Source organism: Bicyclus anynana, chromosome 2 (genome assembly GCF_947172395.1).
Source record: "Bicyclus anynana chromosome 2, ilBicAnyn1.1, whole genome shotgun sequence".
In the NCBI taxonomy this organism is placed as follows: Eukaryota; Metazoa; Arthropoda; class Insecta; order Lepidoptera; family Nymphalidae; genus Bicyclus; species Bicyclus anynana.
Window position 1 is genome coordinate 8,467,290 of NC_069084.1, and position 144,179 is coordinate 8,611,468.

The window sequence follows — 144,179 nt, forward strand, 5'->3', positions numbered from 1 at the left end:
TTTTTTACGAGTAATTTACATTACGAGTATTTACTTTACAATACAAACTCTTTACGTTTGTATCGATACTGATGCTTAGCACAGTGATCATTATAGACTAGTAAGTAAAGATTTTTTGATGTTATGCAGAGGTATTATAACCTCTACGAATTGTCTTATTTTTTATGCAGTGGAACCTTTACCTTTGCCTTCGTATCGGAAGACGTAGGTTCGAATCCAGTTCGGACCATGCACCTCCGTTTTTTCAGTTATGTGCATTTTAAGAAATTAAATATCACGTGTCTCAAACGGTGAAGGAAAAACATCGTGAGAAAACCTGCATACCTGAGAATTTTCTTAATTCTCTACGTGTGCGAAGCCTGCCGATCCACATTTGACCAGCGAGGTGGACTAAGGTCTCTCATTCTGAGAAGAGACTCGTGCTCAACAGTGAACCGAATATAGGTTGTTAATGATGGTGATGAACTGGAAGTTACAGAGCACCTTTACACCAACATATACCATAAAATAAACAATTTCTTTCGCTTTATACTCGTAATAATGGTATAGATACGCTACCGTTGAATTTAAATACTAAATCCAGGCTGCAGTGCTACCTACTGTTCCAACAAAAACAGGATTTAGAGTTTAACATGTTCGTATGCGAGATAAGAACATTTGCAACGTTGGCGTAGAGTAGAAATCTAATATATGAAAGTGCTGACACTTTTTGCGCTGCTTCTTGCGTTTCCAAGGATCCTTACAAGGAAATAATAATTTACATTCCAGTGTCCTCAAGATATTTATTGTCTTAAGTAATAAAAATTCTCTCTTTTTCTCTCTCTTGCTTTTATTTTTAAAATTAAATACTTACTATATTAAGTTTGTATTTTTATTGTAATGGTTATAAGAGATAAATATTAATCGAACCGACTTCGAAGACGTATTTTGATTTAAACACGAAATTTCTGAACCGATTTTCATGAAAATGAAATGAAAAAACACGTCGAATTGATAAAACTCCGCCTTTTTTGATTTTTTTTTAAATATCTACTAGTTCGCCCTTGACTACAATCTCACCTGATAGTAAGTGATGATGCAATCTAAGATGGAAGCGGGCTTACTTGTTAGGAGTAGGAAGAAATCCACACCCCTTTCGGTTTCTACACGACATCGTACCGGAACGCTAAATCGCTTAGCGGTACGTTTTTGGCGGTAGGGTGGTAACTAGCCGAAGCCTCCCACCAGCCAAAAACTAATTGTAGTCGATTAAAAACTAATACAAAATAAAAAGTCTGGTATTTTCACAAATATTTATTTAAGCGACATCACATGCTGGTCTATTGCTCATTTTATAAAAAAGGTTTAAGATAGGTACATACTCGTAAGTACGGCAACGATATGTTTAACACGTTCGCTGCGGTACGAGGTCAATTGTCAACCTTGTACACCTAGCGTCTTCAAGGGTGACGAGGTAGATGGACCTCGTACCACACTACAAAGTTCTAGTACGAGGTCAAAAAACCTCGTACCGCACCAGAGGAAAGTACAGAAAACTCAGTGCCTCAGCTGAGTAACCGAATACAGAAGTTTTTCTTTACTCAAAACAAAGTGTAACAATCAATTCATACTTCTAAATAAAATTGAAGTGTCTGTTTAAAGCTATCTGATTTCTCAAGTGCTTATAGTTATATTTACGATACTACGAGTAAAACACAATCATTTTTTTTTAAATTTTTGTATGTCTGTCTGACTGTTTGTCGGGGCTAATATCTGGAACGGCTGAACCGATTACAACGGGACTTTCACAGGTGGATAAAGGAAGTTTTTACTTTTTATTCCGAAAAATCCATGGTTCTCGCTGGATTTATGAAAAACTGAATTTCATGCTAACAAATTCGCGGGCGTACGTAAATCGTTTTTTTTTTCATTTTGTAGATTTAATTTCTAATAGAGTTAAACGGTACTTGTAATGTCTCGAGAGCTTATAAAGAATTTATTTTTATATCGAATACTTGACTTTTTCTTACTAAAAATGTTTTTTACTTTTTGCCCAATATGAATACCTTATTTAGACTATCTCGGTTCTAATCGCAATGATTTTGAGATTTTTTAATATTAAACGTGTTTTATATTAAACTATACAACAATGTTTAATCTTTTTACATATTCCAAGTTGCTTACCAGCCAATAAACAAATTCTAATAATGCTCAATATTTTAATAAATCTCAAATTTCAGTCTCAGAGGGGTAGTGGTTCGATCCCCGCCCCGTTTGTCTATTTTCGTCATCGTTATCAACCCATATTCGGCTCACTGCTGAGCTCGAGTCTCCTCTCAGAATGAGAGGGGTTAGGCCAATAGTCCACCACGCTGGCTCAATGCGGATTGGCAGACTTCACACACGCAGAGAATTTTCAATTTTTTTTTTCCTCACGACGTTTTCCTTCACCGTTTGAGACACGTGATATTTAATTTCTTAAAATGCACATAACTGAAAAGTTGGAGGTGCATGCCGCAGACCGGATTCGAACCCACACCATCGCATAGGAGGCAGAGGTCATATCCACTGGGCTACCAAGGAACTACTACTGTCTGTACTGGACTGTCTATTGTCGTACCCCCAACTGATACAGTCGTTCCCGACTAGGGGAAGGGGAGGGGGGAGACTAGGAGGGGAATGGGAATATTGGTCATATTCAAAACATATTTATGATAAATATTTTTTTTTTTTTAAAAGCTAAGATTGATTTCACTTAAGCAACGATTCAAAAAACAAGAATCAGAAATTCTGTAATGCGATCACAACCTACTCACTACTGAAAGTGAGTTTCGGCTCATTGATATAACCGTTAAATATAATGTGCAGGATCGAGCCCTTGCCTCTCATACCTACTGACCTGGTGTTGTGACTGTCTGGGCTTAGTGTGTCCCTGTCTTGAGTTGAGACTTCTAAACAAGCGATATAATACATACATACACCGGCAAAGACGTACCGCCAAGCGATTTAGCATTCCGGTACGATGTGTAGAAACCAAAAGGAGTGTGGATTTGATTCTACTCCTAATAAGTTAGCCCGCTTCCATCTTAGATTGCATCATCACTTACCATCAGGTGAGACTGTAGTAAAGGGCTAACTTGTAAAGAATAAAAAAAAACCCTTTTTAACCGACTTCAAAAAAAAGAGGAGTTTTCAATTCCACGGCTATGTTTTTCTTTAATGTCTGTCACCTCATGAAAATTCTTTTTTAGTTTGAAAGAATATACTTTCAGATTGGTTTTCAGTTTCCATTTTAGAAGAAAGAAAGAAAATATGTTTATTAATTTTTAGTGTCACAAACAGTACATCCAATCTCAGATATTATATGACTGTCTGTGACACCAAACAGAAAAGGTTTACAGCTCAGCATTAGCCGTTCACCACAAAAAAGCAATGCCCGGCGCTGATTTTAAGTTGAGACAGACAGACAGGCAGTTGAGAGAGTAATTATAACTGGCTATGACGTCACCAGACGTGATGGTAAGTGGTGATGTAATCTAAGATGGAAGCGGGCTAACTTGTTGGAGGAGGATGAAAATCCACACACCTTACGGTTTCTACACGACATCGTGCCGGAACACTAAATCGCTTAACGGTACGTCTTGCCGGTAGAGTGGTAACTAGCCACGGCCGAAGCCTCCCACCAGCCAGACCTGGACCAATGAAGATAATCTCAATCGATCCAGCCGAGGATCGAACCCCCTCCGTTTTGTAAATCCACCGCGCATACCACTGCGCCACGAAGGCCGTCAAAATCCTTTCAGTTGTTTTTTTAAGTTATGCAAACAGACAGACAGACTTAATTTTGTTAATAGGTATGTATTTGTAAATGTATAGCTATACCTTATATAATAGCGAATTTCTAAATGGTAGTTAAAACAGAACCCCAAAATTGTTTACAGTAACTACTTTAGACCGACAAGCTAATCGCTGTACTAAGAAAACTTTGGAACCAAAAGGCCAACCTAATATAATGTTAGTGTGTCTCGTATATCCGCTTGTTTAGTGGCCACAATGAAACGGTCCCTCAAGGGCGTGAAGTATGTAGGTAGGAGGTATGGTTATCGTTGGATTATATCAAATTGTAAGCAATTCCGAGGAATTTTGCTCGGGTCCGACTCCGTAAGTGGCTTAGTTATTCTAGTTTCTTACGTAGCGGATATACTGAACAGGGGTTTATTTTACAAGGCCACGACTTTACTTGTGCTTCTGTTTTCTGCTAGACCACCCTTATACAATATGACGGTGGTGTAAGAAAACAAATAATCTATACTTAATAGTATAAAGCTGAAGAGTTTGTTTGATTGAATGCGCTAATCTCAGAAACTACTGGTCCGATTTGAAAAAATCTTTCAGTGTTAGATAGCCCATTTATCGAGAAAGACTATAGGATATATATTATCCCCATATTCTTAAGGGAATGGGAACCACACGAATTAAACCGTGCGGCGTCAGTAAAATATAAAATTTAATAAAAATCATATGCGGTCGTCATGTTTCCCAATTACTTTTATCGAGACTAAAACAATTATTTTTAGTCTAAGTTTAAATTATAGGTAATATATTTTTTATAGATTATTATTTGAACCTATTTGAACCACCCAGTTAGGGTAGGTGGTATGAGTAATTTCTCATTCCCGAGTATACCTAAACTTAGCACGATTTGAATCATAAACTCACAACGATGCTCCGTTTTGGGATGACATATGTAATTTGACTATTTAGACTATGGACCTATTTCGCACCCAAATTCACCAACAAAAAAATCTGTCGTTTTTTGAGGGGGACGAGGTAATTCACAATTTCGAAAATGTTTAACATCATTAAACATATTCTGCTATTCCGTCTTAGGAGGCAGGTCCTGTCATTAATGGTCGAAGCATATGTACGATCACTATCAGTGTTGGTCAACCCCTCACTAGATGGGCCAGGCTATCAAGCGGGTTGCAGGGAGCTGCAGGATTGCAGGGATAATGATCATGACATATACTCACGAAGCTCTAATTGGTTAGTAAGCTTGGCAAGTTCGTTGATGACACTCCCATGATATGCGGGCGACGGGGGAACGGAATGCGCGGGTGTGAATTCGAGCACGCGGGAGGCAGAGGGAAAGACTGCGCAGGTATGAAGACTTGCGAGTCTTCATACCTGCTACCCCCATCCCGTATCGCTACCCCCATCCCGGCCCGCGCGGACCATAGGGAGTGTTACGAACGAATTTTCCAAGCTATACCACAGCATTTCTTTATAGTACTGTTTACCAACAAACAAATTAAAAATGAGAATATAAATCACAACTCATTTCACACCTATTAATAATTATAATTAACTTGTTCTTAAATTAATAAAAATGAATTTGATTAATAGGCTTAGAACAATTAGATATGGTTAATATATTTTGTAAACAAACCTTAAATAATTTAAAATATATAAGTTATATAATGACATGCGTTTTCTACCTTCATTTCTAATTTCTTTGTTGGTAAGCAATACTCATCAAAAAAGGCTGTAGTATAATAAGCTGCATGCCTAAGTAGAGGCACTTTGTATATTATGTGCCTTAATGAGGCACGCAATGCAATCTCATTGTTTTTAAATAAAACTTCATTTAAAATGAACAATTATTATTTTATTGTATGTTACATATACAGTAGTTTCTAGACAATATTTACAAATATTAACATTCCATGAGCTTTATTTATATCACATAGTATTATAATGACAGCTATGGTTATTTACAATGTTTATAATATTAACATTTAGTTCCTATATGTATTAAAAAAACACGAAATTTTTGCTTAATATCCTAATTACTAAGTATTACAAAATTGGTACGAGACTTTATACAAAATGAGTTAGTACCGATTATGATTATTATTAGTGTATTTTTTACATCTGCAATATTTATCACTAAAGATAAACCGTCAAATATATATTACATAACAATGTTATTTAAAAGAACAGTAAAATTAATGTATAGATGTTAAAAACAAGAATTTTCATCTCGTTGTTTCTTTACAGTATTAAGTCAGCCATTGACGGTCAATTATTCTCACGTTTCTGCAGCGCAAACGGCAGCGAAGACGTTTCATAAGTCGAGCCGTCATGCACGCAGTGACGTGGGTGCTACAGAAACGTGAGAATAATTGATCGTCAATAGCGTCCATTACTCTTTTTTTAAATAAAATTCTCGAGGTCTCGGTCCATACCTTTTTGTTAATAGAATGCATAACATATGCAAAATATGTGTTATTTGCAGTTTGGATACCTTTCATCATTATCAATTCATATTCGGCTTACTGTTGAGCACGAGTCTCCTCTCAGAATGAGAGGAGGTAGGCTATCCACCACACTGATTCAATGCAGATTGGTACACTTCACATACGTACAGAGTTATAAGAATTCTCAGGTATGAGGATCCCTCTCGATGTTTTCCTTTCACCGTTTGAGACACGGTGATAATTAATTTCTTAAAATGCACATGATTAAAAAGTTTAAGGTGTGCCCTTGACCGGATTCGAACCTACGCCCTCTGAATCGAAGTCATACCCACTGGGCTACCACAGTTCTGAGCACCTTTAGATTACACAAAAAAAAAACTTTCAGATTGTACTGTAATACATTTCAGATCAACAAATTAATATATAGTCGTCAGTTCCGGAACTGTAAGGCTTAGAGCACTAAGCTCCTTGGAACATTAAGATGTCACTGATAACTATAGGTATAAGAGATGTTATACGTAATCAGAATAGGATGAAGCCGCCGCAAAGCTATGTAGATTATTAACTTCATGTTGTCACCCCGAATCGATCGGTAACTACTTAGATATTCTGGTCACTGGTTGAATCGATGAAGTCTGTGAATTCATGATATTTCATCGAACTTTTGTATGTAGATTATGTAATGATTCGTTTATTAGCGAATACGATTTGATTATGTGATTGTTATTTATAAAGTAATATTTTTAGCAGACTCACAAGTGATTAAAAAAATAAGAAAACTAATGTCTAGCAAATGTTTCACAACACAGACATTAGTAATTAACAATCAAACTGTAATCAAAATAAGACCCTAGAATGGCAGAGTGAAGTCACGCACTTGTGAACGTTGTGTGTAGGGCTAAAGGCGCCTTTGACTGTTAACAAACACTCCCCTTTTCCACTCAAGTCACTCTCCCCGCCTATCCCAAGTAACCCATAAATTACACAACAAGAGATGTGGACGGCTCGAACGCCACCGATAACCGACCATTTTGAATATAGCAATGTATTACAACTAAACACAGAACAAATACAAAGCGCTTAAATATCATTTAGAAATATCAACGTATTTTCGGTTGCCCTAAGCGTACCCATCAATATTGAGGCCTCATACTTGGTAGAGATACTCAACAGCATGAAGGGTTCCTCCTTCAGGCTAATCTGAGCTTGAGTATATTCAAAAATCAATTCTTCGGCTATTAAAGTAATAATTAATTTAAATGGCAGACTTCGCCAAATCTTTTTTACCATGTTTTACAAAACAGAACGTTAAAGTTTCGCAACGACAATTTTCGGTATCTTACAAATAATAAAATAAATTCTTTTACGAATGTAATATCCCAAGAGTGCTCTGTATTATATTTATGCGGAGTGTGGCGAAATTTCCAACAGAAATTGAAAACTCTTTTATTTAGTTTCCAGGAAAAGAGTTTTCTTTTATATTATAGTGGGAATAATAGGAACGAACTTAACGTAAACACACTAAATTGACAAAGCATTTTACAAACAGCAAAAAATTTTATTATTAAATTGAAAAACCTAAGTTTGACGCGGTGATGCATGAAAAAGCTTATGACTAAGGGCGCCGTATGGGCACAAATATTCAATAAACACGAATTAAGCTCTTTTTGCTAAACACAACAAATAATCCCGCTTCCAACTAATACTGAATTGTCACTTAATATCAGATGTAGGCAAGGGCCGACTTGTAGTTTAATAAAATAAAAAGCTGAAGAGTTCGTTTGTTTTGAACTACTGGTCCGATTTGAAAAATTCTTTCAGTGTTAGATAGCCCGTTTATCGAGGAAGGAAGGCAGGCTATCCCTTATCCCCATATTCCCACGGGAACGGGAAACACGCGGCGTCAGCTAGTAAAAAATAAATTGCTAAGTTTTACCATCAAATAGAACAAAGCTCTCAATCAAATGAAAAATACTGAATCAAAATGGGTTTATCGTTTAAGAGCTACAACGTACAGCCAAAGATAATTTCTGCATGGTACGTGCGAACCGAAAGCTTTGTTCGCAGGAGCGTACAGCAGAACAATTGTCTAGGTACACCCACAAACGAATTATGCAGGTTACGTTAGGCCAATACAAAATCGAAAGCAAATTGGTAGGCCGGCCTTTCGGCCGTCCAAACCTGTCTAACGATTTACGAAAGCCACTGTAACCGTTATTGACGCTTATTGGTTTCTCTCTCTAGTCCCTCTATGTAGGTATTGATGTCAGATGCGGTTAGGAATATTAACAGTAAGTTTACTAATTGCAGTTATTGTTAAATGCATTGCTATAATCTAGATGCCTGGCGAATTGATCTACTAGATCGTTCTGTCGTAAATTTGCGAATTGTGATGAATAATGACATTCTTATTGAAAAAGATATTGTTTATCAACGTATTTGTAAAACGACTTTACTCAGACATCCAGTTAGATTTAATATTTATTATGAATATATATGTATTTTTTAGGCAAACTAAAAAATCAAGTAGCTCTACTTCAAGTACTTGTTGCAAAACTGCCTTTAAACGAATCATTCGTTATTAAAACTTAGAAAGCAAGATTAAACGCCTATGTTTAGATAACTGTGCAAGGTTTAGAATTCGTTATAAAAAATGTAAAACATACTCTATTGAAATGTTAAAAAAAGATAACTTGAAGGAAATGCAGCCAGTATTCTTGCCACCATTCCACGTGGGCATGATTTGTATAGTTATTAGGATAAGTTAGCTTAAGTTCCCTATTGTATTCTTTCTCAATAATAAAAAAAAAAACTTGAAGGATAAATTAGCCATCAAAACAGTAAACAATTAGGTTAGACTGTTTACATTATTTTAACTTTATAAATAATTTACTTTAGGTGTTTTGATTACTTTTATGTAGTCTTATTATTTACTAAGTAAGATATTATGCACATAAATACATAGTATTATTATTTTAATTAATTTTGAGGTTGTACTCGCAATTTAGTGGGTGACACCAACACAAATAGCATAATACTCATCTGATGATTGAAGTTCAAGATTATTATTTTGATCCAATAATTTTAAACTTAGCATTTAAAATATAATTATCATAAGAAAAGTAATAGGAAGGAATGTACAAAAAATATTTTTTTGTCCTATCTATTTGTTACAAGATCACAAAAACCATTGGACTTTTGATGCAATTTTTGTAGATTGCGAGCTTTAAATCTAAGCCAGGTTTCAGCTCGTACCATGCCTATTGCACGGAATTAGATAAAACGTGGCTCGTGGTCGTGAAACGTAACAGAGATACCCAGCTTTGAGTGACCCATGGAAATGAAGTCGCAAGCAAAATATACTTAATTCCGTCCGTTATAAAGATAATGAACTGAAATTCAAGCGGTAATAAGCATAATACATAATTATGAAAATGTAATACTGCTGCATTGCCGATATATAACTACATACATTGCATGGTGGATTCTCGTTCGTCCAATTTTATTTCGTAATCTAGTTAAAGAATTGGGTTTGTTAATTGTATATTCCATGTAAATTGTTCAGTATAATGTTAAGCCAATTATGGTAAAATAACATGGAAATTACGGGTTCCACTGAAGAACATTGTGGTGTCCTGTGGACTTAGCATATTTCTGAGTGGAGACCCTTTTCAGATCAAAGAAAAATAATTAAAATACCTCAAGTTAGTCAGTTAATTATTTTAATTATTTTTTCTTTTCTGTGATGTGTCTGAAATACTTTTCTTTGCTTTTTTCCATACGCTTTGAGCTATACTATCATTTTGTAATGATTATAACATACTTAACATTTATATGAAATATATTTTTTAATTATTGAAAAGTTCAATAATAATAAATAATATAAGATAAGAAGATATGAGTCGAGAGTATATAAAATATTGAGATTGGTTGATAAGATTTTCAAATAGGTACATTGCTTCATAATAAAATTATGAACGACTGAAAGATAAAGATGCAATTGGTGTGACGTTGTGTAGTTTTAGCAGGAGAAATTTTCATGTCTTTATTTGAGTTATATTATACTTGCTGACGCCGCGCGGTTTCACCCGCGTGGTTCTCGTTCCCGTAGAAGTACGGGGATAATATATAGCCTTCTTCGATAAATAGTCTATCTAACACTGAAATAATTTTTCAAATCGGACCAGTAGTTTCTGAGATTAGCGCGTTTAATGAAACAAACAAACAAACTCTTCAGCTTTATTTATTAATATAGATTTATTGGGCCAATAATGGTTCTGAACCTTTGAAACCTGATACAACCTTATATCAAGGTCCAAATTCCATAATTGTCTTGATTATGATAGGCCGTAGGAGCATAGACTACAAACTCTCAGCTTTTATAAATGTAAAAGGTCTTATGAAATGTGAAATGAGGATATCTGCAGAAGAACCAAAGTCACCGACATAGCTCAGCGAACCGCGATGTTAAAATGGCGATGGGCAGGGCACATTATTCAAAGAGCCGATGGACGTTGGGGTCCCAAGGTGCTGGAATGGCGACACCGCACCGGAAAGTGCAATGTTGGACCGACGATTCATCTAGTGGGTTGCAGGGAGCCGCTGGATGCTGGCGGGACGAGACCGTGGTGTTTGAAAGTCTATACAAAAGGCCTATGTCTAGCAGTGGACGTCCATCGGCTGATAATGATGATGATGATGAAAAGGTCTTCATTCCTTCATCAAAGGACACGCTTTTAGTCCATAATCGCAGATGGACGGTAAGCCTTAGTATAAGCCTCAGCCTTATTATATACATAACAATAATTATATTATTTATAGACTTATACAAGTAATTTTAATATACATCATCGTATTATTTAAATTATAATCTAGAAACATTTAAAACTATAACGGTGATCTGGTATATACAATGGAGATATTTTTCAAATGAACGTCCCGTAAAATAACTGTTGTTGGATATTTAAAGTGGTTTTGCGGTATCAACATAAAATTAACCACGTTTTGACTTAATCCAGTATTAAAGAAACGGATTTTCGTAAATGCAGCAACGCTCAGTCAATTTTACATAAAAAACGGCCCCCGAATTTTACGTGGGTCAAGTCAAGGGCAAAAGCTAGCATTAAATTATAAACAGTTTTATATTCTCTAGTGCATAACTAATACAGATATCATAATGTTAATTCAACGTGAAATATGATTTGAAACGTAGTTAAAACCTTCATTTCATTTCCTACCTGAATACACCTACATTCAGAATATTCATAGTTAAATATTTAAAAAGTTTAATTACGAGTATGTTCTTCGTAAACGTTTTCTATTTACATTCGTCGAGTGAGTATAGTGGCTTTAAATCATACATTTTTAAAATAGCTAAGGTAATGTAAAAAAATAATGAAGATCGTAGCTCATTAGACCCACACGGGACCCGACCCGCACCGCTTCATCGCTAGGGGTCCACTTGTTATCAACAATTCGAACACGGGTGGACGTCGCGTTGTTTTTTTGACAGCGAGCTCTCGTCGAGTGGTTCACTTGCGGTCGGCGCGACACCTCGCGATCGAGGCGATCCGGTAATGGTACGGAGTTGATGTAGTGAGCGCATGCCCATAAAAATCCGTACATAGAATACTAACCACTCGGTGCGGGTCGGGTCCCGGGTGGGTCTAATGAGCTACGACCTTAAACAGACCGTATAGTTTGAGATTTAAGTCTCTCTCACACTGAATTCAGTAGCGCTATTTTGTAACGATGATTTTATAACTCGTAAGTGTTAGTTTCAAATTATTCTCTATCTATCTCTAGTGTTGTGTTAGACGGAGATATATAGATAATAAGATAAGGGTTCTCTATATATGCCTAATAAACTCACACTATTGACGTCTGTCGTGTTATAGATATCGTTACAGAATATACTGTTCTCAGCAGAAGTTGGTGCTTTAAATGAGGATAATAAAATATGATAGTTAAGTTTATAGGGATAGTATGTTTTAAATGTTAAATGAATATTATGAAATGAGTACAGAGTTAGAGGTACATTTACTAGTAACCTAAAATTGAAAAATTTGAATAACCCGCGAAGGTCATGAAATTATCAATTACACTTTCAATAAAGTAATCAATATTCTCTTTCAGTGCGCTTTCAGAGACACTACTCGAGTATATTTGCAGACATTCGGTTAGTCTTCCCCACTTTCACCCCCCAGAACTTTTAAACGGCTCAACCGATTTTCATCAAACATGTCAAAGAACACTTGCACATAAGTCCCCTTTCATATAAAAAAACTAAATTGAAATCGCTTTATTCGTTCGAGAGCTATGGTGCCACAGACAGACACGTCAAACTTATAACACCCCTTTTTGCGTCGGGGGTTAAACATATCAAGATGTGACACTATTTTTGTAGAGTACATGGTAACCATTCGAGACTGCATGATTAGATAACCTTTTACCCGTCCACTGTTCCGAGAATAAATAAAAACAACCCAAAATTTCATTATCATTTTGCCGTTACATCGTTAGGTATAACCTCCTTTAATTACACTTGTTCAAAACAAAATTGCCCAAAGTATTTCTCGGCATCACCACATATAATCCCTCAAAATACGCATCAAAATATTCGCGCGTAACAAATTAGGCATCCCATTAAGTGGCTAATGAGCCATTAGGTAGGCGTTTGATTCTCTTGTCACACACTGTGTTAGCTTTATTGAAGGTTTAATGTTCATTGGACAAAATAATAAGATATGCACGGCTCAACGCTCAATGATCATGCCTCACTGCCGATGATCATTGAAGTGTCATAGTGTGTAATTACTATCTCTAAATGGCTGTAAGTTTAGGTACATATTAAGGGCGGCCACACACACTCGACTTTTCGTATATAAAATAAATGTGAGCCGTCACGGGACGTCTAGCATATGAAACATCGACATTATTTTGTACTAGCGGACGCCCGCGACTTCGTCCGCGTGGAATTTAGTTTTTCACAAATCCGGTAACCATGGATTTTCCAGAGTAAAATCTCTTTCCATTCCAAATTTTAGCCAAATCGCTTCAGTAGCCGCAGCGTAAAAGAGGAACAAACATACTTAAACACTTTCACACTTACACATTTACACACAAACTTTCGCCTTTATCGCTTTATCGATTAGAGTGAAAAGTAATATGTAGAAAAGAACAGATTGTGATAGGAACTAAATATGTCATAATGATACGGAGTATACACTATAGGTATCCGAGCTCAGTGTAGCGAGAAAGATGGCTTAACGCAGGATCAAGTGGGAGAGAGTCGCACAGTCGATTGCGCATGGCGACGCGTCGCCACATCATACACTCTACTGGATATAGACTGTATATACCATCATATAGCGTGGCGATGCGTCGCCACGCCAGAAATCGGTTTTACGTGCGGCTATAGATGTCACATCAATACATTAAATGACGCACATATAAGTTTTTTCTAAATGGAAAGAAATTCTCGCGTACGTAACGAATGCAAGCCCTTGCGACAATATACATTCTGAATGAAGAGAAACGTAAAGTCCACAGTAGTCTAACGGAATTCCAAATCGAAATTGCGCATTAGGAAAACGAATACGGAAAACGAGTGTATGCGGCCTGCCTAATACAAGTATATTTATAACGAAATCGTATATGTTTGAATACTATAGACCACCTCCGTGGTATGCGCGGTGGATTTACAAGATGGATGTCCATGGTTCGTAACCGGCTGGGCCGACTGAGGTATTCTTAATTGGTCCAGGTCTAGTTGGTGGTAAAAGTATAAAAAAAAATAAAAAAAAGTAAATTAAAGAATAAAAAAAACTTTAAATTCCTTAAAATTGTTTAAGCTATACGAGTTTAACAAAAAATTGGCCAATTGCGAGTCGGTCTCGTACATGGAGGGTTCCGTATCATTATCTAAAAAACCGACAAAAAGTATTTTTTTTGGGAGACAGAGAATTTGTTTATTTCAAGTAGGCTTCAAAATTACAAAAGTATGTACAATTATTTAAAATGAACTTTTTTTATTGTAAAAGTAAATTATTATTGTTAATTTATTTTTTAGTTTTAGTAGTATTTTTTTTTAATTCAATATTTTTTTAATTCACTAAATATTTAAAAATACCCTCATTTGAGGGTATTTTACATTATATTACAATTTCAATTACAAATGTTTATTTGCGAATTTCTCTAAATTAATTAGTTAAATTGCAAACTTTAGCAATTTGAAAACAAAAACAATATAACATGATATAATTTATGAGCATTAAATACAACGTATTTTTATTGAAACAAAATAATTGTTTCAATGTTATTATACAATTTAATACCAACTGTAGGAACAAAGTATAAGGGTTCATTGAGGAATAACAAGTTCTAAATCAAACAAAAGAGGACTTTGGGTAGGTTTATATAATTGAACTTCGGGAAACCTTTGTTTTGTTAGTCGGCAGTCTAAGCTGTGATGTGAGAAACTAAATAGTAATTAATGAACCAAATTAATTACTCTTAACATTGTCAATCTAAAGAAGTAACCACTGAACTATGAAACAGAAATACGGGTACCTATCTAGAAGTCTAATAATAATAGCAGCATTATGTTCACTTTGTCTTTTAAATAGCACAATGTTCTTTCTAGCTTCCACATTTGAACTACGCAAACGAAAAATGGTAAGCAAACAAATTCGACGCCACGTGGCGCTTGGATAGTAACCCTGCTATCTTCTTCTACAGCCGTGGGTTCAATTCCCATAATTTACCTTGTCGAGGTTACTATACTATTGATGAGTTCATTAATGATAAAGATGCTTGGAAGCCATTGCATCAGCTTCTTTCTTCACATAGGAAGTAAAACAACAAAGACAAAAATAGGGGTAGAGGACCCTAAAGTTAATAACTTTAACAGTGTCTGGCGAAAGGCTTGGGACTAAGCTACTTGCCATGTTCACTATGGAGTCCAAATTCCATAGGTAACTATCGCCTAATGGTAGTTTGCCGTAATTGCCTGTGGTGGGAAGCATTGACAAACTTTCTATTTTTATAAAACAACGACGGTTTGGTTGTCACAGCCTTTCGGTCTAATAGAGTTCTAGTGTTTCTGTGTAATCGGAAAAGAGTATTTCTGAGCGTCAAAAAAAGGCTACGAACGTAGAGGGGGAACTTTCTCTGTCTACGAAACTCGAATGTTTGTCGTATGATATATACATAGAAGGCTCTCTATCTACGCTCTCCGTATTGCGTAGAAATGTGCTATGTTATGGTTACGTGTGTTATTAATCGTTGTTTCAATTTCAACGTTTATGAAAACGCTCGTCAAATTAATGCATAATCTTGTTTTATTTTACAAACATCCCGATAATGTTGGTTTTTATTTTATTTTATTTATCTACAAAAAACATATCTATACTAATATTATAAAGCGGAAGAGTTTGTTTGTTTGTTTGTTTGTTTGTTTGTTTGTTTGTTTGTTTGTTTGTTTGTTTGTTTGATTGAACGCGCTAATCTCAGGATCTACTGGTCCGATTTGAAAAATACTTTCAGTGATAGATAGCCCATTTATCGAGGCTATAGGCTATATTTTATTTAAAAAAAAATTAGGGATCCTTCCTAAAACTCCAATAATGTAACCCAAGGTGTACATGGCGCCTTCCCAACAGTCTGCAAATTCCCTCAAGCATTGTCATTGCTATTCAAAAGGCCAAGGGGTTGCAAATACAGCAGCGTCATTCACTCGCAGCACACATCATTTTCTACAAAAAATGTCGCGAAAGCATATATCTATCAATCTATCTATCTATACTATAATAAAAGAGTAGAAATCGAGTGTCTGTACTTTGACCAAATTTAACTAAAATCAAGTTAGGGCGATTAGAAATGAGCAATAGAATACAAAAATATTTTTTTTTATTTTTTTGCCTGTCTGTCTGTCTATCTGTCTGTCTGTCTGTCCTTCTGTCTGTATGTTCGTGCTATTCTCTGGTTCTGCTGAACGGATTTTGACGCGGATTTCACAAATAGATTAAGCAAAGTTCAGGGCAACATATAGGCTTTGTTTCATTAAAATCGGACAGATAGAAAAAAGTTATCTTGAAAAAACCGGATTGCTCAAATTGATTTGCAGGCGTTATTTGGAGAAACGAGATTTCCACTAAAACTGTGTAATATCGATATTGAGGCACATATTCTATACTCAACTGAACAATTTGTTTGTTTATTTGGTTGAACGCGCGAAACTAATCTCAGGAACTACTTAAAAGTTCAGGTTCAAACTGAATAATCCTTTTTGTGTTTAAATAGTCACATTGTCTACTTTTTTATCGTATAATGTTATGCAAGATTTATTACTATAAAAAGAGCACGAATTTGGCGCAATAGCTATTAAATACTTATCTATATACTTATAATAAAACTGTAACAGGTCAAATTACAGAACTTTTTGATTAATTTAAAAAAAAAAAATATCATAGGGCATTATACAATCGATACTGAATTCAAAAACATTTTTTTTCGATTATTTGTCTGTCTGTCCCTATTTTTTGTTGGCCGGGCATCACACTGAAACTACTGAATGAATTCAAATGAAACTTAGCACGGTTTGAGAACATAATACGGGGCAGGTTATAGAATACTTTTTATAGCGAAAATAAAATCAGAAGGGGGTGAAATCGGGGTTGAAAGTTTGTACGTAAACTTTATTATAGACCGGCATTTGGCCGGGAGTTTGTGATAGGGTCTTTGACCGTGACTACGGCTGGGTATTTTACCCAAACAAAAAAAAGCGCGGCCTTCGATCGGGGGGTTGTAATATGGCCTCTGATCGTGGCTACGGCTGGGCATTTTTCCGATGCACAAAAAACGGAACGCGTGGCCTTCGGCCGCGCACCGTATTGTAGCCCGGCCTTCGGCCGGGAGTTTGTGATACAGCCTTCGACCGTAACTACGGCTGGGCATTTTACCCAAACACAAAAAATGGAACGCGTGGCCCTCGGTCGGGAGTGTATAATACAGCCTTCGACCTTGACTACGGCTGGGTATTTTACCCAAGCAAAAAAAAGCGCGGCCTTCGGCCGGGGTTAGTAATATGGCCTCTGATCGTGGCTACGGCTGGGCATTTTTCCGATGCACAGAAAACGGAACGCGCGGCCTTCGGCCGCTCACCGTATTGTAGCCCGGTCTTCGGCCGGGAGTTTGTGATACAGCCTTCGACCGTAACTACGGCTGGGCATTTTAGCCAAATACAAAAAATGGAACGCGTGGCCTTCGGCCGGGAGTGTATGATACAGCCTTCGACCTTGACTACGGCTGGGTATTTTACCCAAGCAAAAAAAAAGCGCGGCCTTCGGCCGGGGTTTGTAATATGGCCTCTGATCGTGGCTACGGCTGGGCATTTTTCCGATGCACAGAAAACGGAACGCGCGGCCTTCGGCCGCTCACCGTATTGTAGCCCGGCCTTCAGCCGGGAGTTTGTGATAGAGCCTTCGCGCACTGTATTGTAGCCCGGCCTTCGGCCGGGAGTTTATGATACAGCCTTCGACCGTGACTACGGCTGGGCATTTTACCCAAGCAAAAAAAAGCGCGGCCTTCGGCCGGGGTTTTGTAATATGGCCTCTGATCGTGGCTACGACTGGGCATTTTTCCGGTGCACAGAAAACGGGAGTTTATGATACAGCCTTCGACCGTGACTACGGCTGGGCATTTTACCTAAGCACGAAAAACGGAACGCGTAGCCTTCGGCCGCGCACTGAATTGTGGCCCGGCCTTAGGCCGGGAGTTAATGATACAGCCTTCGACCGTGACTACGGCTGGGCATTTTACCCAAGCACGAAAAACGGAACGCGTAGACCCAAGCACGAAAAACGGAACGCGTAGCCTTCGGCCGCGCACTGTATTGTAACCCAGCCTTCGGCCGGGAGTTTGTAATACAGCCTCCGACCGTGACTTCGGCTGGGCATTTTGCCCAAGCACAAAATACGGGACGCGCGGTCTTCGGCCGCGCACTGTATTGTGGCCCGGCCTTCGGCCGGGAGTTTGTGATGCAGCCTCCGACCGTGGCTACGGCTGGGCATTTTACCCAGACACAAAAAAGTACGTACTTTGTTGTGCACCCTCTTTCGTCCGGGAGTTTGTGATAGGGTCTTCGACCGTGGCTACGGCTGGGCACTTAACGCAGACACAATTAATTGCACGCCCGCCGTAGGCCGGGGGCTGGATAGGGCCTCCGACGATGGCTATGACTTTGCATTTTACCCAAGCACAAAAAACGCGCACATTATTGTACACCGGCCTTCGGCCGGGGCTGTGATTTTATAATTTTTATATATAAAACATACGAAAATATAAATAGAAGGGGTGACGGCGTCGAAAATGTACATAGATTTTCACGCGGACGAAGTCGCGGGCACCTGCTAGTTTAAATTAAGCCTAACCATAGTGCAACACAAACCACAGTTGGTTTTACTGTGCACTAGTTACATAGTACAATATTTAAGAAAAAAAATGAGTGCGTACAAAGTACACATGTCAGAAGTGAAACTTCTTTGGCAAACTAATTTATAAATCTTGTTTACATTTATACAAATCTAAAACTTTATATTTCCGAGACTAAGAGGAAGAGAAAGAACTACAATTATTAAACTAAAGAACCGAGACTAAAAGGAAGATAGTTTAGGAATTTAATTGTCATTAAAATATAATAATTAACTAGTAAACGAATACACAACCAATATGGCGTGTATTATTTCTCGATATCTCGTATTCTCTCTCTCGTTCAATCTTTCTCACTATAGCTCTCTCCCACCTCTCACTCCATAGCACTGTGCGTGATACGACGTTCGCTCTGTGTCACCTTTTCTCTCAATCTTTCTCACTTGCTTGCTCCCTACTCTCACTCCACGGCTAGTTGCTTCATGCTACGTTCGCCTTGTTTTACTCTCTCTCAATCGGTCTCGATCGCTTTCTCTCTCTCTAACAAACAAAAAGAGAAGAAAAACAATCATTAGCGGACAATGGACATGCTCTCAACAAATCTGTTTACAGTGAACTATTAATATAGCTATAATTTACAGTGCTTTTATGGTTCTCAGTTGAATATAATTCAATTGTGTTTAACGATCGTAGTTAAATAATCAGTAGCCATTCTAGATTTGAGTTTTATATTAAACAATTCTTCAGGGGAAAAAAATGCTTTCAAATCTTATTTCACGTTGTAATAAATTACATTACACTCTATGTGTTTGGATGTAAATTACTTTATTTCCTAGGACTTATCGTAATTGTCACCGTATAATGATGTTGACAGACGCTAATGTATAGAGCAGACTGTAGATGTTTAGCTGGATATAACTCGGTGATGAAGACTGCATGGCTGCCGGGTTTTCACCTGTAACAAAGGATTTTGTTTTAGTTCACTAGTTTCGACATTAAATTTAAATAAAAGGCCAACCATATTTATTCCTATTGAATGATTAATGCAATATTACGAGTATATTTTAAGATTTATTGATGTATATTCTTATGATTAACTCGTAAATAAACAAACTAGTTTATTATTATAAAATTGATTTCTAATCTAAATTCCTTTTTTTTAATCAGCATTTTTTCTCTACTTCAATACTACTAATACTCGCTTCAATCCACTGCTAGAATGTATTTTTTTTAAAGGAAATTCAAAAAATTCAAAATTCATTTATTTCAAGTAGGCTCAGTTTACAAGCACTTTTGACACGTCAGTTGACTATTTGTAAAGATTCTACCACCGGTTCGGAAGGCAGGTTCTGCTGAGAAGATACCGGCAAGAAACTCAACAGTTGCTCTTTTGAAAAAGTCATACAGTATTACAATTTACATTTGATAACAATTAAATTACAATTTCTTATAGTTTTATTTCCTGTGTGAAGGTGGAAGCTGATCCAATGGCCTCCAAGCACCTTTGTCGTTAAGGAACTCATCAATAGTGTAGTAACCTCGACTAAGTAAATGTTTTTTAACACATTGCTTAAAGTTGTGCATTGGCAAGTCCATCACAGTCTTGGGGATCTTGTTATAGAAGAGTACACCCAAACCCACAAAAGATTTTTTAACTCTTTGGAGACGATATGCAGAAATAACTAACTTATGCCCGTGTCTAGTAAGACGTGGGTTTAGATCTCCTTTTCGTTTGTACAAATTAATATTTTGTCTCACATAAACTATACTGTTATAAATATACTGACAGGCTACTGTTAAAATGCCTATTTCTTTAAACTTTTGACGAAGGGACTCGCGTGATTTTAGTTGATATATTGCTCGAATTGCTCTTTTTTGAAGTACAAATATAGAATGTATATCAGCAGCCTTGCCCCACAACAAAATACCGTAAGACATTACGCTGTGAAAGTACGCAAAATAAACAAGTCTAGCTGTATCAACATCAGTAAACTGTCTTATTTTTCTCACTGCAAAAGCAGCTGAGCTGAGTTTACCTGACAGTTTTTCTATATGAGCACTGAAGTTTAGAATCCAAGGTCACTCCCAGGAAAACTGTGGAATTCTCTATTTCTAGTGTTTCACCATTGATCATTATAGACTTATCTAATTTTATAACATTTGGTAATGAAAACTCAATACATTTAGTTTTCTTTGCATTTAAAAGTAAGTTGTTAACAGTGAACCAATGCGACACATGCGATATGGCACGGTTTACATCGTCGGAATTATCTTTACTTCTGTCACTCTTAAAAATTAGGGAATATTTGCCATATCTTTTACATGTGGCCAATATTCCCATTCCCCTCCAACTACCCACCCACCCCACTTCTAAGTGGGTACGACAATTGTCCAACAGGGAGGGATCGAACCACCACCCCTCGGTGACGAGTCCGACCGCTTTACCGTTGTGCTATTGAGGCTCACCACCACTTTGAAACACTATTTATATAAACGGCATATATTTTGGCTGGTAGGAGGCTTCGGCCGTGGCTAGTTACCACTCTACCGGCTAAAACGTACCGCCACGCGATTTAGTGTTCCGGTACGATGTCGTGTAGAAACCGAAAAAGGGGTGTGGATTTTCATCTTCCTCCTAACAAGTTAGCCCGCTTCCATCTTAGACTGCATCATCACTTACTATCAGGTGAGATTGTAGTCAAGGTCTAACTTGTAAGGAATAAAAAAAAATACTGCGCTAAAAATTGTTAGTAGTTAATATGACGTAGGCATGAAAGTATTTTTTTCAAATTTCACCACATAAGGGGAATTTCCGCGGTTATAGAAAAATCCCAAAGTCGCAATCATATCTCGTCTATAAATAAAAATACCAGTTGTAGATAGTATTAACGACATACGTTCGGGATCCATACATTATAATGGATGGGATAATGGTACAAAGAGAAAAATTTCTAAAAGCACAGTTAGGTCAAAAGATAATTCTCGGTAAAAACTAGAAATATCTCAGGTCGTATCAAAATAATAAAACATTATTTTCTATTTCCCACGAGCACACTTCTTTTGCATTCGTAAAGAGCTTTTAACAAAAAATTCAAAATAACCCTATTTTCTCAAAGAGCGGCGCTTTCACGTTCATTTTGGGTTCCTTTTATTACCGCAAAAAGTGGAAGCCGCGTACTTTAAGCGAACTTAAATGTTTATTATTCATGTTTGGGTACGCCAGTTTCCATTTTTTGTTAGTTTGCGGTTAGTATGGGGTTATAATACCGAAATTGTAGATGAGTACTGAAAATTTTTTTGGCCTATTTTAGATAATGTTTAAAAAGTTAATGCCTAGCTCTCTCATATATACCTACTTTAAAAAAAGGAATAATAACTTTATGGAGTACTAGCGGACAAATTTTTTCACAAATCCCGCGGGAACCATGGATTTTTCCGGGATGAAAAGTAGCCTATGTGTTAATCCAGAGTAAAATCTATTTCCATTCCAAAAATCAGCCAAATCGCTTCAGTAACCGCAGCGTAAAAGAGGAACAAACATAATTACACACTTTCACACTTACACACAAACTTTCGCCTTTAAATTAGTGTGAAGAGCGGGGGCACACGAGCGGTGCGTTGCTTAACATTAAATGAAATAAAGAGCCTGTGACATATGTCATTTTACAATGACAGAAAGGTCACAGCCCACGCTCATACCATAGATAATATACGACACTCAATTATCGAGTTTGGACTGCGATGGTTTTGGAAGTTAACAGATTTAAAGACCTTTAACCGTACCAGTAAAAAGCATTTTTTTTTAAATTATCCTCGGCGTTATATAAATCATGACCACAATCGCCACTCACCTAGCTTCGGTGCAACCCTTCGAAAAACAACGCAAAACACCAAACTTTAAGGGTCAAAGGCTTGCCACGAAGCTAAGGGTCAGTCTGGAGCTTTCCGTACAAAAATCAATCAAATAAAAAAACTACGTTCACTCCAAATAATATGAATACATAATTATTTATACTTCTGTTGCTATTTTCATCACAATCATTTAGATAAAATGTTTCTCTTGTTGTTACGTTCGTTGGCAGAATACTAAACAGTTTTGTGCTGAGGGCATGTTTGTCACCGTAATTGGATGGGTGAGGTTACCTCATTTGTAACATTCAGGAAGAAGTCGAGCTGCCTTCTTGTATACATCTCTTGTTAGAGCATAATAAGGCACAAGCATTGCCATATTATGCTCTATTTCATAGACCTATTACTCATAGATGGTCAGTAATTGGTGAAAAACTATTTTATACTTGTAAGATTGATTTATTGGTTGTTATACCATCACGTTTGAGAGTATTTTTTTAATTTTTATAAATAACTAGCGGACGCCCGTGACTTCGTCCGCGTGAAATTTGATGTAAACTTTCAACTACTCCTACCTTAGCCCCACCCTGCCCCTACCCTATCCCTACCCCTACCCTACCCCTAATTTTCTTTGTTATAAACCTCACAGAGCCCGAGACCTTTCCAACGACTGCAAAACCGTGGAAATCGGTTCGTGCGTTCTGGAGTTATAGCGTCAGGAAGGAAAATCCGACTTATTTTTATATACCTAGTCCTAGGCCCATTTTGGGACATGTCTTTTCTCCTCTTTATAATATAAGTACAGATAAGTACGTAGATAGTAATGATCAGGTTTGCATTTGGTTTCACCGTTTATGTTTCTTACCTATGTTGAAAACTTGCACTGCATGAGTTAAAGTTAACAAACTACGTTAGATCATTTACAAAGCACTTACTGAACGTAGTCGGTTAAAAATTAACCACCCGTTCCCTTTTCCGGATGTCACACTATGACGGCAGTTGGAATACCAAGTAGACTCTCGCCGAGGGGTTATTTGTCATTATAATTGGGTGTCCTACGTCATTTTGCGGGTGTCGACTGCGGAGGATATCATTATTTCATTTTTATTTTTATAGTACCTAAATGGAATATCATAAGTTTCGGACTTTTTACCCGACTGCGTCAGAAGGAGGGTAATGTTTTTTGAGCGTATGTATTGTGTGTATGTTTCTATGTGTGTATGTATGTCCATTTCTTTGGTACGCTCTACACCCTAAACGTCTGGACGGATTTTGACATATGAGGTGTCATTGAGTTCGTTAGAATTGTGGTAGTGACATAAGGCTATATAAATTTTGAAAATGGCGCCTGTAAATGAAAAAGGTTTTTCAATTTAGTCAGAACTTTATACAGTTGTGATAACTACTTGTTTTTCTCTTTTCAGTTCATTAAGCAGTCGGGTTTTTGGGTTTTCATAAATATTGTTTACAGGATTGTTGCTATACGCGGAACCCTTTAAGTAAAATGAATACTAAAGTTTATGAATGACTTTTTCACTGAGAAACAACTGAACAGATTATGATAAAGTGTCATATTTAATATTATTATATGTTTGATGAGTATGTATTGACATTTTAATTATGTTTTTATTACTCTAAGCTTAGTTATTTGGTATATATTAATTCAAGTATTTTATCTATATTGATAGTAATCGACATCGATTAGAACATTGTTAACTGTGCAATTCTATCGTAAAGAAATTACAATGTCACAAACATAATTACAAAATTCAATTAAGCTGCCACACAGTTCGAGAGTACGAGACATTGTACAAAAAATATGTATTCATTTAGAACCTAAATAGTGTTACAGGCAATTTAGGCTTCGCAGTGCAGACAATCTTATCAGTGGAAGTGGTTCCCACCATTATAGCTATTAGGACTTTCTAGGTTTACGTGCTCGGCTTATATAAAATATCCACTCTCATACAAGTCATGTTATACTTTTATTATGACGAAAGTTTATTACAGGATATTTATTTCGGGCATATATTCAATACACGGAGATTATATAGAATGTCGTTGAGTTGGTCTTCCCTAACCTTTTTACCATCGAACCGAGAAATGACATGAGGGTTTGCTCTTACGTAATTGGGATTCCAGTACCTCTTCGCTGCCTCGTTTCTTATTCTGACATGTGGAACACTTTTCTCTTGTCTTGACAGTAACTTAATATAATATTTCTCCGTCAAGGGTAGATAAATATTTAATAACACAATTAGTGACTTAAACAGATATAAGGAATCGTTTAGTAGTTCTTACATACTTTATAATAGCTTCATTCGAATATGTATGTAAGAAAATCTTGGAATCTTAATTTGACCCACTTCCCGGTCTTCGATTAGAATGAAATTTTGCACACGCTCTAAGTTCTGATGACAATAAATGACTAGCTAAGAAACGTCATCACAAATCAAATATGGCGGCCTCTCCAATCACTTGTAACTGTGTATGTTAGAAAATCTTGGAATCTTAATTTGACCGACTTCTCGGTCTTCGATTAGGATGACATTTTGCACACGCTCTGAGTTCTGAAGACAGTACATGACTAGCTAAGAAACGTCATTACAAATCCAATATGGCGGCCTTTTCAAGATGGACTGTTTTAAATCCACCCCCATGATATGGACTTCAAATGAAGGGCTTGCTGTCAGAAATACGAAAAATAGTCACATGACTTAAATTTAATATTTGTAATTTTTAGTGCGTGCTAAAAGCGTGTTTTTAGTTTTTCAAACTATTTAAAGTTATTATTTATTTTATTATTTATGGCTGTCATTATGAATCAAAAGTCCTCAAAAAAAATCAAATAAAAAGGCCTATGAACGGAAATAGAAACGGAATAGGAACGTCCATCGGCTGATGATGATGATGATGATATATGAATCACTGCGTAAATTACAAATAAGGTATTTGCAATAAAACAAATAAATTTCCAAAATTTATTGTACTTTACATAAAAAGATTTAGGTACTACTGTATTGAAAGGATAATAAGGGTATAAATCTAAGGAGTTCCCAATAAATAGGGTACGAAGATTTCTAAAAGGTTTATGGTAAAATCCACTTTCACTAGTAAAATTATCGGTAACCTAAAATCTAAATCGGCCGTAACGGTGTTTAGTACGTACATATTTTTTGTAAATTGCCTCTCTTAATATTGTAGCGAACTTTCAGAAAACGTAGCACAAAATTTATTTTCTCGTTTACTGAATATTGAAATGAGCTTATAATGTTATACCTAGTCAAATTATTGAATACTAGTTTACGCCGCGCGGTTGCACCAACGTGGTTCCCGTTCCCGTAGGAAAACGGGGATAATATATAGCCAATAGCCTTCCTCGATAAATGGGCTATCTGACAATGAAAGAATTTTTCAAATAGTTTCTGAGATTAGCGCGTTCAATCAAACAAACAAACAAACTCTTCAGCTTTATAATATTAGTATAGATTAACGGACGCCCGCGAAGTATGCGTTTTTAAGCCGAATTTTTGCCGTGATAGCCCAGTGGGTTGTCTGACTTTTGTCTCTGATTCCGGATGGTGTGGGTCCGAATCTGGTCCATGGCATGCACCTCCAACTTTTCAGTTAAGAAATTAAATATCACGTGTCTCAAACGGTGAAGGAAAACATCGTAAGGAAACCTGCATACCAGAGAATTTTCTTAATTCTCTGTGTGTGTGAAGTCTGCCGATCCCCATTGGGCCAGCGTGATGGACTATTGGCCTAACCCCTCTCATTCTGAGAGGAGTTAGGCCTCAAGCTCAACAGTGAGCCTAATATGGGTTGAAAATGATGATGATGAGTGCATTTTTGCATCTATGAATTGCACTTCTGGCACGCTATTTTTTTTTTAAATAAGAATTTAATTTAATTGTATCACGTTAATTAGATCTGAAATAATTAGGACTAGTAAGGTTCAACGCATTGAGTGACCTGGATTGTTGCCAAGTTTTTCCTGCAGCCTTACTAACCACGAGGCCAATACAAAATGTATCTATCTACCTACTTTAGCCTATAATACATATACATACACTATCAGATATAACGTGTCTTTAGACTCACTTTTAAGTGGTATGTTATAGTTAGTCGAATGCAGTTATGGCATACCTAATATAATGTTTCAGTAAATTTTTATCATCATCATCATCATTATCAACTCATATTCGGCTCACTGCTGAGCTCGAGTCTCCTCTCAGAATGAGAGGGGTTAGGCCAATAGTCCACCACACTGGCCCAATGCGAATTGGCAGACTTCACACACGTTGCATACCAGAGAATTAAGAAAATTCTCTGGTATGCAGGTTTCCTCACGATGTTTAGCCTTCACCGTTTGAGACACGTGATATTTAATTTCTTAAAATACATATAACTGAAAAGATGGAGGTGCATGCCCGGACCGGATTCGAACCTACGTCCGAATCAAAGGCAGAGGTCATATCCACTGGGCTATCACGGCGTTTAGAGGGCAAATTACTTGAATAATAATAAAATAATTATTACTTAATGACTGGCTATAGGTATGCAAACCCTTAATTAAATTTAAAAAAAACAATGCGTCGGAATTTGAGCATCTCTTGAGATACCTAATACTAATAATAATATCCAGATAATTTGGACAAGTCAAGGATTAACAGGCGACCAAATGGTTTGGATATACGCCAAGTTACCCATAAACCCATGCTAACAAACGATATACTGTGGGCTTTACATTAGTTTACGAAAACTACGAGTAAGATGAAAACTGTTTAATTAAAACTTTGAATAAATGAAGTTATTATTATTGGCTAAACCATCGATCGTAGATCGTTAGATGGGCCTTAAAGCGTCGCGGAATTGTCATTGGTTTCGCACATTGAGTACCTAAGTCATCACTCGTAACGCATTTCTCTTTATTCATGTTGTTGCTTGTGTTTTTACACTTCCAAAATGAACATGAAGGGATTAAAATAAGAAAAAACAGTAAATATTTTTTAAGTCCACTCCACTCACAGCATGCGCTTGTTACGTACTAAGATAAGATGTGCGTGCACCTCTTTGGTTAATGACTTAACTGTGCGTTCTTTAATATGGTGGGGCCCATCTCACATCAGAGTAGAGTATTTCCCATAACTATAAGGTTATGTATATCCTTCAACAAAATTAATTCATAATGGTCAAAGAACATGTGTACATGCAATAAATAATATTTATTTTGTATATAAATCTTAAAATGTGTCCCTTATACGCATTCTAATGACGTATTTATATATTTTAAAATACAACGTTGTCGCTTACGTAAAGGCGTGTGTTACATGGATAGTCGATATTATTTGAATTACTTTTTATGAAAACATAATATTCTTTTTTGTAGTTAATAGAATATTAGTTATGCAGTGCCTGCCTTAGTGGTCTCTTTAATACTTTGAAGTTCCTGGAAATTCTCTCGAGCACCCTCTATATTTGCAATACTTTACTTAAAGGATTTACCTAATATCTTTGTAACTTTAATTACGTTGAAAATATTACAGAATTTATAATAATTATATTATATGTTAGGAAAACGAGTAAAGTTAACCGGTTTTCATTATTAAGAGCACACTCCAGCATTTGCTCACGTAGTCTGCTATTATCATTACAATTTTGTTTCAAGACCAGAAATAAGCCGATTAAGATATTTCAAGTTAGCGAGAGTTCATGCTTTCTACGGATAGAAATTCATTCATACTAATATTATAAATGCGAACGTACGATAAAGTCTATCTTTTATCTTTTCACGGCTAAACTGTTTAACCGATTTGTATGAAATTTTGAATAAAGATAAATTATAGCTTGGTGCAAAAGACAGGCTACTTTTTATCCTGGAAAAACAAATTCCTTTATTGTTTCCGCTGGATTTGTAAAAAAGTAGAATTTATTTTGAATGCGTAAGTTTTTATTTAATCTATCCTATTATAATATTATATAAATGCGAAAGTAAATCGATCTGTCTGTCTGTTAAGTACCTTTTCACGGCTAAACGGCTGAACCGATCAAGATGAATTTTAGTATGATGGTAAATGGAACCTTAGATCAAAACATAGGGTATTTTTTGTTTCTAAAATAAAGGGAATGAAATAGAGGTCAAAAGTCCTTCATTTTAAGAGTTACAGTTTTAAAAATTTGTTCATAAATCATAAAAAAATACGAAATACAATGTGATTCAAGAATTTAATAAATTCAACCCCTAAAGTGGTGATATAGGGTTTGAAAGTTTACGTTGATTTCCACGTGGACGAATTCGCGAGCGTCCGCTATTAGAGGTATTCTAAACGAGAAAACAAATACAATAATTTATTTCTTTAATTATTTCTTTAATCCTACTAATATTATAAACGCAAAAGTTTGTAATGGATGTTTGTTATTCTTTAACGCCGCAACTACTGAACCGAATTGGCTGAAATTTAGAATGGAAATAGATTTATACTCTAGATTAACACAATAGGTTACTTTCATCCCGGAAAAATCCACTATTCCGAGGGATTTGTGAATAACTAAATTCCACGCGAATTAAGTTTTTGCACATCTCGCAAAAATCACGATTTTTTTCGGGATAAATGTGTTAATCCCGGGTATTATCTATCTTCGTTTTAAATTTCAGCCAAATCGGTTTACTAGTTGCATCGTTAAACATCCATACAAACTTTCGCTTTTCTAATATTAGTAGGATTGTAAGACTTACAAGAATATTACATACAGACCAGTGCTGTAGTAAATTTTATCGTACCTACACTACATAGAGTTTTAGATATCACGCCATTTGTCAGGGCTTGATGCGTTGCTTGGCACCGGTCCAGACTCCAGACCGTCGGATCGTCTGTTCAACCCTATCTGTCTAAATGATTGTGTGAATATTGATCCCGTTATATGAAAATGAGGTTCCAATATCGTCATATTTGATTCATGTTGGAAATATGCTTTGTTCCTATTATCTCATAATTCATCAGAGTAAATATGGTTGTTTTACAGGTGTGATAGCCTAGTGGATATGACCTATGCCTCCGATTCCGGATGGTGTGGGTTCTAATTCGGTCTGGGGCATGCACCTCCAATTTTTTTTCAGTTGTGTGCATTTTAAGAAATTAAATATCACGTGTCTCAAACGGCGAAGGAAAACATTGTGAGGAAACCTACCTACATACCAGAGAGTTTTCTTAATTCTCAGTGAATCCTAAGGCGTTGGAGATGACCTTGGGACAGACAGACAGACAGACAGACAGACAAAAATTTTACTGATTGCATTTTTGGCATCAGTATTGATCACTAATCACCCCCTGATATTTTGGAAATATTTCATGTACAGAATGACCTGTCTACAGATTTAATATAAGTATAGATTGCTTACCATTAAATATATGGACGTAGATACTAGCTGGTACAGCATTGTTCGGCACGCAGGTGTAGTTGCCGGCGTGGGAGACGCTCGTCGCCGGGATGAGGAGGTCTGACAGCCGCTGCTCCGGATCCGTCGTGACGTTGATGCCCCGTTCGGCGTCGTAGTTTATCATCCTACTGTTGTGGTACCTACAGGCGAAAGCACACGTGAATACAAGAAAAAAAAGTGTGTGTCAGATTCGACGCACGAATGGAGTTTACTCTTTCAGATCGATTGTCTAAATAGGTGTATGTTGCCCCGCAGCATACAGTGAAAGGTGCGCAACCGAGAAGCAGCAGGCCGCCGCGTGCGCGCCTGCCAACAGCGTGCAAATGCGTGAAAGTTGCTCGGAATAGGTTGCGCACAAAAACGTTTTTAAGTTGTATCAAGATAACGTTGTATATAGATATTACTATGACATGACAGTATTGACAGCAAACGTCATAGCGACTACTGCATTGAAAACGTCTTACCCATACTAGTGTTGCATTTCCTGGGAGAGAATGAACATTATTTCGAAAGAATTTAAGTAAATTCAAATATTTGTGTAATCGAAAATAGTTAAAAAAATTATTTTCTTTTATTTTCGCTAGGGTACAATGACTGATCCTGGGCTCTATACAATTTTGGAATTTAGGTGGTCAGGGACAATACGAGCGGAGAAAGGGAGCGTAACTAGTTTTAAAGGAGCTCTGTAACCCAACACCCAAGTCGCAAGTCACGGTCTTTGTTCGGAGTTTTTTTCTTTGTCGCACGATGGTCCCGGCACGCGATTCTAAGAAATTCGTCTCTTTCTAAAGGGACATACCTAATTGTTTAACGTTTTGTATTTCAAAAGGAAGGAAGCTATTATAGGACCTAAGGATCAATGCATTGTACGTATATTTGTCAATCAGGAGTCAGGACCCTTTTTCTAAATTAACGTTTCAAAACCGCTTGTTAAGTCTTTTAGAATTTGAAATTTAATTGCGGGAGATACAGCTAAATACTCAGTTCTAGAGTCCCTTGAAATTCTGAAAAATCAAATTCAGAAAGTCACTCAAGCTCGCAAGGACTTTGGCTGACGACAGGCGGCAGTAATATAACACGTCAGGTTGTTCATTGTGTTTGTGCGAGATATTTGGAAAAATTGCGAAGACTTTGGCAAAAAGTAATGTCTTATAGTCGTAGCTCTTGGAAACAAAAAGTCTCAAACCTAATTAACACGGCTCACTGTTGAGCACCAGTCTCCTCTTAGAATGAGAGAGGTTAATCCTTAGTTCACCACGGTGGCCCAATGCGGATTGGCAGACTTAACACATGTATAGAATTAAGAAACTTTTCAGGTATGCAGGTTTCCTCACGATGATTTTCCTTCACCGTTTTAGACGGTTTTTATTTTCTTAAAATGCACATAACTGAAGAGTTGGAGGTGCATGCTCCGGACCAGATTCAAACCTACACCTTCCAAATCGAATGCAGAGGTGATAACGTCTCTAAAAATCTCATAATACTTTTGTAGAAAAAAACTCTTGATGGTCACACCGCCGTCTAACCATTTACATTTTTACAAGTTTTTTAAGAAATCAAACGATTATTGTGTAAAATTTTCTCCCAAAAGAGGAAAAGGATATTTGGACCCCAGGCAATTTACAAAAGATTGTTTCCTTAATTGACCGAAACGGATATCGACCCTCAACCATCAGTTTGCTTGCGGTCCTGAAAGTTTAAGTACAATTCGTTTTATCGAAGAAAAATAAAAATGTAATTATTGTAAAAAGAAATTTACGAAATGGAGAAAGAAAACCACATTTTTAAAACATGATAATATACTATTATTCAGAAACATAATTTTATAGTACAAATAGTAACAAACGGAAAAGAACTCAATTTATATGTTACATTAAGCACATTTTTCATTAATTACAGAAAAGAGCGCTGCCGAGATATTTTTCCCACTAAAAATATAAAGGTAGAAGAAATTAATGATCTAAATTCCGCTGTAGCACGTACTTTGCCCGCAAGCGAAAAAGGAAGCAGTTCGATACATATTTGTTTTCACGGGGTCCTTTATTTCCAAGTTAATTTTGTTCTGCAGCCCCGAATTATGAGACTGCTATTTATTCAGAATGTGTTACTTACTGTGTTTAATGTGTGGGTCATATCTAAGAAGCTACGAGTATATCAGCACCATTACATGTCACTGTTCATCATTATAATTATCAACCCATATTCGGCTCACTGCTGAGCACGAGTTTCCTCTCAGAATGAGAGAGGCTAAGTCAATAGTCCACCATGGCCCAATGCGGATTGGCAGACTTCACACACGTAGAGCATTAACTTCGGTGACTATACTATGTTTGTATGGATGATTGGATGTTTGTTACTCTTTAACGCCACTACTACTGAAGTGATTTAGCTGAAATTAGAAATGGAAATAAATGTTACTTCGGATTTACACATAGGCTACTTTTTAACCCGAAAAAATCCATGGTTTTCCGAAATTTGATGATATGAATGTTTGTCACTCTTTCACGTCTCGACTACTGAACCGAATTAGCTGAAATATACATATTATAGCATGGATTAACTCATAGGCTTCTTTTTATCCCAGAAAAATTCCGAGGGTTTTGACTAAATTCCACGCGGACAAAGACGCTAGTATTTTTATAAAGAAAGGATCTAAGCTTCTATTTTTCGTTGAAAACTTTGCTTAAATCAGAGATAAGGTAGTTGATTTCATGTATTTTTCATTTAAATTTATTTCTATATGGAAAATTTTGTACAATATTTCTATGTAAAGTATATTTTAAAGCTATTCGCTCTAACCAGACATACATGACGATTTGCACAGGACTGGTAGACGAGCAAGAACTGACAAATCAATTTTCGCCTCATTTCCAATTTATCGACGCCATACTGCCAGTTGCCACCCCGACGGCTGACATTGCCAAGTCGCCATTCAACCGAGCCAAATTTCTGGCACTTGGCAGAAATTACCTAATTTTGTGTGCAATTTTTCGAACTTCAAGACACAATGCGTAATTGAACGTTAATTAACTTTTGTGAAGCATTTTATAAGTGAACTGGCCTTTGCTATAGATATCTAGGATTTTTTTAATTCATTGAACTGTTATATGAAAAAATAAATATGAGTTTTGTTATTAATTAATTAAATTAATTAATAAGGAAATATATTTAAGATAATTAATAGGGACCATTTTAAAAAACACACACAATGAATACAAGTGATAATATATTTTTATATATAAAAATAAGTCGGGTTTTCCTTCCTAACGCTATAACTCCAGAACGCACGAACCGTTTTCCACGGTTTTGCATTCGTTGGAAAGGTCTCGGGCTCCGTGAGGTTTATAGCAAAGAAAATTAAGGAAAAATTTTAACGTAAGGTAGGGGTAGTTGAAAGTTTACATCGAGTTTCACGCGTACGAAGTCGCGGGCGTCCGCTAGTATTTTTATAAAATTTTACGTTTGAATGTTCATATTATGTACAATTCTTTTTTTATTGAGAATAAATACAATGAGGAACTTAAGCTAAATCATCCTAATAACTATACCAATCATGTCCACGTGAAATGGCGCTGGACATTCAGGCAGTGATCCTTTACGCAAAAAATGAGTCCCTTCCTTATCATCAGTTTGATGTTACTAGTCGAAGTAACTATGATAATTGACTAACTAATTATAATATTAAGTACTTTTTAGGGTTCCGAACGTACGTAGTACAAAAACGGAACCCTTATAATCTCACTCGCGCACAATTTAATGTATGTCTGTTTTCTCCGAATATACCAAACCAATCCGTTGAAATTTGGTACACATATCAACTGGTGTGACCCAAATACCATAATCCTACGGGAACGGGAACCACGCGGGTGCAACCGCGCGACGTCAGCTAGTATAAAATAAAATGAATCTCCACGAGATCTTTGCGCTAAATTGAAATCTGACCTGTCCCATAACATAAAGAAGATTGTTTAGGAAGCGATTACATAAAGCTGCTACGCTGCGGGCGGTCTTAATAATTAAATGCTAAATTACACTGGAATAGCAACAAATGTACCAAAAAGATATACCTTGCTTATACACGTTATATAACTACCGTAGAATCAGTCTACTCTCGATAAAGCGATTTTTACCTATAGATAGTGTAAATCATGACGAAAACTTTCATATATAAATGGTTAAGGTTTTGTGTTAATTGATCAAAATATGACGATAATTATTTTAGATGTCGGAACTTTTTAAAAAAGTGTGTTCTTTGAAATTAGAAGGGTTCGAGGGCGAAGTTAAACTTAAAGTAAATAAAAAAATAAAATAATATATGCCAATAAAGGTAAAATGACCTTATTGGCAGTTGTAATAACGAAGGAGTTGTTGGAATTGCAGAACGAAATTCATTTAATGCAATGGATGAGATAAAGTAACTGAATAAACGAATTACGGAAGCACCATTACTTTTAAGTTTTACAAATATTTTTCAGCGTAAATTTTCCGTGTGACTTTTGTAATTTCTTTCTTATGATATACAATACTAGCGGACGCCCGCGACTTCGTCCGCGTAAAAATTGATGTAAACTTCTCTACCTCTACCTTACCCTGCTCGTAAACCTACCCAACCCTACCTTACCGCTAACGCTAATCCTACCCTCCCCCACCTTACCCCTACCCTAACCCTACTCGTAACCTATCCATACCCTATCCTACCCTACCCCTAATCTACTCCTACCCTACCCCTACCTTACTCCTACCCTAACCCTACCCTACCCGTACCCTACCCCTACCCTAATTCTTTTACCAATAGAAAGCTACATTATTTGCGAGTGTCATAGGCTATGTTTGGTCCTCATATTCACACGGGAACGGGAACCACGTAATTGAAACCGCGGGGCGTCATTTCTGAGACTTTCAGAAATTTTGTATTATCTCCGAAACTATTTAACTAATTAACATACTGTAAAGGGCAAATCTTATCTCTATAATATCCTTGTGATTATTAAATAATTTATTTTGATAAGGATTTAAGTTTAGTTGTGTAAATAATGACGTAAAGCTTAGTTTAAAATTTAAATAATTTATTAAAGTACTAAAGGTACTATATCTGCTAAAATATAAAACATAGATATATGGTGTCGCGGACTTTTTTGTAGAACTTTTAAAGGTTCAAAAAGCCTCCATACATTTATTTCAGTTATACGCAATGGTTGAGGCAGCGCATGCGATTAAGTAAGATTTTCGGTCCGACCTGTAAGAGAAAACCCGCGATAACTCAGTAGTTATATATGATAGAAATATAAAATATAGCCTATAGCACTCCCCGATAACGTAGCATTCTACTGGTGAAAGAAATTTTAAAATCGGACCAGTAGTTCCGAAGATTACCCTATTTCAAAGAATTGTTACAAACTTACAAACTTACAAACTTTACCTCTTTATAATATTAGTATAGATGAGCTTTATAAAATTCAAGACAAACTGTTACTGCAACCCAACGAAAATAATTATGTATTTATACATAACTATGTAAAAAAGAACTTAGTGAATAAGTATTAGAAACTAAGGAGCCAAAACTAACAAAGATTTTTTTAAAAATAAATACTTAAATACAGAAATCTTGTACCTCAATCTCACGCTTTAAACCTTATCTATTATTACAATGAAATTTCTAAGTATTATCTCTGAAATAATATTAATATAACTGGTCCAGATAACAGAGCCCTTAAAATAACGCCGCTCGTTTTAACTAACAATACAATAATATACCTAGTTGTTCTATTTCTGGACGATGACTGCTTTGGATATAGTAGTTTAGAAAGAAAATAATATTTTTTACATAAAAATGGAACTGACTTCAAAGACATATTTCAGATATAAATTGATTTAAATGAAAATAAAATGGGACCAATAGGAGATTATACTCTTTCAAATAAAAAAAGAATTTTCAAAATTGGTTCATAAATTACGAGATTATGAGGTAACAAACATTTAAAAAAAACATACGCGTCGAATTGAGAATATCCTCCTTTTTTTGAAGTCGGTTGGAAAGAAAGAAAATAACTTTAATTACCAGAGTTACAGATAGTACCCTCAGAATACAGAAAACCACCAGAAGCCACGTTTAGATGTCATTCTATAGTGCGCAGTGTGTCCAAAAATTGTACACAACAGCCTGCACTAGTCGCAATTCTCACCCGCGTAATGTTGCTAGTACATGAGGCTGTTAAATTTTTCCCTATTTTGTGGTAAAAATTTATAATGTTAAAAAAAAAACAATAAGTGTTCATCACATTAAATGTTAACTTGTATGGTAAATAATAAAAACAGTGGAACCGGTTTTCTAGTGATTGCTAAGAGTCAGCAAGAAAATGAACTCTAAAAAAATTAAGACAAGGACAAATAAATAATATATATAATAAGACGGTTATTATAAAACTTATCAACTAACAAACTAAAGAAATACATATTTACAATAATAATTTTATATATTCCATATAATTATATTATATTATTAATATAAATATGTATTTCAATCGTGTGCACAGTTATTATTATCTCGTCTTATTTCTCTAATTTTTATGTCTCTTAAAATTCAAGTATAAATAAGGCAATTGAATTGGTTTAATATCTTTTAAGAATGTGTTTTGAAGATAAAAATATTTTATTTAATCCTCTTGCTCAAACAAACAAGCAAACAAGTAGGTACACAAACAAACAAAAGACCAAACAAGCACACGAAAACAAACAAATGTGCAAACAAACACACAAACAGACAAGAACGAACGAACTTATTATAATATAGCACGCCATTGTTATTTGTAAAATTTTAAAGCTTTAAGATTATTTTACACTTTCTTTATCTGCGCTGATTACCACAATTTTATTTCAACTTAATTGCCGGAACCTATGCCTACCTATTTAGTTGATTAATATTTTACATAAATAATAAATCCTTGAATTGAAATTAAAAGTAGGGAAAATCAAAACAATTACATTGGCAACACTTACAAAATGAAGTCATCGGTTTCTATGACAACTAAATTCACGTAAAAATTATTCATTATTTTAACATAAGAATATTTATTTGTGCTACTTACACGTGAAATGTGATCCTATTCAGTTTCTTTTTTTTACCAACGGCATTTTTACACGAAGGAATAGCACAAGACGGCTTAATTTAATTAAATTTGTCACCTGTATAGCACGTCAAACAACACGACAAACACAGAGTGAGTAATCGTAAAATGTGTAGTTTAAATGGCTTCACTTCTTTGCGCTATCACTCCTTCTGGTGGTTTTCTGTATTCTGAGATAGTACCCTACCCTAATGATAACATGCCTATCAGTCACTAACCTTTATAAAGTACGGTGCAGCTCAGCATATGCCGTGTATTATCTACAAAGAAGCATTGTATGTATCTTTGTAGATAATACACGGCATATAATAATGATTATTATTATTATTTACTCACATACTTTATGTGTGTGTATGTAACCGAACATAGTAAGCGCAGTGTTGGTCGACCCCCCACCAGTGGACTGACGACATTAAGCGAGTCGCAGGGATTCGCTGGATGCAGGTGGCTAATGTACACAGTATCGTGAGGTTTGGAAGTATCTACAAAAAGCCTATGTTCTGCAGTGGACGTCCATCGGCTGATAAGATGATGATAATGATGTAACCGAACAATCATCAACCGACACATCGAGTCTATGGACCGTAGGTACAATATATCTTCTGTGAATCTGTCATGGAGAAGAAGGAGGCCGCTGAACGGAGCCGAGAGAGTGCCGACCCAGGGCGGAGACGGCAGCGGAGAAACATCCCAAGACGTTCCATCCAGTAACAGTCTGTTGAAGTAGGGAATGTGAAGTCGCAAGCGGCCAGAGTGGGGCTCTGGCTGCTTATAATCTGCGACACTGGGCAGATACTCGTAGCAGCTTAGAATGGCTGAAGCTGCTACAACGTGTTTAATAAAACAAAAATGTTACTCGTAGACTAGCACCAGAGGCATAGTGCAACGGAGCCACCGGCGAGTTTAACTAAGGTCCCGGAGCCTACCAAAATGCGCTGAGGGTGGCCACCGAGGGGGTTTTAGTGGTAAATTCCATATAACCCGTCTTGTCCCCCAGTAAGTCGGGTATCTCAGAAAGAGATTTCCCCCGCGAAAAAAAAAGGTACAATATATCTATGTCGTTGGCTTAAAGAGAATAAAGCAAGTTATACGTACAGTGAAAAAGTAAGGTTGTTAAGTTTAATGTCCTAGAACGAGTTCTTAATTTGTTTGGCAAAGTGTCCGGAAGAAATGCATTCACCGCCAATTTTTATACGTATTCCGGACTTTGCTAGACTAGAAGTGGGACTGTTTTATGTGCGAGTATTTTAATTTTCAATAAATTAAATCCTGCGATGTTTATATCTACACTAATTATAAACAGGAAATATTTGTATTATTGTATGTGACGAATAAATTTAAACTACTGAACTGAATTGTATGTATGATATAACTAAGACAAATTTGAAAATTTCTTTCACCAATAGAAAACTACTTTGGTGCAGCATCGGAGCGAAGCCTTGCTTGAATTAGCATTTGAAACGTCCGTCCCTGCATTCTGTAAATTTTCTGCGATGTAACATCGGTCATTTCGATTGCAACGTTGTCAGTGACATTTTATTTTTGACATCCCATAGAAATAAAGTTAAAAATCTAATAAAATTAGTTATAGGCGAATATTGCATCGACGAGTATAAGATAGCGGAATCACACTCCAGGTTACAAGTATGTTATTATGGCTATAACTTTTAAGTTAAAATTACAAGGGTTCCAAACACGCCTTGGTCCGAGAAGAAGTTCACTACAAACTCAGCAATGGTTTTTTTTTTATAGAAAATGTAATGTACTAACCAAAATACAAAAGCCGGTGCTTCTGTAGTCTGTACCACGGAACACTGCAGTCGCAGCGTAGACCCTGGCTTTAGGTACTTCTCTGTAGGCCCTGATATTTGAGCTCTTGCCTCTGAAACAAAAGGACATTTATTTATATCTAACATCTGCGCACTCAGATGAATTATATAGCCTCGCTAGACGTTACTCCTCTGTTAAAGTAGGTATAAGATCAACGTAAAAATGTCAAAAAAAATTAATTTGTTTTTTATAAAAATCTCCGGATTTGGGAAATTGGAAAATTATACCAAGTACCTACCTCAAAGACTAAGTTAAGCCGTTGGGTCCAAATTTACATTTTTCACCCTAAGCTCACTAACACGCATTGGAGCAGCTTGATGGGTTTGAGCTCGATATCAAGTCTCCTACAAGGAGGGAGGCCTGGCCCTGCAGTGTATCATTAAATCAGGGCGATAATAATGAACGTACACTATATACTGCCAAGCGAATAATAGAACGAGATTCGGCATACAAAGTATATACCCTCATCTGTTATTTATAAGGGACTAGCTGACACCGCGCGGTTTCGCCCGCCTGGTTCCCGTTCCCGTAGGAATACGGGGATAATATATAGCCTATAGCCTTTCTCGAAAAATGGGCTATCTAACACTGAAAGAATTTTTCAAATTGGACCAGTAGTTCCTGAGATTAGCGCGTTAAAATAAACAAATAAACAAACTCAACAGCTTTATAATATTAGTATAGATAAGAAATAAATGAGAGAAAATTTTCAAATTGACACATTGCAAATTGGTTGCCTAGTTAAATTGCGACCGGATATATAAAGTGATGACATTTTTAATTTTATTTACTCTACTTTCGTTTTTTAAAAAACATTGTTTATTAAAAAAAATACTAGTATACGTAAAATACGTAAAGATTGCCTGCTTTCACACTACAGGTGTGGAGTTGCCAGATATAAACAGGTGAGTAAATGTTATTTACATACCCTCATCAGTTACATCAGTTATTTTGTCGTACAATATGTAAAATTAAAGTTTCTTTTATGATTAATTTAAGTGTATTATTGCCTGTGAAAAATGTTATGTAGATCCTAGATTTTGTAAGTATGGCTGCAATTTTACAAAGCAAAGTGTCAGTGTGAATATTTTCAATCATTTATTTCTGATCCCCAATAATAACAGATGGGGGTATATATTCCTAATACCGGATCTTAGACTATAAATAGCTATACAAAATGACGCTATCTCAACATCTATCGAGATAGATGTACGCCAATACCGAATTGCAGATTGTTTGCTCAACACTACACACAGTTACTTCAACAAACAACTAGCAAATCGACTAGCGCATAGCAGCGTATGGGTTAAAAGTCATAACTGGTCTTTTATTTGGAAGTAGGTTGCGTTGTTTTAATATATCCCAGCAGGCTTTGTTTAGAGAACAATTGAACAATATAAAGAAACTAGATACATAACAGAGAACGAGAAAAATAATGGACTCACAGGTGCGCCACGTGTTTTCTTTGTCGTTATAAAGTATTTTTTTTATGTTTTTTTAGAACATTATATGGTTTGCTTTGCTCAAAAAATCTCTTATATTATTTTAGAAATTGCGCCATTATACCTGTATGTTTTGGTTTACTTTGTTTCAAAATGTATAAAAAATATTGTAGGGTTTTTAGAATATACATAATTTTGCTAATAAGCTTTTTAATTTTACTCGGGGATAGTATGCAAACAATTATAAACATATTTATTACCTTCATTGCAAATGCATTTTTTGACTAAAAAAAATATCATCAATCATCGATAACATCGATATTATTTTGTAAAAAAAAGTAAAAGTTAAACAACACTGTATACACTACGGAGTATACATTAAAGGTATCCGAGCTCAGTGTTGCAAGAGAGATGGCGTAACGCCGGATCGAGTGGGAGAGAATCACAGTCGATTGCGCATGGCGACGCGTCGCCACACCGTACACATTACTGCATATAGACTGTATATATATACCATCATATAGTTCGGTTTTACGTGCGGCTATAGGTTTTACATCAAAAATACGAGATTTATTTTTGACTTGCACTACAGGGCTAGGCCTCCATCCCCATAGGCGAGGGATAATGAAGTTTAAACCCATCAAGCTGCTCTGATGCAGGCAATTGGACTCGAGATATGTAAAATTCTTTAAAAACCACTATCTGATATAACTGAACTGACGTCTTAAAGTGATCTCCTAAGCCTTTGCCTCACTTTAAGTCGATAGTCCGTGGATTTAAGATGTTGTTGTACAACCTCTGATGTTACAACAACATCTCAAATCCGGGCTGATATTTTTTACTGAAAATTTGTCAGCAGAATAAAAAGCTCAATATATCACAGACCGACCTAATAGTGCTCATGCGACTAAGTGATGAGAAATAGACTAGTGTCGTCCAATGGCGGCGGAGTTGTCCCAGTCCCATTTCTTTCATCCCAACGCAATGAAATAGATAGCGGTTTTTCCGATTGCGCCGCTATTGGTAGAAATTTGTCTATTTCTCTTCACGATATTATCTAATTTTCGCATGTGTCCACTACAAGAATTGAACCCAGGACCTTGTGAACTGACCACATAGGCTGATAACCAATTAAGTTTACTATAAGTCTGTCGACTAGTTTAAATACATATTAATTGATTATGAAACACGGCTAAAATTCACGTTGGAGAATGCCTAGTTTCGAACCCTTAAGGGGCCCTTAGTCATGAACTGGTTCTTGCAACGCGGCACGATACAAACTGTTTTAGCCGTGTTTCAAAATCAATTAATAAACACTCATGACAGTTTAAATTCTAAAATAGTTAAATACAAGCTTGAATATCTATGGATATTTAATTTACTTACCTACAACGTCGAGCCTCAAAAATATACTAGTGGGCGGATGCGATGATACTTGGCATTCGTATATGCCCGCATCGCGTTTCTGTACGAAGCGGACTTTAAGCGTCCAGTCCTGAAACAAAATAATATTTCACAACATGTGATTTTCGAACATTCTATGTACCAAGAGCCAGCAGCCAGACTTACTCTTCCAGGTTGCCTGAGAGAGATCGCTTCTTAGCGATAAGGCTGCCTATTTTACCAATACTGTTCTGTATGATTTACTAGCAGACGCCCTGCGTGGAATTCTGTTTTTCACAAATCCCGCGGGAACCATGGACTTTTCCGAGATGAAAGTAACCTATGTGTTAATCAAAAGTAAAATCTATTTCCATTCCAAATCTCAGCCAAATCGCTTCAGTAGCCGCAGCGTAAAAAAATAACAAACATACACACTTTCACACACAAACTTCCACATTTCTTGTTATGTAATTTTTTATGGGTAACTTGAGTGGAAAAGGGGAGTGTTTGTTAACTGTCAAAGATGTCTTTAACCCTACAGACAGTGTTCACAAGTGCGTGACTACACTCAAGGTCATTCTCTGCCTTTGTACGGTCTTATTTTGGTTACAATTTGATTTGTTAATTAAGTTGTCCTGACAAATATTGTGAAACCTTTGTTCCTCATTGGTTTTCTAATTTTATTTAATTCACTTTTGAAGCTTCTGCTAAAAATACAACAAAAGCTGTCATCATCTATAATACATTAAACTTAATGACGTCACTAAATAAATGCGCACCGCGCTCAATACAAGGTCAATCTTTAAAATATTGCTAATGAAAAGAATTTCAGAACTTCACTTAAGCCTTTTGGTTGACAACTTTCAAACTTTTTTATACTCTTTTAAGTTTATGGATTAAAATTTTGTCGAGTTATTGAAGTATTTTTAAGCTCTTAAGTGCTTTTAAACTGTAAAGCTAAAACAGTAAAGGCGTTTTTTACTTCAATCTTTAATTTTGTTGATGAAAAGGTGATATTTGTAAGTTCGTAATTACTAAGTGCTATGGATGGTAACATTTATTGAATAAAAAACCGGACTAGTGTGAGTCAGATTCACTCACCTAGGGTTCCGTACTTGATTACGTACTTTTAATACAAACTATACAAATTATACTATACTTATATTGTTTAAGATTCAATCAATTAATAGTAATGCGGATAGTTTTTAGATGTTTCCCATAGATGTTTACTCGTATTATAAGACGGTATTGCCAAAGACTTTTTTACAGACAGACAAAGTTTTAGGTCAACGCAGAGTATAATTTTGATTCCCTTAAGAGTGTATATATTATATTCTTTGCGAGAAATATATTATGTTCTTTGCGTCTTATAATCTGTCGTATATTTATAAACTGCAGTTAGTATGTTAACTTATACGTTATTATAATAAGAAATATGATTTATTTACAGCTTTTAAGGAACTTTATACATGAATCTATAGTTTTAATCCCAACCTCCTACCTAATAAATATAAATATTCCTCCTGCTCCTCCATAATAAAGGATCTTAACAGACAGACGAACAGGCAACAAAGTGGTTCTATAAGGATTCTGGTTTTTACTTTTGCAGTACGGGACTCCAAAATATGAAGTTGTGACACGCTGTTATGCAACTTTGTTTGATATGTTTCAGTTTTCACGTTGCTTCAGTGAAGACACAGCCTTACGGAAAGCCTTGCAGCATGATCTATAGAATAGGTAAGCACATAAAGTTGCAGCTTGGACTTCCGCCCTATGAACAGTTAAAGGCGTACTCAAACGCTTGGCCACTGTTCAGCCTGCTAAATTGAATTTGCCTGGCGTCTGTACTAGGTCACCTGTGTACGTTGCTACCTGACTTCCCACTTGAGACATCTACGGGATTTAAGATCGTATTTAGGGTACCTAGGCTTAGATAGATTGTTGTTCTACTCGGCGCACGGCCAAGCTTTATTTTACTTCGAGTTTCAATATTAAAAAACTCAGGCTGTGAGTTTGAATCCGAGAATATTTAAAGTAGTTTTAAGTATCTATCTACTGCAGATATTACAAGTAAGTAATCATCATTATCAACCCATATTCGGCTCACTGCTGAGCTCGAGTTTCCTCTCAGTATAAAAGGAGTTAGGCCGATAGTCCACCACGCTGGCCCAATGCGGATTGGTAGACTTCACACACGCAGAGATTTAAGAAAAATCTCTGGTATGCAGGTTTCCTCACGATGTTTTCCTTCACCGTTTGAGACATGTGATATTTAATTTCTTAAGTTATAAGTAATGATTAATTTGTGGAATGTGGTCTCATTCTGTAATATTGGCCGAATATTTTTCTTGTAACTTCCATTTCTAATACAAGGCACGATATCTTCAGCGCTTGTGTATACAGGAGGAAATTAACAACGGGAATAAAAACTTATCATTGTAACAGCATCCGGAACGTTTTTATATGTATGTATTGATGTGGGAAACCACGCTTTTAATAAATATTTATTGATATCTGCACTTTCATTAAGGACTTGTTTTTAGTCGGATTTATTCATTACTAGCGGACGCCCGAGACTTCGTCCGCATGGAATTCACTTTTCCACAAATCACTTTTCTGGAATAACAAGTAGTCTATATGTTGATCTTGAGTAGAATCTATTTCCATTCCAAATTTCAGCCAAATCGCTTCAGTAGCTGCAGCGCAAAGGAGGAACAAACATATACACTTACACACGAACTTTCGCCATATTAGTGTGATCTTAGCATTAAGTCCGTTAAGATTGGTAACATTTATTGACTAAAAAACCGGACTAGTGTGAGTCATTTACTCAAATAGGGTTCCGTACTTTAAATATTCCGTACTCGATTACGTACTTTAAATAAAAACTAAACAAATTATACTTACAAATGTTAATAGTAAGGCGGATAGTTTTTAGATGTTTCCCCATTCTCGTATTATAAGGAGGCATTGCCAAAGACTTATAGTTCTAGGTCAACGCAGAGTAAAAACTTTGATTCCGTTAAGAGTGTCGAAATATATTATGTTCTTTGCGTCTTATAATCTGTCGTATATTTCTAAACTGCAGTTATTATGTTAACTTATACGTTATTAAGTAAGAAATTTGATTTATTTACAGCTTCAAGGAAATGTAGATATGAGTATGGTTTCAATCTCAACCTCGATCTCGATCAACAAGATCTTAGCGTTAAGTCCGTGGTCCAAAGAATATTTATTCATAACCATTATGCTCACTTTTCAGATTTTGTGTATGTGATCCAAAATTAAACGTAGCGAACTAAGTGTGATGGCGCGTGATCCATGACGTCATCTTTTAGACTTCGGTGGGTGCGGTAACAAATATATCCCTTGAAAATTATCCAACACTTGATTTTAAGTATTTTTCTTTATTTAAAAAATAAAATGCATTTTATTTATCTAACGCTTTATACAAAAATATCTATACTAATATTATAATTATAAAGCTGAAGAGTTTGTTTGTTTGTTTGATTGAACGCGCTAATCTCAGGAACTACTGGTTCGATTTGAAAAAAAAGTGTTAGATAGCCCATTTATCGAGGAAGGCTATAATCTATATATTATCCCCTTATTCCTACAGGAACGGGAACCACGCGGGTGAAACCACGCGGCGTCAGCTAGTTATGAGTTGTAAATCGTTAGATGCAACTTATCATCCACATTACCTATTTGAATACCTATCTTGCTAAGTAATTACGTAGGGGTAGGTATAGAGCATCAATTCTGTAAGGTCGATTTTGATAAACGAGGTATCATTAGTTTCCTCTCTGCGTACCGGGTGCCATATTGGATTTGTCATGACGTCAAATAAGCATCAACGTACCTATAACCGATATTGTATAGGTTATTTTAGAATTAATAAAACAAAATATACGCATATCTGAGTTACTTATAATATTTTCGTGTTACAGTAGGTATTTGTAGTCTTCCAAACAGCTTGACCAATTTTTATGCTTTTTTTTGTGTATTCAGTTGGTCTGAGAATTTCAATATATTTGTATGAAAAAAAAACGCCGTACGCGTGAGAGAAAGGGAAGCCAGACAGACGCGTGTAACTTTTTAAACAGTCGTAGAATTCTTCCGAATCCATGAACATTGGTAAAGTGCCCATACTTTGACCTAAATATAGGCTAGCCTTAGGCTATAAATACCTATACCTATAAATACCAATATAATAAATACCTATGCCAAAAAATAGATATCGTTCGACTTACTTCTGAATGTTGAAGATGTATCGCCTGAAACCTCTGGTCTGAGCTGTAGGTTGTGAGGCCGACTGTCAATAGATGATAATCTTTTCTTCTGATCCATGATACCTGGGAAGCATAAGATAAAATATAATATGACAATATAGATGTAAAGAGAGACGTGATAGCCCAGTGGATATGACCTCTGCCTCCGATTCGGTAAGCATAGGTTCGAATCCGGTCCGAGGCATGCACCTCCAACTTTTCAATCAAGTGCAGTTTATGAAATTAAATATCTCGTGGCTAAAACAGTGAAGGAACATCGTGAGGATATCTGCATACCTGAAAATTTTCTTAATTCTCACGTGTGTGAACGCTGCCAATCTGTATTAGGCCAGTGTGGCGGACCATTAGCCTAACTTCTCTCATTCTGAGAGGCGACTCGAGCTCAGCAGAGAGCCGAATACGGGTTAATAATGATGAACCTTTCTTAACTTTACAGAATAACAGTTTTGGGATATTGTAAACTACTGGTATTTATTAATTTTCTTATACGAGACACGTGATAGCACACTAGGCTATGGGCTAGGATATGATCTCTGCCTTCGATTTGGTGGGCGTAGCTTCGAATCCAGTCCGAGGCATCCACCTCCAACTTTTCAATCAAGTGCAGTTTATGAAATTAAATATCTCGTGGCTAAAACAGTGAAGGAACATCGTGAGGATATCTGCATACCTGAAAATTTTCTTAATTCTCACGTGTGTGAGGGCTGCCAATCTGTATTAGGCTAGTGTGACCATTAGTGGACCATTAGCCTAACCTCTCTCATTCTGAGAGGAGACTCGTGCTTAACAGTGAGCCTAATACGGGTTGATGTTGTTGATGATGATGATGAATTTTCTTATAACAGTAGGTGAAACAGCCAACTGAATAATGATATTATATTATTCTAGTCAGTTAATTTATTTGCATATGTATTGTATATAAGACAGGTATATACATACATTGGTCATATACTTATTTATTAAAGTTATATAAGTAAATAATTTATTATTACAAAATGTTGTAATAAGTATTTATTTATATTTTATAAACGGCTGTATAAACAAGCGAGTAATCAGGCGGATTTCAACGAAATTCGATCATTTGATTTTAAATTGAATAATTGTCTGAGGTAGGTTTAATTACACGTAGGTATGTGCTACTCTACCCGGAATAAAAGCAAAGTTCATGTTTCGTTAAAACAAATCCTTTACTGTCCATTGGAACAAACATAATCCACTTTAAAGGGATTAAACATTAGCATTTTCTATTCCATTTAATACGCACCCCCGTTACATTAACGTATTATTAAATGTATCATTAATTTATTTTACGAGCCATGATTGCGTAGCGCCTATCCGAAAATTACCCTAAAATGACATTAATAGCGTATTTTATTTAGAAATATAACTTACGAATACGTTATCTAGGGACCTTGAGTCTTTAAGCGTAATACTACTTGTATAAATAATGACCATTTACTTTAATTTAATGACCGTGACATGTACTTATTTTGCGGTGTAAGTGTTTTTTCCATCGATATAAATCGTAAGATGGGCCTTTCCATATTAAAGAACGCACAATGTTATGTCATTACTCAAAGACGTGCACGCACATCTCATCCTAGTACGCAACAAAACAGGCGCATGCTGTGAGTGGTGAAAAATATTTTACTGTGTTTTTTTGTATAATCTATTATAATTCGTGTTCATTTTGGAAGTGTAAAAACACAAGCCGCAACACGAATAACGATAAAGGTGTTACTTTCCATGCGTAAGTAATTGTGAAACCAATGACGATTCCGCGACGCTTCGGGGCCCATCTAACGATCTACGATCGATGATTTTTTCTATACCGTATCGTATTTGAGCCACTTAAAGCCGCCTCGTCTTTGACATCTTCTTCTTCATACTTGATAGATAGGTAATGTATAGTAAGGGAGTATGCCGTGTTGATGGGTGATCCCTAGTGAACTTCGGGTGATCCCCCAATTCCCGATTATTATGTCATCGATCACACCGATCAAATGCTAATATATATTCTTTGTGCGAATCACTCGCGAGAGATCTCATGATGTCCTTTGGTATGTAATGTTTGTCGATTCAAGGCACATGCAAGGCAAGCATCTGATTAGGCTCCACTTCCGTGCTAAGAGGTCTGACACTATGGAGTCCATATATAAGAGTGAGTAAACATCCATAGATCTATCTTTGATCTTGTATTTTACGGATAGTAGGCTCTGCTTGGTGTAATATAGTAAAAGACGAGTAACGTAGCCTGAAAAATGTCTTTAGTTTTCGATGTACTCATCATGTGTATTATGTTATAACAATCATTTTGGTACTAATTTTATATTGCGCGACAATGTTAGGTCAAGGTCAAGTTTAAATTTTGGTTGTTAGCCGCCACCTGATGGTGAATAGAAAACCTTTGTATTTATACAAAGCAATACTACACAGAGCATGAAAGGAACATGTCCTACCAATTAACACACCAGCAGCAATACCCTTCAGACACCCTTTAACACAACAATGCTGTTTAGTAGCGGAAATAAACATGGCAGCAGTAGAAATACTACCCCGGAGATTATAAACCACAAAGTTTAAATAAAAACTGTACACTCCACTTAGGTTTTCTTTGCAAACAAAAGAAAACCAAGCTGTAACTGAAAAGATCAGTTAACAGAATAATGTTACGTCTGTATATAATACTAATAGTATAAATATAATCTGAATATTTATTCTAGTAGCACTCTTGGTTGCTTTTGAATCAAGTCAAACTCTGACCGTAGGAAATGAATCTTTCACTCGCTCGGAATATTGATTTTACAGTAAAAATAATCTTGCAAACTACACAGTAAAATCAATTTTAGTACAAACATTTTATACATTTTAAAGTGGAAGATAATTGAATATGAAATCAGTAATTTCTTCTTAAAACGTGTCCATTATAATATTCAATTATTATTCACGACAGTGTGAGAATTTAATAATAATATTATTTGGAATGAGAATGGAACCTTTTTGGGATATTTTAGCTGTTTTACAACAACACCTGGTGTGAGTGAGCTCGCATCGCTACCGACCTTTCTGAGCTTTTTTAAATAATTACTCTTTTAATGAATTTTTTGTCCTACAATGAAATTTTTTGGACCGATGCCTCTGGTCAAGTGCGGTTGAATGATGCCATGCAAATGGCGAGAACGAGTGTCAGCACACGTATTTAGAACAAATTAACTAAAATGCCGATGGAGGACTATTGTAGGACATAGGCCTTTTGCAGGGACTTCCAAACATCACGATACTGAGCCACCTGCATCCGGCGAGTCCCTGCAATTCGCTTAATGTAGTCAGTCCACCTGGTGGGGTGTCGACCAACACTGCGCTTACTAGTGCGGGGTCGCCAGCAGCGACACCCAGCACCAGCACCAGTCCAGCACTTTGGGACCCCAACATCCATCGGCTCTTCGAACTATGTGAACCGCCCATTACCACTACAGCTTCGCAACTCGATAAGTTATGTTGGTGAATTTGGTTCTTCTGCGGATCGCCTCATTTCTGATTCGATCACGCAGAGATACTCCTAACATAGGTCGTTCCATCGTCCGCTGTGTGACTCTTAGCCTTCTTCTGCCTTTGAAGCCTGATGGAAAGCATTGATGCGGTCTAAATGGAAGCGCCCTTACGTGCCCTTACTACGCTTTGAAGGTGTTTAAATTATAAGTGTCAGGAAACACAAACACCGGAAGGGCATTCCAATTTATTGCTGTGCGAATTGGAATGTGGATGCAAATCGTTTTCTACGAATTACCTAATTACCCTTAAGATTGGGTACCCAGCAATTTAACATACACTAGCTAAACGGTAACATTTTAATAGAAAACAATACTAACAAATATTCAGCTTTGAAAAAAACAAAGAAGAAAAATTGAGGTGATCAATCAAATTCAAAAAAGAAAGAAAACTGGACAAAACCTTATTATAAAAATAATTGCCTATGTCACTTCACATAAAGTATAAAAAGCTACAAAACTCATGTTTAGTTTATGCAACATATAGCAGAAGCTGGAGACTTTATTTAACTACGGAATCCAAAAACAACACATGAATGTTCCTTTAATTTTACAACATGAGAATGAGGGAGAAAATTTCCGAGGTGTGAAATAAAAGAATTCATTATTGCTAGACTTATTTAGCAATATCAACCGTACCGTTCGACATTTAAGGTCGAGGTTAAGGTGACAGGTGTCACCAAAGGTCGTCTGCGGCGAAGAAAATTAGTTGGTTGTTTTTCATAAACATTCCTTTGTAAGTAATGGTTGTTAATGTGCCAGAGGGTGGAATCATCTCGAACCGGTGTTAAAATATGCCGTCGAGAATAATTATCATAATTGGACATAGCTTTGTTAAATATTTTGTTTAGACATCTAAATAGATGTTAACATTGACATGACTCTGTTTACTTTGGTCACAGTAGATATGCTTTGGTGGTTTATTAACTACTTAGGACGGTTCTCTAAATGTTTGGGTTGACCACATTATTCGCACTCGAATATTTATCTATGCTTTTGATTTTTATTATCTGTGGGCAATATATCTGACTTAACATTTCATGGTACCGCGGTTGACTGTTTTAATACAGTCATTTGTTTATTGCGAACAGAAAGACGGACATACGCGGCAGAGGACTATTACAATATTTATAGAGTTATAGATAATCATCACGTAGTGTGAGTCACAATCAGAAGTGTCGTACATTTATACATTTGTATAAATTAAAACTATTATTTTATAAGATCTTGTAAAAAAAAATATTTAGATTTTACAGAACGGGAATCAAGAATACTTCTATACTTAGCATAGTAAAAATGTTCTACTTGTTGCCTGAGAGCGAAACGCCTCGTCTTATTTTTATAGCAATCACGCAGTTGTATGTCAGGTGGCGGTGTTTTTCAGTATAAAATTCACATTTATTCATATGCATAGATAGGATACCTTCTAATTTTAAGGTATATCTTTTTTCTCCCTGCTTTTCAAGATTGGTTACCATTTGCTTTTTCCTTAGTTTAATCAAGATTGACAACTATTAATGGGTTTCCATTATGTACGTTACATTTATATGCTAGTCCCAAAATACATGCAACCTCGCCATTCTCCTTTAAAACTTTGGTGCTTAGAACTTAAATTAAAACTTACCTTACTTAAAGTATTTTACTTTTAGAACCAGAATTGAATATCTAATTGATATTGATAGCACTGCAAAAATATTACGTAATATACCGGGAACATTGAGGGTAGATAAAAATAACGTCGGTAAGTAACTTTTTATCTTGTCGGCACAAATGCTGACCTTTTAGCAAGATTATAATCTCACCCCTGTTTATCTTTTGACATCTTTTATAAGGGGTACAATGCAAAAAAGTTTAAAGCGCTGAGCTAAAGAAAGAAACTCTATAATCGAGCTCATCATAGACATTGTATTGTTAAACCCTATCCCTCTAAAACCTGCTTCTTCCCTAACCACACTACCATAGGCCAACCCACATAGTAATCTCATGGTTATTATTTGCCTATGATAGTCGTGTGAGTTGACAAACTTTGAACTTTTATAAAATTATGAAGCTTTCGCCACTGGCTTTTGGATCAACATGTATATATACTCGACGCCTCGTGGTTCCACCTGCGGAATTTCCGTTTCTGTGGGAATACGGAGTCAAAACATAGCCTTTAACACTAACAAATAACGTGGCTTTGTAGTGGTAAAAGAATTTTCAAAATCGGTTCAGTAGGTCCAGAGATTATTCCCACCAACACTTCATTTTTGATTTTATTTTACGAGTTTGTTTACATTTTTAATGAAGTTACAGCTTTCTAGTAATAACAGTGTCCGCGGACAGACGGACATGGCGAGACTATAAGGGTTCCTTATGGACTTTGGAACCCTAAAATCTTTAGACTACAACTAAGCAATAAAAAAAATTGTAGCAGTGGGGTGGGTCTAAACTCCATAATGCTTCTCCTATGATGAGGATACTCTAGCTATGTAGTGGGTCGTCAGTATAGACTGATAATTATGACAATTATTTCATAATCGAGCTAGGAATATACCTACTAATCAAATTAATGAAATCTGCAATACATGTGGTATCAGTACCTAACCAGAGTGCAGAAATAATATGAAACACTGCAGAAATATACCTTTACCCGTTGGAAAAAAAATCCTCTTCATTGGGAACCATCGCTGTCGTCGATAAAAACAGATAGTAACGAGCAAAAATTAAAAAGAAACATTTTGTGTCAACTACCGGGGGTGTTAATGATTGCGGTGGTATTCATTATGAAATCTGGGTCATATAGAGCTGAGCACAAAGACTAAAGTAAACCTACACAGTAATCTGACTGTCTTTAAATGAAAGCTGCAGTTGAAAAGATTTAAACATTCTAAATCCCACTAAAGTTAAACACTTTACGACCCGTGATAAAGTAACTACACAACTCAACTTACTATATTACACGTGAATGTGAGTGCATGCAAGAATTATCTCTGTTCATAAGTCGTAAATCATGTTGTCAATTTGTTTACATTTTTTATTTCTCCTGAACGAACGTACACACCGAACACCACAGTGGCGGATCCAGGATTTTGGTTTGGGGGGGCTTGACCCCGATGACGGTAGTAGTAGATTTTTCACGGGAGGACTTAGATCCTTTTGGGGGGGGGGGGCTTGAGCCCCCTATCCCTCCCCCCCTGTATCCGCTATTGGAACATCATAATTGAGGCATTATGAATTAAGGTTTTGTATCGCAGAGACTTACATCCCTGCGTAATCGATGTTCTTTGGACGCATGCTAAGCGATTTCTTATACATGAGAAAGAAATGGATCCAACTTGTTATTCCTACCTACAATATGGGTATCTTCAAGTCAATGTATCTTCTAGGCAAGCGCGTACCATCAAGCTGCTTTATCGTTTACCATCGGCTGTAATTCCAGTCAAGCGCTAATTTATATTGCAAAATATACTGCAAGAAAAAAGGTGACGGAATAAGCAGATAGCTCCTGGCTTGGACAAAGCCTCAAACCGAACAGCTGAGCACCTTCCAATGCCTTGCGCCCATCAATCTGAAGCAAAGCTTCACGAGCCCTTCTATTTCACCGGCAACTAAAACACAGCAAAGCTGCTTGGGGACGGAAAAATGCATGGTGGTAATCTTGACGAGCTTGTCGAGAGTCTTGATATTCTCAAAAATCGTCCTAAAACTATAATTAAATTAAACCAGTTCCGTTTACTTTGAACTAAAGTTACTCATATCTCAAAAGTAGTTTTTTTTGCAACAGGTAGCAGCAATAGTATCAAAAGTGGGTAACAAAATTGAATTCCTTTTTAAAGGCATGTCGCATTGCGCACGGTAAAAGCAGCCGACCTGGGATATTGTAAACATTGATATTTGTAGGCTGCAGATAGTTTATTTTGCAATCGGCATCTTAAAAATACTTTAGTATCTCGGTATGTATTTTGTTTTTTAACATCGATACGGTTCATGTTGTGATCTAAGTACTAGAGAAATACTTTCCGGTTGTCATATTTCGGTAAAAGTTTGACAGTAGACGTCCCCACTAAAGCGTTAGCTTTAGCAATTTCATATTCACTACCTCACTTCATACCTGTCCTCCCATGTTATGCGGGCGACGGAGGGAAGGACTGCATGGGTGTAAAGTCGTACGCGCGGGGCAGAAGGAAGGACTGCGCGGGTACGAAGTCGTGCGCGCGTGGCATATCCTACCCCTAGGGGGTACCTCCCTCCCGGCCCACGCGGACCAACATCAGTGTTACGAATGAATTTGCCAAGCTATACAACCTTAAATGACTGGTACCACGTTCCAACTTAACTTATTATACTGTATTTTATGTAATACTGTACTTTTACTTGGTAATAATAACGAGTGCGTTAATGAGTTTCGTCGTTTTTTTCATTAGTCTTTGGCCGAAGATTCATCAACTTGCTGTCAATTTACGCAGTCTACCCACTCAGTTATTCTCTTATTAATGCGAGGAAATTAATGAGGTTTGAACTGGTAGGTACTTTACGTGCTTACTCATTGCATTTTAAATGTTTGATACATATTTCACTTCTTACCTATGTATTGCATACATTTGGGGCCTGCAGGCTAATTCACTAGCTTTGACGTAGGTATATGTTAGTAGACATACACGAAATTGAGATTTCTATGTACCTAACAAATATCATCCGGTGCCTACTGACAACCCTTCGTGGATATCAAGTAGGTAGATGACATTTGATTTGATGTTTTTTTATAGGTTGTCAATAAAGGCCAAATTAGTGAATAAGCCAGCAGGGCTTCCTTCTTATAGGAAATAGTTTCTCAGTTCCAGGTTGGGGTAATAATGATTTTTAATGAGCACTAAGTATCATACATAAGGTAAGGTAACCTTCTTGCTTCCCCGTGGCGAGAAGGTATCCGTGAGGATGTTCGCACGTTAAAAAAGAAGTTGTACCTGTTCATGTACTATACATTTATATGCAGAAACCTTTAGAGGTATGAGTAAAATAAACTTGTACCTCTTCCAAGTTAGCCCGCTTCCATCTCTGACTGCATCGTCACAACATCAGTGCAGTCAAGGGCTACCAACTAAAGAAATAATTTAAAAAATTCTCACTTTTAAAATGTGCTTCACATAAATGGTGTCAGAACCAAACCAGAGTCAGACCATCTAAAATAGTTATTTCAATGAAATAACCTTGAGTATAGTGATCACTAGATAGTCGCTACTAATGTTACGTTTAATATCAGAGAGGTTTCCATATTGACCAGCGGGCCTATTATGTACAAGTTAGCCCGCTTCCACCTTAGACTGCATCGTCACAACATCAGTGCAGTCAAGGGCTACCAACTAAAGAAATAATTCAAAAAATTCTCACTCTTAAAATGTGCTTCATATAAATGGTGTCAGAATCATACCAGAATCAGACTGTAAGTCGATACAGTTGTGGCATCAACGCTATTGCAGTTATTGGCTGAATTTACAGTAACAGTGCATTCGAGCCAACAAGCGTGTATATAAGTGCCAGTAATTGGAGAGTATAGTGATCACCAGATCGCTGATAATGTTCCGTATAATATCAGAGAGGTTTCCGTAATGACCAGCGGGTCTATTCTGTATCTCGGTGTGCCATTCAATTAATGAGTCACTACATCGTTTTTCATCTGATTTTCGTTTTAGTGATCATCTAAAATAGTTATTTCAATGAAATAACCTTGAGTATAGTGATCACCAGATAGTCGCTGCTAATGTTTCGTATAATATCAGAGAGGTTTCCGTAATGACCAGCGGGTCTATTATGTACAAGTTAACCCGCTTCCACTTTAGACTGCATCGTCAAAACTTCAGTGCAGTCAAGGGCTAACTAACTAAGGGAAAACAAAAACTCACTCTTAAAAATGTGCTTCATTTAAATAGTATCAGAACCATACCAGAATCAGTATTTTAGTGACCATCTAAAATAGTTATTTCAATGAAATAACCTTCAGTATAGTGATCACTAGATAGTCGCTACTAATGTTACGTTTAATATCAGAGAGGTTTCCATAATGATCAGCGGGCCTATTTTGTACAAGTTAGCCCGCTTCCACCTTAGACTACATCGTCACAACATCAGTGCAGTCAAGGGCTAACTAATTATAGGAAAAAAACTCACACTTAAAATGTACTTCATTTAAATGGTATCAGAACCATACCAGAATCAGACTGTAAGCCGATACAGTTGTGGCATCAACGATATTGCAGTTATTGGCTGAAATTACGGTAACAGTGCATTCGAGCCAACACACGTGTATATAAGTACCAGTAATTGGAGAGTATAGACTATAGTGATCACCAGATCGCTGCTAATGTTCCGTATAATATCAGAGAGGTTTCCGTAATGACCAGCGGGTCTATTCTGTATTTCGGTGTGCCATTTAATTAATGAGTCACTATATCGTTTTTCATCTTATATTCGTTTTAATGATCATCTAAAATAGTTATTTCAATGACTGCATTGTTTTACATCAAATCGTCATGATTTATAGTTTCTGCGATTATTTCAAAAGAACTACGTGAATACAATTTTTTCGTTAAAATAACGTTACTATCGGCCACTGTGTACTAATTTTACTTTACGTAAAATGACGAATATTAAGTCATTTCGTTGAAAACACAATGGTAGATACGAAAATACGATGATAAACGATGTAGTGACTGATTGCTTGAATGGTACACCGAGTTACATAATAACCCTGCTGAATGTGCATAATATCTTCAATGAAACATAAAGGAAGTGATGAGCATAGCCAAACAGTTGCCAATCGTTCGGTATTCTACAAATTTTGCCTGTTCGATATTTTAAAGATTTAATTCAGAGATTGTGCTCAACAACATGCTTAAGGCTGGAAGGCAAAGCTTTGCTACAGAGTCGACAATTTTAAGACCACTTCACTAGCTTATGACTCTTACAAATAACGTAACTTTCAATTTATATTAAATTATCAGTAACATAATTTTTATAATCGGTTTACCGACAGATATTAATGTACCCTAATTAATAGTCTTTACCTCTTTATAATATTAGTATAAAACTCACAAACAAGAAGTAGAATTAATAAAAGAAATTGTGTAATAACTATCGGACGCCCACGACTTCGTCCACGTGGAATTCAATTTTTTTGCAAATCTCGCAAAAACCATGGACTTTTTCGGGATAAAAGGTAGCCTTTGTTGTAATCCCGGGTGTTATCTGTCTTATTTTTAAATTTCAGTCAAATCGTTTCAGTAGTGCGGCACTAAATAGCCACAAACATCCAAACAAACTTTCACGTTTATAACATTATTTAATATATTAAATATTGTAAAGAATGAATATATTAAAAGTTCTTCTTGTCATTTGCCTTCCAAACCGGTGGTAGAGTCTCTACAAAAAGTAATACCTACGTAATATTTCATAAATGCGTTTAAACTAAGCTAACTTCATATAAACAAATTCTTTATGTAATTGATTTGAAATGCAATGAATTTAAATGAACATAATACAACTGTTTAATATTTGCATGCATTGCATGTTGTGGCAATTTAGGACCCCAGAGATTAGATATAACACGTGATAGTAAACATTATGTTGTCATATAAAGTCTCGGTGCAAAATAACTATGCATTTATGCAAACACTGGAAATTGTCCGAATATTCATAACAAGTACTGTTATGTATTCACAGTTGAATTATTAATAGGTACAACCAAAGATTTTATACTATAAATATGTCACTATGATACATAGCGGCCGTGATAGCCCAGTGGATATGACCTCTGCCTCCGCTTCCGAAGGGTGTGGGTTTGAATCCGGTCCGGGGCATGCACCTCCAACTTTTCAGTTGTGTGCATTTTAAGAAATTAAATATCACGTGTCTCAAACGGTGAAAGAAAAACATCGTGAGGAAACCTGCATACCAGAGAGTTTTCTTAATTCTCCGCGTGTGTGAAGTCTGCCAATTCGCATTGGGCCAGTGTGGTGGACTATTGGCCTAACCCTTCTCATTCAGAGAGGAGGCTCGAGCTCAGCAGTGAGCCGAATATGGATTGATAATGATGAAATATGTGACTAGTACGTCGAAACTTAGACGAACTGTGTAGTTAACTATACACAAACATATTTCATCATCATCATCATATCAGCCGAACGACGTCCACTGCAGGACATAGGCCTTTTGTAGAGACTTCCAAACATTACGATACTGAGCCACCTGGATCCAGCGAATCCCTGCGACTCGCTTGTTGTCGTCAGTCCACCTGGTGGACGGTCGGTCAACACTGCGCTTACTAGTGCGGGGTAGCCATTCCAGCACTTTGGGACCCTGACGTCCATCGGCTCTTCGAACTATGTGCCCCGCCCATTGCCATTCCAGCTTCGCAACTCGTTGAGCTATGTCGGTGACTTTGGTTCTTCTGCGGATCTCCTCATTTCTGATTCGATCACGCAGAGATACTCCTAACATAGCTCGTTCCATCGCCCGCTGTGTGACTCTGAGCCTGAACATATTTAGTTACATAGTAAACAACGAAAATTATTTTAATGAATAATACCTAAATATTGTTTACAATGTGTAAAAACTATATATATACATAAATAAATAATGTAAGTAAAAACAAAATCGTGCATGTGTGCGCTCTGTGGAGTAGCTAAATTCAAATTATTTTTGCTGTGATCTTATAAGCTCGAAACATATCTATAGTATGAAATATCGATGGATACAACTTAACTTAAATAAATTATTTGTTAGTTCAATTAAATATAAGAACTGTTCAAAGACGGGCTGCAGTAAAGAATGGCCATGAGTCAGATGGCGGTGGAATAATGGTGATGACGTCATTGGAATTTTCATTACAGAATATTTGCGGGTGCTTGTGAACAAATTATTGCGTGGATAGAAATTGCGGTCAGTATTTACCGCATGGTATAGTGTACATAATGTACAAGCATATAAAAAAAATAGATTTATGTAGATACGTACCGTACGTTCGTATCACCTATAATAGTTTTTAAATATCTTATCCATCAATATTATTGATTGCACTTCGAAAACTTAGGGGTTGAATATTATTGCACTATAAAATTGTGTATTGCACAATAATATTTTACGAGGTGTGGGACTAGTAGCTTAGCTTAGCATGGGCGTTTACTCATCCCCCCCCCCCCATAGATACGCCACTGTGTCTTGCGCTTTACTATCGCTGTACGTTGTAGGTAAGGTACCTGATAGGAACTGAGAAAATAGTTAGAATCTATTTTTAGCAGACTCAGAAGTGGATTATAAACATAAGAAAATAAGAAAACCAATGTCGAACAATGGTTATGATTCACAATATTTCTCAGGAGAACTTAATTAACAAATCAAACTGTAACCAAAACAAACCCTAGAAATTAGAATGGAAGAGAATGACCTTGAGTGGAGCCGCAGACTTGTGATCGTTGTATGTAGGGTTAAGGACGTCCTTGACAGTTAACTAACACTCCTCTTTTCTACTCAAGTCACTCAACTCAACTCAACAAAAGTTGTGGACGGATCGAACACCACGACAAGAATGACCTAGATCATACAGCGGGGGCCTTATATCGCCAGTCGTTTCCGCCTGATGGCTACCCCTCTCTAACTTCCTACTGTTTACGGAAACAAGTCGCGCCACCTAGCGTCGGCACAAGCCAACACGAGATCAAGCGACGTCATATCCTATTACCATTTTCCACATTATACTAACATTATACAGAGGAAAGATGTAATTGTTTGTTTGCAATGAAGCTCTGAAACTATTGAACTGATATGAAAAATTCTTTCACTATTGGGAAGCCACGCTCTCCCCGAGTGCTATAATATATTGTATATTTTAGCTCCGCATTCCTACGGGAACAGGTACTACACAGGTTAAGCTGCGCAGCATCTGCTAGTAGTTTTTTTTAGTCTCTCATTCGTCGTCATCAACCCATATTCGGCTCACTGCTGAGCTTGAGTCTCCTCTCAGAATGAGAGGGGTTAGGCCAATAGTCCACCACGCAGGCCCAATGCGAATTGGCAGACTTCACATACACAGAGAATTGAGGCAATTCTCTGGTATGCAGGTTTCCTCACGATGTTTTCCTTCACCGATTGAGACACGTGATATTAAAATTCTTAAAATGCACACAACTGAAAAGTTGGAGGTACATACCCCGGACCGGATTCGAACCCACACCCTCCAGAATCGGAGACAGAGGTCATATCCACTGGGCTATCACGGCTCTTGTCTCTCATTATTTCTGATTTTTTTTATATTAAGTATTTATATTAAGGCGTATTTATATTAAGTATTTATATTTATAACTAGCAGACCCTGTCAAGCTTCGTTTTGACATAAGTGCACTTATTCTCTATCTCTACTCTACCCTTCTATACCTCTACCCCTACCCTACCCCTACCGCTTGACTCTTAAACGTTTGTATGGGAAATAGAAAAGGGCAGTTTTTAGGGTTTTCCCGGAAATTATTTGATTTTTTCTCACCTTTTAAACCTTCCCTATACCTGCATGAACATTTCAAGACCAAGATAAGATAAATCCGTTAAGCCGTTCTCGAGTTTTAGCGAGACTAACGAACAGCAATTCATTTTTATATATATAGATAAAATCCAGTGATTTACCCAAATTAAAGTAGTTAATAAACGAAAGTTGAACTTACTATCCCATCGCCAATATTCCTAATGACGCAAGGCAGGAGAGCCGTAGATCCGGTCTGTGACGTCACAACGGTATTGTTTTCAGTGCCGAAGTGCTTTTCAGGCGTGCCGAATATGTCGTCAAGCGGTGGGAAGGAGACGGTGAGCTCATTCTGTTCGTCTCTGACCGTTGATGACTGCGTCGAGGGAGGTGGTGATGGACCTGGTAAAGAAAATCCAATATTAGAACTAATCCTAAGTAATATAAATAAATGTAGATTTGAGCTTTTTGTTAGGCGTGAAACCTAAAATACTAAACTGAGTGAAATAATTGTTTTACCGGTGGAAAGCTACATTATCAGCGAGTAGCACAAGCTATATTAAATCTCGTATTCTCACGGGATCGGGGATCTACATGGGTGATTCAGAAAAATAAAAACTCAAAATTCATTTATTTCAAATAGGCTTAGTTTACAAGTTTTTTCGAAACGTCAGGTAACAATATTAAACTTAAGATAATGGTAATAATAATTATTCGAAAACCTAAAATTAAAGTTACCAGGGTTCCAAACGCGCCTTGGTCCGAGAAGAGCCCACAACAAACTCAGCCAGGTTTATCCTTTTTTAGTTTATCACCATTTAACAATAGGTATATAAGTAGCCTGTCATGTAATACATTTCATTTCCAAGCAATTTTGTCATTTACGTAATCATTGACAATATAATACGACTTTTCTAAAAGCTTACGTTTAATAAAAACTTTGAACTTATTGAGAGATATGCCAGTGATTTCATTTATTATAAATACATATGCAATTGCCCTTAAAAGAATTACAAATTTTTTGTCACCTAGTGTGATGTGCAACAATTTTATTTTTATTTCTGACATTTCTGACATTTTATTGAGTCATTAATTAATTGTTAAGTCATATCAATAAAATATAAAATAAAGTTATATACGAGTATATATTGAGGCTAGAACAGACTCTCAGTTCATACATCAACTATCAACGTAGTTGGGTCTAACAAGCAAAATGTTTTTCACGTCCATACAAAGAAAATATCATTTATATTTCTTGCAAAGTAAACACAGATAAAGTCACTATTGTTGCTAGGAAAAATCCAATCCTTTTCCCTCACAAAAGCGGTGTATAAGCTAAAATGGTCTTTTGACAATGATATCTTTGGCGACAATCTTAATAGTTTTGTAAACGTTGTTGGCGGTTAAACTGGAGTTACCAGCGTTGCTAAGCGGAATCAGCTCCAGAATACAGAGCTATTCAATTTAACAATATACGTGGTTTTGTTCTGTTGTTCTAGATTGGTTAAATTATATTTTAAAATTGTGTTTTCTTTTAAGAATCCTAGCTGCTTTGCGATCTTATTTAAAGATATTTAAGCGAAACTTCTTTAGCGACGATTCCATTTTAGTCAATGAGAATTGAGGGTGATACTTCTTTGTTACTAGTAGTAGGTCTGTATTAGAAACGACCTTCACCCATCTCTTTAATAAGTGTTTATATGAAAACTAGAATGTTAAAAAATATGTTGCGAGAGGCAAGAAAGACACAACAATAGTAGTATTTTTTACTTTACTTTCGTGAATATAATAAAAATTGCTAAAAATATAGAGTGAACTTAATGAACTTCTACCTCGAAGGTTCTACCCGCGTGGTTTCCGTTCCCGTAGGAAAACGGGGATACTATATAGCTTATAACCTTCCTCGATTAATAGGCTCTCTAACACTGAAAGAATTTTTCAAATCGGACCAGTAGTTCCTGAGATTAGCGCTCAATCAAACAAACAAACAAACTCCAGCTTTATATACTAGTATAGAAGTATAGATGTTTAGTTTATTTACAACTAGCCTACGCCCCTGTGTTTTCACTTGCATAATCCCCATTATCGTATGAATACGGGGATAAATATGCTAAAATATGACACTAATAATAAAATTTTCTAATTTAATGTTGAGTCAACAATTATTGTTCCGATAGTTGTTTCAGTCAATGGTCTTATAGCGAAAAGCTTCGACCAACATCTTAAGAAGCTTTCGCTTAACTGTTGGATCAAGAGTCGGATACAGAAGGCAGTGATTCTTGAGACGTCGCGTATTGTGAGGAGGTTCCTCACTCTGGAGCCCTGGCCACCGGTTGCTTGAGCACTCAACTGTCCCGCAGCGGGAGGGTTGATTTTTTTTTTATAAATTTTTGATAGTGTTTTGTTTAAAAATTTAAAAAAAACGAACTAATTAATAAATGAGAGAGTAAAATTTTCAAAATCGATTCGGTAGATCCAGAGATTACCCTCCACATTACAAACGTTACCTCTTTGTTATTATATACTTACTGATATAGATTTTCAACATTTACGCAGACGAAGTCACGGGCTTTAACTAGTGGGTATAATTTTATTAAACCAGATAAATTATTATCAAAATAGGTAATAAACAATAGGTAAGAGCTCGTAGCTTTTACACAATATATGAATCGGAGAATAACAAAATGTTGTGAAAAATTCTGACAAAACATTTTAAAAGGATGCCTATTCAAACAATCCTTTGAACTTTGTACAATGGAAATATCTTTAGAAAGTCAATAAGTTGCTTATTTACCTGTAATAAACAGTCTCCCAAATCATAATATATTATTTTGTTAATGTATTATAGTATAATACATTAACAAAATAATAAGTTTTAGCATAAACAGTTTTATTTGTATAATAATTATACAAATAAAACTGTTTATGCTAATAGAAGGTTCATTTCACTTCAATTTCATTTTTAATAGCAATTTTCCATCAAAGCAATTTTGTAACTTTCTAACTCAACTTCGCAAGAGATGCAATCAACAGAAACTATTTATTCTTTTGCCTTTGAATTTAAATTCTTTTCGATTTTCAATATATGTACCTATTCTATGAGTTTCACAACAAACAATCAATAAATTCAATAATGGACTGATATATTTATTTATTGATAATCCACTACCTTTAAAAATCTATATAATGGCTTCATCATTACCAAACCATATTTGCTAAGCAGGAGTACTAAGAAAAAGTTGGAGGTGCATGCCCCCGACCGGATTCGAACCCACACCCTCCGGAATTGGAGGCGGAGGTCATATCCACTGGGCTATCACAGCTCCGTGTCACAGGACGTGTAATACAGGTTCATCATTTTCAGCCGATGGACGTCTACTGCTGGACATAGGCCTCTTGCATGGACCTCCAAGCATAACGATCTCGAGCCGCCAGCATCCAGCGGTTTCCTGCAATCCGCTTGATGTCCTCGGTCCACCTAGTGGGGGGTCGACCAACACTGCGCTTTCCGGTGCGAGGTCGCCATTTCAACACCTTGGGACCCCATCCATCAACGGGACAACGTCCATCGGCTCTTCGAACTATGTGGCCTCCCCATTGCCACTTCAGCTTCGCGACTCGCTGAGCTATGTCGGTGACTTTGGTTCGTCTGCGGATCTCCTCATTTTTGATTCGACCACGCAGAGAAACTCCAAGCATAGATCGCTCCATCGCCCGCTGAGTGATTTTGAGCGTTTTTATAAGGCCGATAGTTAGCGACCAAGTTTCGGATCCGTATTACATCACTGGCAACACGCACTGTTTGAAGACTTTCGTCTTCAGGCATGAGGTATTTCGGACGAAAAGATGTCGCGGAGTTTCCCGACCGCTGCCCAGCCGAGCTGGATTCGGCGATTCACCTCTTTCTCGAAATTAGACCTACCTGGCTGGACTGTGTGTCCTAAGTAGTACAGGTTATTTAATAATAATTTCTAAAAGAGTAAACAAAGTAAAACAGTTAAAATCCTACCTAAAAGATTGTCAGTAATTTTTAATTAAATTTATCTCATTTACATGTTATTTGGTTAAACGACGATGACATTACATTTGTCACGGAACGATGCTAAATGATCTTTTAGATGGCAATTAAATACGAAATGTGCTCGTTTTTTGTTAATTACTAAGAATTGAGAAGCATGTTATGTTTTAATTACACATTGTAGGGCACAAATTTTCAGACAACGCGTAATTAAAACATCAATTACGAATTGTTTAATCCGGAATTTCTTTCTCGACATACAAAACGGTCATAAAATTAATTAAGTACAAATTAATTTGAGATTTATTACGAAAGATGTTGTCTTAGTCGCTTTATACATAAAATTATGATGAGTTTAACTTTATTGAATGCTCGTAAATTCCGTCCGCTTTAAGAATTTTCTTTGAAAAAAATATACTTTAATAAGACCATTATACAGGTTGCTCGGGAGTATTTCCCATGACTCTGGGTTTATATACTTCACCGAAAATTAATTAAAAATGTTCAAGGAATGTTCTAAAATAAATATTTTCGGGTTAAATAATCTTAAAATGTGCCCCTTATACGAATCCTTATAATTTCGACGTAGCCAAGTTTTACGTATTTTAAAATGCAAGGATAGATAAAGGCGTGTGTTACTTGGATATTCGGAATTTTTTGAATTACTTGGTATGGACACATAAAAAGTTTTTATTTTTTAGTATATTTTTAAACTAAATAATTTTTATGCAGTTCTGCTCCTATAAGTAGACTTGTAATCACCTTGCAGTTATAGGAAATGCTCCCGAGCATCCTGTATATATTTTTTAATGAGCCTAGACGGCCAGACCTTTGATATTTTATATAAGCTGCAAACTTTATAGTACTTATACTGTACTAGGTCTAATCTCGAAGACTTCTGTTTAAGGTTTACGATGTACTGAGCTTTTCTACGATGTATTAAGTTTTTGGGTTCATACAAACAAAACATAACATAACAGAAGCCTCAATAGCTCAACGACAAAGCGGTCGGGCACCGAGAGGTGCTGGTTCGAATCCCGCCCGTTGACCCATATCATGGGAGTGACATCAACAAACTGGCCAAGCTCTAACACAGGCTTTTTCAAGTAGCAGTTGTGAATGGGGATATTGGTCATATTTAAAAGATTAGCGGACGCCAGCGACTTCGGCTGCGTGGAAATCAATGTAAACTTTGAAGCCCTATTTCACTCCCTCTAATTTTATTTTCGCAATAGAAACTATCCTATAACATTCTCCGTATTGTGGTCTTGTTACCCTACCCTACTAAGTTTTATTTGAATTCATTCAGTAGTTTCAGCGTGATGCTAAAATAACAAAAACACACGGACAGACAGACAGACAAACAATAAATCGAGAAAAAATATTTTTAGCTTCAGTATTGATTATTATTATAATGCCCCCTAACAAAAATTTTCAAAATATCTTCATAATGTAGAAAATGTACAGAATTCGTATTATAAGTATAGATTCTAGATGGCGCTGGCGTCAGTTATGCCACGGTAACGTTTGTTGTTACATATGGTATAAGTAAAATCTCAAATTGCGAATAAACGTGTAGAATTCGACTTTGAGTTTTATTGTAAATATAGATATAGATATGGCAAATATTCTTTAAATAAATCGTTTGACCCTTCTTTTGTAAATAACCGACAAAAGTCACTAAAATATTTTATTCTGAAATCCAAAAAAAGCAATGCAAACAACAGTTCAGTATTTAAAATAAATTAGCTTTCCTCTAATTTTCACGAATGGAATGCGGAATGCACAAAATTTAAAAGTGCAAAAATAAAACTGAAAATGTAGCGAAAATAAAACGGACAAGATTAAAACTGACTTAATTTGCAAATACAATTATTGAAATAAGTCAAGTTCCTTTTACACTGCAGAGGTGTCTTTTCCATTATGCACTGCAAATTTTCTTCCGTATATTTTTTAAATCCAGTATAATTGTAGATAATAATTAGTTAATTTAGCTTTCTTTTACATTATTATTCGTTAATTTTAGACAATCAGAAAATACCGTTTTTCTTAATTAACGTTTTAGTTAAGTTAATTTATTACTCTTACTTCAACTATTATTTTATTAACGTGTTATTTTGGAAGAATAGATGAATGGATTGAAAGATGTTTGTTACATTAGCCATGTGTAAATTTCAATAGTAAATATCCGGAGTGGGACCGAGCGATTATCACTGACAGGTATATTGTAGCCAATAGACCTGATATAGTGCTAGTCGATCGGTCAGTGCGTCGTGCAGTAATTGTTGATATCACTGTTCCACATGACGATAATCTGGTTAAAGCTGAAAAGGAAAAAGTATCAAAATACTTGGACCTTGCTCACGAGATTACCGCCATGTGGAATGTTGAGTCAACTATTATTGTTGCGATGGTTGTTTCAGTCAACGGTCTTATAGCGAAAAGCTTCGACCAACACCTTAAGAAGCTTTCGCTTAACTGTTGGATCAAGAGTTGGATACAGAAGGCAGTGATTCTTGAGACGGTGTATATTGCGAGGAGGTTCCTCACTCTGGAGCCCTGACCACCTGACCTTGGGCCCATGTCCCGCAGCGGGAGGGTTTATTTTTTTTTATAAGTTTTTAATAAATTAAAAAAAGGAGAAATAAATAAATGAGAGTTTGAGTAGTAATATTAGGTAGGTAATCATACTTCGCCGGATATCCTGCGGGAACCGTGAATATTTCTGGGAGAAAAAGTAGCCTATATAAAAAATGATTTGTTCGTTACGAAATCTTTCCAGGGCCTGTAGCCACGTAGCACGTCGATTCTCTTTCTACAAACGCTAACGATTCGAAAGCTTGATAAAAAGATTATGGTAATAGTATCGATAGGTAACGTGATCAAGTTGTCGATCGGATCTGTCATTTCCATACATTTTGATAGTTTCCGAAGCGTTAGCGTTTGTAGATAGAGAATCGACGTGCCAAATAGCTAAGATCCCACGATTTGTTCAAAAGATCCGATCGTCACCTTCTAACATATAAAAGTTTCCATTTTAAAATAAGTCTCGTAAATGGAAAACACAAAAATGTTGCAACAAGAAAATATATTCCTAACAAAGAATAAATCCGCGATGTTTATTTGCGTTCGTTAAAAAGCAAGACCTTTGCCTCGCGGCGACACAAATGGGCTACAGCTGTCTTTTTACATTTATTTATCTGTGCTGTTATGGATTATTAGATTTTATTAAAAGTTGTGAATTTATTATTAACTGTTGTGGAATGTTCCCACGGGAATAGAACTCTAGACTGTAAATGTATAGCTGGTTAGGAAATAAGATAGTTTCCTTTACTTACCTAGGTTAGGTTTTCACCACCAAAACGAAGGTAAATCACCTACCTAGCTTTCAATGAAGCACCACCTAGCTGATAGGAGACAGATCCTTCGTTAGCACTGGGCCGTGGTCTCGATAATAACAAGTTGTTGTCATGGGCAAACCGAGATTAAATCAAATTCGAGAGGTCTAAAAAGTACCGTATTGCACGTAGCACCGCGCGGTTTCAGGGTTTTCGTCGAATGCAATCGAAATACTGCTTACGAGCTCTACCCGTGTCTTACAAACGGGTCTCAAAGGCCGGCCGATCGAGGAATAAAGCTTTTCATAACTACCCTCAAATTAAAGCCAAATTTATGGAAATGTGAAGAATAAATAAATTGGAATAGGGATATTTACGAAAATTGACACAATAAGGAACTGAGGAACTCGTTTGATTAAATTTCTATTGCTTTTAATTGATAAGAATAGAAAAATAACACGTTTATTCAGCCATTCTTGGCGTACCACAATTTAAAAAGATTTGTTGCTCAAAAGCGAATATCAGGAGCTACTGGTTTGAATTGTAAAAAAATACATTTTATGTGTTGGATATTTGGATTGAATTTATTGATATTGATATTAAACTATAGGGTGACCATGTTTTACGTGTGATATACCTCACTCATTGATCAATAATAATATCAAGGATTATGGCATCGATCGCAGAACGTTAGATAAGCCACAAAACGTCGCGGAATTGTCATTGGTTTCGCACATAGAGTACGTCATCACTCGTTACACATTTCTTTTTATTCATGTTGTGGCTTGTGTTTTTCCACTTCCAAAATGAACACGAAGGCATAATTAAGGGATTAAAATAAGAATTATTAAACAAACGTTGTTTATAAAACAGTAAATATTGTTGTAAGATAAGATAAAATTGTGCATTCTTTAGTATGGAGAGCCATCTAACGATTTATATCGATGGATTATGGTATATAGTGCCATACTACAGATCTTGCACAGATTAAGTCAGAACAAATTAACAAAAATGTGTGGTCAAACAAAATATGAATAAAAAGAATTGTACGAGTATCTAGATAAAAATAGCAAAATAAGAATCTCGACACAACAAACCAGTTTTACAAAGATAAAATTCACGATGGTTTGTTTGCCTTTCGTTAGAAGGCTTTTGCCCTGCGGTGACACAAATTGGATGCTACTTTTCCCACTGGTAATAATATATTCTTATATTTCTTGGTTATAAAATATTTTTTACTCGACTTTCCTATTTTTTTTATTTTATTCTTTACAAGCCCTTGACTACTATCTCACCTGATGGTAAGTGATGATGCAGTCTAAGATGGAAGCGGGCTAACTTGTTAGGAGGAGGATGAAAATCCACACCCCTTTCGGTTTCTACACGACATCGTACCGGAACGCTAAATCGCTTGGCGGTACGTGTTTGCCGGTAGGGTGGTAACTAGCCACGGCCGAAGCCTCCCACCAGCCAGACCTGGACCAATTAAGAAAGTCTCAATCTGCCCAGCCGGGGATCGAAATCAGGACCTCCGTTTTGTAAATTCACCGCGCATACCACTGCGCCACGGAGGCCTTCAAAATTATTCTTATATTTCTTGGTTATAAGATTTATTTACTCGATTTTCCTATTTTAATTAACCGACTAACTGACGCCCCACGTTTTCAACCGCGTGGTTCCCGTAGGAACACGGGGATAATATATAGCCTATAGCCTTCCTCGATAAATGGGCTATCTAACACTGAAATAATTTTTCAGATCGGACCAGTAGTTCTTGAGATTAGCGCGTTCAATCAAACAAACAATCAAACTCTTCAGCTTTATAATATTAGTCTAGATTTTAAGCAGTGAGGGCATTTAAACATAACTATGTTTGTTTAATTTTCATTGTCTAAGCTAATATTATAGACCAGCGGACGTCCGCGACTTTGTCCACCCTTAGACCTCTTTAATCCAGCTCTTACAGTATTATCGCTGTACAATTGGAGTAACTTCTCCCGTTTTCCCAACATTTCCCTTCACTGCTTTGCTCCTATAAATCGTAGCTCGATGAAAAGTATACTATAACCTGCCCAGGAGTATGAAGAATAATTGTACCAAGTTTCGTTAAATTCCGTCGAGTAGTTTTTGTTTCTATAACGAACGTACAGACAGATAAACAGACACAGATAGAAAGACAAAAATTATACTAATTGCATGTTTGGCATCAGTATCGATCACTGTATCCCCTAATAATAATTATTTTGGAAATATGTTTCATGTATCTGAATTGACCTCTTTACAGATTTATTAAATAGATTTCTTATTTGTTTGTTACTATTTCAATCAAAAAACATTTTATTATTAAATAGCTACATCTTCAACGAGTAACATAGGCCATATTTCATCCCCGATTTACGGGAACAGAAGCTCCATGGGTAAAACCGCGAAGCGTCTGCTAGTGATTTGATAAAATATGCAGTAATTATAAGAATTTCGTTCCATAATATTTTTTTCAATGAAAACTGATAATACGAATATTAACAGTATTGCGGATAGTTACTATATTTTTATATAACTTTATAAAAACTTAATTAAATCATTATAGGTTTTTATTAAACGTATCTCTTTCAGTGACCCAGATTTTTCGATTTGGGGACTAGGGGAGACGCAAATTATCTGTATTTATGTTGTCGGTGAATACACTCGTCACCTCGTTCCAGTTTAAATCTCCTCGTTATTTTCTCGTTATAGATTGGTTCATCTTTTGCGTGTTTGATATAGAATGAGAGCGATAGAGAAAGAGAGAAAAGCTGAAAGCCCGCTCCTACCATTTAGCCAATTATGGAATTGGGACTTTTGATGCAGGTTTTAAAGGTCCACATTTTCAATACTAAAAGTATAAAATGTAATTTTTTTAATACTTTCAAGCTTAATATAAAATGTAGAATAATATAAAATGTAGAAAATAAAATGTAGTAATTATTACCGCTAAGAACCTGTCTGGGAATGATACTTTGATTTGATTAGAAACTCATACGTCAATTATTTTTGAAATGTTTCCATATAAAATGTTGGGTAAAAGTAGGGTAGGTGAGGGGGTAGGGTAGGAGTAGGGTAGGAGTAGAGTAGGAGTAGGATAGAATAGCTCTTCTAAATATTATATTAGATAAAACACGAATAGAAGGGAATTTAACGTTCATTTTAAAGATATTGTTGGAAAATATCATTTTACTCAGTACTCGGTAGAGTATTTTTAACTGAATGTTTTCAATCTGGTTGTTGTATTTCCAGGTTTATACGAAACAGCGTGGTGTTGTATATTCAATTACGTAGGTTTAACGGTTGGTAGTTTTTATTTGAAGTTTTGTTATACACGTTTAAAGTTTCTAAATTAAAAACTATATACATGGGGCTGATTTCTGTTCATAATATATAAATAAACTAATCTCTGAAAGGCAATGGGGCCGATACATATATATATGTGGATCCTCGGCTGGGCAGATTGAGATTTTCTTAATTTGTCCAGGTCTAGCTGGTGGGAGGCTTCGGCCGTGGCTAGTTACCGTCTACCGGCAAAGAGGTACCGCCAAGCGATTTAGCGTTCCGGTATGATGCCGTGTAGAAACTGAAAGGGGTGTGGATTTTCATCCTCCTCCTAACAAGTTAGCCCGCTTCCATCTTAGACTGCATCATCACTTACCATCAGGTGAGATTGTAGTCAAGGGCTAACTTGTAAAGAATAAAAAAAAAATGGTTTTGTTATATATGATTAATATATATGATTTTGAATTTTATTTTACTTGGAGATACCCTCAAAGTTGTCCACGACAAAAGTTAAAACTTCCAAAGCGTATATAGGAAAACGGACATAGAACTAATAACCTACTGCCTATTAACTAAATATTGAGCTTTCCTTTAATCCAATAAACTTTCAGTAAAAATTCTCAGCCCGGAGACGGGAAGTTAGTGATATATGTGGCGATCCATTGTCAAATCAAATTTCAAACAAAAAATACACTATGTTTTAGAATTACGATGGTTCACTTAATCCCGTTTAAGTCCATTTACTCAGCCATTTTTCAACATATTTAAATTTTTAATATCTCGTTGGCTAGCTAATAACAATAATAACCAAGACAGCTTAACAAGACGCAGATTTATAATATAGGGTGATAGGAGGGGTCATTAGCTATCAAATTGTTTTGGGGTAGACCGGGCAAAGATATACCGAAAAATACCCTAAGCCCACCAGCCCCATTGAATCAGCGTGGTGGGTCTATATCCCATATATAAGGAGTAGTGAGCCGTTGTATCTTATGTTCTTCACCTTAAACTGAGCTGCAGTTTGAGGTGAATTATTATAAGGTGAACTATTCTGTAAAGATACTATTACGAATTCAAAACTCACACTAAATTTCGTATTTGTATATATCTCTGTCTAACAGGATAATATAGATAAAGAGAGATATAAACGATTTTGAAGCTGTTAGTTAAAAAGGTCGTTACAGAATAGCTGCACACAGAATCACTAAACATATTTTGAAGTATGAATTTAGGAGCTGCCAACAAAGTTGTTATCGAGAATAACTTATGAAAAGTTTGTGTTCGCGGTACGGAGAGCCGATAACAGAAGCTTAAACGGTAAACGAAAATCAAAACATGCTGATAGTTTCGCTCAGTTCTACATTCAAAATTGGTGATTAATATTCAATTCAATTATAATTAAAGTTAACTATTTCTGTATTAATGAATACCAATCCGAATGTATAATCATTTAATTTTATTTATTAAGGTAAAATGTTGTAAATTGTGTATGGAAAATAATTACATAGTTAGTTGCGAGTCATATTAGCGATAAACACGCATTCGTTTATGATAAGAACTTATACCTAACGTACAAAATGTACCTATATAGGGATTGCTAGTCTATACAATGATATTAAATACTGTTAAAAGAGGAAATTTATACATAACTCAATGTTATCTAAACAAATACCTAAATGTAGTCTACAATGTCGATTTGTGTGTTAAGGAAGTGTAAAAACTATAATATACATAAATACATTATATATTATATGTATATAGCATTGTGCATGTGTGCGCTCAGTGTTGTAGCCTTTTATTCGGATCACTTTTTGCAGTGATTTTGTAGGGACGTAACCGATAGTATAGTATAAAATTATCATTGAGTATATATGTATATACAAAGTCGTAATTTTGTCTAGGTTTTGTGTAAATTGATTGAAATGAAATGACTTTTACCGTTGAAAATGTCGGAATTGTATGAATTCAGAAGAAGTTTCCACGCCGCTAAAGTCGCGTCTAGGTTGCAATAAAAACAAACAAGCTAAACATGATATAATTCATGTTGATTCTTTGTTACTAATCAAGATTGTTGGAAGTGTTCCAATACACGATTTAGTGGAGCTTAGTAGACAAATCTGTTGCAAAATGTTTTCAACTTGGTTGGTTATGCCAACAAAATCACCAATTAACTATAAATAATAATGCGGATTTATATACATATATAAAAATGAATCCATATATCCCTTAGTCACGCCATCTCGCATGCTGTTGGACCGATTTCACTATTTTTTTTTTTATGTGTTTGTTTTTGTCAGGTATTCATATGACAGAAAAAAATTAAAAAAATAAAGGCGTAGGGGTAGGGTAGGGGTAGCTTAGGGTAGGGTAGGGGTAATTTAAAGTTTACATCGAGTTTCGGGCGTCCGCTAGTTCATTATAAATAGGCTGTTGGGAACGATGACATGACATTTTGTCAATTGATTTGTTGATTATTTTAATAGTTTAATAATAAAGACCAAAATAAGAAATAGGCCAACAGGTGGAATTGCAGTAGTGTCTTACAATTGAATAAAACGGAAACTCTCTTCTTTTAATTTTATTTGTTAAGGTACAAATATACAATTACTGTAACAAAAGCATGACAAAGATGTTTTACTACCTATTCCACGTATGTTTTCAGTGTCAGAAAATGTTCAACAAATGCACGGTGATTACCTACACCACAATATAGCGATTGCATGTAGGGTTGGAACCCGTTTTTAGCTTTACAATACGCAATTATGTGGTAGTCGGAATCGGTCCGTAATCAATTGATACATCAAAAATATGTTTCACCATTGGACTCTTAAATCACACTAATTCCATCACACTAATATTATAAAGGCGAATGTTTGTGTGTGTGTATGTTTGTTCCTCTTTTACGCTGCGGCTACTGAAGCGATTTGGCTGAAATTTAGAATGGAAATAGATTTTACTCTGGATTAATAGATTAGCTACTTTTCATCCCGGAAAAATCCATGGTTCCCGCGGGATTTGTGAAAAACTGAATTCATAATGTAAGTAAACACAATTTTGTGTTTACTTACATTTTGTATTAATGTTTATACAGTTTTTAGACTTCCTAAACACAAAACTCGACATTGTCGACAATATTTCGTTGTTTATAAAGCGACTACACGAAATTAAGACAATTAGGCACATTTGACCGCCTCAGTTTTTATGTGCCAGTGGCCTATCTCTACTATAAGATATCCTTGGTTTGTAACATATTCTAATCAATTGTTTTTTTCAAGTAAGCTTAAACTTTTCAAAATTGTGTGACTCTACGATCAATTAACGAAAAATATTCTAACGAGAACAGCCTACAAGAAAAACGACAGCTCTGCTCTTTTAAAAAACACAATTTAAAATTTTAATTTTAATCCTGTGTATGGAAACTAAAATATGAGAAAAAATACTAGATTCCAAGAAACTTAGTCATTAAAACATAATTTAAGTTTCTATAAAAGAGTAAGTTGTTTAATTTCTTTCGTAAAAGAGTTACCATTAGACCATATAATATTTTAATCCTCGTTCCAGAAATCCATTAACCTTTTCAAAGTTTGAAAATTGTTTCCCAAAATTAGAATTTTATAATTAAGCCGTTTCGAACCGTAACTTTTGTACGGCGCTATAGCGGTAAATCCATCTAGATAGAAAAGCTAATATATTTTTCATTCCTATTGCACTGCTTCTGTTATTAGTCGGGATTTTGTTTTATTTGGTACGGGCCAGTTGGCAACTTGCCTTGTCAGCAAAATAGTTTTTAGGGAATTTGCATTTCAATTTCGTTCAGTTAAATTTGAAAAAACTTTCTTATCTTTTATTGGTGACTGTGGAATGAAATTTTTGTTGAATAACTTAATTTTTAGATATACATAACAATGTAAAACTATACTGATATACTTATGATATGTATAAATTGTCTTGTATTACTATAATTACACAACTTAACACACTTATTACTTGTCTTAATTTAATTTAGTCGGTTTTTAAAGAACAAAAGTATTTAAACTAATAATACCTAATATTGTCTACAGTGTCGAGTTGTGTGTAGAAGTGTAAAAACTATATATATACATAAATATATAATGTCAGTAAACACAAATTTGTGTTAACTGACATTATATATTCATTATACAAAAAAAACTACCACTAGGCACACAGTAAAAATTTATTGTATTTAGAATAAAAAAGACTGTTTGTTCACACTAATCTCCAGAACTCAGGGATTTTTCCATCGGTTACAGTTTTAAGCATAGTTTGAAACTTATATACAGTCTTTGTTTCAATTTGAACAGGTTTTTTGAAAAAATCCGAATTCCATTCGAACTTCCGATAGTTCGTAGTACTTAATAGTGAGTATTGTGCAAAGCGCTCTATGTTCTGTGTGTACTAGTCTATCACTTTTAACAACGAGGAATTTCTGAACCACAAAATATCTGAAACAAATTCAGAATGAAAAATTAAAATATTAAAGTATTTGTTTTCTATTAATTTCTAATTAATCTGGTGGACTTTGTTCCTCTAAATTCACACTTTCCATATAAAATCACAATTTTCTATTTTCACACTTTCGAAAAATTACAAGGCCCAGAAATTTTCTTTTTACACCCCATAGTAACTATCACACAAATTTACTATTTATTATTATAGACCTACGAGTAAGATTACCTTTATCGATTACTTTATATAATCAACCTAATCACTTAGTATAACAAATATATGTGTTCAGAAATTACGGTACTATCCGTTGAATAGTAGGTAAGGTAATATGTACAAGTAGATACTAGTTTTTTGTATACCAAATTCCGCGGGAAACAAGGATTTTTGTCCTAGAATAAATGATTTATGTATTAACTAGCGCACGCCCGCGACTTTGTCCGCTTGGAATTTAGTTTTTTTTTCACAAATCCCTCCATTAATTTTTACGGGATAAAAAGTAATATATGTGTTAATCCATTCTATAATATATCTCTTTCAGTAGTCGAGGCGTGAAAGAGTAACAAACATTCATAACATCAAAATCATCAGTTTTCGCAAATCTCGGGAAACCATGGATGTTTTCCGGACAAAAAGTAGCCTATGTGTGAATCCAGAGTAAAATATATTTCCATTCCAAATTTCAGCCAAATCGTTTCAGTAATAGCGGCGTTAAAGAGTAACAAACATCCAAACATCCATACAAACTTTCGCGTGTATAACATTAGTAGGATCTGGGTTAAATCTATCTACACTACAGATTTCAGCTAAATCCGCGTTGCTGCATGAAGGAAACAAACATACACACACACACACACATACAGAATGGAGGCCGAAATCCCTTTAATGAGACATGAAGTCGTCAAAAGAGGCGTGGGAGGCGACAAGCTTATTCGCGACGGAAGTTCTTCAAGAACTTCGCCGCATAGGCAAAAAATTAAGAAGAAGGAGCTAAGACTTGAAACATCTGAGGAAACAGTAGTGCAAGACCTTCTCTCCGCGAAGTAATGCCTAACGCAGGGAGACAGAGACCTAAGACCAGAGGATGAGGTTTTTTAGTCGGTAGTGGTTAGTCGAGTCCGACTTACCGGGGCTGAACAACATGCTCTGATTATAACATGAAAATATTTTTCCGAAACCTCTGAGGTAAATAAAACACACACACATAGACACATTCACGTGTGTGTGTGGGTGTGTGTGTGTGTTTTTTTTACCACACACACTTTTGCCACGTTAAGTGTGTATGTAAACGTGTAGGTAATCTGTTAAAGTGATGTAAGCTCGTAAGCTCATTTATCATCTAGATGTTAATTGGCAGCGCTGACCTCATTTCGCGACAGGTAAGCTGAATCTAACCGAAGATTAAAAGCGTAAAATACATATGGAAAAGGCTTAAAATTAACAGCCTTTTAGCGCTAACTTTGATATTAATTCGAAAACCATATTAGTTCGGAACATGAAGTCTTACAGGTCTTAGTATAATTTGTATTACTTTTTTTGTTAATTTAGTTAAGTTCCATAGTCTACAAGGAACCCTTATAGTTTCCCTATGTCTGTCTGTTCGCAATACCCATAAAAATGTCGTACCTTTGAATACCCCAAAAATTATAATATTTAATGTTTTTGGGTAAAAAGTAAAGAGTAGGGTGTCGTTGTATAAGTCTATATAAAATACTAGCGGACGCCTGTGACATTAATCTGGCCCTCTCGCAAAATTCGTTTTTAGTGAACGTCTACTACCTACGAACTACCTCCCTGCCGAATTTCAACTTTGTGCGTCAAGCGGTTTTCGAGATATCATGATGACCTTTCGCATTTATATATTAAGCTGGCGGGTCTGTTGAAACTGTTTTTCGATTTAGGGATCTGTTTGTAAAATATTAATGTTTAAGGTGTTTTATTTACGTAAAGTGCTTTAAAAGTCAAAAAAGTCAAAATTCATTTATTTCAAATAAGCTTAGTTTACAAGCTCTTTCGAAACGTCAGGTATAATATTAAATTTAAGATAATGGTGATAATAATCATTTGAAAACTTAAAATTAAAGTTACGAGAGTTCCAAACGCGCCTTGGTCCGAAAAAAGACCACAACAAACTCAGCCAAGGTTTATTTTTTTGTATTTATCGCCATTTTACAAACTTATTTAAAACTTTAAGCACACAGTCGTAATCGTCGTTGGTATTAAGAGAAACCGCTTACTAAAATACCAGCTAGAATTACTGAACCCAAGCATAGGGTGCTGAAATGAGTTAGGTAATACAATCATCTCCTATGCCTGTAATCAAAACTGTAGGCGGCTGAAACCACACTCCAGATTTTAGGCGTAACATACGTATCCATTTCACGGTATAGTATTCTCTAACGTAGCCGGTACCTGTTGTTGCCATGCGAGCTTTAGGACACACAAGTAGCTCTCATTCGCACGAGAGTTTATCGCCATGGAGGTTTTATATTGATATAATAGTAAGACGATAAACTTGAATATTATAATTTTAAGTTAATAGTCTAACTAGATCCGTATTCGAAACGATTTTTTTATTTATTTTAGGTTTCTTTATTTAAATTCACAGGTGATTTCCCAAATTTGAAATTTTTACTTGTTATTTTACTAGCTGACCTGGCAAACGCTGTTTTGCCTTATTGCTATTAAAACATAGGAGTAAATGGTAGACTCGAGGATCAAAATTTTGATTAGTATACGTAATACGTATTTTACAACCACATCATAAAAATTAAAAAATTTAAATATTGACAAAAAATTGAAAATTATTTTTGGGTCAGACTACCCTTATCACTTAGAGATATGAGAAATAGATTTTGGCCGATTGTCAGACCTATATACACACAAAACTTCATAAAAATCATTCCAGGTGTTTAGGAAAAGTTTGGTAACAGACACCGCGAGACTATAATTTTATATAATTATATTCGAGATTTCAAAACGTTGTTTGAATAATATCAATATCAAAACGCGACAATCAGTATGCGAGATCGATGCGCAGTCCACACCTGCCCCTTGTCGCCAAGTGGCACATCGATTCTCTTTCTACGATCGCAAACGCTTCGAAAACTAGAAAAATGTTTGGGAATGACATTTGCTACAGGTCACGTGATTCCCATACATTTTTCTAGTTTTCGAAGCGTTTGCATCCCGCGCGTAAGTATAACTCAAAAACTTGGTTTTTAATTTTATTTATTTCTTTTTATTTAGTTAAATTTATTTACTTATTTAGATTTTATTATAGTCCTTGTATTTTAAAAATTAATATTTTAAAAATACAAGGATACAAGAGTGGACCTGATTGGACCATCTCCTTTAATATAAACAATATTCATTTCGTGTAGTACGAAATACGAAATATCAATAATTAGTAAAATTTTCGAAATGTCTAAAATGTTGTCTATCTTGTAGTTTCATCTTGCAATCCATTTTGTAACGTCACTAACACCATTGATGTACTACACGTCAAACTAATTGTTGACAAATATTTCTGTCAAACGCTCCGTTTGTTATAGGATTTGTTGTAGTGATGTCATGAAACAGATAAAATATAGACCATCATGGCCGACAGCGTTTTGGCACGCATTGTCAAAAAAATATTTAAAAATTAAAATTTTCATGTACCTAGGTATTCACGAAAAATTTGATATTTTTTTTCAATCTAGTAGAACGATAATGATCAATTTAAGGCCATTAAAAAGGGTCAACTAGCCTATTGCTTAAAGCTATACGATACTAATTCATAAGCAAGTTTTTTTTTTTTAATTTTTGTCCGTCTGTCAGTCAGTCTGTTTGTCCGGGCTAATCTCTTAAACGAAAATAGTGGAGGCTATGCAATATATATGCTACTTTTTATCCCTAAAAAAAAGTTTCTAATAATAAAATAAATAATAAAAGTGAATTATTAAGACAATTTATCTGCAAAATGATAATCTCCTGTGTTAAATATTGAGAAATTTATTACTTATTAACGTAAAACGGTACTTTGAGGTTCAATCGCTATGAAAAACTCATTACCGAGATTAATTACACTGGAGTAAGGTATGTACATTTAACTGGAACGCTATAGAGAAAATAATTATTGTTGTTTTAATGAAGTACTAAATCCCGTTGTTTATCACTTTATCTTGGCTCCCTTTGTCGTATCATATTAAACTTTATTTATTTGACTAAAGACACTTCGTTTGAGTTTTTCGGTTATGTTGAAAAATCATAAAATTGAAAATTTTAAAAAACCTCCAAAGGTCATGAAATTATTGGAAACTCTCGACCAAGTCATCAATATTCTCTTATAGTGCGCTTTCATTTGAGACCTCACTCGAGTACATTTGCAGACATTCGGTTATTTCAGTATTATAATTCGGTTCTTCCCCACTTTCAACCCCCAGAACTTTTAAACGGCTCAACCAATTTTCATCAAACGTCTAAGACACTCGTACTTCATCCATCCGGAAGCTATGGTGAGACAGACAGACAAACATGTCAAACTTATAACACCCCCCTTTATGCGTCGGTATAAAATATATACAAATATTGCTTACTAAGTTCTCGTAACTGGATTCCATAGCCTTCCAGTACGATGTCACAATGAAACAGAATAGAGGTACATACAAGGTTGATAATATGTGCTTAAACACTACCACATTTTTTTTTATTTTTCGTATATAAATCGGCAACGTGTCACTTTGGGTTACCATTTTTTGTTTGCCTATGTGACCTCTACCCATACATATCACATTCTTCGTGCGCCGCGATTAAAAAAAAATGGCGGCTGATCGATTATACCAGATAGGTTCAATGTCCCTTAAATAATTACATGGTGGTAAACCTTAATACAAACTCAAATTCATTGTAATACTTTGATGTAAGAAGGGTAAAACCCGCAATGCAGCGTGCCGTCTTGCTAATGAATCTAATAAAGGTTTTGCTTAAAGGAGAAAATGGAAAGCTACTTTAAGTGAGGCGCAGACGAAGGTTCGTTTTTTATAAAGAAACAAATAGCAAAGATATTAAAAATAATATTATGTTCATTTATGGCGCTGCTGCTAAAAATGCTAGTAACATTTAAAACGCGAAAGTTTATAAGGATGTTTGTTACTCTTTGACGCCGGAACTACTGAACCGATTTGGCTGAAATTTAAAACTAATATAGATAATAATCTGGATTAACACATAAGCTACTTTTTATTGCGAAAAATCCATGGGGTTTTGCAAGATTAGCGAAAACCTAATTCCACGCGCGAGCGTCCGCTAGTAAACATATATACCTACACATATGTATTGCACCCAAATTGACTGTCGTTTTTTGACGGAGACGAGGTTAACTCACACATCGAAAATAACATCAATCAATATATTTTGCGTCCTTACACAGATAAAAATAAAAACCATTACAAATGAAACGTTCCTTCATCTTTTAGGTCCACGAAGTTAGTTAGTTAGAAGTTGATGGCCATTTTTTATGCCTTTCGACTACAAAAACCGGCATTTTTAAGGATTTCTTTATACGACAAAAACAAAAATATTAACAGTCGTATTTTTATGTCATTAAGTTCGAAAAGGGCACATCTCAAGTAGTTGTGACCGTTTCGAAATTATTTCTGTACAGGCTTGACTTTGATAGTAGAATTAATACCAGAAATGTGGTTTTATCGATCATAATGTGTGTGGCAGCACTTACGTTACGTCACGTCGTCAAAACACGTATTAGGCAAAATTAATAAACGACATGTGCCCTTTTCGAACTTGCCTATTCAATTATAACAATGAATCATCGATTCTATAGAAACTATCTTTTATAAACGTGTTAGGTCGTTGATATTATACTTTGACGGATGATAATAATTAGGCGTATTTAAATTTAAATGAACTTATAAATAGGCCCGTAGTTAATTTTAAAGATTAAAAATAGTTTTTCACAAATCCCGCGCGAAATAGGTACTGCCGTTCTAAAAATTTGTCCGGACAACAACAAAAAATTAATTACCCATCGTGTAAATATGTAAAATCACTCGAGAAAACACAGTTGTTTTAAAATCACAGAAGGGCACTTTAATTATATATGTATATTGTATTGACGAACAATATGAACTTTAAATGCAGAAATACGCCACTAATCGATACAGTGCTTATTTGTGAAACATTTATTTCTTATATTGAGCATAGATTTCGTTGTTGAATCCGCTGTTGATTAGGTATTATTATACTTATCAATAAAATAGTTTCAAAACTTATCTAATATATATAGATATTGGCACCAGATAAACAATACCAAGTACAACTACCAATACCAACACAATTCAATTACTTTGTAACGGTACATCAAGGAAACGAACGAAAACGCGTACCGAACCGATTACTGATACTGAACCACTTAGATAAATAATTATTTAATATTAATAATAATAATATAGAATAAAATAAAGATATAATAAGTATATAAATTATAAAATGACGTATAACTCATAAGTCATATATATATTTGTTTTTGTTTAATAATCTCTTCTAAGTGTTATATGAGACTAGCTCATATTTTACACTGTAAAAAATTGAAACCTGTATACCTGAGAATTCAGGTGTGTGTAAGTCTGACAGTGAAATCTTGTCCGGCACATATATACTTTCTGTTACGCACAAACGCTAGCGCGGTGTAAGCTGCTCATTGCGCCATCTAGTGTGAAAGAGTAGCATTAGTAGTGTTTCGAGGCCGACACTACGGACATGACCCCTCTGCAGCTGCTATATCTATCTTTCTCTGTCTAACATGATAATATAGAATGAGAAAGATAGAGGTGAATTTAAAGCTCGCACTAGCGAGTTATAAAAAAATATTACAGAATAAAATAGTTTGTTGTGAACTTAGTCAACATTATAGTAGATTATTTTTAATTTGAATTAAATTGAATTGAAAGCGATCTATACTAATGTTTTAAAGAGGTAATTACTTGATCTACTGAACTGATTTTGAAAATTCTTATACCGTTAGAAAGACACGTTATTCGAGTGTCATGGGCCTTAGGTATATGTATTTTACCCTCGTATTTTCACGGTTACGGGAACTACGAGAACCAGACAGCATTAAAGTGCTTACGTGCGGACAATTCAGTAAGTAATGATAAGAATACTCTCACGAAAACATTAGTCTTTTCCGTTATCTGACAGGAGCTGTCATGTTCCACTCCAAGTAGTATGTGGATCAGAATTTTGGAAGAGAGTGGATAGATACCTACTATAGAATAAACGGGTCTTACGATCCATATAACTATTTTATTAAATAAACGCGAAATGTCATTCGTCACGAAATCTCGAAAACCGCTAGATGTATAAAGCTGAAATTTGGCAGGGAGGTAGTTTAGTGGGTATCCTCTAAGAACGGATTTTGAGATAGGGCCGGATTAAAGAGGTCTAAGGGCGGATGAAGTTGCGGGCGTCCTCTAGTTATATTAAACTTGCGAAAGTAAGTCTGTATAATCTGTTAGCTTTTCACGGGTACACCATTGAAATTTGAAACGATTGCGATGAAATTTGGTATTGAGATAAATTGAACCTTGGAGCAGAACTTATGCTTAGTTTATATCCAGGAAAAAAAAAACATTTTTATGAAAGATTTGTTAAAAACAGAAATTCAAGCAAACGGACTTGCAGGCGTTCGTGGGTATTATTATAATTTGTTTTGTGCTTTAGCTGCCTCTGTAGTCAGTGGTTAGCTATATAGTCCCGGGTTATCCAAATATTATAATCTAAATATTTGAAAGCGAAAGGTCTCACTTAGATTTCAAAATTAGTTTTTTTTAATTTTAAATATTTGCCATATCTTTTAAATATTCCCATTACACAACTATTCGGGAAAAACTGTATTAAGAGTGGGTACGATAAAAGTCCAACGGGGCGGGGATCGAACCACCACTCATGATCAGTCCGACCGCTCTTACCGTTAATAAGTAAACTTTAAACCCTATAATGCACAACAAAGTGGATACTAAATTGACTTTTTTTGTATTAATTTTATCTTTTATCTTTTAATTATGTCTATTAGTTGTAATTTTTCTTAATAATCATATGACTTTTATTATGCTAATAATCTTTATTATACCTGTAATATAGTTAACCTCTAAATTAATTATGTAAGTTAGCTTATAATTTGTTTTTTATTTTATTGTAAATACTAAAAATCTTGTATTATATTTATAACAGAATTATTGGAAACGACTACATATTATAACTAACGAATTTAATGACATATACTAAAAATTGTGAACGTTGTGAGAATCTATAAGTAGCTAATTTACTTACTCTATTAATGTACATAGTTATAAGCACGAACTTAATGTATTAACCGTTGATTTTCCTAATAAAATAAATAAATTCTAAATTACAGCTTCCAAGTAGTAAACTTCTCCGGATGCGGTGAAATTATATGACTTATTATATGTCCTTGTTGACTATGGAACCCTAAAAATTATAGGCATCTAAATTTTTATAACACGGTTCAATAATTTTTCAATAGTTTAAGAACTTGCGTCTAGAAATTTCACGCTTCAACCAAGCGAATGCAGTAATGTGCATCGTAAATCAAATAAAGTTCACTTGATAAATTCTTTTGATGTTCATTCAATCTTCGATTATGCCACTTCTTTTAGAGTTCTATGCCAGTCTGTTAGGCATGAAGTATGCTAAAGACTAACGATTCTTTTACCAGCTTTAATACTGTTTTTAATATTAAACTTTAATTTTCTCAAATCCCTCGGAAATTATAGATCATTTCAGGGATACTTTTATCTCTGAAAATATTTATACCCTTTGTGTAAATTTGAGGGTGTATTTCATTCCTAGTGGCAGTTTGATACTGTTACTATCGTGTTGACGTAAACGCGAATTTATATGGAATTGAAACAGTTGAGCAGTAGTGCCACGACAGTTAATGATGAACAAACATAGGTACAATCACTAACTTTTGCCTTTATATTTGGCTGATTGAATGAAAAATAAAAATATAAATAAGGTTTCGTAAATTGTGTAATACTGTAGCAACGAGCGATTTAGAACAATCAGAGGGCCTAGTGGCAGTTTGAAACTGTTACTATCGCGTTAACGCAAACGCGAATTTCTAAGGAATTGAAACAGCGCCATCTAGTGGGATTACTGCACAACTGTTTCAATTACATATATAATCAAATCGTTATTTGATTTACGTTAACGCAGACAGCACTCAACGCGACGTAACAGAGTGAACTGAGAGTAAAAGTTCAGCGATCCATTTAGATATGTATAATTTACAATTTATGAAAACATTACAACATTTCTTATAGTAAAACTAGAAGAAATGTTGTCATAAATTGTAAATTATAATACTGTATGATATTTTTAAAAAGAGCAACTGTTGAGTTTCTTGCCGGTTGCTTCTCAGCATAACCTGCGTTCCGAACCGGTGGTAGAATCTGTAGAAATAGTCAACTGACGTGTCAAAAGTGCTTGTAAACTGAGCCTACGTGAAATAAATGATTTTTGATTTGATTTGATTTAGATACTGCAAAAAATTTCATTATATCCGGTGCAACCGTGTACTACTAATTCAGTATCGTGTACCTATGTCATGTCGTAATTAGAAACGCAATACAAATTTGAACAGTGTGATTCTATCGTTGAATATCAAACAACTTAGGCCCGGTTTCCATAGCGAGCGAAACGGATCCATAAGCGACTTCGTATAATTTGTGAGTCCGTATACTAACGTATGAGTCTTGCATATTTGTATTTCCTTTAAAAAACAGCGGAAAGAACTGAGAGAGCAGATAGAGTTGAAATTAATTCGCTCAATTCAAGAGACTGGAGCGGAATAATTACGGATTCCGTTAAACTCGCAAAGACAAAATTCATAGCGTTTCTAGAGAAAAAGACGTAAGTGAGTATTTTCAGTTTACCTCGCTTTTAGGTTTCTCATTTTTTTATGGTAGTGGATATCAACAAGCAAAACTCTAATAGAAACGCAAACCTACTCGTGTATCGTTCTGCCTAAATATTAAGGCGTTCGCTTGGCTTGCGATGGAAACGGAGCTTTGGTGCTGACTATTGAATGTTATTTTACATAGTTGTACAGAATATTCAATTACAATAATTGAAACGATACTCGTACTACTCAAATGTGTCATTGAGCTTTATAGCAGCAAGTACACATTAGGCGCTCGGCGTTGCATTCAGCGGACGTTGATACCGTACATACGCCGCGTTCATCACATTGACGATCAATTATTACCACGTTTCTGCAGCACAAACGGCAGCGAAGACGTTTATAAGTGGAGCCGTCCACACTGACCTGACGCACTGACCGACACACGATCAATTATAGTCGTGGGTGCTGCAGAAACGTGAGAATAATTGATCGTCAATGGCGTGCCTCAAGGTGTCCATACTACTGGTTCAGTTCAAAAATGGACGTCGATGCGCGCTTAAATGTATTTGAACAACACGGTGGTGCATGTAGGGAGATATCTACAAGGGCGCAGCTGACGCTCACGTACCGCCGTCCATTTCAGAACAGAACTAGTGTTATATAGTTTTGGATACCTTGACTGCGCTCGTAAAACGCAGTGCTGAGCGCGGTGTATGTACGCTATCAACGCCCGCTGACCGCAACGCCGACCGCGTAATGTGTACTTGCTCTAAAGGTTAGACCACACTGCTGCGATAATATTGGCTGTAAAGTTTGCCGCTTGCGGCTGGACGTGGGCCTCGCGCAAACTACACGACTTGAGATCGGTCAGATACAACAATTTGAATGACACCGCAAACTCAATGGCCGTTGCTTAAGTTGATAGCTTTGGACCCCAGCACTACTTTATGCAACGTATTTTTAATTATTTTATTGTAATACTTTCTCGGCTTATCTTATACTAGCCGACGCTTCGCGGTTTTACCCGCGTTGTTCCCATTCCTGTGAGCGTGCGGGGATAGAATATAGCCCATGACAATCACAAATAACGTAGTTTGCAAGTGGTAAAGAAATTTCAAAATCGGTCGAACTCAAGCCACTGATATAGCTAAGCGACTCGCGAAGCTGATGTGGCAATGGGCAGGCCACATAATCCGAAGATCCGATTGACGTTGGGATCCCAAGGTGCGGGAATGGCGACCCCGCACCGGAAAGCGCAGTGTTGGTCGACCCCCCACTAGGTGGAAGACATCAAGCGGGTTGCAGGGTGCCGCTGGATGCTGGCTCGAGACCGTTTTGTTTGGAAGTCCATGCAAGAGGCCTATGTCTAGCAGTGGACATCGGCTGTTAATAATGATGAGTGTTGTGCACATACGAGGACATCTTTATGTTTTATGAGGTCGGTTATTTTTTTACTTAATACAAAAATTGTAGAATGTCTAAATCTCTATATTACGTCAGGAATGCGTTAGCTTGCCCCGTAATCCCCAGACCCTTTCCTGTCGCAAAAATTTTAGAAGGCATTTTTGAGTACGGAAAATGCAAATGAAATTTAGGGTCACGATTCGATCGTATTGGACGAACCCGAAATATTCTAGTGACTTGACTCGACCCGGAATACACGTTTACATCATAACGTGCTGGCCATTTTATTCCCGTATACCTATGAGAATATGAACTACGGGGTTGAAACCGCGAGGTTCTGCTATACGAGTTTATAAAAAGCTATAGAGAAGAGTTCTGCAGTCTAATTCACTATCTTTGGCGTATACGTTTACGAAATTGGGATACTATGTAAAAAAACACCTGGTGCATACTGACAACACTTTGTGGATATCGAACAGTAGGTAGATGACATTTCTCAGTTGATGTTTATTTAATAGGTTGTCAATAAATACCAAATTATTGAATTGACCAGCTGGTGGTCTGTTCACTAACTGGGTTTGCCTACAATCAAAACTCACTAAAGTCGTTACACGAAATGTTATTTTTTATCACTCAAAAATACTTCATACTAATATTAGAAACGCGAAAGTTTTTATGGATATTTGTTTGGATGTTTGTTACTCTTTAACGCTGCAACTACTGAACCGATTTGGCTGAAATTTGAAATGGAAATAGATTTTAGTCTGGATGAATGAAATGAAAACTTTAAAAAAAATATAACTTAATTTTTTTAATATCTCTTGTCAACTGATTATTTGTTTAATTGTCAATTTTTGAAACAATTTTTCACCCTAACTTTTTTTGCTGTATACTAGTTACATAAACGGGCTATTGAGATTTGCATATAGCGCAAAAGTTTATTTAGGTGCCTGTATTTCCTTAATATTCATTTATCTACAACTAGCTGACGCCGCGCGGTTTTACCCGCGCGGTTTCCGTTCCCGTAGGAATTTGGGGATAATATATAGCCTATAGCCTTTCTCGATAAATGGGCTATCTAACACTGAAAGAATTTTTTTAATCGGACCAGTAGTTCCCGAGATTAGCGCGTTCAATCAAACAAACAAACAAACTCTTCAGCTTTATAATATTAGTATAGATGATAAAATATTTACCATAGATAAATGTATGATTTTTTGAATTTACTGGTATATTAGTATTTTACAATAGTCCTAGTTGACTTCAAAGTGGTTGTAAAATAAACCAATTTCAAGTTACAATTTGGAAGTTTGAAACAATAAAACCAAGCAATATCTGAGTATTCACCAAAGAAACAACTAAACGAAATGTACACAAGTCGCAAAGTTAATAAAAACACACCGAACAGAACAGTTATGTTCGCGGAGTAAAAATCCGTTTATAAAATACCAAGCTGATGTTAAGAATGCAATAAGTTAACCAATAAACTAAATACAATCTGAAAAGAACGCTGTAGCAATAAAAAGCATTTTGTTTGTTCACTGACACGCTCTGTTGACACGAGTATCTTCTGCTTCAATTGGAAGCATGGTAATTTGAGTTCTGTGCATGTTACATTAGATGCGAGTTTTGTTTAAACTGGCTCGGAAATAAAGCCTGTCACCCACTGAAGTGTATCTTTACATGAGTCAAATTATAATACGCGTCGACGCGCGACCCCAGCGACGTCTTGTTTCTGTATCATAGACCGCACGAATGCCTTCGAATATTTCGGTGAAAGCATATTTATGTTTGCAAGCATGTAGTTCTTGTTTTTATTTAAACAATATATTTGCTTATATAATGATTTATTTATTTTGCTATCATCCGCGAAAAGTCGACGAATCCATGCGACAACGTCACCCTGGTCCGACAAAATATATATCTACCATATATATATACCATATTAATGCTGACCATAATAATCTGAGCCGTGATAGCCCAGTGGATATGACCTCTGCCTCTGATTCCGGAGGGTGTGGGTTCGAATCCGGTCCGGGGCATGCACCTCCAACTTTTCAGTTGTGTGCATTTTAAGAAATTAAATATCACGTGTCTCAATCGGTGAAGGAAAACATCGTGAGGAAACCTGCATACCAGAGAATTATCTTAATTCTCTGCGTGTGTGAAGTCTGCCAATCCGCATTGGGCCAGCGTGGTGGACTATTGGCCTAACCCCTCTCATTCTGAGAGGAGACTCGAGCTTAGCAGTGAGCCGAATATGGGTTGATGATGCAATGCGCAGAAATAGCGGCAGTGGCCAGTGCGCGACGAATTATATCGTTAACAGTACCGTGTACGTGTAGTACTTCTGCTGCAGCTAAGTCCATGATGACCAAATTGATTCACGCGGCTACCACAGGGGCAGACTAGCATACGGCTATACGAAGCGTTGTCCTATCAATTTTACAAGCATTTAGTTATGACTCTTCGACTCTTGCTTAAAATGTTCTTCAATACTTCAAACTAGAGCAGGGATGAAAATGCTAAGCTCTAGGAAATAATTAGTATTTTTTAAATTTTTTCTCTAACCGATTATCATTATTCATCATCATCATCATCATCATATCAGCCGATGGACGTCCACTGCAGGACATAGGCCTTTTGTAGGGACTTCCAAACATCACGATACTGAGCCGCCTGCATCCAGCGAATCCCTGCGACTCGCTTGATGTCGTCAGTCCACCTGGTGGGGGGTCGGCCAACACTGCGCTTACTAGTGCGAGGTCGCCATTCCAGCCAGCCATTCCATTATCATTATTGCATTACCGATAATATTACGAGTTTTAAAATTGTATGGTACAGCAATAAGTCAAATTTGTTAATGTATGATTTTTTGAATTCGGAAATCTGCTTTATGATTCGCGCTGCCAAAGCGCATTCTTATTGTATCCAATCGAGAGTGATATAAACTACCATTTACGTGCGTGAGAAAAAATACCTAATATTTTTGTATTTTATGTAAATTTCAAAAGTGCTTTATTTTTGCCATTGTACAAAGATATTTATATTAAACTCTTATATTCTTAAATCCTGTATTTTTTTTTAATTGAAAATTGAATTTTTTTTCATTTCTTTCATTCTAATATTTTCAAAAGTCGATTTAAAAGTGCTTCATATAATTAAAAGAAGTCTAGTTTGTTTTTTCCCCGTTCCCACTTTTCGAGGTGTTGAACAAAATTATGTAACACACACGACGACTTAAGCTGTAGCCTTGTTTTGCCTTTTGATTTTATGAAAATCTTTCTAGAAAAAACTGCATTTCAGTTCTAAGATATACAGGCCCGCACTGCCGTAGTTTACGCTCCAAATCCTCTCATTAGAGGGGCCTTGGCTTAGCGTTAATAGGCTGAAAATAAATCACTTTAACCGTTTTAAAATATCTGCTGCTATCTGACGCCGGCTACCGTTTCGTGTACGAAGCATTTTTAATTGATGAAAAGCTTTTGCTTTGCTACATTCTCAGATAAATGGTGGGGTTTTCGCAAAAATACATTGTTATCATATTATGCTGGCCAGCTTGTTAGGAGTAGGATGAAAATCCACACCCCTTTCGGTTTCTACACGCTAATATCGCTTGGCGGTACGTCTTTGCCCGTAGGGCGGTAACAAGCCACGGTTGAAGCCTGGTGGCTTCGACCGTGGCTGAATTGGTCCAGTTCTGGCACCAGCCAGACCTGGACCAATTCGGCCTATGTCCTGCAGTGGACGTCCATCGGCTGATATGATGATAACGGATGATGATGAAAGAATATAACCCTAGAGTTATGGGAAATACTCTCCAGCGCCCTGTATATGTACACATATACAAGTATTTACTTAAGGTACATACCTTCCCCAGTACCAATAACTGTATGAACGAGGAGCACGATGATTGCCAGACACCGTTGCCCCTCCGACATTGCTGTCGTGGGTTCGTCACCTGAAATAAAAACATATTATATAGTCTTACTCAGTGGAATAAGTAAAGTTATCAGAGCCTGAGATAGCTACAGTTCAGAGTCACTTGACGCTATTTTTATATTCACTATTTTTGACGCTAATTGACATTAATGAAATTGAGATTCTTCTTACTGGTGGATATCACACATTTTGTCAATTTATTTGATGTTTATTTTAATATGTTGATATAAAAGACCAAAATAGTGAATAAACCACCAATATTATCTTCTAAGGCCATAGTTCAAATTTCATATTCGGCTATTGTAGTTACATAAAATTAATTATTACGTTATGAGCATGCTGACATGCAGAGGCGTCTTTATCTATGGTGCAGGGGTGCGATGTACCCGGGCGCCGCTCTCAGGGGCGCCCAAGCGTCTCTCGCTTAGGTTAAGCCGCTTCTTGAGAAATTAAATCAGTAGAAGGATTTAGACTTGATGTTTGCTATACAGACAGTTTGTGGTAGCACACTTGACGTACTGTTTGTACATATATATTCCATTTTAACAGTGCTCAGCACGTTTAGAAGGCGCTAGGGTGATGATTGCGCCCGGGCACTACGTGAGTTAGAGACGCCCCTGTTGACATGCTTCCTAAAATTAGATATGTCTGGCACATAAAATACATATTCGTCATCATCGTCATCGTTACAACCCATAATCGGCTCACTACTGAGCACGAGTGTCCTCTCAGAAAGAGAGGGGTTAGGCCAATAGTCCTTGACGTTGACCCAATGCGGATTGGCAGACTTCACATAAGTACAGAATTATTCACAGGTATGCAGGTTTCCTCAGGATGTTTTTCCTTTACCGTTTGAGACACGATATTTAATTTCTTAAAATGCACATAAATGAAAACTTCAAGGTGCATGCCCCGGACCGGATTGGAACTTACGCCCTCCGGAATTAGAGGCAAAGGTCATACATATCCACCCGGCTCTCAAAAACACATTATTAACAGGGAATAATTGATTTAATTTGCTATTCTCCGTGAAAACCTTAATAATCCAAGTAAATATAGCAACAACATCACCCTGATCCAATAACAATTTTGAACATCCGTAGTCTACTTATCGATACTGTTTTATTAGTGCGAGTAAATTACAATTATCTATCAGCGAAGATAATGAAGATACTTCGTAGAATTTAACCGTAATAAATTGACGAATATCGGCGTATCGAAACAATTAATTTTCAGTAGCGTCCCACCGAAGGTTTCGTTGTATCTATTTCCATAGAATATGTTTTACATCATATTAATTGAAACCAATAATTTTAACAGCGTTTATTACATAATTGTAGGAAATTTCCTACCAAAGAAAAATATGTTTACAAGGCGAATTTAATTTATTAATTTGAATTTGATATATTATTTACCCCTCCACCTACAAAACAGGATCATTTTGATATAAATATCTCTTTGTTTGTGTGTCCATCTGCAGCGTAATTTAGATTCTAATTTAAATGTGTTTTTCGTAGAATAATGAATAAATAAAAAAAAAAAAAAAATACATATTAGCTTCACTTTATCTATGTAGGAAAGTCAAATCTTGAAATCTTAATTTGACCCACTTCCCGGTCTTCAATTAAGATGAAATTTTGCTCACGCTCTCAATTCTGATGACAATACATGACTAGCTTAGAAACTTTATTACAAATCCAATATGGCGGCCTCTCCAAGATGGTGGACTGGCTGTTTGAAATCCACCCCCATGATATGGATATCAAATGAAAGGGTTTACTGTCAGGAATACAAAAAAAAATAGTCACGTGATTTAAATCCAATATTTGTAATTTTTTGTGCTTGCTAAAAGCGTGTTTTTTAGTTTTTAAATAATTTAAAGTTATTATGCGTAGATTCTTCTCGTAAAGCTTAGTAGTCTTGAAAATCACAAAGATTGTTGAAATTGTTTAAAAATTTTGTGATAAAGTTTTTCAGATAGTACGCTGATAATGATGGTCATATTATGTGAAATTATCACAAATATCATCAAACCGGTAACATCCTACAATAAAATCATCCCAGGTAAGCCATCTACTGGTAAAAGGCACATAAAAATTCATAAAATATTTCCTGCATCCGAGAAACACTCAGCGAAGCAGGAGACTTCATATTGTAGTGTTGAAGAATTCCTCAGAGCTGTAAGTTACTACACGTTAACTACGTTGTAACTGCTCTTACATTATCACTCCACAGGGAGATATTATTGTTCCGAGTCATATCATATACATAAACTGCCGTGTAAATATTAGACCATAAACATTATATTCTCTTCACATGCCTGTAAATAGTTTTATTGTTTTATTAGAGTACGCTCGCGACTACGTCAGCGTGGCATTTTCTAATACCTATCTTTTTTTCTTTTTCTGTACATCCAGAGTAAAATTTATTTCAATTCCAAATTTCAGCCAAATCGCTTCAGTAGTAGCACCGTTAAAGAGTAACAAACATCCAAACATCCATACAAACTTTCGCGTTTATAATATTAGTAGTATCCTACTAATATTACTACTGAAGCGATTTGGCTGAAATTTGGAATTGAAATAAATTTTACTCTGAATTAACACATAGGCTACTTTTTATCCCGAAAAATCCATGGTTTCCCGAGATTTACGAAAACTGATGATATGAATGTTAGTTACACTTTCACGCCTCGACTACTGAACTGAATTAGATGAAATTTGGTATTGAGATATATTATAGCTTGGATTAACACATATGCTACTTTTTATCCTGGAAAAATCCATGGTTCCCGAGGGATTTGTAAAAATCTAAATTCCATGCGGACGCGCATTTGTAGGATAATCTCTGAATCACATGAACCGATTTTAAAAATTCTTTTGCCAATAGAAAACCACATTATTTGCGAGTGTCATAGGTTAAGTTTATCTCCGTATTACCACGGAACTGCGCGGTTGAAACTGCGGTGCGTTGACTAGTCTTATATAAAAAAATAATATATTTATAGCAACTTCTTTCTAATAAATAACTGAAACTGGATCACGCGTTAATGATGAGTTACAGAAACAAGGACATTTCGACTTTCGTTCTCCCTCCCAAGGGAACATCGCTATTTTTGGTATAAAAAGTATCCTTTGTCCTTCTTCGTAAAAATAATTTATTTTATTTTTACGAACGTTCCTTATAAAAATAATAAATATATAAATAAAGTTGAAGCGATTGTCTGTGATTTAAAAATTACTATGCTTTATCAAGTGTGTATTTACAGTATAGGAATACGATACTAAAACACAAACAATCGTTTTTATAATTTGTCTGTCTGTTTGACCAGTCTAATCTCTGGAACGGCTGAATCGATTTCAATTAAACTTTCCCTGTATAAGTTTAAAAAAGATTACTGAACAATATAATATTACTTTTATACCGGAAAAATTCAAGTTTCCAGCGATATTTGTCAAACCCTAAACTCGCGGAAAAGTCATGGGCCACCACTCGTTCGAAATAAAAATGCTTACAACCTCAGATCTGATTTTTACAGAATAGAAAAACTTTGTTTTAAATGATCTGTGAACCTTGTCAGACAATTTTTTTGTTATCGGACGCACCGAACTCTGGAGGATGGTTTAGACGGAATACACTACGCTATCTATGGATTCGCTACATTCATAATTTGGTCCGAAGCGCCATGAATACATAAAGTTTGAGCATAGAGTTTTTTCTCCGTGGCATCGTACCTGAACGCTAAATCGCTTGGCGAGGGTAGGTACGGTGGTAACTAGCAGCCCACACCTACTAAATATCTTACTAATGATAAAAACGCGAAAGTTTGTATGGATTTTGTTTGGATGTTTGTTTCTCTTTAACGCCGCTATTACTAAAGCAATTTGGCTGAAATTTGCATGGGCTACTTTTTATTCCCGAAAATCCATGGTTCCCGGATCCGGGATTTGTGAAAAACTGAATTCCGAGCGGACGAAGTTGCGGACGTCTGCTAGTAAACATAAAATCCTAAACTGATCCGAGCTAGATCTCGAACTCAGGTCCTCGCTCTTGAGATCCACAGCATTACAAAACTGCCAGAAAGCTCGTCAGCTATAACTGATTAATCAAATTAGCTAGGTATGTATGGTAATTAATCGTTTCGATGTATAATTGGTGTAGACGGACAGACAAATCCATAATTAGTAACTAATTAGTGCGGTTAATCCACGTCTGTACAATGCGGTAAACTGTTGATTCAAATAATCTGAATTTCTCCCCAGTTAATAACACGTACTCGTAACTGAATTGCTCCGTGAATCGAATTGGATATTATTCTAATTATCCCACTAATTACGTGGAAATTACCAGAAAACGAGTAATAAATTTATTCCTTGTTAACCCCCAACCTATAAAAAAGGATCATTTTGAAATATATTTTATACTAGCGGACGCCCGCGATTTTGTCCTTTTTAATCCAGCCCTTACAGTATCGCTGGAGTAATTTCTCCCGTTTTCCCAACATTTCCTATCACTGCTCTGCTCCTATTGATTGTAGCGTGATGAAAAGTATACTATAACCTGCACAGGAGTATGAAGAATAATTGTACAAAGTTTCATTAAATTCCGTCAAGTAGTTTCGTCGTCATCAACCCATACTTGGCTCACTGCTGAGCTCGAGTCTCCTCTCAGAATGAGAGGGGGTCAAGTAGTTTATGTTTCTATAAAGAACACACAGACGGACAGACAGACTACTGATTGCATTTTTAGCATCAGTATCGATCACTAATCACCCCCTGATAGTTATTTTGGTGATATATTTCATGTACAGAATTGACCTTTCTACAGATTTATTATAAGTATAGATCTTTGTTTGTGTAACTGCTCCTGCAACATAATTTAGCTCTAAAAAGAATGTACCTATTGTGATGAATTTTTTAATGTCGTTATCAAAATGGTTCCTAATTCTTAAGTATTTTTTTTAAAGGAGCAGGTTTTTTGTGGTTTTTATAATTTTTTTTAATTAAAAAATTGTTTAAATAAAGAAACGATAGTAAAATAATAATATTTTAAATTTCTTATAAAATGTACAAATTGTCTAATTCAATTTGTTTCTGCTTTCTTATAAATGTAACAATATCTTTGTAGCTTACTTCGTTCTTTGAAATTAATAGCAGCAATGTTTTAATTAATCCAGCTCAGTGACTTAAAAAATAACTTCGTTTTAAAGAAATAAGAGTTGATTTTTCTTCCTCAACAACGTAAATTGGGTAGCATCCTGTATCTCTTTGTAGTCACTAATTATGGCTATAATTCTACTTGTATTACTAACTTGCTTTTGAAGTCCATTAGACTCGCGAATTTCAATATCTTTTGCAATTTTAACAAAGTTGGATAATTTAACAACTTTCTACTTAAAATCTTATTGGATTTAGTTATTTCCTTTTATTGAATTAGGGTTTGGTTTGCTTCTATTGATGAAGGATTTATGTTTTATTTTAATTAATTTTTAGATACTGTTTTTCTTAGTTCTGTGAAATATGAAAAAAGAAAAAAGGATTTTGGTTGTAGTAGTAAAACTGTAAAAGGCATATTAAAAATTAGAAGTCTTAAGCGGCAGTAGACAGGGCACAAAATATGAGGACATGATATTAAATTGAGTAACAAAGTAACAAGATGGTAACCTAGAAAATAAAAAGGTAATGAGGCAAACCGCAAAAGCCATTAATAATGATAACATAAAAGTGGCAGGAGAGATGAGAAACAGAGAGAGTCAAGAATGACCAGACTGGGATTAGTTAGAAGAGAACCTTGCCTATTGGCAAACAAACAAGTTGCAAGTACAATCAAGAGCCATGATATTAGAGTGAATATGGCCTTTGCCTTGGATTCGAAGGGCGTAAGATTGAATCCGGTCCAGGGATTGCACCTCTAACTTTTCAGTTAGGTATGTGTATTTTAAGAATTTAAATATCTCGTGTTTCAGACGGTACAGAAAAAAACATCGTGAGGAGACCAGTCATCTTCTTCTTCTTAGCGTGGTCCCACTATGTGGGGTCCGCTTTCCGACATAATCTCGTCCACTTTTCCCGATCTTGGGCATCCGACTTCTTGAGTTTGTTGGCTCTCAAGTCCGCGGAAGAGGAGGGAAGTATACCTGAGAATTTTCTTAATTCTCTGCGTGTGTGGAGATTGCCAATCCACATTGGGCAAGTGTGGTGGATTATTAGCCTAACCCCTCTCATTCTGAGAGTAGAAAAGTGACCCGTATTAGTTGTTAATGATGATGAATGAAGAAAGATGAAATTATGTGTTTATCTTAAAATATTGTTGTCAAGTGGATCCGAATAAAGGTAGTTATTATTATGAATGACATTAGTGTGTATGTGTGTTTGATTTCTAAATGATCCTTTTATTTACATTCTTACGTAAATGGTATAATTTTATTTTCAGCACACGTGGAAATGGTAAAGATTTTTGTAACGCATAAACTTGATTCGCGCCAACCTGCTTAGTATCTCCACCGCCCGAGTGACATTTGCGACATAAATCGTACTATCGCACACCTGAAAGTGATAAATCTAAAATCGAATAACGTCGGTGTCTTCCATCTGCGCATTTTCTAATATCGTCGGGACGCAGATTTATCAAATTGGACACTGTTATTGCAGTAATCAGAAAAAGTAGTACGTAAAAACATCTCGGCCTTTTTTATAAAATTTTAAAGGGAATTTGAAGAGTAAGTATAACAATCTAGGTTTAATATCGTTTTCTTCTTGTGTTTAAAAAAGCTTACGCAAAGATAAATATGTTTATATCTCTTCGTTCCCAATTGCCATACGGCTTCTCCTGTATCACTCTATATAAAATTATTTAACAATGCGTCTTTGTTGTGTTGACTTTTCCTTAGTTTTCCCACATAAACATATTTGTGTCTCAAATATATCTTTGATGGCCTCCGTGGCGTGGTTTGCGCAGTAGATTTACAAGACAGAGGTCCTGGGTTCGATCCCCGGCTGGGCCGATTAAGGTTTTCTTAGGTTTCGGTGTTTTTAGCGATTTATCGTTCCGATATGATGTCGTGTAGAAACCGAAAGGAGTGTTTCGTAAGTAAAGTAGTTTTCATTCTTCTCCTAACAAGTTACCCCTCTTCCTTTTTAGATTTCATCATCACTTACCATCAGGTGAGATTGTAGTAAAGGGCTTCCTTGGAAAGAATAAAGTGTCTCATTCTAAGGGGACTCAATAGTAAGTCCTATATAATTATATATATGGGTTTTTAATGATTATTGTCACGAAAAAAATGCTAGTACTACTAAAATTATAAACGTGAAAGTTTGTATCGATGTTTGTTACTCTCACGCCGCAACTAGGTACTGTACCGAATTGGCTGAAATTTAGAAACGAAATAGATAATACCCTGGTTTAACACATAGGCTACGTTTCATCCCGGAAAATTCCATGATTCCCACGGGATTTGTGAAAAACTAAATTCCACGTGGACGAAGTCTTGGGCGTCCGCTAGTTATTTATAAAGTCAAGTACAAGGTCCTTAATAATTTAACACCATTGCCTAATTGAGAAAATAGGGCAGACATGAACATATTTTTTCACTCAAACCAGTCTATTGTAGTAAATTTAGTAAAAAAAAAATACTTATTAGCATTAAATCTCACAGTTTGTTGTCTAATTTCATTTTCAAAAACCTTCTCATCTCAAACAACGAAGTTTTTAAGCCCTTCTGAGTAAATTTGACACGTATTCGGTGAAAATTTTATTAAAATTTAAATACGTCTGTCTACGTCTGAAATTTCAGCGATAAAATATTTTATGAAACTTGAAATGTTGGGAACTCGAAAAATTATTTGTAGAGGTGACATTATTATGATATAGCAACTTTGGCGCTGCTTTGTCTGTTTAGTTTTGAATGAAGTTAATCACACTAATATTATAAAGGCGAAAGTTTGTGTGTAAGTGTGTAAGTATGTTTGTTTTCTCTTTTACGCTGCGGCTACTGAAGCGATTTGGCTAAAATTTGGAATGGAAACAGATTTTGCTCTGGATTAACACATAGGCTACTTTTCATCCCGGAAAAAACCATGGTTCCCGCGAGATTCGTGAAAAACTGAATTCAACGCGGACGGAGTCGCAGGCGTCCGCTAGTATTATTATAACAGTGACATTATAATATTGTTTACATAATCTAAAGAAAATGTTATCTTTATACCTACATATTTTATACTTTATGTTTTTTGACGTGAAAATGTCTTATAATACGATGGAGCCAGCTGTACACTCGAAAAACGATGACGTCATGCGTCGTTCCATCGCTCTAGGGTTGCCAACTTTTTTTACAAGAGATAAAGTATATTCTGGTCTATGAAGATTTAAATTTATTTTGGAAAAACAAACATTTTCTTTTGAAAAATGCAACCATTATATCAGTATTTTCTTATGACGCTGTCACGTTCAACTATCGTCAGTAAACCGACTTTACAGACAACCGATTTTTTTTGTTTTAATCGAGTAAGAACGTAAGCTAACTTATCCAAATATCTATACAAATCATGCCCACGTGAAATCCTGGCAAGAATAGACACAGGCTGGACAGCCAGGCTGATCCTTTGCGCAAAAATTATAATTATTTTTAATCTATATGTTATTATATGGTGCTGGAATGGCGACCCCGCACCGGAAAGCGCAGTGTTGGTCGACCCCCCACTAGGTGGACCGAAGACGTCAAGCGGGTTGCAGGGAGCCGCTGGATTCTCGCGGCTCGAGACCGTTTTGTTTGGAAGTCCATGCAAGAGGCTTATGTCCAGCAGTGGTCGTCCATCAGCTGTTGATGATGATAATATGTTATTCTATATATTCATGCACTTGGCTGCGATCACATCTGAAGCAAAGATGCAGCCTACTTTGGAACGTAGGTACGTGCCTTGGCTAGAAAATATTAAAGGAAGAATGGACACCTATAAGTGCTGGAAGGGCATTTCATAACTACGCAGTTTGAATCTATACTAATATTATAAAGCTGAAGAGTTTGTTTGTTTGAACGCGCTAATCTCAGGAACTACTGGTCCGATTCAAATCTATTTCAGTGTTAGATAGCCCATTTATCGAGGAAGGCTATAGGCCATACATTATCGTCGTATTCCTACGGGAACGGAAACCACGCGGGTGAAATTGCGCGGCGTCACCTAGTTAGGAATAATACGCTAAACGCACGTTACACATACAGATAGTTAAACTTTACAAAATGGTATTTTTCGGTTTCGTTACTTTTATCGCCTCCTATAATGTACAGACACATTTCAGTCCCAATTTTATATGAATAGTGAAGGTAGATTTAATGTATTTCTGTACTACTTATTCGAATCTAAAATTATCCTATTATAATATTAATATATATTATCAAAATAAGAAATATATATACATCTATACTATAATAAAAGAGTAGAAATCGAGTGTCTGTACTTTGACCAAATTTAACTAAAATCAAGTTAGGGCGATTAGAAATGAGCAATAGAATACAAAAATATTTTTTTTAATTTTCTTGTCTGTCTGTCTGTCTGTCCTTCTGTCTGTATGTTCGCGCTATTCTCTGGTTCTACTGAACGGATTCTGATGCAGTTTTCACAAATAGATTAAACAAAGTTCAGGGCAACATATAGGCTTTGTTTCATTAAGATCGGACAGATAGAAAAAAAGTTATCTTGAAAAAACCGGATTGCTCAAATTGATTCGCAGGCGTTATTTAAAGAAACGAGTTTTCCACTAAAACTGTGTAATATCGACATTAAGGCACATATTCTATACTCAACTGACCAATTTGTTTGTTTATTTGGTTGAACGCGCGAAGCTAATCTCAGGAACTACTTAATCAATCTATCTTCTATCTATCTATATCTATCTATACTATAATAAAAGAGTAGAAATCGAGTGTCTGTACTTTGACCAAATTTAACTAAAATCAAGTTAGGGCGATTAGAAATGAGCAATAGAATACAAAAATATTTTTTTTAATTTTCTTGTCTGTCTGTCTGTCTGTCCTTCTGTCTGTATGTTCGCGCTATTCTCTGGTTCTACTGAACGGATTCTGATGCAGTTTTCACAAATAGATTAAACAAAGTTCAGGGCAACATATAGGCTTTGTTTCATTAAGATCGGACAGATAGAAAAAAAGTTATCTTGAAAAAACCGGATTGCTCAAATTGATTCGCAGGCGTTATTTAAAGAAACGAGTTTTCCACTAAAACTGTGTAATATCGACATTAAGGCACATATTCTATACTCAACTGACCAATTTGTTTGTTTATTTGGTTGAACGCGCGAAGCTAATCTCAGGAACTACTTAATCAATCTATCTTCTATCTATCTATATCTATATCTATACTATAATAAAAGAGTAGAAATCGAGTGTCTGTACTTTGACCAAATTTAACTAAAATCAAGTTAGGGCGATTAGAAATGAGCAATAGAATCTATCTATCTTTCTTCTATCTATCTATCTATCTTCTATCTATCTATCTATCTATCTTCTTCTTCTATCTATCTATCTATATCTATACTATAATAAAAGAGTAGAAATCGAGTGTCTGTACTTTGACCAAATTTAACTAAAATCAAGTTAGGGCGATTAGAAATGAGCAATAGAATACAAAAATATTTTTTTTAATTTTCTTGTCTGTCTGTCTGTCTGTCCTTCTGTCTGTATGTTCGCGCTATTCTCTGGTTCTACTGAACGGATTCTGATGCAGTTTTCACAAATAGATTAAACAAAGTTCAGGGCAACATATAGGCTTTGTTTCATTAAGATCGGACAGATAGAAAAAAAGTTATCTTGAAAAAACCGGATTGCTCAAATTGATTCGCAGGCGTTATTTAAAGAAACGAGTTTTCCACTAAAACTGTGTAATATCGACATTAAGGCACATATTCTATACTCAACTGACCAATTTGTTTGTTTATTTGGTTGAACGCGCGAAGCTAATCTCAGGAACTACTTAATCAATCTATCTTCTATCTATCTATATCTATACTATAATAAAAGAGTAGAAATCGAGTGTCTGTACTTTGACCAAATTTAACTAAAATCAAGTTAGGGCGATTAGAAATGAGCAATAGAATAATAAATATTTTTGTATTCTATTGCTCCTATCTATCTATCTTCTATCTTCTATCAATCTATCTTCTATCTATCTATACTATAATAAAAGAGTAGAAATCGAGTGTCTGTACTTTGACCAAATTTAACTAAAATCAAGTTAGGGCGATTGAATACAAAAATATTTTTTTTAATTTTCTTGTATGTCTGTCTGTCTGTCTGTCCTTCTGTCTGTATGTTCGGGCTATTCTCTGGTTCTACTGAACGGATTCTGATGCAGTTTTCACAAATAGATTAAGCAAATTTCAGGGCAACATATAGGCTTTGTTTCATTAAGATCGGACAGATAGAAAAAAGTTATCTTGAAAAAACCGGATTGCTCAAATTGATTCGCAGGCGTTATTTGGAGAAACGAGTTTTCCACTAAAACTGTGTAATATCGACATTAAGGCACATATTCTATACTCAACTGACCAATTTGTTTGTTTATTTGGTTAAACGCGCGAAGCTAATCTCAGGAACTACTTAAAAGTTCAGGTTCAAACTGAATAATTCTTTTTGTGTTTAAATAGTCACATTGTCTCATAATCTATACTTTTGTCAAATTCTGTACATAGAAGATATTTTAAAAAATTTTATTAGAGGGCATTATACAATCGATACAAAATATTTATTTCGATTTCTTGTCTGTCTGTCTGTCCGTATTTTTTGTTGACCGGGCATCACGCTGAAGCTACTGAATGAATTCAAATGAAACTTAGCACGGTATGAGAATATAATACGGAGCAGGATAAAGTATACTTTTTATAACGAAAATAAAATCTGAAGGCGGTGAAATAGGGGTTAAAAGTTTGTATGAAAAGTCCTCCTTTTATCCTGGTCAATTTACCCAAGAACAAAAAACGCGCGGCCCTGGGTATTTTACCCAATCACAAAAAACGGAACGCGTGACTACGGCTGGGTATTTTACCCAAGCAAAAACGAAGCGCGGCCTTCGGCCGGGGGTTTGTGATATGGCCACTGATCATGGCTACGGCTGGGCATTTTACCGATGCACAAAAAACGGAACGCGTGGCCTTCGGCCGGGGGTTTGTGATATGACCTTTGATCGTGGCTAAGGCAGGGCATTTTACCGATGCACAAAGAACAGAACGCGCGGCCTTCGGCCGCTTACTTTATTGTGCACCGGCCTTCGGCCGGGGGTTTGTGATGTGGCCTCTGATCGTGGCTACGGCTAGGCATTTTATGCACAAAAAACGGAACGCGCGGCCTTCGGCCGCGCACTTTATTGTGCACCGGCCTTCGGCCGGTGGTTTATGATATGGCCTCTGATCGTAGCAACGGCTGGGCATTTTACCGATGGATAAAAAACGGAACGCGTGGCCTTCGGCCGCGCACTTTATTGTATACCGGCCTTCGGCCGGGGGTTTGTGATATGGCATTTGATCGTGGCTACGGCTGGGCATTTTACCGATGCACAAAAAACGGAACGCGCGGCCTTCGGCCGCGCACTGTGTTGTAGTCCGGCCTTCGGCCGGGAGTTTATGATACAGCCTTCAACCGTGACTATGGCTGGGTATTTTTACCCAAGCAAAAACGAAGCGCGGCCTTTGGCCGGAGGTTTGTGATATGGCCACTGATCGTGGCTACGGCTGGGCATTTTACCGATGCACAAAAAACGGAACGCGTGGCCTTCGACCGCGCACTTTATTGTACACCGGCCTTCGGCCGGGGGTTTGTGATATGGCATCTGATCGTGGCTACGGCTGGGCATTTTACCGATACACAAAAAAGAGAACGTGCGGCCTTCGGCCGCGCACTTTATTGTACGCCGGCCTTCGGCCGGGGGTTTGTGATATGGTTTCTGATCGTGGCTATGGCTGGGCATTTTACCGATGCACAAAAACGGAACGCGCGGCCTTCGGCCGCTCACTATTTTGTGGTCCGGCCTTCGGCCGGGGGTTCGTGATAGGGTCTCCGACCGTGGCTAAGGCTGGGCATTTTACCCAAGCACAAAAAACTTTGGCTGGGGGCTTATGATGGGACTACCGACCGTGGTTACGGCTGGGCATTTTACCCAAGCAAAAAAAACGCGCACTTTATTGTATAGGGGTTATGATTTTGTATTTTTCATATATAAAAAATTCGAAAATGTAAATAGAAGGGGCGAAGGGTTCGAAAATGTACATCGATTTTCACGCGGACGAAGTCGCGGGCATCTGCTAGTACTATAATAAAAGAGTAGAAATCGAGTGTCTGTACTTTGACCAAATTTAACTAAAATCAAGTTAGGGCGATTAGAAATGAGCAATAGAATAATAAATATTTTTGTATTCTATTGCTCCTATCTATCTATCTTCTATCTTCTATCAATCTATCTTCTATCTATCTATACTATAATAAAAGAGTAGAAATCGAGTGTCTGTACTTTGACCAAATTTAACTAAAATCAAGTTAGGGCGATTGAATACAAAAATATTTTTTTTAATTTTCTTGTATGTCTGTCTGTCTGTCTGTCCTTCTGTCTGTATGTTCGGGCTATTCTCTGGTTCTACTGAACGGATTCTGATGCAGTTTTCACAAATAGATTAAGCAAATTTCAGGGCAACATATAGGCTTTGTTTCATTAAGATCGGACAGATAGAAAAAAGTTATCTTGAAAAAACCGGATTGCTCAAATTGATTCGCAGGCGTTATTTGGAGAAACGAGTTTTCCACTAAAACTGTGTAATATCGACATTAAGGCACATATTCTATACTCAACTGACCAATTTGTTTGTTTATTTGGTTAAACGCGCGAAGCTAATCTCAGGAACTACTTAAAAGTTCAGGTTCAAACTGAATAATTCTTTTTGTGTTTAAATAGTCACATTGTCTCATAATCTATACTTTTGTCAAATTCTGTACATAGAAGATATTTTAAAAAATTTTATTAGAGGGCATTATACAATCGATACAAAATATTTATTTCGATTTCTTGTCTGTCTGTCTGTCCGTATTTTTTGTTGACCGGGCATCACGCTGAAGCTACTGAATGAATTCAAATGAAACTTAGCACGGTATGAGAATATAATACGGAGCAGGATAAAGTATACTTTTTATAACGAAAATAAAATCTGAAGGCGGTGAAATAGGGGTTAAAAGTTTGTATGAAAAGTCCTCCTTTTATCCTGGTCAATTTACCCAAGAACAAAAAACGCGCGGCCCTGGGTATTTTACCCAATCACAAAAAACGGAACGCGTGACTACGGCTGGGTATTTTACCCAAGCAAAAACGAAGCGCGGCCTTCGGCCGGGGGTTTGTGATATGGCCACTGATCATGGCTACGGCTGGGCATTTTACCGATGCACAAAAAACGGAACGCGTGGCCTTCGGCCGGGGGTTTGTGATATGACCTTTGATCGTGGCTAAGGCAGGGCATTTTACCGATGCACAAAGAACAGAACGCGCGGCCTTCGGCCGCTTACTTTATTGTGCACCGGCCTTCGGCCGGGGGTTTGTGATGTGGCCTCTGATCGTGGCTACGGCTAGGCATTTTATGCACAAAAAACGGAACGCGCGGCCTTCGGCCGCGCACTTTATTGTGCACCGGCCTTCGGCCGGTGGTTTATGATATGGCCTCTGATCGTAGCAACGGCTGGGCATTTTACCGATGGATAAAAAACGGAACGCGTGGCCTTCGGCCGCGCACTTTATTGTATACCGGCCTTCGGCCGGGGGTTTGTGATATGGCATTTGATCGTGGCTACGGCTGGGCATTTTACCGATGCACAAAAAACGGAACGCGCGGCCTTCGGCCGCGCACTGTGTTGTAGTCCGGCCTTCGGCCGGGAGTTTATGATACAGCCTTCAACCGTGACTATGGCTGGGTATTTTTACCCAAGCAAAAACGAAGCGCGGCCTTTGGCCGGAGGTTTGTGATATGGCCACTGATCGTGGCTACGGCTGGGCATTTTACCGATGCACAAAAAACGGAACGCGTGGCCTTCGACCGCGCACTTTATTGTACACCGGCCTTCGGCCGGGGGTTTGTGATATGGCATCTGATCGTGGCTACGGCTGGGCATTTTACCGATACACAAAAAAGAGAACGTGCGGCCTTCGGCCGCGCACTTTATTGTACGCCGGCCTTCGGCCGGGGGTTTGTGATATGGTTTCTGATCGTGGCTATGGCTGGGCATTTTACCGATGCACAAAAACGGAACGCGCGGCCTTCGGCCGCTCACTATTTTGTGGTCCGGCCTTCGGCCGGGGGTTCGTGATAGGGTCTCCGACCGTGGCTAAGGCTGGGCATTTTACCCAAGCACAAAAAACTTTGGCTGGGGGCTTATGATGGGACTACCGACCGTGGTTACGGCTGGGCATTTTACCCAAGCAAAAAAAACGCGCACTTTATTGTATAGGGGTTATGATTTTGTATTTTTCATATATAAAAAATTCGAAAATGTAAATAGAAGGGGCGAAGGGTTCGAAAATGTACATCGATTTTCACGCGGACGAAGTCGCGGGCATCTGCTAGTATACGAATACGCAAATAACTTCGTATTATAACTCGAAAAGGCATCCCAATTTATTAAGGGCGTTTTATATATGTAATACTGTTTAATTTTCGTATCATAAAATTTGACTCTCATTTATTTATTACTTCTTTTTTTTTTTTAATTTTTAACAATATAAGTATAAAATACAAAACATTATTAAAAATTTATAAAAAAAAATTATTTTTTATTTTTTTTCGTATCATAATTATTATAGCCTTAATATTTCTCTCAATACTACTTACCTAACAAAAACTTAACTCAATGGTGGGCAGGAAATTAATGCAAAAGATTTTTATGCGTGGGTGTTTCATTTTTACCTTTCTTTTAGTTTACTTTAAAGCGTGTATAAATGTTTCAATGGTAGATAAACGCCTACACATCTATTATAGTCCAGGAGCCAGTGACAGATATATACGACCAAATTCCTCTCAAGCGGTGATTAGTATTTGACGGCCTCCGTGGCGCAGTGGTATGCGTTCGATCCCCGGCTGGGCTGATTGAGGTTTTCTTAATTTGTCCAGGTCTGGCTGGTGGAAGGTTTCGGCTGTGGCTAGTTACCACCCTACCGACAAAGACGTACCACCAAGCGATTTAGCAGTCCGGTACGATGTCGTGTAGAAACCGAAAGGGGTTTGGATTGTCATCCTACTCCTAACAAGTCAGCCCGCTTCCATCTTAGATTGCATCATCACTTACCATCACGTGAGATTGTAGTCAAGGGCAAAACTTGTACAGAATAAAAAAAAAAGAACAACAGAAAATAGTACCACAAAGCTTTGTTAAGTCAGCTCTTTACAAAGGGAGGTCAAAGACAAGATAAATGAGCGTACACAACATCATTAAAAGATTTTAATTTAATAATCAAAATGTCAAAATCTGGATAACTTACTTAAAGTTACCTCAAAGTCTAAAGGCTTATTTACATATTACGCCCACCATTCGTCACGTAAACAAGGGCTTCATATTCCAACATAAATCTTGTTTAAACCCGGCTAGTTTATTCAACAAAGACCCCGCTTGTGTTACAGTTTCAGGAGATTTTAGTCCTGATAATGTATTGCGGAACCCAACTCGATCTTTATTAGACTCCCTGTAAAGATTTACGCTCACTTACTAGTGCTGGGCCGTCAAAAGCAATGAGATTTATTACGCGTGAAAAAGGTTTTGAATATTCTGTTACCGAATCTGTTAATAGACTTGCGTAACAGAGTAACATTCCAAATTGAGTTATACCATTATATACATTATACGGGTACCTACGTAGTCTCTTTTGTAACTATTTTTTGCGAACTTATCAGGCACATATAATGTCAATACAAAAATTGATTTTATTAGTTTTGCTTGACATAATAATGTATGTATGTAAGGAACATTGATGCAGTAAAGATCTCGCGTTGCCGAAGAGATACGTACGGCTAGGGTATGAAATACCCTTCCCAAGTCTGTGTTTCCTGACTATTATAACTTAAAACAAGACTGAGTAGTCATCTTTTAGGCAAGCGTGGACCATTTTAAAATATATCTACACTGTACAATTCTATTTCAGATCTATTTATAATGATGCTACGAGTACCTACGTACGGAACTCTCGGAGGGTGAGTTCGATTCGCACTCGTCCGGTTTTTTTTCTAAAAACTACTAGCGCGTTTATCTAATATATAACATTCAAGTGCAAGTCTTAGTGTACTAGTTATTTTACTAGTTAGTTTACTAGTTATTTTGCTGTAAACACGTCTTTAAAGTTTCTTCCGTATTGGGCGTCAATCCAAAAAAGTAAAATGTAATAAATCTAAGGATACATTTTGGTATCCTAACTACATATCACTAGTAATCACCAGATGTTTGTTCCATGTAATCTCAATTTAGTTTAAGTCAACTAGCATACGTCACCAGTTACATAAACTTATTAACTAGAAAGCTGGAACTTGGCGTTATGTCTTTACCAACAGGTACTGTAATCGGTTTGTAAAAGTATTTTGTTTGTTTGCATTTCATATTATATCACAGATATCGCAAGATTTTTTTTTTTTTTATTATTTACAAGTTAGCCCTTGACTACAATCTCACCTGATGGTAAGTGATGATGCAGTCTAAGATGGAAGCGGGCTAACTTGTTAGGAGGAGAATGAAAATCCACACCCCTTTCGGTTTCTACACGGCATCGTACCGGAACGCTAAATCGCTCGGCAGTACGTCTTTGCCGGTAGGGTGGTAACTAGCCACGGCCGAAGCCTCCCACCAGCCAGACCTGGACAAATTAAGAAAATCTCAATCTGCCCAGCCGGGGATCGAACCCAGGATCTCCGTCTTGTAAATCCACCGCGCATACCACTGCGCCACGGAGGCCGTCAAAACACAACTGAAGAGTGAAAAAATTATAAAATAATATTTTGAAGAGTATATAGCCATAGTATTTGCAATATTTTTTGTCTTATTGCTAATTGGCTTAGGGAAATGACATAATTGGGGACAATCAAAGCTTCAGAGGAACGGTTCAAACACCCCAATTACAGTGTCATTGTTTCGTTTCTTTTGTAATTCGCCGACATGAAAAATTACGCGGGAGATAAGATTACAGCTTTGCTGATGCCACCTGTTCTTCAATGCAATTTATTCACAAAAACACTTGACACTTTAAAAAAAATACGTAGGTGCTAACTGGTAATTATTGAAAAGTCTGTTTGTGGGCACTAACAGTTTAAGAGGGGATAGAATAAGGATGATGACTAGGATAGAATATATTGATTTTTATGATAAATTCGGGTAAATAAGGTCAATGTTAACTAATTTATACATAAAAAGCAAAGATTGTCTGGATATTTACAAAATAAATGAGATTATAAAATTTCTTAATCTATTAAAAATCTTTTATCGTAATTAGATAAAAATTCATACAGTTTTAGCTTCCTTACATTAATTATGTGACATTTTCAATAAATGCACAAAAAACAAAACATAAACGCACAAACAACAAAGATATTAGTAATTTTGTTAGAACGCCCATACATTATGACGTCATTCATTCGTACCATTTTGTATGGAGCATTTTTCAGGGATCCGCGGCAGCGCCGCAAATCTGACACTTTTAAATCCCTGTAGCTCCGAAAGTAATGATCGCAGATACCCTGTTACTTTTACAAAATTGCTTTACTATTAGCATACTCTTAATTTATATACAATTTAAAAAACTGTCATCATCCCTATTGGACAAAAGACCCAGCTGACAAAGACGAATATGGTCGGACGATATACGAAGTAGACTGTACTCAACTACCCGCATCTAAAAAAGAGACTAACAAACAAACGGTACGAGGGTGTAAACAATTAATGATAATATAATGATTAATTGCAGTGTATATCAAAATCACTGCACCTAGTAATAGTAGGTATCATACACATAAATAATTAATTGTAATTCCAATTAAGCGTGTTGAACATTGTAATTAATCTTTATTTAAATTTATGGTTTTGCTTATCCGTACATGCTATAAATTTCAATGGAAAGGTTTTCCACGCATTTTAGGGTTTTTAATAAGACCGCGAGTATGTTTTATTTTTTTTTATTTTTGTATGTGATTATATTTATATACCAATGTGATTTATCACTTACATTTATAAATCGCTAAATAATTTTTATATGAGTCTAACTTTGAAAATTCTAATACACTCATGATTTATACAATAACTAGCGTGACTTAATAAATATAAAAACTTGAGAGGTGTCAAGGGATATCAGGATGGAACGAAGTTGTAATTATTTTTCATTATTTATTATGTACAAAAAAACTGTATACACTCAACAAAAATAATCATCGCGAAACCACACTGTTCAATGCGAAATAGAAAGAAGAAATGAAAATAACTGGCTTGCTTTCCATTAGAAAGAGAGACACAGAGAGACAAACACACGCACGCCGCACGCCTTACAACTATAGCAAATAGTGTCGTTACAACTTTTGGTCTTAATTTTTTCCCTTTCGCAACGTGCGTTAAGGAAGCGATGAAGAAAAGAAGAATTTTGAGCCCTTCGCCCCTTCTATTTATTTTTTCGTATGTTTTATATATGAAAAATACAAAATTACCGGCCGAAGGCCGGTGTACAATAAAGTGCGCGTTTTTTTTCTTGGGTAAAATGCCCAGCCGTAGCCACGTTCGGAGGCCCTAGCTAAACCCCCGGCCAATCAAAAGCCAGGGGATCAAAGAATCCCCTGTATTAGAGAAAGAATTTTCTGTTTTCTGTCATCGGTATATTGTTTAATGTCTACAGCAATTAAAAACATTGGGCATGCCACTATAAGACAGTTATGAAATAAATGAATAGTTTGAGTAACAATCACGAAGAATAGAAGGAAGTATAAAAAATGTCGCTAGTTAATATAACATTATACGGTTTTCTGTTCATTTGACGAATTCCGCACCCACATTCTTAATTCGTCATTTATCAAGTGCTAAACTGCGAAGAGAAATATCGTAAGGAAAATAAATGTCCCTAGTTCGCTCAAGGTCTTTTCCCTCTAAGTAAGATATATTTTTCTAATAAATATAACACGGAATCCGTTTGCCACGTTTATATGAAAATATACTGTCCTACAATTTGTCGTGGCAAATCACGGACAAAATCAACATGCTACAACAAACAAAATTAAAATGCTAATTTCGTGCTATTACGGGCAAAATGATTTTACCATGACATCGCCTAATGTCAATTTGCAATAGAATGTTTGGTCACTAATAATAACAACTACAAACGTGAATTTATTTAACTAAAATAATTACTGAAGCTAATTCATTTTATATGTAGGCATGTCCACCCGCTTTTATATATAAACTAGCGGACGACCGCGACTTCGCCCGCGTGGAAGTCAGTGTAAACTTTCAACCCCTATTTCACCACTTTAGGAGTTAAATTTTAAAAATTCTTGAATCACATTATATTTTTTTTTTTTTTTATGATTAACAAACGAACAAATTTTTAGAACTGTAACTCTAAAAATTAAGGACTTTCCATACAAATTTTCAACCCCATATCGATCTCTTCTTGCAATATTATAATTTTTTTGATTCTGAAATGTTTACTATCAGAGTTATGTAAATAATTAACCTAACCGAACCGAACATTTCATGTTTTGACCCAGGAATTAAACTCGGAGTTTATATGCCAAAGCTGCATAGGCTAACCAATGGACTAACTATACTATACAATATACATGTATTATTACTTTAACACTTTCACTACAGGACCATGTCTTACTCCTTATAGCAAAGAAGATCACCAAACTCCAATGTTGGTTGGCGTGCTTAGGGTTGTAATGCTTTTCTATTTAACGATCATGGTCAACTATCAGATATTAATTTTAATGACCGGATCCGAAGGTTTAACAAGGCTTGGGTGTTACCCCACCAACTTCTCAATTCCAGGCTGAGAATTTGCACTGAAAATTTCTAGGAAGAAAGAAATGTTCAGTATTTCATAGACCTCACCCCCCTTCATTAGCACCCAGGACCTTATACTTCAAATCCGAATAAGGGGGAGACGAATATTTTGGCATCCTATAGATTGCACCGCACAGCACCGTGAGGGTGCCAGAGTCCATCGCGTGGCAGGTAGAAAAACTCCGAGCAGAGCCCTGGACTTGATGAGCATAGAGGGTTAAGGACTTCCTTGACATACTATTAGACAAACGAGACTTAGATTTACCTAATAACATCTGATAAACAATTATTCTTATAGATCCAGACATCTTTAACTGATCATGACTAACGCGTAACCTAAGTGAGTCTTTCAAGAAACGTCGCCTCTATGACCAAAGCGAGAAACCAAAGCTATTGACAAGACTATGCGTTTGTTACGTATTAATGATTAAAACCTCGAGCAACGTACTACATTTAACAATACAAATCCCCAAAATATCCAAACTAAAGTAGCACAAGTGAATGTTGCGGTTTCCGTCGACTAATTACTGTGTGGCGGGCGGCAGTCAAACTTTATATTTTCGTCGCGAATTTCATACCACCGGGTTCGGTTTTGGAATTCTAATTTTATTTAGCGTGAAACCACGTCAGCATTAATTAGAGTGCGGCGCGGAATTATTCGTTAATTTCAGGAATAGATACGTGTGTATACGCCTCCCCTGTGACCATCCCAACATCGTTCAATGACCTATAAACACTCGGGGGTAACTGTTTCAACCGTTTATAAATGGTATTTTGATTTACACTAATTTACACGTTTCGCTATAAACGCGATCCATTTATTGCCTGTAAATAAAATAAAAGTGTCTGTCTGCGAATTCAAGGTAACCGTGTTTTATTAAGTTCGTTCTCTGCTGAGCTCGAGTCTCCTCTTAGAGTGAGAGGAGTTAGGCCAAAAGTCCACCACGCTGGCCCAATGCGGATTGGCATACTTTACACACGCAGAGAATTAGGAATTCTCTAGTATGCAGGTTTCCTCTCAATGTTTTCCTTCACCGTTTGAGATAAGTGATATTTAATTACTTAAAATGCTTTTCTGTTTCTTTAATTTCTTTTCAGTTGTGTGCATTTTAAGAAATTTATTAAGTGCTTACACACTTAGTAAAACACAATCAAGCTATTTTTAAATTTTTGTCTGTCTGTTTGTTCGGACTAATGTCTGGAACGATTGAACCGATTTAAACTGGTACTTTCATTGGTAAATCGAGGAGGTTGATGAGTCACATAATATAAGCTACTTTTTATTCAGGAAAATCCCATGATTCCCGTGAGATTTATGAAAAACTGAATTTCACGTGTATGAAGTTGTCCATTTCTCTGTTTATATTAGTAAAAATCCACATCACGAAATCTCGAATACCGTTTCACGTAAAAAATATAAATTTGTCAGGGAGGTAGTTATAGTTAGTAGTTATGTAATAATAGTCCGCTACGAACAGATTTTGCGATGGGTCTGGATTAAGGAGATCTAAAGGCGTACGAAGTTGCGGGCATCCTATTGTAAATAAGATTACTGAATCTAACTTTGATTGTATATAGATTGAAAGTACAACTTCAAACCAATAATGAATAGGCCTTTTAGTTGAGAGAATAGAACACACTTTTTCATAACACAGGACATTTTTAACTTAATTGTTGATTTTAATTATTATTTTAAAAGAGCAAATATAAATAAGATATAAAGACAATTTAACTAGCTACGTATATAAACTATACATTTTAAAGAAAATTATAAAGTAAAGTACTAATAAATCTCATTTAAATGTAAAACCTCCTCGAGTCTACTGCAGCGAGGCATAATGTTTAAGATACTACCTTTTTGGTAATGTTATTTTTATTATTATGTATTAAGTGTATGCCTCGACTTTTACCGCAACAAAATCGTTATAAACTTGTATTGCACCTACGTGACGTATTTTGATACAATGCAGCTATCCTTAAAAGGTCCATCGCGGTTTTGTTAGTACCTCTATACAAGAATAATATTCCAGAATTCATGTTGTTATTAAAATTGTTAAGTTGTTAAATATCCAAGAGGCTATACAGCTTTTTCGATAAAAGCTCCCAATTGGATTGACTTTTTCCGACATATCCAACAATTTTCGTCGTATTTCAACAAATTTACACATAATATTAACAAATTTTGTACCAATAAATGAGTAGCTATCATTCTAACTAACAGTACAGTCACGGAGGAGCACTTTGTTTTATAATGTAGGTATCATCATCATCATCATTCTCAATCCATATTCGGCTCACTGCTGAGCTCGAGTCTCCCCTCAGAATGAAAGGGGTAAGGTCAATAATCTAGTCCACGCTGGCCCAATGCGGATTGGCAGACGTCACACTCGCATAGAATTAAGAAAATTCTTTGGTATACAGGTTTCCTCACGATGTTTTCCTTCACCATATGAGACACGTGATATTTAATTTCCTAAAATACATTCAACTGAAAAGTAGGAGGTGCATGCCCCGGACCGGATTCGATCCCACGTCCTCCGGAATCGGAGGCAGAAGTCATATCCACTGGGATATCACGGCTTGTGTAATGTAATGTAGGTAATGTATATTTGTTATTTTTTCAGCGAATCGCTGGATGCAGGTGGCTCAGTATCGTGATGTTTGGAAGTCCTTACAAAAGGCCTATGTGATGCAGTGGACGTCCATCGGCTGATATGATGATGATGATGATGATTTGTTATATTTTATTACATTTTGCCTTACTTAAACAAATAAGGATATAATGCCAGCTAAATAAAGCTAGGAAGCTACTCTCACTCAGTTATGAGACTTGGAACAAATATGAATAAATGAAAACATTAGGAACGCATATAAAGCCTTACAGTGGTTTTACCAGATAGAGATGTAAATGCGGCATTTCATAAAGCAATAAACTTTTATGTATGCGTTCACGACCTTATTCATGCAATGCAGTCTATTGTAATCTCTATTGCTTTTGTTTCAATGGTTGAAATTGCTTGCGAGTGCCCGTGTTAGGCTGCGTCACATCGTTTGATGTTTGGCGTCAACAAACGAGACCACAGAGGGTATTGTATGAAAAGTTTTTTTTTAAATCCTGACAAGAAAACAGAATATTAAAAGGGCAGAGAATAATTAATGTGCGAGCTTAATTTGTGCTCGAGTTGTTTAATGTTGTCGAGAATACAAAAGTTGAAGTATTTCGTCAGGTTTGTGTAGGGTGTTGCAACGGGTTTGTCTGATATATTTAACTAGTAAACGCCACGCGGTTTCACACGCGTGCACAGCCAAAGCCAGACCTGGACCAATTAAGAAAACCTCAATGGGCCCAGCCGGGGATCGAACCCAGGACCTCTGTCTAGTAAATCCACCGCGCTTACCACTGCGCCACGGAGGCCGTCAACAAAACAAAGTTAGGCTGAAATGTTTTTTAGTGAAATTTTTTTCGTTGAATGAAACCTTATTATGTAATAAGGACTCGAAATCCGAAGCAACATGGGTTAACCAAGGCCATACTACATAGATTATTAAAAACATAACCCTCCTTTATTGCTTCAAAAGTCGGGTAAGTAAAAAAGTCGTGCGGAAAGCCTCGTGTAACAGATAATACTTGTACTAGATTTTATTTATCTTCTCTAAGAGCTTTACTTTTACCCTTTTACGTAGACAGAGTAAATATTGTACGAAAAAGTTTTCTTGGATAAGAGGCCAACTGGAAGTTTGCCTATAGATCGAATACATTCTCGAGTAATGACTTCCTTATATAAACAGGATAGTTTTATTAATAGAGATAGATATACGGTCTAATCCGGGTTGATCTGGTACGAAATATTTTGCTCTTAGTTGGTGGAAACTTAGATTAAACTAATTTGTTTCACAGAATCGTCATCACAGTTTGCCACCTTCAAACCAAGTTTGGTACTCATTTGCTAAAAGCTTCTAAGTTAATTATTATAATACTAGCGGATGCCCGCGACTTCGTCCGCGTGGAATTTAGTTTTTCACGAATCCCTCGGGAACCATGGATTTTTCCGGGATAAAAAGTAGCCTTTGAGTTAATCCATGCAATATTATATCTCAATACCAAATTTCAGCTAATTCGGTTCAGTCGTCGAGGTGTGAAAGAGTAACAAACATTCATATCATCAAAATCATCAGTTTACGCAAATTTCAGGAAACCATGGATTTTTCGGGATACAAAGTAGCCTGTGTGTTAATCTAAAGAAAAATCAATTTCCATTCCAAATTTCAGCCAAATCGCTTCAGTAGTAGCGGCGATAAAGAGTAACAAACATCCAAACATCCATACAAACTTTCGCGTTTATAATATTAGTAGGATATTCCAAGTAAGCTCGCTTTCATCTTAGATTAGCCAACGCCCCGCGGTTTCACCTGCGTAGTTCCTGTTCTATTGAGAATATGGAAAAAAAAATATGCTATGACACTAACAAGTTATGTGTCTTTTTAATTTTTCAAAATCGGTTCAGCAGATCTAGAGATTACATTGCCGCCTTACAGTTCCAAAAACGTTACCTCTATAAAATATTAGTATCGATTGTCACTTTAATATCAGATAAGATAGCAGTAAAGGGTTAAGTTGTGGTTAAATAAAAAAAAAATTAATACCTATTAATGACGTTGTAAATGCCAGTTAGTTGGTATCGGCATTAAATTGGCTATCAAGTTCTATTGCGTAGTGGCGAGATAAAATAAAAAAGCCTCTCGGCTCAATCGCGCGGTCTAGTTGCGGTTCGCTTTTCATTTACTTTAATCGTTTTTCGATACGCTAAACACTTTTAACATTGCAAGTGTAACGATAAAATACAGATAACCACATTCAAAAAGAGACAGTATTCAAAAGCGAAGAGCACTCTATATATCGTAAAATGTAAATAAATCGGCCCGTGGTTCCATTTATTTTGGTGAATTCAAATACATCGATTCTCGTCTAAATTCAATCAAAAATCAATTTGAAGTACCATTCAGTCTAGCATCTACATTACTTTATCTACGAAAAATATTGCAATGCTATCAGAATTCACTTGGCGTTCAACTTGTAATATCTTCTGCTTAATGACTAAACTTGATAATATTATTATACTAGCTGACGCTGCGTGGTTTCACCCGCGTGGTTCCCGTTCCCGTAGGAATACAGGGATAATATATAGCCTATAGCCTTTCTCGATAAATGGGCTATCTAACACTGAAAGAATTTTTCAAATCGGACCAGCAGTTCCAGAGATTAGCGCGTTCAATCAAACAAACAAACCCTTCAGCTTTATTATATTAGTATAGATTTTTATAGTGAGAGTCGTTACATTTTAAATTAGTTACCGTCTTAGTTTATCAACTAAACACGTCATTGCATCTGATAATTAGAATTGAAGTGTCTGCCTGTGTTCTCAAATTATCTGTGTTTTATCAAGTCATCATCATCATCATTAATAACCCATATTCAGATCACTGTTGAGTTCCGTCTCCTCTCAGATTGAGAGGGGTTAGGTCTTAGTCCAATTCAGCTGGCTAGATTGTCAGACGTAGAAAATTAAGTAAATTCTCAGTAGGTTTCCTCACGATATTTTCCATTACTGTTTGAGACACGTGATGTTTAGGTAATTTATTAATAGTTAATTTTTAGTTCATGTGATATTTACGTAGTTACGTAGTTTTATCAAGTGCTGACACACAATTAAGCTTTTTCAAAGTTTGTGCCTGCCTGTTTATCCGGTCTAATCTCTGAAAAGGCTGAAACAATTTAAAAGGGACTTTCACTGGAGGAGGATATTGAGCATATTATCCCAGAAAAACATAGGATTTTGGAAAAACTTGATTGCACGCGAACAAAATTTCGATAACATCTAATGGTTATATAAGGCTAGTTCGTTATAATATTATCTAAATTGAAATATCTCATAACGGAAGCTTAACCGTAATCTTAGAATTACTGCGAAAAGATGAGATCACTCTACGAAATCTCCTTATAATCCCACTCATTACAATAAAAGAATATGATTTCGCAATGCTGCCTTCTTATTGTCATCCGTCGAGGCTTAAAGACTCTAATATCGTGGCAAACGTACAGTCAAGGAATAAAGCTTTAAATCCTCCTTTTGTCAATCGAAAAATAGCCATGACAAGGATGATTTTATATTAAAGAAAATTCGCTTTATAGGTTTAAATCTTTTGCAATACCTACTACCCTCATTTAAGTTGTTCCATGTATTGTATATTTATATATTATTTAAATGTTTTTAATAATATTTATATGATAGAGATATTCCCATGAGCATAGAATTTTGGACTGTATAATTTAGTATACCGGGTAGAAGCGGCCTTATTAGAAGGCTCAAAGTCACTCAGCGGGCGACGGAGCTATGCTTGGAGTTTCTCTGCGTGATCCAATCAGGAATGAGGAGATCCGCAGACGAACCAAAGCCACTGACATAGCTCGGCGAGTCGCGAAGCTGAAGTGGCAATGGGCAGGCCACATAGTTCGAAGAGCACATTGGGTGGACATTGGGTTCCCAAGGTGCTGGAATGGCGACGCTGCACCGGAAAGCGCAGTGTTGGTCGACCCCCCACTAGGTGGACCGAGGATGTCAAGCGGGTTGCATAAAGCCGCTGGATGCTGGCGGCTCTAGATCGTTGTGCTTGGAGGTCCATGCAAGAGGCCTATGTCCAGCAGTGGACGTCTATCGGTTGATAAAGTAAGGTAAGGTAAAATAAGGGCGATGCGAACCACGCACCGATGCTGTAGACGCGCCGAGCTGCTGATGAGCTAGTTATCTTGCTAAACACGTAAATGATGGTTTTCGCCGATATTTCACTGGGTCGCGGACTCAATCAAACAAAGTTATTGTCTCTGGTAGTTAGGTACACCAATGTTAATTCGATTTATACGAAAAGTGACTAATTACACATTGAACCGCGAAGATTTTCAGTTTTGTTTGTCGAAAAGTCGAAAATACCGTGTACTGTGACTATCTCGAACTGACAGGGATCCACACAGAATGAAGGTTAGCGCTTGCATTCGAGTGCGGTAAGGTGGCTTTCAATAGAGCCAATGGATGTTGGGGTCATAAGGTGTTGGAGTGGCGACCCCTCACTAGAAAGTGCAGTGTCGTGATCGTGATCTTTGGAAGTCTCTCAAAAAGGGCTATGTCCTGCAGTGGGCATCCATCGGCTGATATGATGATGATGGTGAAGGTGGCATTTTCCCAAACCACCTTCAAAATGGTGGTTAATCTACCTACCTAGATTAAGGAACTGCCAAAAAATATTTGAACACTATATTGTATTATAACTGTGTATTTTATGGGACCAATATTCAGGATTCCTGAAAGGAAAACCTTACTGTACCTTTCTCTAATTTAACAGCCATGCGAAAACAACAGAAAAGTAATATCTCCATATTTTTATTCTCAGGTACAGTTACGTTATATAGCTGTCTGTTAAAAATTTTAACGCTCATTTTTTAAGAGTAAAGCAGTAATAAGCCTCTAAGGAAGAAGTACCAACTAATAAAAACAGCGAATCCCTTCCATAAAAGAACATAATAGGTAATTGTGCCACGATGCCTTTTTATTGTCACCTTTGATCCTGATATTACGGCTTAAAGAGCTTTGTCTGGAGAAAGTACAATCAGCAAAAAATATTTTAATAACATTTAAGTCTGAAGTACGAGTATGCAAAAAAAATATTTTTAATTTACTAGCAGATGCGGCATACCATGTTCAGCCACATTTTAAGTTTTTGACATACAAAAAACTCAAGTTGGAGGAGCAAAATATTTTACAACCGATTAACCATTCGCTGCCCGCGAGTATTTTATCAAAAAGCCTATCTGCATTGAAGAAACCGACAGTCATGGAATGCGGTTTTAATCTACCGTTGTGAGCCATTTAAAAAATCTTTATATTCCTCTATCGCGCGGAGCATGATACTGTGCTCGCCTATTGCCCTTAGTTTACTTTATATTTTTTTATGGATACGATGGGCGACCGGTCGTCCATTTAGGAGTCAAAATCAAATTAACAGTCATAACTTATACTAATGAATGTACAAAAAAAAAACATTAAAATGCCATGCCGTATGCTAAGAGCGTGTCACGGAATTTTATACACAATTTTTTTGTCTTTACTTGGAAGTACATATTTGGAAAAAGTTGGTTTTTGTAACAATAATATTAGTACAAATCTGTTACCACATTCTGATCCCGGACATGTCTACCACAGTCATGGAGATTTGAGCAATTCAACTAGGCTTCGATCAATGTCGATGAACTTATATTTCAATTTCTAAAAAAAACGTGGATAAAATTAATATGCAACAATCACAGTCATAACAGCTCAACCAGCTTCAGTTATGAAATATCATTAATAGAAAAGGTCGTATTTAATTTGTAGGTGACTTTGGGGTATACCTAAAACTACCTATATCATTTTGAGCGCAAAAAGTTCCATGTCAATTCGTTCTTTAAAGTTACTTGTAAAAGGACAAAATAATAAGTGAAATTTCTTGTATATTATTTCGATTTTAATACCACAAAGTTGAACTAAAATCTACATAAATAATAAAGCGTAATAACCGTATACTCTAACATAAAAATTCTTTATGAATTTTATTTACTCGTAAAACCTTATGGAACTGTGAAACATTTCAATAAATGCACATAATTCCGCTATGTACTTTTTACTGTCACCTTTGTTCTTCGACATTATGGTTTGAGCATAGAAAATAAAAGTAAGTACCGTTGACAAAATAAGCTTTAAATATTTTTTGTGAATTTTACAAAAATAATTCAATGTAGTTTTTTTTAACATAACGTAATGTATTTATAATAAAACGTATAAGAATAACTATAATGATAGTTCATACAAATTTTGCGTTGTAACTAAACGATCTTGCATAGAATCGAAAAGTTCCCATAGTATTTAAAAAAAACACATAAATACACACGGACAAAGTCGAGGGCGTCTTTCAGTATTTAATATAATATTAAAGTAGACAAAGAAAATTAAGATACAGAAATTGAAAGGGGCTTTCGGGCGAACTTCCCATGAACATTAAATGTTTTTCATTCATCGCATGTCAATTATTCCACTTAATTTGATTAAGCAAATCATCGTCGAAATATATTGTTTCGTTTTGTTTCTCATTTCCCTTCAATCAAAGACTGTGCTAAGGAAGAAAGAAACAAAAAATAAAATCACAATCAGAGTCAACGTTGAATTGATATTTTTTGCCGCGTTTATTCTTATTTCATTCTTTAAATGATTTTTAGGTGCATTTTTTATGTAACTCACGTTTAATTATATTTAAGTACTTTAAAAATCACTTCTAAGTGTTTTAGTCATCCTCATAAAAACAATTTTTTTTTTATAATTTTGCTAAGTTACGTCATGTTTTAATATATGTAACTAACTAGAAGAAACGGGTTTTTGGGCAATCATTTAGATTCAGATTGTTTACAATCTGTAAACAAATAGACATTAGTTTTAACAGTATCTTTAGTATAGTGTGATTATAAGGATTTTATTAGACATATTAGATATTTGTTTTTTCATGTGAGTTTTTATCACATAATGTCGGCGATCCTCTCGTGGCAGCTGATCAATCATGTTTATATTTAGTTATTGCAATATAAAATATTAGACAATAATAGAATAAGACAAATGCAAAAGAATGTTAAAGGAACAACATTGATGTAGTTATAATTTGACTTGAAGTCGCTTTTGATTGATTTATTATTTGATTATCTGATTTACTTAATCAACATTGCTCTCTCTTTGTAGGTATCTGAAAGTTTAATACCCGTGAATATGACTGATTCGGATAAACTTACTCCATAAGAGCAGAGATAATCCCTATAAAGCGAGTATCGAACCCTAGAACCCTCATTAATATTACGAAGACTTGTCGATTATTTGCGCTGACAGACCTCCTATCTCATGCGGGTCGTGTAACTGAGCAAATGTCATAGATTAATTGCTGAAATCAATACAGTTACTTGCCCGAGGACCAGTGATAAAGGATGTCAGTGACCGAAAAATTACTGTTTAAAAGAAGTATCTACCTACTAGTTTGTAATATAGCCTGGCCATAGGGTAATTCCAGGATAGATGCCCCAGTGGGATAGATGACTTGATTTTTATTTCACTATGTTAGGAACACTGTGAGAGTTAAATTTTACTGTAAGTAACGAGTCCTCCCCCTGCAAACATTAGTGTCGGGAGGAATTTTGACCGGAGTGCATACGCTTCGTCTGTGTGAGTAAAAATCTTCCTCGGTGAGACGACAAAAGGCGCCAAAATAAGATTCGTAAGTACTTCCAACAGTGTATTTTTTCTCTCGCTTATAATGTCTATTTTTTTTCTATTTGTCTGCATGCATTGAAGATTAGCCTATGTCAACTGACAGATTTTATAGTAATTGAAACTCAACTTTTGTTTTTATTGATAAGGGCATCTATCCCCTACAAAAAGTATAGTTGCCTCGTTTTTTATTAGAATAGATGCCCAACTGTTTATTATAAGTGTTGTGTTGTTGCAGGAGAGTAAATATAAAAGAAAACAGGGTGTTGTCTCTCGTACTACAACCTACACCGAAGACAGTATGCTAGCAGCGTTTGAAGAGATGAAAAAGAGAAAAAAAGGCGTAAATCAGATTTCTAGAATATAAGGAGTACCATCTAAAATATTAAGACGAAGATTTTAATTTAATGGCAAAAATAAATTGACATTAAGTACTTATGTCAAAACTTATTTTCAAAATTTCTGTATATTTACTGTTGTTTTATATTTGATTTTTACTTTGTATTCTATTGCATCAATCATTGTAGTTACTGTCTGGCATAATTATTACTGAAAAAAAAAAATATATCCAGCATTTATTTTTATTTATTTTAGGAAAACATCCTATAATAACGAAAAACGACTCGTGGCTCTTACATTCAAATTAGGAGAAGCTGGATTTTCACCGGACTGAACACCAATACGTCAATTAACATACCATTTCGTTAAAAAGCTACAGCTGCTAAAGCATAACTTTGACGAAGATGACCAAGAAATGAAAATAAAAGTTATATAAAACACCATAAAGACTGATTATAATAATATAGTTCTTTGATTTCAGAACAAACCAATTACAATGTTTAAACTAAGTCGTCGGTCCCCACTACGGGCACCTATCCTCAGAAGTTTTTTCATGATAAGTCATCTATCCGCCACAGTAGGCGTCTATCCCATTTTTCAGAGGTCCAAAAAAATACAATTTACACAAAATCTACACAGTCTATATCAGAACGATTCAGATAATATAGAACGTTAAGAAATATATTTAATATTTCCCAAAGAACGCAATGCTCTAAGATTCTAAATTTCGGAGTTATTTGGCATTTTCGAAAAGTGGGGCATCTATCCTGGACTTACCCTAAATATACCCTTGAATGGGGTCGCCACAAACACTTTTAGTCATATCAGTATGCTTGTCGAACAAATAAGTTTCCTTTGTTTTATTTATGTCACCGTTAGATTGTAAAATACGTTAGTTTATAATCTCACTCGTGATATTAAAATCTACCGTCATATTGTGAACTGAAAATACTGATTACAATTTAACTTTTTATTTTTTTTTTGATTTGTCCATTGTAGTTTTTTACTTTTTTTATTATGCCTGCTGTAATATTTTTGTAACTCTATGGTAAATTTATCCTGATTGACAATTTAATGGTTTCACTTCCGATAGATTATAATATTATACCGAGAAATAACAAGTTAAATTGTAATCAGTATTTTTAGTTCACAATATGACGGTAGATTATAATATCACGAGTCATGAGATTTTAAACTAACTTACTTTACAATTTAACGGTAACATATATATTTATTGAGAACATTAAGGGTAACTAGCCCGCAACATGGTAAGGGTTTTATATATTTCTCGACACGCTGTACATTAAGAATCCAGAGTAGAAAATAAATAATCTTTAGTTAATACACTAGTAATTCATCAATTATCCGAAACCAATGTAAGTAATTTATTATACCTAATTAGGTTATTTCCGGAAAATTAATTACTTACCGATAAAATAATTTCCGAGATGTATGATGATTTGGAAAATATATCTTACTCAGATTTAATAGTCTTTGAGAATACTGTGATATACAATGTGATGGGAAGCTACTATTCAGTTATGGTATTCAGACAAACCCATGCTTCCTAAGCCTCGTATATCAAAGGCATCTTTATCTAAAACCGCAACAGCAATGCGGTTTTAGATAAAGATGCCTTTGATATTGATGCAGTATGACGACATTATAACGATTGTGCAGCTAGCGAAATCATTAACGAAACGTCCTGTTTTACTAAAGTACTGGAAGAGGTTTTATGTCTTGTCTTATTTAGGCCAGAGCATAATAAATTATGCGATATACCACACGGGAAATCATAAACTACTTACGTTGCCCTAATAATAATAGTAATACGTAAGGTTATTCAAGCGGCAGGTAAAAACATTTTGAAAAAGCCGGCAAACGTATTGTTAACTTCTCTGACGCTGCAGTAATCACTTAACATCGCGTGAAGTGGCTGCTCTTTTATGTATAAAAGTAAACAAAAGCTTTATGTTGTAAAACTGCTACCTTCTTTATTAAATGAATTTTCGTTTATAATAATACGAAAATTTTCAAGATATTAGGTACATGTTTTATTGGATAAGATTTTAAGTAAATGAAAACAAAAAAAATTAGGCCGGACACTAATATTATAAAGGCAGAAGTTTGTGTGTAAGTGTGAAAGTATGTAAGTGTGTGAGTATGTTTGTTCCTCTTTTACGCTGCGACTACTGAAGCGATTTGGCTGAAATTTGGAATGGAAATAGATTTTACTCTGGATTAACACATATGCTACTTTTCATCCCAGAAAAATTCATGGTTCTCGCGGGATTTGTGAAAAACTGAATTAAAGTCCAGTCTGCTAGTTTATTATAAAACGAAATTTTCCAAGATATTAGGTACATGTTTTATTGGATATGATTTTAAGTAAATGAAAACAAAAAAATAATTAGGCTGGAAGGGACTAAAAATATATGACCCAATAAGATGGTAAGTGAAACCATCGTCTATACACTGTAGGTAATTACACTTCGCAGGGTTAGGAAAACGTCCTACGAAATGTCCTGTGTCTATTAACTTGACAGCAGCGTGGCGCAGTGGGTAGTGACTGCTTTCTGCATCCACGGTCGTGTGGTCGATTCCTACAACTGGAAAATATTTGTGTGATGAGCGTGGGTGTTTTACAGTGGCTGGATATATTTATATAATATTATCTAAGAATTTATAATACACTTGTGGTGCAAGGAAAGGTGGAGGGCACAAGAGCACGTGGCAGGTCACCAACGCGCTGGACTGACCAAGTAAAAACCGCTCTCCATGGATCGCTCCACGAATGTGCTAGGAGAGCCACACTACGGGAGGAATGGCGACGGATAGTGAGGCTTGCTACTACACCCAAATGACGACCACGACCACTCTGTCAAGAGTGTAATGACAAAGAAGAAGAAGGATTTATACGCAGTATATAAATTTAATTCAATCAGCTTTTTTTTGATTAAGCATATCTGTCAACAATTGACACATACGACACCTCTAAAAGTACCAGCCGGCTAAATCACTATCTTTGACGTATGCTAATTGACATATACGAAATTGAGATTACAAGTAATCCGGTGTCTACTAGTGTATATCATACACTTTTTATATATAATTTCTCAATTGATTTGATGTTTATTTGAATAGGTTGATAATAAAGACCAATACAGTAAAAAGGCCAGCAGACCTTTGAAAACAAAACAATTAAAATTGTCATTTTGGCAAAAAAAAAAAAATCCTGCATTTGATTTTTTGAAAAGTCGTGTAGCAATTGCGTGTCTTGCCACACTAGTGTTTGGGGTTTAAATATTGGTAGAGCTTCCGAGCTTGTCGTAGTAGTTTATGCTTCACCTTTGGGGGTGATAAACGTAATCAACGCTAGAATCCACTATTAGAGTTCCCATTAATAAGAAGTGTCGTCGATTATTTGGGTCGTCAGTCGTCCCAGTTCACGAGAGCCTCGCAATCAACGGCGAACATTGCAAAGATAAACCTAGAACCAGTAAATTGAAATAGGATTTATGTGAGTTAAAAGTCATTAGAAATTCCATATAAGTTTTGTACGATTAATTGCGATCTTAATCCGGTCAATTTAAACATTCGAAGTTACCAGCAAAACGGTAAGTTTTATCATAAAAATACCTTAGACAAAATTGTAGATCATAAAACTATCTACAAAAACGTATTAATTTTTTTTTCTAACCGTTTTTGAGATATAACGATTCAAAAAGTTGTAAAAGTTGTAATCGTCATAATATGCACACGTATCCACGCCACGTATGAGGTAGTTACTTAGCGCGTTTTATTTTGACCTTAAATGATACTTTTTCCTTACATGGGAAAGATGGGGAACTTTCAAATTTAGTTTTTAATGATATTTGGTGGGAATTTAGGTAACTTTACTCTTATTTTTTGGTTTAATTTGACCGGACTATTGCCTGTTGTTACGTTGTTATTCTTAATCTGCTGAAACATAAATTGTGTATCACACACGATGCATAAATATTCCATTACATGAACATATTTTGATGATATATTCATACAAACATCATAATTGTAATCAATTTCTCAGTAATAGTTATAATAATTGCCTGGGCATGTGATAATAACCGCAAAGTCACTAAAACCGTTCAAGAACTGTTGGGATAAATACATGAAACACAGTGGTGTACGGTTTTCATCGAAAGCTTCTTAGTCTATAATATAATCACACTAATATTATAAAGGCGAAAGTTTGTGTGTAAGTGTGTAAGTATGTTTGTTCCTCTTTTACGCTGCGGCTACAGAAGCGATTTGGCTGAAATTTGGAATGGAAGTAGATTTCCACATAGGCTACTTTTCATCCCGGAAATCTCTTCTCATATAAAAAAGAGGCTGAGCTAGATTAAAATGGGCTGGTAAATAATAATAAAAAAAAATTACATGATTTTATTCATAAGTAATGTATGTTATTGTAATGTAAAAGTAAATAAGTACGTAAGCATACAAACATTAAGAAACTTGTACACGACGAACACTCAATCTCTAAAATTTCAATATTTTTTTCTTTATTTAACTCGCTGCATATTTAATTTCTCAGTGTTAATAGAAATAATAATAAAAACTAAATGAACTACCACTACGAACGGCTAGAGCGGTGTAAACTTCTTAAGCCTCACTAAGCCGACAATGTAGTCTGCTTTACTGCTAATTACATTGGACTAGACTCTGTAATTGTAGTGCCTTAATAAGAGTGCAACAAAAAATAACATACTAACTTTATGATATATTTGAGACAATTATTGTCTGGGGTGAACGTTTATTTCACCCAGACAAAGTAGGGATGAACACAGTAGTGTAATAAAGTAGTTGCTTTATGGAGTGTGCATAAAATACGTAACCCATTTTTCCTACAATATTTATTTTATGTGTACTACTGCGTGCTTTTTAAGTGTTTAAAAGTTGAATACATTCGATGGCATGTTTTATTGAATACTCGGAATACGAACGAGTGTATGTTTACATGTTTTTTTATTTGACTTGTCATTTTGCTGTGTGTGATTTAAATCACGGCTATACTAAACTTACTGTTCAATAGGATTTGAATTTAGTGTGCTTCGTTATTATTATTTTTTTTTATTTGTTACAAGTTAGCCCTTGATTACAATCTCACGTGATGGTAAGTGATGATGCAATCTATGTTAGCGGGCTAACATGTCAGGAGGAGGATGAAAATCACACCCCTTTCGGTTTCTACACGACATCGTACCGGAACGCTAAATCGCTTGGCGGTACGATTAGTTAATTGGTAGCCGCTGGATGCTGCCGGCTTCTGACTGTGGAGTTTGTAAGCTCATGCAAGAGGCATATGTCCAGCAATGGACATTTAACGACTGACAAAGACGATAATGATGATGATGAACAAAATATAAACATATAATTTTAAAAATTTGCATCATAAATGCTTATAAATTACGCTAATACTAATCAATAATTTCATAATATTCGATTTAATTGATACTGATGTACCTGAAGACAAAAGTCTTCGAACTGTGCGTCTTGCCAGTGATGACCTGTGGTTTTGAGACTTGATCGCTAACTATGGGCCTCATAAGAAGGCTCAGAGTTACACAGCGGGCGATGGAACGAGCTATGTTAGAAGTATCTCTGCGTGATCGAATCAGAAATAAGGTGATCCATACAAGAACAACAGTCACCGACATAGCTCAACGAGTTGCGAAGCTGAAGTGACAATTGGCGGGGCACATAGTTCGAAAAAGCCGATGGAAGTTGGGTTTTGACAGTGCTGGAATGGCGACCCCGCACTAGAAAGCGTAGTGTTGGTCGACCTCCCACCAGGTGGACTGACGACATCAAGCGAGTCGCAGGGATTTGCTGGATGCAGGTGGCTCAGTATCGTAATGTTTGGAAGTCTCTACAAAAGGCCTATGTCCTGCAGTGGACGTCCATCGGCTGACATGATGATGATGTACCTATTTGTAGTACGTACACATTTTAATTAATCTTGTTGTTTTTAATTAACATGTAATTAAAAACAACGAGATTAATAACAATGTTTTTGATGATAAACTAACTGCACTGAAAAGATTGTACCCATTTTTTAAGATTGAAAAAAAAAACATTGCTCTTTATGCACGGTCATGTAGATTGTAGAGTGCATAAAAATAGTTATGTAAACATAGGGCGGGGGAAAAAAAAGTGTTATATTTTTTTAACGATGCATCTGAAGGCGTGTTTCGACGGTCTCCGTGGCGCAGTGGTATGCGCGGTGGATTTACAAGACTTGACAAAGATGGGTTTGATCCCCGATTGGGCTGATTGAGGTTTCCTTAATTGGTCCAGGTCTGGCTGGTGGGAGGCTTTCTGCACCCTACCGACAAAGACGTACCGTCAAGCGATTTAGTGTTCCTGTACGATGTCGTTGAGAAACCGAAAGGTGTGTGGATTTTCATCCTCCCCCTAACAAGTTAACCCGCTTCCACCTTAGATTGCATCATCACTTACCATCAGGTGATATTTTGCAGTCAAGGGATAAGTTGTAAAGAATAAAAAAACGCAATAAATGGGACGAAATATTCTTCTATAAAATATGCTTGTGCTAAATTTTGAGGAAAAAAAAACAATAAATATTTCATAAAATCAGCTTACTTCTCATTGTGAAAATATTTATCTTTGTACCTCTATTTTATTTTTGTTAAATACAATTTACGTGAAAATAATGTCTGCAATAAAAGAAAAATGAATAAAAGTATTTCACAGTTTGATTGCGAGCTAACCTAAAAATAAGGGCTTGACACAAAAACAAGTAACTCACGAATAAAAGGATTGAAAACGACAATTTCTGTAAAACGTTTCGCAAACAATATTTTATCTTGCTTTCTCACGTTAAAAATACTTTTAAAAGGGATATCCCTTTAGAGACGATAAATAAAATCAAGTGAAACAGTGTGTATTTAGATCCTAGATGTCAGGCAGTTGGCCTTAATAGTAATACTAAATGGAATTTACTTTGGAAACGACAGTAAAAAAATCTCTAACACAGATTTGTTAGGGTACAGGAAATAGCGGGGAAATGGATGCACTATATTTTTATTTGCCTTCATTAAACAGATTCTATTTCCTATTCACATCATAATATCACAGTAATAAAAGGCAATAGTTTTTGTATGAATATACGTGTAAGTATCAGTATGTTTATAATATACCCTGTATTAACAGGTACCTAGGCTACTTTCATCTCATAAACATGCACTATTTCCGCGGAATTTGTGAAAAGCAGAATTTTATACAAAAATAAATCTATACTAATATTATAAAGTTGAAGAGTTTGTTTGTTTGAACCCGCTAATCTCAGAAACTACTGCTACGATATTTTCCTCATATTCCTACGGGAATGGGGACCACGTGGGTGCGATCGCACGGGGGCAGCTAGTATTTTTTAAATTTGTTAATATACTTAAAGGAAGTAACAGTGGAATTCATAGACGTAGTGGGAGCGTCCCCAGGGGATCGTTCAACCGCTGAGTGTCGAATTTAAACTCTATGCTTTTGAGAATTCGACACTCAGCGGGTGAATGGTCCCCCACCCTTGCAACGTCTATGGATTCCATTGTAAGTCTAAAAATTCTCTTTAGTACATGAGAATTTTTAGACTTTCAATGGAATTCATAGACTCTAGACGACGCAAAGTTATCCTAAATTTTTATGTAGGTATTTCAAGATAAAAAATGTATATCTTCAGGTATTTTTTATTTTCAATTTATAGCAATACCATTCCGTAAACAAAACAAATAACCTTTAACACAGAAACAGAAGCTTAAATCTGTCATAGAATTCACTATGAAATATGCAAATTAAGATATAAATTTAACGAAATTAATTCTTGAAACAAACGAATTCTTATTAAACAAGGTACTCTAAAATTATCAAAAACAAGAGTTCCAAATACTATAAAAAAAAAACAGCGCACGAGGTTTTTAAACCAGAAATTACACAGGAAACTTAGTGCTCCGCTTTTCAAAGCAGAAAAAAATAAACCGCCGCTTAAACCACACTTCCACATCAAAAAGCAAACAAAAGGGGGAAATATTTTTCCATAAGCGTGCATCTGTAGACCCTTTCACAAATATCATTATGTAGGTCGCATAGAAATGTTCTACGTAAGGTTGTTATATTGTGGGTGTCACATAATGGATGGTCGACATACTCGTGCAGTGGACAATTTATTTTCGGTACCTACTATATAGTATTAGCACAGACTATCACACTGATATTATAAAGGCGAAAGTTTGTAAGTGTGTGTGGATGTGTGATTGTGTGTGTATGTTTGTTCCTCCTTTACGCTGCGGCTACTGATGCCATTTGGCTGAAATTCGAAATGAAAATAGATTTTACTCTGGATTAATACATAGGCTACTTTTCATCCCAGAAAAAATCATGATTCCCGTGGGATTTGTTTAAAACTGAATTCTCTAGCTTATATACCGTACCATGCTTAAAGTATTTCAACAAGTGGGCCAAATAAAATTGATAATGTTGAAAACCCCGCGAACGTCATGAAATTGTTAATTACACTCTCGATCAAGTCATTATTCTCTTTCAGTGCGCTTTGATTTGAGACTCCACTCAAGCATATTTGCAGACATTCGGTTATTCTTACCCACTTAAACCCACCACAACTTTTAAACGGCTCAACTGATTTTTATTAAACATGTCTAAAGACATTCGCACATATGTAACCTATCATACAAAATCATAAAAAAAAAATTTAAACGTAAAACTTATAACAGGTCTCTTTTTGCGTTGGGCCTAAAAATGAACACGAGCAATATAAAGGTAACATGTAATGCTGATTGTTATATTCATCTACTCAGTCTTCAAAACTCTTCAGTCATTGTTACATTGTATACGACCATATCTAGGACACAATATGGATCAGTTTTCTATAATTTCAAAAAGGACGATCTAGAAGCAACAGAATTGAAGTATCGCATACATCGACATAGCCCCTCAACAAGTCGCAAAGCTGAAGTGGCAATGTACATAATTCGAAGAGCCTATATTTGAACGAGTACTTTCAGGTCCCGAGTTATTTCTTGTAACGAACACACAAACTGCGTATCCGGAAAACGCAGTGTCAGTCGCAGTGGCGTGCACAAGGTTTTCAACTACAGTAGGCACTATAAATAATGATTGTAGGTACTTTTAGCAGAAGCTTCAAGAGTGGATTTAAAAAATAAGCAAACCAATGTCGAACAAAGGTTATCATTCACAATATTAATCAAATTGGAACCAAAATAAGACCCTAGAATAGCAGAGAATGACCTTGAGTGGGGTCACGCATTTGTGAATGTTGTGTGTAGGGTTAAAGGAGCTTTTGATAGTTAACAAACACTCCCCTTTTCAACTCAAGTCACTCTCCCCGCCTATTCCAAGTAACCCATAAAGAATTACACAACAAGAATGAATGTGGATGGCTCCAACCGTACGACGAGCACCTTATATCGCAAGTCGTTCCCACCAACCGATCACTACCCCTCTCTAACTCCTTTACGGAAATAAATCGCACCACTTAGCGTCGGCACGAGCCAACACAGATCGAGCGAAGTCCGTCACAAATTACTATTTCTTACAGTACCTACATAATATTTTTAACATAAAAATGGAACTTACTTCAAAGAACTTACTTACTTTTCAGTTATTTTGATTTAAACACAAAATTACGTAACCGATTTTTATAAAAATGGAATGGGACCTATCTGAAAGTAGGTATACTCTTTTAAAAAAAAATGATTTTCAAAATTGGTTTTTAGTTAATGACGAAGTTATCAGGTAACAAACATTTTAAAAAAACATACGCGTAAAAAATAAATAAGAAACTCCTCCTATTTTCGAATCGGTTATAAATGGAAGGATTCTTTCTAAAATACAGGTTAATGATGACTCCTCAGAGTATGCAGTACATTTTTGTATCTATTGAGTGCACTGAATTCTTAATTGGTCCGTCTGGCTTGTGGGAGGCTTTGGGCGTGGCTAGTTACCACCCTACCGACAAAGACGTACCGCCTAGCGATTTAGCGTTCCGGTACGATGCCGTGTAGAAACCGAAAGGGGGTGTGGATTTTCATCCTCCTCCTAACAAGTTAGCCCGCTTCCGTCTTAGACTGCATTATCACTTACTATCAGGTGAGATTGTAGTCAAGGGCTAAATGTAAAGAATAAAAAAAAAGAAGAGAAAGTGCAGTTCTTTTTAAAGGACGCGCGCAAAGATTTCGGGATATGTTTAGTAGGGGGAAGTCCATCGGCTGATGTGATGATTATAAAATAAGTAAATCTCAAATTAGTCATCAATACTTAGCTATAAAGTCCCTAATATGGACTTCATAGAAGTCTACACGTCTGTTGAAAGAAATAAACTTTTGTAAGAAGTTTGTAAAAAGTAACTAAGAAACAGTACAAACTCTTATTTAATTAGTTAATTTAATTGAGACATTATTACGACTGTTATGACTCAATATCCCGTCTTAATTAAACAAATTGCTTTAGTCCGTCTTTGGGGCATTAACTGGCCGTTACTATGACATCACTTCAATTTCCTTTGATTATATACACCGGGGCTCAATAAAAAGGGAATTTCCAAAGGTAATTCCTTAGAGAATTGTAATTCATTATCTAAAAGGTTGAAACGGAATTATTTAAGTCTGTGAAAGATTGTTAGGCAATGAAATGCTTTGCAAAGACTGCTCATAAAACTCGATACTATGTACTTATTTATGCAAATTAGGTATATTAATTTAGTTAATAACTGGACTTAATACAGTTTTTAATAAAACAAACCACAGTACTTTTTGAATCATCATCATCATCATCATCATTATCAACCCATATTCGGCTCACTGTTGAGCTCGAGTCTCCTCTTAGAATAAGAGGGGTTTGACCTTAGTCCACCACGCTGACCCAATGCTGATTGGCAGACTGCACATACACAGAGAATTAAGAAAATTCTACGTCTATAATACGTGATATTTAATTTCTTAAAATGCACACAACTGAAAAATTGGAGGTGCATGCCCCAGGCCGGATTCGAACCCACACCAGTGTATCATACCAGTGAATTATTTTCTTATACCTAATAAATTGCTGTTATCCTACTAATATTACAAACGTGAAAGTTTTTTCAAAAGTGCAACTGTTGAGTTTCTTGTCGGCTCTTCTCACAGAACCTGCCTTCGGAACCGGTGGTAGAATCTCTACAAATAGTCAAACTTGACGTTTCAAAAGTGCTTGTAAGCCTACTTCAAATAAATTAATTTTGATTTTATTTTGAAACACCTATTCAAAATAAATACCGAACCTTGAATGACTTTTTACGATTACTTTGCTATTTTTGAAGCAGACAAATGGTTAGATTAGGTATGGATAGTAAAAAATATACGACGCAATCTCATGGGTTAATTTTTAAAGAAAGAGTTTTAGTTTATGATGACGTGCTAAGTACTGACATTTATTATCAAACTAGGTATTTTCTATTGTGTTACTATAAATCATCTTAAATGTTCAAGTTATAACTACATTTTCCGTGTAAAATCTTCGATACCGGTAGTTGAACGGACCGTTTTAGTTGCATGCATAATTCACACTTGAAATGTTGATGAAATTGCTCAATTTAAGCGCTATTCAGTGCCTGATGCTAACCGGCTCGCTGTTATATTCGCTCTATAAAATTTTCATGTTAATATAATAATGCTGTACAACAATTAATAAGAATTTTTGTAAATTTTTCGGAAATAATATAAGTTTGATAGATCTAGAGATTACTTCTACAACCTCACAAATTTTAGCTCTTTTTAATATTGGTTTAGAATTTATCTATACTTATATTATAAAGAGGAAAGATTTAAGCAGTTTTTTTAGTTCTTTTTCATACCAAGGAGTCCAAAAAAGAGGCAGTTATCTTTATTATGTACCTAATATCAAAACTCGCTTAAAGCAAATATTCAAAAAGCGGATACTACCTACCGAATAATGGACATAAATTTTAGTTGCATACACGATTTACCTCTCGAGTGTTGATGGAAATTGATCATTTGAAGCCCTATTCAGCGCTTGATGCTAACCGATGGCTATTAATCTTGTTAGATACAATGATCTATGATTCACCACTATTACCTACTGGTAATTTCCTCAAATCCACAACTGAATGTATTTGACAGGGAGATAGTTTGATAGGATGATAGTTTGACAGTTCTACTGGCTGTGCTTTAAGATCTGCATGGTTTATTAGCTCAGTAGTTTTAAATCCTAAAGTGCTGGAATGGCGACCCCGCACTGGGACGAACAGGGGTACCCACCACATTAAAGGAGTGGGAGGGGTTCGCTGGATGCAGGCAGGTCAGAATCGTGATGTTTGAAAGTTTCTTTGATTTAACGGCCTCTGTGGCGCAGTGGTATGCGCAGTCGAAGGTCCTGGTTTCGAGGTTTTCTTAATTGGTCCAGGTCTGGCTGATGGGAGGCTTCGGCCGTGGCTAGTTACCACCTTACCAAGCGATTTAGCGTTCCGGCACGATGTCGTGTAGAAACCGAAAGGGGTGTGGATTGTCATCCTACTTCTAACAAGTTAGCCCGCTTCCATCTTAGATTGCATCATCACTTACCATCAGGTGAGATTGTAGTCAAGGACTAACTTGTACTTACAGAATTAATGAATTCCTAAAAAGGCTCATGTCCTATAGTGGACGTCCATCGGCTGTTAGGATGTTGATGATGTACTTTTACTTATAGTCTAGTCATTTTAAATTCACCTCACTATTTATAAAACATTGTACAAAATCCTAATAACTTAAGATTTTGTACAATGTTAAGAACTTTAAGAATTTTAAGAAATTAAATAAAATATCAAAATTAATTATTAATTATTAAATTAATAATTAATTTATTAAAAAAAAATTATAAATTAATAATTAATTATTAAATTAATTTTAAGAAATTAAATATCACGTGTCTCAATCGGTGAAGGAAAACATCGTGAGGAAACCTGCATACCAGAGAATTATCTTAACTCTCTGCGTGTGTGAAGTCTGCCAATCCGCATTGGGCCAGCGTGGTGGACTACTGGCCTAACCCCTCTCATTCTGAGAGGAGACTCGAGCTCAGCAGTGAGCCGAATATGGGTTGATGCCGTAAGAACTTTAAACAGGTAAAGTAGCACTGTAAAGTTTAATAAATAAAATATGATAGCGCTAGTTAATATGCTAATGGTGCCATCTAGTTTTGAACTAGTTTTACAATTTCTTTAAAAATATAATTTACAACCCAAAGTTACGTTTGGACGTATTTTTGAGTTGTAAATTATCTTTTGATTAATTAATCTGCTAACGTTGGTTTTTAGTTTTACCCAATTTATTTGTTACTAACCGGCACCCCCGTAGTTTTTATTCTCATAACAATACTGGGTTAAAATATGGCCTCACTCGCAAATAACGTCGCTTTCTAGTGGTGAAAGAATTTTCAAAGTCGGTTCAGTACATCTAGATTACCCCCATAACACCACCAAACCTCTCTAAAATATTGAATGAATGAATGAATGAAATGTACTTTATTGTACACCAAAAATAATAATAACAGGCAAGAAATTAACTTAAAAACTAATGTACAATTGGCGGTCTTATCGCTAATGAGCGATCTCTTCCAGACAACCAATCGAATATTAATATATAAAACCTAAAAATACCCCTTATACTGTTTACGTTGTTTTTTTTTTTAATTTAACCTAAATTATTTGTTACAATTAATATTTATTTGAATTTATATTTGAAAACGTACAACCAGGTCATTCATTATGTCATATAGAATAATTTACTGTAGTGTTGTTTGGCAAAATCAAGGGTAAAGCTAGTACTTTCGTGTACCACTGAGATATTATTGGTTGTAACAAAAGTAGAGGCTACAGCCCTCATCAATCATGCGGCGTAAGGGCAATCTTGGCACATGTAACGGAACGCCATAATAATATATTGCTGAAAGTTTTATTTTCATCGGAAATGGGTACAGTATCTTTTTAGTTTTTATGGACCGCAGTACTTTATCTAGACGTTTTATTATACTAGATCTATACGTTTTATTTCGTTCTCAGATTTATACGTTGGATTTGTTCGTAAGCTTCTTTTTATAGATATTATTTTGTGATTTGAAAAAAAGTTTTACCGCAAAATTTAAAAGTCCAATTTCGGATTCTTTACGGATAAATAAATGATTCGGATTTATAATCGATTCAAAATTAATTGCGATTGTCAATGAAAAGTCAGTGACTAGTTTAAGGCCGAGTAAATTTATGAAAATATTAAAAAATTTGTGTATGTTGAGATTAACTCATTAAGTCATCATTCCTGTGTTCATCATCATGTTATTCATCACGTTATAATCAAAATAATGATTATAACTGTTGTTTTGTTCTTACTCTTATTAGTCAATTCAATAGAGAATTTTCCCTCGAAGTCCTCAAAAACAGCTCCGATTTAAATTTTTTTTTTGTTAAGTTTGTTTTTTGAAATTATTTGAAATCAAAAACCCTTTGGAGTGGAGATATATAATTAAAAAAATAAAATACTACCGACTACAAAAACACAAATGTGTGCAGGGATCTAATAAGCAAACATTATAATAGAGATCAAAAGATTTCTGATTTCAATTATCATAAAAACATGATTAAAAAATATCCTTAAAATCGGAGCTGATTCTGACTTCCGGAATGTGCTCGTTTTATGTATTTTTTGACTGCACTATTTTTATTATGTTTTTGTTGCTTGCTCGGTCTTTTAATTTTACACCCAGCATGCTCCTTCCCATTTTCCTCTGGTAGATAAAAAGTTTATACTTATAAAAAGATATACTCTTTCTTTCTTAACGTATGGGTGCATGGTGATATTGCTACTTCAAACATTTTCATTTTTTTATACTCAGGTTGATGACCTTATTTTTTATTACCTATTTGAAGCTCTATTTAAGAAATTAAATAACATTATTTATTATTGAAATAATAACTCATTCTGCCATAATAACATGTAGGTATTATGATTTTTTATTTCAGTGGAACTTTATTTTTGTGTAAAACAATAAAATATCCATGAGGTAAAAGATTACTATAGAGAATAGAGTCAACAACCTTTTGTTTATTGGTTCAATCCAACTTCTGTTTTAGTATTCAATAAAGTAGGGCAAATTGTAATAAATGAACAGTAACAAACATTAAGTAAAAGGAATATTGATGAAAGACAATAAAAACTCCGCTTCGAAAGCGAGCAAATACCGGATATCGGTTTATTCAACGGCGCTTATGATATAAATATATAATTTCATAGAGAAATAAATGTGAAAGCGTCTTAGTAATATATAAACTATCCCTAACTCTATAAAATAACAAAACTTATAACAGGAATTTTCAATGTATTTATTTTGTTTTTAGCTTTTTACTCTTTTTTATTTATAAATTTTTAGTATAAAGATTATTATTTTGCTAAAGTACAGGAAGTCATAAATTAATTAAATATACAATTATAGAATTGTTCTTATTGTGCAGTAAAGATATTTATAGAGATTTATATTTTAACATTTTTTTCCGTTGGCTCAACAAAGTTAGTGGAGCGAGCTATGCTTGAAGTTTCTCTGCGTGATCGAATAAAGTCACTGACATAGCTCAGCGAGTCGCGAAGCTGAAGTGGCAATGGGCAGGCCACATAGTTTGAAGAGCCGATGGACGTTGGGGTTCTAAGGTGCTGGAATGGAGACCCCGCACCGGAAAGCGCAGTATTGGTCGACCCCCCACTAGGTGGACCGAGGATATCAAGCGGGTAGATCGCTGTGCTTGGAGGTCCATGAAGAGGTCTATGTCCAGTAGTGGTCGTCTATCGGCTGATAAGGTAAGGTATTAGGAAAGGTATAAGAATTCGTACAGTTTAGCATAAAGTTTCAAAGTTACAAACGGTGTTTTTGAGACAAAAGTAAAACATTGAAGACCAAAGTTTTTGTAAATAATTAAAAAAAATTCTACCTTGCATAACTTTGAGACAACGAATTATAAAGCGTACTAAAATAATTTAGCTACGCTTTCAAAGACAGCATTTTTGAGACAAATGAAAAAAATATATTTTCGTAAATGGTTTAAAAAAAATTCAATTATCAAATAATTTGAGTAGCGAAAATATTCATGTTTTACGTCGAAACGTCGTAATTTTTTCTTTCACAAAATGTTTTCGATTTAAAGCTACAAACATCTCCAAAGAAAGCAAGTACGAGACGAGAACGAGAATCTTAATTTAATTCTATTTCAGTGCACTTCAGCATAATGTCGTCTCGTAATAAACGACCGACTTTTATTATTTATCTCAAAATTTTGCTGTCTTCTATTTTAGGAGAAAAAATTCAACATTTATAGTAGACAAAATTATATAGCTTTTTACGATAATGAATACTCTTTTTTCCCAAAACCGAATTGCTCCATGGTAAAGGGGCTGGTACAGACTTTCTGATTAATTGGAAGAAAAAATTGCCCATAAAAGACATGGAAAATATTCGTTTTAATGAAAAAAAGAGTATTAAGTATAATATATTCTTCGGAATAATATGAAAAGTTGTGACCCCAATCACTGGATACTTAGCTTCGTGGCCAACCTTCGAAAATAACTGATTGTGATTATTTTATTTCAGCAAATAAGTCGCATTTCTGCTAAGTTTGCGCTGTGCATCAAATTGACTAATAATATAATTCTAACGCATCATATTTTTCAAGTCATACTGTTATTAAAAAGAGGTAAAGTTTGTTGTATTGTAGGGGGTAATTTCTGGATTTACTGAACCGATTTTGAACATTATCTTATCAATAAAAAGTCACTTTACTTGTAAATGTAAGTCATGCTCGTACTCTCATTTAATGATTGCCGATGGATCGTGCTGGAATGGCGACCCTGTTCTAGAAAGCGCAGTGTTGGTCGACCCCCCACTAGGTGGACTGACGACATCAAGCGAGTCGCAGGGATTCGCTCAATGCAGGTGGCTCAGGATCGTGATGTTTGGGAGTCCCTACAAAAGGCCTATGTCCTGCAGAGGACGTCCATCAACTGATAAATGATCATGTTGATGATAACTCCCACAGGAACAGGAACTACGCAGGTAAAACTGCAGACTGCTAGTATGGTATAGTATGAATAAACTTGTGAATATAAAGTTGATACAATCAGTGTGCCTAGTGGGAGTTTTCAATATTTTCATGCTGTTACTATCGCGTTGACGTAAACGCAAATTTATATGGAATTGAATCAGTTGTGCAACAGTGCCACTAGATGGCGCTGTTTCAATTTCTTAGAAATTCGTGTTTACGTTAACGCGATAGTAACAGTATCCTACTACTACGAGGCCCTCTGATAGACTGTAAGTCCCTCGGAGCACGAGTACTTCCGTTTTCCAATTAAAGATCAACTCTTAATTTACAGCGTTACGAATGGTTAAATTCTTAGCTGCTTTTTGTGCGTGGCTATCTCGTCCCATGCATGACTTCCATATGCTCTTTCCCAATCAATTTTAAATTAAATAGTTGCGGAGTAAAATATTCTTTACAATTGCACGTTGTAGAGTCAACATCTCCTGAGATGCTCCGGTTTCGGGGTGAAACGTACGTAGAGAATATTTTGTCAGACCTGGGTGACGTAGTCGCATGGGTTCGTGGGCTTTTCGCGGATAATAGCAAAATAAATAAATTATTATATATTTATGATGAACTTCCGCAAAGTAATGCCTGCTTCTATCCAAATGTTAACTTGATTAGGACCTATAATGTGGCTGTCTCAAGTTCTTATTCGTAAACTATCATCGAGTTTAGAAATAAAACCTTAAGCTTTAACGTTGCAAACGGTTAAAGCAGGTGGAAAATGTATTCGGTATGCCGTTTATTTTCCGCTCCGCTATTGCAGTGCCTATTTAGTATTTACCCTACGAAATTTCCGCTTAACTGAAAATAAAAAGGCTTATGTGCTCATTTTAATTCCAACATACGGGGGAAATGTGAAATGAAATATTTTTTACAAAGATTTACAAACTTGAAACCACATTATAGTTACAAACAAGTTTTATTTTGCATCCAATACTTACTTAACTGTGCTAGCTATTATGGGCCGAGATTCTAAATGTATATTTTACTTTACTAGAAAAATGTAGTTTTGAGTATCTTATTATACGCATCAGTTTTTTTTAATTTTTTTTTCTTTACAAGTTAGCTCTTGACTGCATTCTCACCTGATGGTAAGTGATGATACAATCTAAGACGGAACCGGGCTAAATTGTTATAAAAAAAGTATCAAAAATTTGTTAAGTGTACAAAAATTTTGAGTTTTCTAAGATCTTCTGCTAATAATATTCAATTATCAGTGGCGTGCACTTCATAGTTGCAAAAGTGCACTGCCTACCCAAAGAACTGAATACAGACATATTATGTTGGACCATAGAATACATAGTTGGACCAGGAATTTTCCAATTTTTACATGTAGTTAAAAACCTTATACACGCCACTGTCAATTATGGCAATCCATCAATCAATCATTCTTCAAGAATTTATTTCTCTTTGCAGCACTTTTCCTGCTGCATGTAATTAATAAATCAGCTATGAGAATAACCCTGTGTCCATTATTCGTTTAAGTCGGAATAAAATCCTTGAGCACAGAGAGGTTTTTATTTTAAGTAAGATCCAGCGATTAATGGAACCAATCTGGTCAACTCACAAGCAAATTTAATCACCGCGAAAAGGAGTCATTTTGTGTATTACTGTCCAACATATTACCTATTATCCAACGATCTCATAAACTGCCCCCCTAGCCAATTGGCACGTCGATTCTCTTTCTACGATTGCTAACGCTTCGTAAACTAGATAAATGTATGGGAATGAGAGATCTTGATCACGTGACCTGTCGATAGCAAATGTCATTCCCATACATCTTTCTAGTTTTCGAAGCGTTAGCGATCGTAGAAAGAGAATCGACGTGCCGCTTGGCTAGGGGGACTGATACCAATTTGTCATCGTCAGTAATGGAACTTCTAAATTGGCTATATCGCTAAGCACAACTTAGATTATCTTTTAACACAAAAAGGGAACCGACTTCAAAGACGTATTTCAGTTATTTTGATATTATCACAAAATTACGTAACAGATTTTCATGTGATTAAAATGGAGCCAATCTGGAAGTATACTCTTTCAAACAAAAAAAGAATTTTCAAAATTGGTTAATAAATTACGAAGTTATGAGGTAACAAACATTACAAAAAAAAAAAAAAACAACAAGATACGCGTCGAATTGAGAAACTCCTCTTTTTATTGAAGTCGGTTGATATCTACATCGAATACACTTAAAACAATCGAATTCAGGGCACAAACAGCTGATGAGAAGTTGGGTCTCTTTAATAGCGGTACTTCACGCCGGAATAGCTTCTAACTTTATACCACTAGGTTTGTTGAAGCATGGTTTACTGTTCTCATTTATAGAAATTGCTGCAACTTGTTGTTGTATTCAAGGATTGTCGGGCTAGGGTTTCAATGGCAACAAAGCGATTTTACATTAAATATCAAACGTTGGAACATCGCCGACAGGTTGCCTGTCTGCTGATTTTCTACATGTGAAAACTGTATTTAAAATGTTTTTGATCAAGTTCCTTCTTCACCCTTTATCATAGGACTGCTAGGCATTTCAGTCATTTGGTTTCTACTCTTACGTAATTTTATGCTCTAGCCTGTGTGGTATAATATAAATCAGATTTTTAGGTGTGAAATTATTTGGTGTTATCTATACAAGCTGCCGCCCATGGGCTGCTCCTTATTTAATTAAATATGTTTTTTGTTTCAGATTTTTAAAATATTACCATCTTGAAACAGATTTTTCAGTACCTAACTGCTTTAATAGAGATTTTAGTAATTTTTGTTTAGTTATATATTAAAGATTGAGTTACCAATGTATTGTGATACTATTTTTATAAATAATGTTTTATTTGTTTTGTAGACAGGACATCCTGTATACACCTTACCCTGCCAACTTGGATTGGAGCAGCGTGGTGGGTCTAAGCTCCATATAGCTATCCATCTCCTATAGGAAAGGACGCCTTACCTGTAGTGAGCCGTTACAAAGAGTGATAATTGTATCATGCCTTAGTTAACGAGAGATTAGGTATGAGATTTTATGTATTTCATGCTGAGTAAATAAAATATGTTACGGCCACATAAATAGGTCCTCGAAGTAAAAAGTATTAGGGCACAAACTGACTTTTCACGATGGGCTGTTGTGTTATTCATGTAATAAATATTGCGAGCATTATGTCTTAAGGTATAAGGTTCATTTTATTATTCCTCTGTGTGTTTTTGTTGGGTCATCGCGAAAGTGGTTCAAGTAAGCTTTTATATTGTTTTAGAGATCCGCATTATCCGCGTCTTTGATTTTATTATTATTTGAGTATCTGATAATACAAACATACTATTGTTATGCACTTCCGAGCACGAGTTTCCTCTCAGAATGAGAGGGGTTAGGTCAATAGTCCACCACGCTGGCCCAATTAGGATTGGTAGACTTCACATACGTAGAGAATTAAATATTTTTCCATCAACGTTCGAGACACGAGATATTTAATTTCTTAAAATGCACATAAATGATAAATTGGAGGTGCATGCCCCGGACTGTATTCGAACCTACGCCCTCCGGAATCAGGGAAGTCTATATTATATATGTTTACCTTTAATTACCTTAATTAAGACCTTATTTTCCAATATTTCTAAATTACATTAAATTATTTAATAATTAAGGTTTCTTGTATAATTATTGCAATCAATTTTGATCATTTATACATGATTAATATACATTATATGTATGTTGTATTTTTTCTATAACTTCATATAATAATAAATTATTCATAGAATAATTAGCTACAATTATACAATTTTGTGAAATAAATTAGGTTTTAGTATCTATAAATAATATTTTTGGCTATCCATACCTAGCAGCGCGATGGATTCCAAAAGTCCTTTTTTTAAGAGAACAGAGACGCGAACACTATAGTGAGCCCATAAAATAGTGAAAGTATATTGATTGTAAATAAATTAGAGAATCCTCCAATTTTTTGAAAGAGAATCTCACTTGACGCTACTAAGTAACCGGAAAACCCTCATTTCAAATGTAACCCTCATATACAACGTCAAAGAAAAAAAAAGGAAAGTTTCCCCGCAAAACTACGAGCCTTCCGAATTTTAGGCGAAAGTGTTCGTGACGGTTTTATTGTGCTTTCTTACACAACAATATCGTATCTGTGTTATTTTTGTAACGCTCTTGTATTATCTTTTCTTTATATTAAATCTATTTTCATAGTAATATTGTATAAAAAGCTTTTTTTACTATTACTTCTTACGATATTACCATATAAATCTGACGAAATTATTTCATTAAGTACATACTGTTTGGTTTTGGCTGTATCTATACAAGGATGATGCCCAAAGAATGACCACGCTGGGCATGCGGGTTGGTCATTCGCAGTCCTAGACTTCTCGCACCGGTGTCGCTGCTGCCGGACACTGGTCTGTGATATTTATGAAGTCTAGCTGAATTGAAATCGTTATACCGCCATTTATAGGTCGCCAGAGCCCCGTCAGCCCATCTGCAGAGTGCACCACGAGCAGGTAACGTGGGCAGTTGGGAAGGCTGACTGGTACTAGCTTCCCCCTTACACCCCATCGACTCCCCACTAGGTGGACCGAAGACATCAAGCGGGTTGCAGCGAGCCGCTGGATGCTAGATTCGATACCTTTTTGTTTGGAAGTCCATGCAAGAGGCCTATGTCCAGCAGTGGACGTCCATCGGCTGATAATGATGATAATGAAGTACCTACTTGCAGATGCACCGTGGTTTCATCCGCGTAGTTCACGTCCCCATAGGAGTACGCTTATAACATATATACTTCGTCAGTCACAAAC

The 144,179-nt window shown here is 35.9% G+C and overlaps 1 protein-coding gene across 1 annotated transcript; it reads right to left on the reverse strand.

The window, feature by feature from the left end:
• Nucleotides 1–16,575: 16,575 nt before the first annotated feature.
• Nucleotides 16,576–90,471, reverse strand: LOC112058395 (uncharacterized). Its single transcript, XM_024099189.2, has 7 exons — nt 90,393–90,471; nt 60,266–60,465; nt 45,991–46,092; nt 41,741–41,849; nt 38,853–38,964; nt 29,920–30,098; nt 16,576–19,623 (listed from the first exon to the last, which is right to left on the reverse strand). The coding sequence occupies exons 1-7, from the start codon at nt 90,460–90,462 to the stop codon at nt 19,520–19,522; spliced, it is 876 nt and encodes a 291-aa protein (XP_023954957.1). The 5' UTR covers nt 90,463–90,471; the 3' UTR covers nt 16,576–19,519.
• Between the last annotated feature and the right edge of the window lie 53,708 nt (nt 90,472–144,179).

Excerpts from the sequence above, each read along its gene's own strand:
- LOC112058395 (XM_024099189.2), bottom strand. The coding sequence starts at position 90,462 with ATGTCGGAGGGGCAACGGTGTCTGGCAATCATCGTGCTCCTCGTTCAT. Across the intron at positions 41,850-45,990 it reads TACATCTTCAACATTCAGAA|GACTGGACGCTTAAAGTCCG; the intron begins GTAAGTCGAACG and ends ATTTTGTTTCAG. Across the intron at positions 30,099-38,852 it reads GCACCGGCTTTTGTATTTTG|GTACCACAACAGTAGGATGA; the intron begins GTTAGTACATTA and ends TTTCGCCTGTAG.